Source organism: Centroberyx gerrardi, chromosome 17, assembly GCF_048128805.1.
Source record: "Centroberyx gerrardi isolate f3 chromosome 17, fCenGer3.hap1.cur.20231027, whole genome shotgun sequence".
Lineage (NCBI taxonomy): Eukaryota > Metazoa > Chordata > Actinopteri > Beryciformes > Berycidae > Centroberyx > Centroberyx gerrardi.
Genome location: NC_136013.1, coordinates 25,469,534 through 25,613,712, shown reverse-complemented (window position 1 = coordinate 25,613,712; position 144,179 = coordinate 25,469,534). Strand labels below are relative to the sequence as shown.

Here is a 144,179-nt window from a genome sequence, read left to right as displayed (position 1 = left end):
TCTGTGTGTGTGTGTGTGTGTGTGTGTGTGTGGTGAATGCTTGTAAGCAGGACTGTGAACAGGTTGCTCTTTGACGGGAGATCTAAACCGTAAAAAAGGTGGAAAAGACAAAATGGCTGTAGCTGGAAAAGTGTGTGGTAAGGCTGAGCTTTTCCAGAAATCAAGGCATTCTTGTAGAGGAGGATGAGAAACAAGGTATCTACAGGTTTCAGAAAGCCAAATTTAAGGCTTTTTAAGATCTTTTTTTAATGCTACCTGGACCAGAAATTTAAATAGGGACATGATGTCCAACATGTTTGTCATATTGTATTAATCCTGTTCTGTATTAATCTAAGAGTGGACATGCATGTGGGTCAAACTAAGTATGACCAACTGGAAGTGTTAGTAATGTAACTAATAGAAAATAAAACCAACACTACTGCTGTTCCCAGTCACATCTTTTGGTGAAACTGCGTAATTCATTCACTTAATTGGGAAAAAAACGGTGAAAAAATTAAGACCCCTTATGGCTGTATTTAACACATTTTAATACTTTTTAAGGACTAGATTTAGATAATATAAGACTTTTTCAGACTTTTCAAGGACTTGCCGATGCCCTGAGAAGTCTGTCACCTCATATGCAAATCATATGTAAATTAACTTAACAAAACGAAGTTCGGAAAAACTGGACATTTCTGCAATACATCAAGAATATGCGAAATCGTGCCAGTGAGGGCAGGTTTGCATACACACACTGGCATGCATAGGTGTGTGTGTGTATGTGTGTGTGTGTGTGTGTGTGTGATAGGGAGATTAGTTGTGGGGCATTCAATTCCACGCCGCTGACCTTACTGTGGCCTCTGCGCTGCCATTAGCGCTGCAGAGGGGAGCTTTTAGAGGAAATCTAATCCGCTCTGCATCGGATCTGTCCACTTCAGAGCACTGGAAGATACACATCCGATATCCCGCTGCACACACACACACACACACACACACACACACACAGAGATACAATCAAACACACACAGATACAGGCACATACAAACACATACATGCACAATCGCACACACACACGCACTCTCTGGCACACAAAGCTTACACAGTAGTCAGATGTATAAACACACACACACACACATATATATATGCTGTCCCTCGTATTTGTGTGTTCACATACACATGCTCACTCGATCATGCACATGTAAAAATTCATATTTACACACAACCATGCACACACTCGCATCACATCTACGCGCACACACACACACACACACACACACACACACACACATACTCCCAGCAACAGGTATGGATTCACCCAGCGGCTGTAATTTAATTCAAACGACCAGACCCCCATCCCGATTCAGGCCCCCAGTGACTTACTGGAGCTTTACACTCAATCCCCCCACTTTTTTTTTTAAAGTGTGTGTGTGTGTTGGGGAGGAGGGGGGTGTATTTGACCATACTTCATCAATGAATTAGCACACTTTTACATGAACTTTAGGCTTTTAACCCGACGTTCGAGGTGAAGTTTTGCTTTAATTGCATGACATAAAACTGACAACATGCAAGCAGAAATAGCAGAGTAATAGACCCAGCCATTATGACTGGTGGGTTGGTTGACCTCTTTCTATATGAGACTGTAGACTGTAGAGACATTTAGTCCTGCTCGAAGCTGATTGGCTATCACTTTACTACGTCAGCTAAAAATGTAAGTCGCCCCTTACAGCTGTGTATGAGTGGAAACACGGTCACCACTCTGAATGCATTGTAGAAAATAAAGTTTTCTTTTTGTAAAGCAGTCAACTATGATGTTATGATAACAAAAAAACAGGTATGATCTCTTATGGATGTTAAGGTTAACTGTATAATTCCATCTCAACACACAACACCCATAACAATCACTTCATATCCAAGGATGGAAGTAACTAATTACATTTAGTCACGTTACTTGAGTAGCTATTTTGTGTACTTGTATTTTTTTGAGTATTTTTCAGTAATTTTACTTTTAAGCATGTTTTTAATGAAATATTATACTTGGCTACATTTTAAATCATCCATTACAGTTGCATGGAAAAGATCACATCTAACAACATCCTCTTTTTTAAAAAAGTAACTCAGTAAATTTTACTTTAAATGAGCGACTTTTTAATTTTACTTCAGTAGATTTTTACACCAGTACTTCTACTCAAGTAAAATATCAGCAAAGTATACTTCTACTTGAGTAGGACATTCTACAACATCTCCCTTCTACTTCACTCTCCTCCCTGAGCCAGTTCAAAAACGAAAAGATCCTCTTCTTCTTGAAAACTTCCCCCTTTTCTTTCCCTCTGAAACAAAAGCTACTCTTGGCAGTACAATCCTGTCTTACATTGCCAATCACAGAAAGAGAAGCTGGCTTTGAAATGCATACAGAAATAATACATAACACACAACATGTGTAGATGAGCATTCCAACAATCAATATTTGCATAATATAAAATCACATCACAGCCCATTAATTGATAATTTTGCATTCCCTCTTATCTGCCGCGCTATCAGAGACCCCATTTAAAATTGAAGGACTTGATCAGTCTCATTTAAAAACAAATAAATGGAGTCTGTGTAACCAGTGGATAAATGTACTGATAACATCAATAGTATATATTGTCTCTGTTCTCCCCAATATATTTCTTTGTCATAACAAGCTCAAACGAATTAAGAGGGCTACAAAAATCCCCCCTGACCTTTCCTCATTAATTTTAATGGCGCGACTCGCGCGAGGGAGACGTCCCGTATCTTTCTTTTCATAAATCTCCCGAGATAACAACACCGAAGTGAAACGATATTGCGAGGACCTTTGCCAAACACCAATTTCATTATCTTACCATCTCGAATAAAACAAACACAACAGGAGGATCTCCTGTCAAACAGCGGCGCTCAGCTTCGCGGGGGAGTCAAGCTAGCTAGCTAGGTAGCGTGCCGGGCTAGCTAAATTTAGCAGGTCGGAGGCATGTCTGGCTCTACGGCGGCGGGACGGTGGAGGGGTTGGGGGAGGTTGAGGGGGTAGTGGGGGTGGGGGGGGGGGGGTATCAGTCAGCATGACTTTGGCTGGTGGCCTGGCCATAGAAACCGGAGGAGAAGGGGGCAGCAGTAGAGGAAGGAGGAAAGCTAATTAAGATGTAATAGTCCGACTCAATCGATCGCCTCTGACCAGGATCAATAGCCGGTAGGGGAGGAGGAGGATTGTGTGTGTGTGTGTGTGTAGAAATATGACATTAGCCTCTAAAATGTTAAAGTGATGATTAAAGTGATGATTTCTGTGGGTTTGTTGTGTATTTAAGGTATATTTGCAGATACTTTGGCAGTCTTTAGATAGTAAGTGATATTTTTTTCAAACACCATCCTTGTGCCAGGTAAGAATTTCTGTAAAATATAAGATGTATGTTGTGATGTACGTATACGTTCAAAAGAAAAAAATGTATGTATATCTAAGGAGCTTTATCATGCATTCAGACCTCATGTAACTCAAGAAAGTTGTCACCCAAACTCCATGCTGGTTCTATGCAACAGTGACACATCGGTCATTGCTAACCACGCCTTGTTTCCTTTGTTTGCATTCACTGAAACTTTAATGATGGGGTCAGTGCAGCAGCAAGGATACAGCAAAGAAGAATCATAGATAAATAAGAATAGAGCAAATGGAGTTTATGTGTACATATTCAACCATTCCCATTCAACATTCCAAACACTTAGAAAAAATGTATGAATGAAAAAGTCTAGATTCCATTATTAACAAGATATGCAAAATAGCAGCAGTAGTGTCCATAATGAGAAACTCTGTTGACCCTCGGAGGGAAATTCTCTTTTCTCTTGCCCCTTTTCTACAGGGAGGTCAGAGGTCAGCAGCCCTGGAGCTGGTGGTGATTCAATGTGTTGCTCAAGGACACTCCAGCGGGGCAGACATTGGGGCTTGAACCTGAGTCCTGTGGTTGAAGGACTCAGTGGAACCCCCTCAATGACCCCTACGAACCCCCTCAAAGACCCCACAAGATCCCTGGAACCCCCTCAAGGAGCCCTGGAACCCAACTGGAGAGGAGTGATCGCACTATACCACCCAGCAGCAATCAACTCATTCAAAGTGGCCTTTGATAGTCGCAGTCTCCTCAGCTTCCTTTATCTACTTCTTCAACTTCTACCTACACTGCTCCTCATCCTCCAACCATGATACACAGTATTGCTGAGCAATTCATGTTTTTTGAGTTCAGTTGGTTTCGGTTCAGTTATTGAAAATCATTTTGATTTTTGTTTTTGATTATTACTTACTCTTATTACTTGCTCTTATTACTTACTCTTAAAAATACTTTATTGGTCTACTGCCCCCCCCCCCCCCCCCCCCCCCACTGCTTTTTTCAAATTTCAGCAAATCGAACAACTGAAAAAACAAACTTTGCATAATTCAAATAATTGAACCAAAGCCGGTGATTTAAAAAAAAAAAAAAAAAACCCAACTGAAATTTAGGTTAATCGCAAAATCAATTAATTAATTTAGCTCTGAAAATCAACACTCTGTCAGTGTTTCTATCAGTCCATACACATCAGAGTTAATTTAACTCTTTTTAGATCAACACTTGTCAAACCAAATTAATTTCTTTGCGTAGACGTAACAAACACCCCTAGATTCCTGTATCATGGATCATGTTCATGGAGAAATAAGCGCTAGAGAGAAAAGGTTGCATTGTTATTGCTGCTGTATATGTGTTCGTTGTACTTCACTACTAGCTGTAAAGCTAGTAGTTTAGGACGATTTGGGGACTTTATTGTCCAGAAATTGCACTTAGGGACAATAAAGGTTTACTCTACTCCCTCACTTACTCATCTTCCTTTTCCAACGCCCCTCCATCCACCTGCCCGTCCTCTATGATCTAGAAACGAATGCTTAGGAGAGGATAACGGTCTGGAGGAGGAGAAGAAAGAATAGAGGAGGCAGAGGATCACCTGCCTCCTTCTCTTCCCTCAAATGTTCCTCTTTGTCCTCTCTACCTGATCCCCCACCCCCGCCATCTTTTCACCTCCCTCTACCTCCTCCCCACTCCCTCCTTCTCCTCCTCCTCCTCCTGCTCCTTCTCATTTCCAAACCATTACGCTGTTCTGCTCAGCTGAAGCGCGTCCATATATTCTTAAAGGGCTGGTTAAACTTAATCATTAGGTTAACAAGCTCCTTGCCCTCCAAATGATCATCCGCAGAATTAGAGGGATTTGTTCTGGAAGGTGAGCCAGTAACTGGGATGAGAGGCACTAAAGGCATCAAGATGAGGCACCAGGCGCCCGCCGTTTTCCTGCCAGGCCCGAATTAACAGAGAGGCAACTTTGTAGTGTTTAATCACTAGGACGTCTGCGGCAGAGATAGAGAGGCAACTGCACAAAGACACAAGAGTTTTGTACACATGCGAGTGCGGACACAATAAGCTCACACAAATTGTACAAGAATGCTGCACATAAACTTGTGATGTTGTACACACAATGCCTTGGGTCCAACTGAAGTCCTATATTACACCTGGCAATGTAAAGATTTGGCACACAAGTGGTTTAGCATTCCTTATTACATAACTTTGTTCAAAACTTAATTCTGATTGGCCAATGAAGGCATTCTGAAGACTGTGAAGACACAGAGACTGTTGCACATCTTTCCAATATTACTTTTAATTTATGCAGATAGCATAACATTTTTGATTGCTGGTAAAAGGCTGAACAGCAGTTTTACCAGATTTGCTTTGTTGATAGGTTTACAGTTCTGCTATAGTGTAGCCATGGATGCCCCCAACCCCCCCCCCCACACACACACACACACACACACACACACACACACACATACACACAGAAAACGGCTAATAATATCTAATATCTAATATAATATTCCAGGCTGTATAATGGAGTGGTAACGAAATGGCCATTCAGTCTGAATATCAGCCTTGCTTAGAGTACTTTTTTTATCAATAAATGAGTGGAGCTAAATAACTGCCCACTAGCCTCAGATTCTCCATACTGCAAAGGGGCAGAGAGTGCGTAGTATCAAGCCAGACAGAATACCCCAATAACCCCAAACTAACCTTAACCCTTACTCTAACCTAAACCTAACCCTAATTCTGATATCAACACTAAACCCAAGCCATAATCCTAATCTAGCCCCTGGAAGAAGAGAGGACCAGCAAAAGACGCCATCACTCTGAGGGTCTAAAGAACTCAAACTGGCTCTCACAAGGATAGAAGTACGGGAACACACACACAAACACACACAAGGGGCTGGTGGACAATAAAAAGTAGCTAATGGAGAACACCAAGCCATCAGTGTCGGAAAGTGGAAAGTGTGCCAGAGTTTCCATTCCACTCTGTAGTGGCGGCTCTCAGGCAGTGTCCCCGCTATCACACAGTTAATTGTCTTTATTGTCTGCAGCGCTCCAACCAATATATTATGCTAATGTCAGCGGCTACGCCTGCTATGTACTATTTACTCGCTCCCTGATAGCACTCCACGCACATACATGTTTTCTTTTAGACCATCTGGCATCGGCATGTATGACCCGCTCGGAAATGCATGTATGTGCTAATTAATTAGCATAGCTCGGGAAGCAATTATTCTGTGATGTCGTGTCCCCCCCCCCCCCCCCCCCCCCACCCTGCTCCACCGCCACCCCCCACTCCCCCACTCCCTACTCCCCCCCCCCCCCCCTCTCTCTCTCTCTTACCAGTCCTTTTTCCGTGGCACTTGGAACACACTTCATTAGCTTTGATGTGTGGGAGAGTTGAGCGGCGGTCCGAGTCGCCCCGTCACTCGGCATCTGTCCCCCGGTTGTTTTTTGCTCGGGCTGAGGCCGGACCGGCGAGAGGGAGTCGACGTTTCGGAGGCCATCTGGTGTCAAACGCGGCGACGCGGCGGCCGGGGGTTTGATTGCACGCACACGCACACACACACACACACACAACATCAAGGCCTATACTGTATGCCAGCTGACACACACACACACACACACAAAGCCGTTAGTAGTTCATGCGATGCACGTCATTCACATCTCGCTCACATTTTCTTGCCAGTGAGTTTGTATGCTTTTTTTTATCTTTTATCTTTTCTTGTTTAAATTTTATTAAATCTGGTTGATGATGAAAACCAATGATACAGACATATTAAAATACATATAGGTATTTGTGTTAGTGTTAACAACTGTACAATGGTTTTGAAAATTCGTCACAATGTTATGAGATGTATTTCAAATGTAAAACCTTATACTCAGTGTGTTCCTATCCTCTAAAAAACATATTTCAGCTATGAAAACAACCTCGTCCCAAGTTCTGTGTTTGATCTAAAGATCTCTGATCTTTGAACTGTCATAATAATAATAGTTTCTAATTTTTGGTTCCATTCCTCATAGTGATATAATAGTCTGTACAAAGCTTGAGGACTTTCAGAATGAGGGAGTTATTTCTCAAAGCCTCCCATAACATCATAACAGGTCTCTAGTGCAATTCCCTGATGGAGTCAAAGGAGGCAGCCAGTCATTTATTTGCTATGAATCCTATGGCAGTCAGTCTACATCACACAGTGCTACAGTCAATTTATTCTGCTGTGTGTGTGTGTGTGTGTTTGTGCATATACATGTGTGTTTACACGCACCTGCCGATTCTCTCTTTGTACACAGAATTTCCACATTGTCAGCCGTGATTTGGTCGAGTTCGAATATCTGAACTTATCCAAATGAGGGCATTTCTATTTTGCACGTCAGCGCAGGCATGCGCATGTCAATTCCAACACGTGTAACATATCATTAAACAGCAGCAGAGCATACAGTGGCGGCATCTACTTACATGAACCTATGACTGTGAACATGAATCCCATTAACACGTGATAGAGAGAAAATGTGTGAAGGAATGTGAAGGAAGCATGGCTGCCGTGCAAATCAGTCCCTGGGAAAGGCACGTGTGTGTGTGTGCGTGTGTGTGTGTAGACAGTTTCTTGATATTAGCATATAGTAGTGGTCGTACTGGGAAGCTCCCACCGGCCACCAGTAGAAGACTGTGGTTGTACTGGGCAGCTCCCAGTGTGAATGTATGTAACTGTATGAATGTGAAGCAGGCTGTTGCTGGAAAAGAAGAGATTTCCACTGGTTAAATATAGGATTAAATATAATACCATATCTATATATGATTATTTCCATATAGCCATCATGTAGGGTGTGGGTGTGTGTGTGTGTGTATGTGTGTGTTGGGGGTGGGGGGGTGGGGGGGGGGCAGGAAGACACAGGCTGGTGTTGCAGGGAGGAGTGTGTTTGGACGTTTTTTTTTCTTTTTTTTCCTCAACTGAACAAACAATGGTCTATTTTAATGTGGTACCTAGCTGCTGGTTGGCCCCATGCATATTCATGGGTGAGCCCAGACCGGGGCGGCGGTGGCGGTGACACGGGGGTGGGGGGTGGGTATGGGAGGTGTGTGGGGCGGTGGTGGTGTCGGGGGAGGGAGGGGGGGTGAGGGGGGATGAGGCGTGCTTGTCGGAGTGTGTCGCGTTTCCAGACCAGCGAATTTTTTTGATTAAAGTCCCTTATCCGTTTTATCATGCATATCCTCGCTCTGATTAAAGTGATCGGAGTCTGACACTCACAATGTCAGAGCAGGGAACCCGGGAGCACCTCCCTCCCCTCCCCTCCCCTCCTCTCCCTCTCTCTCTCTCTCTCTCTCTCTCTCTCTAACCCCCCTCCTCTTCCTTCCTTCCTCATGCATGCTCAGAATGTGTAAATCCCAGGCTGGAGATACTGGAGATGCTGATGTCCCACTGACATCTGTAGGAGATGCCAACATATTATCTGCCGCTGATACCGCCATGGTGTTCAAAAAGTACCACTTTTTTTTTCTACTCGTGAACACTGTCATAATTTCACATTATGCTTTTTGTTAGCATTCAAGAGGAATTCCTAATGTTTATCCAAAAATTTTATTTTGTATGATTCTTAAATGTGTCAAAATCTACTTGGTTAAGAACATATACAACCACAGCAGTGTATGACAGTTAAAGTTAAAGTGATAATCCGCAATATTTTTCTTCCTTTGCACTCAACATACACACTGGTCCAGCATCATAATAAACACACTCAATGTAGACTGCAACTTCTTACATTAATTCCAAAAAGGTGTTTAGAACTGGTTATAGGTTGAATCATTATTGAATGGCATCAATAGCAAAATGGGCATTTATTTATAGGAAAAGATGTTAACTTTAAATATCTACAATAAAATCAAACTGGGTATTTTAAATTGATCAGACCTGGAGTATTAAGCCAAACACCTAGATCACACCACCATGTTACTGTATCACCAGGTATGATTTCCATATGTTACACATGGATTCACATTGCTCTGCCTACTTCATACATGCTGCCATTGAAACCCACTCATTCATTATAGATTAGCTGCTTTGCCATGCAGTGATTGTCACCAGTCTCTGGCTTCACAGTGCTAATAAACAGCCACATATGTAGAAATCTGTAGGCTTTTTATCTCAGATTGGACTATGCAACACCAGGAGTTTGATGCTTTTTCAATGCTTTAATGTGTATTATGTGTAAATGTCATATGTAAAGTCATAAGTTTGAGTCATTTTGTATGCCATAGACTTGCATCTCCGCCATTTGATGTGTAGCCCAAAATCCCTATGGAAAATATGAATGGGCTTTTTGAGAAATGCCAAAAATAAGGGTATTGAACGGATAGACATGAGATATACTATGTTTTATTCCAGGGGTTAAAATACATCCATTACCATCACCAGAAAAACTGAATTTTGATCTTTTTGTTTCTTTTACTATACAGTTTTGCTAACAAATGCTAACTAATCCTTGGGGAAAGCGGGCTACAATAGCACTGATGTATTGCTTTAAAGCGACTTCCTTTACTTCTCGTCCTGTCCTGACTGTGTTGTACATTCAAATTAAGATTTTCATAGCGTTGCATTGAATAGTTATAGTAGTTATTGTTCATATAGTTATAGCTGCCCTTAGTTTTACCTCATTAGTTGTAAGTTCTGAAAGTTGTTGCTAGCTACAGGCTAACGACTGTTGTAGCCCTCTTGGCATTAGCATGTCACTAGAAATCGATATAAAAAGTAATAGAAGGACGAAAATTCACAAAGGTGATAGTTAATGTATTTTATTTCATGCTAGTAAGCCTCTGTGCAGCATAGACTTTTTGGCATTTTTTTGCCCATACATATTTCCATAGGGATTTTGGACTAGACACCAAATGGTGGAAATGTTTACTTTACAGCATACAAAGTTGCGTCACACTTCAGCTCTACATTAGGTATTGTGCTTTCTCCTATTTGAAGCCAAAGCTATTTTCCACCTTGTGCAGACTATTTCCTTTTTATTTTATTGGCATAGTTGCAATCTTACATCAGCTCTACTGTGCATATCCGTTAGATGGAGTTTCAACTGTTTCAACTTTTAAGAATTCAATTGCTATCTTTAAATAAGCAAAATGACTTTTTGTTTGCTCTTGTTCTTATGTGAAAAGTGTTGTCTGATAAATATCTGAATACACATGATACCACGAAATAACACAAGTCTACCCTCATTTCTTCATACACACACACACACACACACACACACACAGGCCACTCACCGATGGTGGGCTGAATTACAGCAGGAGTCTTTTAGAATGTCACCCCGTGACGAAAGGATGCATGTGGGGTGCACTGGGAGTGGGCGTTTCACTTACACACACACACACACACACAGACACACACGCCTGATGAAACAGCTGGTCCAGACACAGCCGAGACCATCCAATCGGAAATAGTAATTAATGGCATTAGAATATCGCACAGTTTGGTGCCATTGAGGGACTGGATGACTTTAAAATGTGTAAATCCACAAACTTATCTGACCTAGCGACGGGTGGCTTTCCACCCCCTCAGCTAAATAGATTAATTATCTGCAGGGCCTGGCGCTGTCATTGGGAGCCACATGGATATCAGATCAGCCCAGATACCGCTGGAAAGCATTCCTTCTGCTAATGATTACAGCGCTGCCGCTGCTTAGGAATATGTTTACCCAGAGATTCATGGCAAGCGATGGGGCTCATATGCATGTAGCTGATACAGTTATGAAAGGTTATGGTCCAAAAAAAAAACTACAGTCCTGCATGTGCTATCGTGCTGTGCATGTCTTACACTTATTTGGTTTTGTTATGAACTGGGGATTTTCACGGTAAAGATGCTGAATCTCCAGATATATATTTAATCGCTGTTCAGTTGTGTTTGACTGTACACGATACTGCCCATGTGAATTTTGTGTGCAGAATGCACTCAGCTGTATAGCAGTATCTTAGAATGCTGCAGAGGCACAGAGTATGTTCCGACGCATTACATCCTGGGAACGGACAAATCATCGGAGATTTTGACAAGCAATATGAAAAAACGAGGAAAAATAACAAGGCAAAAGAAAAAATAGGGTCCAAAGTCCCAGAAAATGGAGAGAGCAAAGGATCTCAGGGGTAAGTATTAGTTGTCACCCCATGATCAAATAGTACAGGCCGGGAAGCGACCAGAGAGAGCCTGCGCCCGGGCAAAAAGAAATATAAAGTCCAGATTTAATTCTGATACGGAGAAATAGAATTTCAAAGCTGGATGTCTTATCGTTGGCATGTCCCTTTGCCGGACTGATTTCCCTAGCAAAAGCCTGTCAGTGCTATTATGTTGAACATGGAACCAATTTACTGCGCCGGCTAAACAGGGTTACCAGTGCTCTTGTACCCCCTAAATGTTTGAAGTTATCACACGGCGGAAAAAATAGCATTTTGAATGTTTGGGGAGGAGGGAGCGGGGGCCGGTGGCAGGCCCGGCTCGGACGGGAGTGGACTGTAATTGAAAAGTATCAATCAAAAACAAGGCAAGGGCCAGGGAGGGGAAGCTATTATGTTAACCCAGTCCGCCGGAGCACTGGAGGAGCCCAAATGCATTTCTTTTGTATCGGTAATGCTCCCCTGCTCTCCGAGCCTCTAAGCCCTGCGACCGAGGGCCTCGTATCTCCGGACGGACGGCGGGAGGGAGGGGAAGGAGGGGATTATCAAGTGGAGCATGTGGCCATTACAGGCCTGTTTCGTGATGCTATCTGGCCTCCGAGATAAGCAAACCCCCGGCCGGTCAGACGTTTCCAATTTCTATACATGAGAGATGAAGACCTTGCGCTTCTGCTCGCCTTCACCTTTCTTATGTTATTATATTTTCACCCGGCCCCTAACACTGCCCTCTCTGTATATTACAAGTGTCCTTTCATGTGCCTGCTGCAGGCTGGGTGACCCGCTGCCGCAAGTAAACAGCTGAACTTCACAGAATGGCTAGGCATAGCAGGAGATTGAGATAAACTGGAGATGAAGAGGATGAAGAAGAGGAAGGAGAGAGGTGGAGGATAAACGCAGGTGTAAATGAACCGCCTGTACTAGCAGATGAAGCGGCTTCACCTGAAGTTGTGTGAAACATATCTTATGTATCTTAAGTATTTCCGAACCACAGCACTAGTTGGGGCATCGCTTGCTTTCCTTTTGTATATCCATTTCAGCTGCCACCAATTATACAATATTCCCACTACACACACGCACATTTCTTTCTCTTTTTTTCTTTTGCTGTTTTTTTTTTTAATTCTGAAATGCGGGCTAGTTGGCAGGCATAGCTGGTTGTATGTGTATTTCTATCAAGAGGACCGGAACAAATGCATTACATTTTATTGAACCGCCCTTGTTGTGTTTTGGCCACGACTCAATCTGTTCTGATTAGGCTAGAGACAGGGACAACAGACATATTCAAATGGGCTAGCCCTCAAAGGGTCAGTGAACAATTTCCTCTGTTCATGGAAAAAGGATATTGCTCAGCCATCGGTATTCCCTCGTGGCTCCCCCTTTTTTTCCTAGGGTCTTAGAATAAATTCCTGGATGCATTAACATATAAGAAAGTACAAATGACATAGAGTATAGCCAGTGGTTTTTCACCAAATAGCCCTTAGTTAAGGACACCCTTAAGTCAAGGTCAAGCTTAGAGCCAGGGAAATTATGCATTCTCCCTCGGTCTGAAGCAAACTGTGGGTTCTCCATGTATTAAAATGAATTGTTTTACAAGTTTTATCCCCCAGAAATGGGACACCACTGAGATCCAGTGAGCCAATTTCTGTGGTGCTGTCATAGTGCGTGAAAAGAGCGGGGCATACATTTCAATATCTACATGCTGGAATTTACATTGGAGAGGGGGGCAGAGACTGATACCATATTGCAACTGTTGTCGCTGGTGTTAAGATTTTATAATGTCAATGGTTATTGTATTAAAATGCTTTTGCCTTCCCTCGTCCACGTTTGAAGACGTTGACGAAATTTAGCGTCATCCTCCAGTAACGTTGGCAGATGCCACCACAAACAGCTCTAATAATCTCTTCTCCTCACCCAGAAGTAAACTTTTCACTGGTTTTGTTAATGTTGGGTTACATACAGTAGGGCTCATAACACTCCTCCATCCGTCAAGTTATCCATCTAACATTCAGCTAAATGTACTTTCATCTCCAGCATGACTAAGCATTACACAAAATATAACACAGTCACCAACATGCAACACCCCCTCCCAATTCCTCAACCTCAAAGAGTCAGATATGTATATGTATATACATGTAGATATATTTGTTTGGTCCACGTATCGCTATTATTTCTCAGGTCTTTTTCATGTGCAAAAGGCAGCGCTGGGTCATTGAGAACGGTGATTGAACAGTGGGGTGAATTGCAAACTTGGACTTGGCGTTATTTGTTGCTGACATGTTCAGTGTGGATATTAACAATAAAATCAAACTTCTGTTTTGCATATACTCAAGGAGGCACCCATTGCATCAGAACCCATCTTCGATCCCGGTATGTGGCAAGATTCCTCTGAGGTCCTTAAGGCCATTCATGGTAGGAGGTAGATAGGTAGCGAGACAGCTAGGGAGGAAGGGAGATAGGAAGGTAGAGAGGTAGTGGGGTAGGTAGGGATGGCGATAGCAAGCTAGTTAGGTAAGCATCCTAGGTAGGGAGGTAGATAGGGAGGGATAAAGGGGGTAGGTAGGGATGGAGGTAGGTAGGAAGGTAGTTAGGGAGGGATGGAGGTAGGGAAGTAGGTTGGTAGGAAAGTATGGAGGTAGGTGGTTGGGTAGGCAGGTAGGGAGGTAGCAAGCTAGGTAGGTAGGTTGGTATCTAGGGAAAGAGGGAAGTCGGTATGGAAAGTGGGAAGACTGTAGGGTAAGAGCGAGGTAGGGGAAGGAGTGAGGTAGGAAGGTAGGTAAGTTGGTTGGTAAGCAGGGAAAGAGGGAAATAGGTATGGAAAGGTAGGGAGGGAAAGTAGGTAGGGAAAGAGGTAGCTAACTAGCTTGGTAGGTAGGTAGGGAGGTAGGGATGGAGGTAGCTAGCTAGGTTGATAAGAAGGCAGGGATGTTGGAAGGTAGGGTAGAGAGGTAAGGAGGTAGGTAGGTAGCTAGTTAGCTTGGTAGGTAGGTAGGAGTGGAGGAAGGTTGTAGGTAGGGTAGAGAGGTAGGGAGGTAGCTAGGTACGTAGATAGGGAGGGACGGAGGTAGAAAGCTAGCTCAATAGGTAGGTAGGGATGGAGGTAGCTAGCTAGGGATGGAGGGAGGGATGGGGGCAGCTAGTTAATTTGGTAGGTTGATAGGTAGGGAGGGAGGGATAGAGGTAGACATCTAGCTACGTAGACTGGTTGGTAGGCAGGTAGGAAGAGATGGAGGGAGGTAAGTTGGTATGTAGGGAGATGGGCAGGGATGGAGGAGGGCGGCAGGCGGAGGGTTTTTAATTCAGATTTCATGTGGGCTCACTCAGCAGTCACTGGAGTCTAAAGTGACTCTGGGGAGCCTCACAGTTCTATATGCAAATAGAGCAACGCACCTGGCCAGTGGAGCAGGCCTGCTGAGAGGTTACTTATGCAAATCTGATTGAGTGAGAGCATATTGCCGGAGCACGAGCAGGCAGGCAGGCATGCGCGCGCGCGCGCACACACACACACACACACACACTCACATACACACACAGTCCTCAGACACTGGCAGTTATATTTCACAGGGGCTCTGGGACGCCATGTTCCCCCAGAATAGAAGAGGCAGACAGAGAGGGAGGGAAAGGATAGAGGAGAGGACAACCGAGAGAGAGAGAGAGAGAGAGAGAGAGAGAGAGAGAGAGAGAAAAAAAGAAAGAAAGCGTAGAAGGGTGTATGGAGGGAGGGAGGGAGAATGAGAAGACAGATAAAGAGTGGAGGTGGGAAGGAGGAGGACAGGTGGAGGGAGAAAGAGAGAGAGAAAATGTCAGAGGGGATGGGGATGGAGAGAGGGAGAAAGCGAGAAGGAAGGGGAACAGTGAGAGAAGCATAATTCTTCTGGACATAATAGCGTCTCTCACTCCCTCTGTCCTCCTCCTCCTCCCCCTCCTCCTCCTCCTCCTTCTCCCCCATCATGCCCTGCTGGCTTTAACAGCATGCCGAGGGCACAGGGGGGGCAAACGACACATGGGCACTAGGTAATTTCCTATGCACACTTTGTAAATGGGCTGAAATCCCAATATGGCCAACACCTATCTCCCCCCTCTCCCTCAGAGGCTGGCATTAACCCGCTGATTAAGTGGTAGAGCTTGGCTGGAGCTCAATCTCAGCCTGATGCAGGGGCCCCTGATGTAGACAAATGACTAGAAATCACATTGGCATGAACAGGGCTCTCAGTCAGACTGCCCCCCGGCCCAGGCCTCAGGCACAACACATTAATAAAGAGAGATTTAGTCTGGTGATGATTATTGATAACGCTGTGCATAATGTAAAATGCCAGCGTGGATGAGAGAGGAACTTTGTGATGCTGTACAAAGAGTTTATAATGGTTATGGGAGCTCCTCTGGATACGTACAAAGGTTGCAACAGAGGAAGCAACACATTGCATTGTTGAATTCTGATATGCCTGCATTTGAAGATGCATTAAGTACGATTATTACTGTCCATTAGCCCAAAATGACCATAATATATCTGTTGGGTTTGATAGGATTGGTGATCACTATCAATGACCCAACAATTACTTCACCAGGTACTGAGATTTCTGGCTTTCAAACTCCCCACCCAATGGACTTTCAAGACACTCCCAATCCCCCAACTACTAATTGCACATATGCAAAGGAATAAAACAGCTGCATGATTGTAACATGTAAGAAATATTAAAGTGCAAATGCAGCAATACATTTACAACTGATATAACTGTATGCAACAGTGTCCCTAAAGAAATGCCTGTAGACAGCGCCTCGTTGTCCGCATTACCTTTTGCCATGTCTTGAAGCATGTGAAGGTACAGTGAAAGGAACTGAGCGAGGTTTTAAACCTGTCCACATTCCCCATATATCACCATACTTCACTCCCATGATGCACTACGGCCATAATCTGCGCTCAAATGGAGCACGTCGCACGCTGGACGCCTTCCATCCGCTTATACCCCTCCGCCGTGTCCGTCCGCTGCAAGCAAACCCCATTACTTGTCAGGGAATATCTATGTTTCCCCTTCTGATCGATGGGCCAATCCGCAAGCGCAGAGGACGTACCATTTACTTTTACTGCCCTCCCTCAGGTGTTTACTGCTCTTTTCTCAACGGGTGTTTATCATCCAAGTAATAATATGTGTTACATACAGAGAGCGGCCACCTTCCCCCGTTTCTGGAAGGTAACATTTCCAGCGACGCACACGTAGATAACGCGTTGTGAGGTTTATATGGTTTTACATGCTGTACAGTATATTGAGTCTATATCATATACGTGTCAAAATGACGTAAATCTGTTTGCAGTGGCTATAAAACACACTGAGACAAGAGCTACAGTACAAAAGCTGCAGTGTATGTGTGTGTGTGTGAGACTGATGATAACATTAGGGTTGACTAACTTTTACATTTCATTGCAGAACACACATTTGACACTTGAATACATGCTTCATCTGATCTGTTGAAGCAGTATCAGTTTTGAGTTAGTTGAGTCAATTTTGAACAACCACGGTTTATGATGTATGTCCTAACATCCATTGCAATCTCTAAACTACACAATACAATGAATTAATCTGTAATTTTTGTGTTATAACCAGGGATGTAGTGGAGGTAAACCCAGTTTGCCCACCGTTATAGGCTGATATAAATCTTTATGACTTAAATTCATAGTATACATCATAAATTATATCAAAATAATGTAAATTATGGGGATTTGGTGTTTCAAAGGAAAAGAAAATGTAACTGTTTGTTGTTCATATTGGTCATTGCCTCAAGATTATCACCAGCTAGAGTTCATAGTTTTACCCTCCTTTTAACTTACTACTGCATCCCTGGTTATAACAGACCTATTTGTTTGTCTCCCTGTAACTACTTCATCATTAAAGTTGAACAAAATCAAAATGCTGTCAAAGCCTCGGCTATACAGCAAATCCATGGAATTACGGCATATTTCACAATTTCACTGGCAATTTAATGAATTGGAAAAGAGTGGTGCGAGTCGGAAGTGTCTGGCGGCCGGCTGCAGCGTCGCTCCATTGTCACACGGCGCTTTGCTTTCAGTTTTGCTTGAGTTCATTTTTTCCACCGCGCACGCCATCGTGCCAGGCATCAGTCACTCCATCTGACATCCATTGTGTTTAATTAGTTGTACCAAATGTTGGAGGAGATACCTGTCCTCACTGTGTGCGCTAACATGTCAATTTGCTCTTTAGCATGTCTCTCGGAGTGATGAATTGGCTCTGACAAATTAATTTGATAAATCATAATTACTGTATATCCAAGTTGGGTGGAAGGGAGGTGTGTGGGGGGGGGGGGGGGTTGCTTCGGGCGGAGAGGAAGGGCCCTCTTTGTACAAACATGTAATGACTTACACAAATAATAAGGCAGTGTGTTGTTTAAAGCGCTGGATGAGTATGCGCTAATCTGGCGTGCGCAGAGAGCTGAGTGTCATCAGCAAATCAGGTGATTTTTAACAAAAGAAAAACACAATCGCTAGCGACCGCAACACTGTCTGAACTCAGATCTTCTTTCGAAGAGGCATTTGTTTTTGCTCCTTAACCGAGGGGTGGAAAACCAGCCAATGAAGCCAGTGGAGGGAAAAATAATGTAGTGTCTGGCTAATAATAACGTAGCCCCTTCTCGTTAGTCAGTGCCTCTTGCTCCAGTAATGGCCCAATTAAGGGAAGCCAACCCTGGTCCTCTTTAGGTGTGTCACAAATTGATTATCACACCATGAGCAGACAGCCCAGTGCTCCCAGATCACAGATAACAGAGATGGTGTTTGTGCACAGTGGAGAGTCTGCCCGGGCCCAAACTGGGCTAATAAGCAACCGTTTTCACACTTGTTTAGGCTTTAGAGTGCTCATGCAAAACACAAGAGTGGAGATAGAAGGGGAATGGAGGAGGGGGGGGGGGTCAGGGTGAGAAGTGGGAAGGCTAGCATCATGGCTCTGTGATTTCTCTCTATACCAGTCTGTAAGGCTGCGTTCACTGTCTGTACATTCAAAACCTCTCTGTCTCAGCCTCCCTCTCTTGCTTTCTCCTCTTGTCCTATCCTTGATTTTCCCCCCGTATATTGTTCTTTTGCATTTCTACCTTTCACTTATCTTTCGTCTACCATGCCTCCCACTGTGTTTTTTATTTTCCATCATCGTGTCCTCACTTTTTCCTCCTCTTGTGTTTCTTTGAAACGCCTAACCTGCCTCTTGTCTTTTCTATCTCTCTCTTTCTGTCTCTCTCCCTGGCTATGTGGCCACGTCTATCTCGCTCTTTTTTTTTTCTTTCTTATTACATTGGATTAGATTAGGAGATTTGTCCCTCAATGTCTGAATCCCTGAGTCGTCAACCCCATCCCTCATAATGAGTCTACACCCACACACACACACACACGCACACACACACAGATGCACACTCGCACGTTGGCCCACACAGTGCTTTATTGCATTTGCACATGTAGCCACCAAAGGAAGGCATCATTACACTGGTAAGGGTTTGATTGGCGTTTTCATGAGTTACATCCCTGAAACCGGTCAGTACCGTTCCAGACTGCCAATGCACCCCTCACCCCCCGAATGCCCTCTACCCCCCTGTGACCCCCCCATCCAACCAACGCCCCCCCCCCCCCCCCCCCCCCCCCCCCCCCCCCCCCCCCCTCCCCTTTCCTTGCCAGCTGAGCAACAACAGGGTCCCTGCCTCGGTGACTGACAGCCTCCCTAATTGTATCCACTCACTCATGACAATTTGATTAAAATATTACGCCAAAGTCTCACCCCCTGTTTGTTCCTCCCCTCCAAATCTAATTTTGATTTAAAAAAGAGAGATTACCTCCGCGAGCATGACTGAGGATGCCATTAACTTCTACTTAATCTTTATTACTGGTGCGATTTTAACATATGTATGGCTTTCGTTTCGCTCCCTTTGTTTTTTGTTTCCCCCCCCCTCCTCGCTCTCCTCTCTTTCATCTCTCTTGTCCTGTTGGGAGTTGAAGACTAGAATACAGGAGATACGCATCCGCTGTCCAGGGGTTTGATGCACTTTGTCCGTCGGTGAGATGGGAACTGACATTGGAGAATGGTGGAAATCTGGGAGATGATCTTCCAACATGCAAAGATCCTAAAAGCAGGGTTGGAATTGCAGAAGTGTCAGAGGCAGCTCCCCGAAAGCAATAAAAATTTAAATTTGAAGGGGTGTAGTAAAAATTCTGAACAACCACCATTCTCTTACTTATGTAATTTGTACTCAGTGGTTAGTATTGCAACGAGATCAAATAAAATCCAACTCCAAAGGGAAGACAGTGGATCAGTCTCCATAGAAAGTGAATCCAGTTGGTTTTGGTTTTGAATCAGATGTCTGGTCTGATGTGTGTGTTCATCTATCTAACTGCATACATACACTGTGCCATGTAGTGGAGGTGATATATATAGGTGATATGTATCTCAATGTGTACAACAACCTAATTGGTGTAGACGTTCAGCACTATTTGTGTGTATTGCATTGCCATGTAGGAGAAGTCTTATTACACATACAACTGTAATATGCAAATTATTTATGAAAGCCTCCTTGTCATTCCTTTTATAGACCCCCCCCCCCTCCCTGAAAGCCAGATTATAATTTGGACCCTGTCTAAACATTGATTCCGCTCCATCTGATATGAAGCAATCACTAACATATCAATAGTCAACGTATGGATTGCAGTTTTACTGTCACACTGTGACAATTTAAATAGTCACTAGTGTCACTAAAGTAAATTTAGCAAACTTAGTTGACATTGTAACATTAGTAGTAGCAATAACTGAAAAGCTTAATGAAACTTGAAACTGATATTACGGAATGTTAAAGGTGCTATGTGTATAATTTATAACCCTCAATATATCATTGTCAATTAATTGTGATACCTTGGTATAATTACTGTAAACAAATGAGACCATGGTGAAGACGATTGATAGCCTCTATCTCACTTAACTGGTATTGTTAGTGCTAGTGTTCCTCAAAGTTAAGACCACATTTCCCATAAATGCTGCTGCTTCCTGTCACAAAAAGGATGTTGCTGCCTGTCCCCCCTCCCCCTTGTTGCTCCACATAGATTTGCTTTGAAGAGCAAAAGGATAAGAGACGATAACAATAATAATAAATAAACATTATTACTTTTAACCTTTAGCTCTATTTGCACTGGAAGAATAGCTGTCTTGTGCCATAAAGCAATCCAGCAGATTTCCTGCCAAATCTGACCGAGTGGCACACAATGTAAAAGAGTGTAGAGGCCGGTAGAGGCTGCCAGTCTACGAGGTGATGGTCTCATTTATTTACAGTAATTACACTAATGTCTCAAAATTAATGTGGTAATGATTTATTGATGTTAAAATGATACACAACGCATCTTTAAGGAATATTAGTCAATTAACTATAAGGAACTACAGAGCTATAGTAGAACTTTGACTGAGGTTTAATCTCAAAATGTCAGTTCTCTTGTGATGCTTCATCAATGTTTCTAGTCCAACCAATTCAGTGCTATACAGAACTTTCGTCAAGTTTAATCATTTAAATATCATTCATTTTCATTCGTTTCTGCTTCTTCTGCAGCTATTTCATGCAGTGAATAAATACAGAGCAGATAGAGCGAAGATATTACAAGAACAGCTCTGCAACCATAGACAAATGGTGGTCAGGAGAAATGTAGTTTTTAATTCTAACAAACATGCTAATGGTGCCACAGAGGCCACCAAGATCTAAAAATAAAACTTTCAAAACTACTGGCGCACTTATTAAGGATAGCAATTATTAGGACCGGCTGGGAAAATGTGGGTGGGGGAAGTGAATGAGTAACACTCCCCTCAACAATTTCAACAACAACTACTGTCAAAGTGCCCTTGAGCAAGACATTGAACCCCCTGCTTCCAGTGGAGCTGCTCAATGGCCACCAGTAGAAGACTGTGGTTGTACTGGGCAGCTCCCAGTATGAATGAGTGAAACTGTATGAATGTGAAGCAAGGTGTTGCTGGAAAAGAAGAGGGAGCTCTGTCCACTTTCCCTGCAAATACCTTTATTGATTTATAGTGTATGCTAAAGTGTTAGCATGGAGCAACTATCACTCAACATAGTGTATGCTAAAGTGTTAGCATGGAGCAACTATCACTCAACATAGTGTATGCTACAGTGATAGCATGGAGCCTACTGTCACTCAACATAGTGTATGTTAAACTGTTAGCATGGAGTCTACTGTCACTCAACATAATGTATAGTGTTAGCATGAAGTCTACTATCGCTCAACATAGTGTATGCTAAAGTGTTAGCATGGAGCCTACTGTCACTCAACATAGTGTATGCTAATGTGTTAGCATGGAGTCTATCACTCAACATAGTGCATTGGTGTCTATGTTCTCATGATTTAATGGCTAACTTGCTAACAATCTACCAAAAAACTCACTGTATTCCTTTTAGTGACCTACCATTTGAGCTAGCCCTCACATTACCTGACACAAGAGCGAATGAAATGTCAGTAGCTTCTCCTTGCAGCTACAGTCAACCTGCTAAAACAGAGGTGTTCCGTCCTTCGTTTTAGGTCGTCAGTCCAATTAGTTCACTCACCTTTGAAGTGCTTGTGAATCTGTGGCAAGTTAACCCCTTTTGCCATGCGCTAAAACATTTCCTCCAAGCACCTCCTCACCCCCACCTGACACACACACACATAAAAACATGCACACATACAGAAGCAACACTAGCACATATATCCACATACACAGACATGCATGAATACACACACACACATATATATACACATACAAACACACCTCTTCAGCCAGCATCACCCCCTCCCAAGCTTGCCCTTCCTTTGAAAGAAAAATAAATCCATTGTAATATGATAGTTGAAAGCGGGGGGGGGGGGGTGTATGATGGGGTGGTGGGGGGAGTTGGTGGTGGTGGGAGGGGGCAGCTCTCATTCACTGAAAAAAAATAAAAAATAAAAACTCCCCGTGTATCATTCACCTGATTTGAATTGTAGCTCCCCTTTTTTTTTTTTTTTTTTTTTTTTTTTTTGAACCTCTGCCAATTCATTTTGTACATTAAAAATTGGTCAGGGTTGATAAGATTCCATTTTCACGGTTGGCAATGCAGAACTGGCGAAAGAATACAATTACAGACCCCAGAGTAAACTCTCCGAATGTCAACTTGATGTAAATGATCAGAAGGCAGGGCGCCACAAAAGAACAGGCTTCAACTTCAACAGCAACCCCCACCCCCTCCTCACACCTCCACCTCTCTCTCTCTGTCTGTCCATGTCTCTCTACCTCTCTCTCTCTCTCTCTCTCTCTCCGTCTCCACTCGGCAGCCTTTCACCCTGGCAGTCGGAGGCAGACGGGGCTGCTAAAAGTGCGGCCTGGTAAAAGGAGGGAAGGGAAGTTCGGTGTCACGGTGGCAGCTCGATGGCGGACTGATGTTCGCGCTGTCTCACATTCGTACTCGGGGAACGTCGGGACTGTGTTCCGGCCTCCAAAACAACAAGCTTACAATAATGTGTTTCGTCGTCCGATGACAAGCTAATCCATCTGTGGGCTGGACGCTCGCGTGTTTGGCACGTGCAATTCCTGTGTGAGCGGGTCAAAATTTGTGCATACAAGCATGCGGGTGGTGGACATACTTGACATGTTGTGCATGTAAAGATCATGCATGCTCCTATGACTATGTTCAAACAGGTGGGGCAAGTCAGATTTTTGCACATATCTGATACAAGTTGGATATTTTTTCTAAAGTCTGACCAGCACAAAAATGTGTGAACGTGTTTTCAGATGCGTGAACGTGTTTTCATAGATGGTTTGAAATGTAGTTTGGATGCCTGCGTTGTTACTATGATAGGCAATGTCATAATGACAGCAAACAGTTTTACAGCTAATGAGCTTACTGATGCAACTTTAAAGGAATTCTGGGTATTGAAGTTCAAATTTTTCAGAAGCCAAAGTCAAAGCCAAAACAAAGTTGCGTTTCAGCCCCATAACCCTGGGGATTAATTGAAATATTATTTAAAATGTTCAATGAAAAATCCATTGGTTTTACTTAAAATCTACAAACGTCTTCTAATCAACTGAAAATAGTTAATTTAACAGCAGTAGAGATTGAAATGGCATCAAGCAGAGAAACATAAGATCTTTTCTTTTTTGTAAAGACAGGAATAATGCTGCAGGGTCCTGGCAAGGCCGCACAGCCTCGACTATGTAAATGTTCCCCTGCTGGCATTGCGTTTGATTCAGATGTCGCCTCCTTTGACTCCGAGGTGTCATCCGGTGTGACCTGACCCCTCCCCCACCCCCACCCACCACTCGCACCCGCGGTGTCACCCAGTGTCACCCGGTGTCGCCCTGGTGCCGAGCCAGCCCTCCGTCGCGGCAGCAGGATGCGTTGACACCTCGCAATTAGGCGGGTCGTGTCCCCGCCATCCGATCGCACAATAACGGTCACCAACCAGCATCCCCGATGACTCCCCGCCACTCTCCCTTCCTCTTCCCTTTAATGACTCTCACTCTTTCTCTCTCTCTTCTCTCCTCTCTCGTCCATGATTATTCAGAGGTTTGCACATTAGTCAAGCTGGATGTGATGGACAGCGTTACGCATAAATTGTTTGCGACGGTTGAACTTTGACACTCCGCAAATAGATGGAGAACATGCGCGGGCCGTGACGCCCGATCCGCGTACAAGGCCCGGCGTTCAGAGGGGTCGGGGGTCAAAAAGGTTGCACGCAACGACACCAGTTCGGCTAATGGGGATGACAATACGTCCGCTTGTGTACACCACAAAGGCGGAGGTTCTACTCCAATGCATCTGATCCAACAATATGGTTCCGTGTTTTTTTTAATCTATGACATTTACGTCGGCTTTGAGGTGGCAAAGCTCGTTGGCAGCGGCGAGGGGAGATAGAAGGAAGTCATTCACTCAATAGAGAGCGGGTTTACGCTTTGAATGGCAACTGCTATCGGCAGAAAGGAAGAATAAAAAAAGTGCGATGATAACAAAACAGATTGTCTTGCCTCAGATATAGACTGTCAGATAATGGAAACGACACATATAAAAAGTTTTACACCCTAAGCCATACATTCTTCTGCTGGAAAGCTCTGAATGCAGACACACAGTGAGAAATGTGTCCGTTTCTCTCCTGACAGCTTGCCGACCAACATCTAAGATGTTCATTGAAAACCCTTTTAAATGTTCTGTATGATTCAATTTTCATATTTTGTTTTGAAATATATTATCACTCAGGTTAAGAATAATGTTCTGCAAAAAATGTAATTTGGTTAAAAAGGTATATTTTGAATGAATTTGACTAAGACTAAGTTCTGGACTCTGATTGGCCGACAGCAGCAGCACCTTTAATTCAAATGAGGTAAACTTGCTGAGCGGAGGCTTTCCAGTTCAAATGCTGAAAACTGGTCTGATTGGACAGATTTCTGTAATTCTTTAGTGAGGGGAGCCAATCAGGACCGAGTCCAATTGTGATGTGTTGACTGGACTTTGTCCAAAATGGGCTGTAAAAAAGGCAATAACTTTAAATTTAACCACTCAAACAAAATCAAATTTTAACAATGTCCACATTAAAAGTCTTTTATCATATATGTATATAAATAGAGGAAAGTTTGAATTCCTGTAATAGTGCCTCTTTAATTCTAGTGCTGACGCCAATCCAAGCCCCAAAGAAAAGAACAATTCTGAACAGCACCAATCATTCAAAGATATTTGGAAAGTTACAGGGCGCAACATCAGTTGATTATCGATTACTCAAGCAAAGACAAAAGCAATACCAAATTTTAAAAAAAGTTCAGCGAGTGGAAAATCCAGCTGTGACAGCTAATTTGTTGACTTCCATGTTTGGTGTGTAACCAGCAGTGGAGAGATGAATCTGGGTCTGACAGTGGAGATGACAGAAAGAAATGAGGCTACAAAAAAGGAAGGAGGGAAGTTAAAGAGACACAGAGAGATATTGATACTAGATCTACTTGATATAACACAAAGTATGTATCATACATTTCATGTTTTTCACAGTATAGCATGCATCTGATTTCACGTTTCTATAACATACATACAATTTCACGTTTCTCACAGTAAAACACATTTAACTTAAGGTTTCTCACAGTAAAACACATTTAACTTAAGGTTTCTCACAGTAAAACACATTTAACTTAAGGTTTCTCACAGTATAACATTAAATTTCACATTTCTCGCAGTATAACATACATTTAATTTCATGTTTCTCACTTTAAAACACATTTAATTTCATGTTTTACCCTCATTTGAGTAGACAATCTACGTGTGTGTGGATCATCATCTGAAGCTCTGAGCCACTCAGTTGATTTACTTGGAGCTGAATTATTCAATCAAGTAGTTACAGTAGTAGCATTAATTCACAATCATCCCGTATTTATCATCAGGTCAGGTTAAAGGTTACTTTATATTTAATGTTAGTGGTTAAGTGTCAGATCGTGTGTGTGTGTGTGTATGTGTATGTGTGTGTGTGTGTGTGTGCATGTACTCTAAATGGCTGCAGGGCTGTATTTTTTAAGCACGTCACCCAGCATGCATCACGGGGCCCGGGATCATCAATATTCATTTCCTTATGACAGCGGCAGTCAGCGTTGTGTAACGCTTAGCACTTAACAAACGCTGCACTCCCACCACTTAAACATATGTCAGCGCATCACGAAGATGTTTTCATCAAGGACGCAGGGATTTGTGCTTGTCCTTAGACATACAAACACGCCGTAAACACCGTGGCGATGAGGAAGGGCATGCACACACACAGAGCGCACACACACGCTGAACCGCTGGGCACAAATAGTGGAACGAGCCTCTGCTGTATGGGGCATCGAGGAGAGGAGAGGAGAGGAGAGGAGAGGAGAGGGAGGAGAGGAGCCAGGCGGCATGCCAGGGCAGAGAGAGTCAATCAGAGCAGAGGGGTTGGACAGGATGCCATGTTGGCCGATGGCTGGCGATCTCCTCTCCCTTCGCCCACCAGACAGCCTTTGACACCAATGAGACGTGGCTTCTCTGTCCCTAATGACCACATGGCTGAAGGTGGTGGTGGAGAGGGGGAGGGAGGGGGGAGGGGGGGTAGGGCATCTGATGAGGCCGGAGATGAAGGAGCGAGGGATCAAGCGGTAGAGGGGAAGAGAGAGAGAGCGAGAGAGGGAGGAAGCGGATGGGAAGGGGTTACTTCATTATGCATCAAATTAGAAAAATTCATAATTTATCATTACACCCAGCCCGAAATGCCACCCAACTGAGCCTCACCCCCGCGAAAAACATCACGCGGAGCGAGGAGGAGAGGGAAAGAAAAAAAAGAAGAGAAAGTAAAAAAAAAACAAAAAAAAAACTGTCAGAGCCCCGGCAGCAGCCGACGGGCAAAATTAATATGCAAATGTATGCAAGAAATTAAAAAGCAGAATTACACAGGCAAATGAGGTAGCTACACTTGAATTGTTAGGATTATGAATAATTACTGCAAATTTCCTGCTCCTAATATAACTTGTTTTTTGATAAACAAAGACTTAATTATCGAGATGCGCTGGAGAATTTCCGCGGCACTCATTAATCTTGCAGAAAAAACAAGTCCCCGGTGGCCGCCGGTAATGAAGAGAGCGTGCCCTGAATCGGCGCGAGGATCAGAGCCACGGGGCGCCGGGCGAGCCGCCACCAGACGCCGCCCTGCCACTGTCCCTCGCCATACCCAGGAGGGTCATAACTTCTTCCGCTAACTATCAAAGGGACTTATTTATGCTGGCAACCCAGCCATAAGTCCAATTTTATGAGGCCTGGGGCTGGGGGGGGGGGCTGGGGTTGCGGAGAGGGTGGGGAGGGATTGGGATGCAGAGAGGGTGGGTGGGTGGGGTGGGGGGTATCTGTTGATGCGCTCTGGAAATGCCACTTTTGTCGTTGCAACCTCTCCTCCCCTCCCCTCCCCTCCCCTCCCTCCTTCCCTCCTTCCCTCTCTGGTTCTCTCTCTCTCTCTGTTTGGTCTCCTCTGATGTTGCGATGGAGCCTAAGGTGCCTTGGCAGAGTGCTGCCCTCTGCAGGGGGCATTGGGGGGCGGGGGAGGAGGGGAGGGGGGCACTCAGGGGCAGTCCAGTGGTGTGTGTTTGTGTGTGTGAGTGTGTGTGTTATGTGTGTGTGTGTGTGTGTGTGTGTGTGTGTGTGTGTGTGTTCTCGTACTTCTATCCCTGTGAGCCACACTTTGGCCCGTTCTCATTTCATTAAAGGGCTGGTTTAGAATTAGGATCTGGGTTTAGGATTGAGATAAGAATTAGGATTAAGTTTATCATGGTGAGGGTTAAAATAAAGGTTAGTTTACAATTAGGACTTTGGTGTAGGGTTAAATGTGCTACTTGTGGCATTTTCAACCATCAATATATCATTGTCAAATTTATTCTGATACCTTGGTGTTATTACTGTAAACAAATGAGACCATGGTGGAGACGATTGGCAGCTTCTATCTCGCACCGGTGGTATTGTTAGTGCTAGTGCTTCTCAAAATGAAGACTACATTTCCCATAAGCCCTGTTCCTTCCTGCCCCCCTCCCCCTCCCTGAAGAGGATAAACATGTTAAAAGTGATTTTTGCATCGGCCTTTCACTCCTTCCACCATCTGCTGCCAGAAACTCTGAAAGCTTTAGCTCCGTTTGCTCTGTAAGAACAGCGCCCTCTTCCTGTTTCATGCCGTAAAGCAATCCAGCAGATTTCCCGCCAAATCCGACCTGGTTGCACAAAATGTAAAATGCAGAGCAGAGGCTGATCGAGGCTGCCAGTCTCCTTGGCGATGGTCTTTTGTGTTTTCCATAATTATACTAATATCTCAAAATGAATGTGGTAAAGATTGATTGATGTTAAAATGCTGCACATTTAGTGGATTTAATGTCTGTGGAAGGAAAGGCGCGAGGAAGGAGGAGAGATAAAGCTACCAGGGATCTGAGGTACAGATGGCAGCAACTCGGCCTCGAGGAAGCAGCTATTCTTCGGGGAAATCAGTCATCCCTCCAACATTTTCATCCACCGACCTCCGACAGACATACACAGACAGACCAGTTTGCATACAGGAATGAGGGGAGACACACACACATGCCGACATGCTGTATTTCAGAAAGAAAGAAACAAGAAAGACTACTTGTTTGTGGCATTGGTAAACTAAATGGCTTCTTCTTAGTGTGTGGTGGGCACTGGCACGAATCCCAGGGGCGCAGCTCCAACCGGGCCCACGACTGCGGGGGGGCCCCGTCACAGGCCCTCTAAATACAAAATGGGCCCCCTGGCCTTCAGATGTGAATTACTGATGAGTGTAGCTTGTAAAGTGTCTGCACTATCTTGCAATCTCAAGCTAGGTAGCATGTTTTTTTTTGACATCGCCACAAAATACAGTTTCACTGTGATCATTCAATGTGAATTGCTCCACAGTTTGTCAGTTTACGTTGCTTCAGTTTCTGTTGCTTATATAGAGCCACAAAATGTATGTAAATATACTTCAGTAAAAGTAAAATTACTGACTTTAAAAAATACTCAAAAAAGTACACAAAAAGGCTGCTCACTGGAGTACATGTAACACATACAATACAATACAGGTTTATCCATATGTAGTATGGTAATAAATTAATACTACATTTCATGACTCCTTATCAGAGATCTGCAATGAGCAGCTTTAAAATAAAAACCTTGCCTTGTGCAGCTTTGAAGATGTGAACAGTAATATAATCTGCTAAAATACTCAAACCCAGACAGGTAATCTGATTCAGTATTCAGTTACTTTTGGATTAGTTTGTTTCGAAAATCTATAGCAGTGGTTCTCAATGTGGGGTCCGGGGACCCCCGGGGGTCCTTGAGGGGGTTCCCAGCAAATTAATGAATTGTTAAACGTCAGCATTATTTCATTTACAAGTTAACACAATTAGAGAATGTAGAAGAATGACTGTTTTGATCATAGTTTCACTGTTATCTCTCTACCTACAATACAGATAGTCATGGAATTCTGGACAAAATCATATCTAACAATAAAAATATTCTCAGATTTGGGTCTGAGAGACAAAATCTCATCAAATGGGGCTCCTACTGTGGCCCTAATGTGGACTAAACTAGGGTCCTTGATATGAAAAAGGTTGAGAATCACTGATCTATAGGACAGTTAAATCACTGTACAAACTGTAATCTGTTATCAACATCAGCAACCATTATTAACCATTATTCCCATAATCTCACCACTTTTCACTTTTAACAAGTTTCTGAGTGATCGAACAATTAATTTCCAACTGTCAAAAACACCTCTGATTATGTTCTTGTCTGTAACTGTAATCCCGTTACATGTAATGTGTTTTTCTCCGGCCCGGTCCGTTACTGATAGAGGGCCGACACGTCTGGATGGTGCCAGCAGGGAGGAGGCGGCAGTGGCGTTGCATGGCGGGAGCTTCGCGCGCAAATATATTCCACACAAATATGTTTTGAAGAAAATCAGAGACGAGGTTGATGACTGTGCCGGCTCAAAAATCAGCCGAACAGGGAGAGAGAGAGAGAGAGAATGCAATATATTAAATTGCTCTCAACATGAAATATTGACAAGATGCACCGCATCGGCTACACTCGTACAGCTCCTAAGTCTATAAATGAGTTAAATATTGCAGGCCCTTGCTGTGGTGTGATGTAATAAAATTCGGGTTTACTTGCCAGCGTGGAGTGCGGACACTTCATGGTTTACATTGCATAGATCATATTGAGCCAGAGTCAACAGCTCATAATGCCCCGTTTTTATTTGAGCTTTGCAACTCTTGTAAAAAATCGATTTCAGGGTCAGGGTTAGGAAAACAGCGAGCGCAAGTGTTTCAGACCGCCTTTGTTTGAGGAGATTAAGGTCGTTTAGAGGGCCGCGGCGGCACTTAAAATGGTTTTAAATACGAGTTGCAGAGGGAGAAGTGGCCCAGCTCAGCCTCAGCTAAGAAGCAGGCCTCTTATGCTTTGGAATAAAGAATACCATGCTAAGATCACACACCAGGGTTCTGTTTCATTCACAGGCTCTGACCTCTGATCTGCCTGTGTTTCCCTATAGGGAGCAATAGAGCTCTATTCCACTTAAAGATGGTGGAGTTTAGGTGTCTTTACGCTCCACTACATCCCTGGTCATCACCAATGGAACATTACAACCAACAAGACATTATAATATATCCTGTTGAAAAATAAATGATGTCAATTGTCATTTCCATTTTGAATTGAGTGAATGGAATGTGGCCCAAACCCTGAGGAAAAAAGGCAGAATATGGCCTAGAGTCATATTTTCGCCCTCTTTAAAGCCAGATTCTGCCGGATTCATGTTACCAACACTAGCAAGATTCATTCCAAACTTACCAAACATGATGCCTACTCACTCACAAAATGATTGCTGGAATGAAAGTAAAGCACAAGGCCCAGATCTACATGGTGCGACGTGAGGCGACACAGATGTAGATTATTCATTAAAAGTGGTCCCGCAAATATGAGAACCAAAGCAAACCATTTACCAACCATTAACCAACCCATCACTAATGAATAGGTCGGATGTTTAAGCAACCATAGCATCACTGGAGACTAGGTTTAAGGAATTGTTAATTTTAAATAAGTTAATATTTGTGTTTTGGGCAGACTGTGTGCATTTTATTTTCACGACTTTTCATGTTGCCATGTTGGTGCAAAATAAATGGTTAGGCTATCTAGGGGGCGCTACAGATGAGTTTTTTTTTTATTAATGGGCTCACCCAAGAGTACAAATGATAATAAAAGTACAACTCAGACTGCTGTGGCCTATAATTAAATATCAAAGGTGAGCGAAGGATGTTCTTTTCTCCACAAAGCAATTACAAATCAATGCAATAAAGACTTTTTGATGGTTTTTTTTTGTTTTTGTTTTTCAACAGTCGAAACATCCCATATCTGATATGGAATGATGCAATTATATACTGCAAATGGGTTATTATGTGTTGGCCTATTAAAATCTGAAATAAGTTTAGACTATTTCCTTGTCACTCTGTGGCAATGCATCCATCAAGTTACTAACATTGCAGCCAAGCTTACCAGTGTGCAAAGTACAGACACTTGTTTCCTGCTTCTTAAATAATGTTTTAAGTTGTGCTTTTCCTAGGTAAGATGCACTTCTCCTAGTTCTTCTGATGTGCTTTTCCTAGTTCTTAAAGGTCCCATATGGTGTAAAACAGGATTTCCCTCTCCTCTGTGATGATAAAGGAGTTGGATGGTCTATGTAAACATGGTGAAAGTATCAAAACGCACGGTCGGCAACTAAATCCACACAATCCATATTAGAAAAGCGAGCCTCTAAACGAGCCGTTTGGACTTCCGTAACTCTGTGGCGTCACAAAGGTTCACTCATTAGCATTTTTGTAAGAAATAATAGACTAACAAAGTGTTTTTTTCAAAGCGGTTGAGCGGTTGTCATTGTTTATTACCGGAGAGTTTTCCCTACCTGTAGCTGCCGGGCCGCGGTGTCTCACGTTTCACTCTTGAAACAGTTAGCCAATTGGAACAGATGGTCCTTAATATTAATGAGCCTTAAAGACACAGCGACAGAAACAGCCTGTTCTTGGTGAGGCTCAGAGAGATGCTGGAAAATGAACGTGTAAAAATGGATTGAGAGTGTTTTTGGTTCATGACACCACACACACAGCTTTGAATGGACCTCAAGACACAAAATAAAACACTGGAAAGCGTAGAATATGGGACCTTTAAGACATGAAACCCAAACACCCACAAATGCACAAGGAACAGCACAGTCCGGATTGACCCATTTGTTTGAAGCGCTTGGTTTTCAATGCTCAGTGCGCTGTGCACGTGGAAAACAAGGTGTTTGCATTAGTTATTACATTAATAGCCTTACGGTCACTATGGAAATTCTGCGAAGACTTTTGCTTATAAGAAAATGTGTTTTTAAGGATAAGAACCATCTGTATTTTTGAAATGTTGACTGATACATTTCAGGGATTTTTTCCATTCTGCATGTGTAAAAAGGGCAAAACAGATGCAATCTAAAGTGCTGAACTGATTCCTCTGTACAGTATATAGGGTGCATGCAGAGCTGCACAGCATAGTATAGGAATGACAGATATCACAGCTTTTGCTTGGATGCCCAGGGCCAGTTAAAGCAGATTCCTCTAACGCTGCGGGGTCAAGTACAACATATCATTATCTTTGTTAAGCGCATGATAGAGAGTATATGAGGAAGAGAAAGTCTGACAACCTTCATATTAAAACATGATGGGAGTGACATTCAAAGATGAGTGACGCTAACTTTTTTAGGTCAACACACACACACATACACACACACAGGCACACAGTCATTAATTAGACAACACCCTGCCATCGGCTCAAGACGTCTGTTTGAAAAACAAAAGAAAGGATGGAAGAAAGGAAGGAAGACTATCTGTCTCCTGATGAGGCCGATACCTACGAGCTGACAGGCCCGCTTTGATGCCGCCATCTCTCTCTCTCGCATGTGCACTCTCTCGCTCTCTCTCTCTCTCTTGTTCCACTTTTGGTGATGTGTCTGGAGAGAAAGAGAGAGAGAGAGAGAGAGAGCGGAAGGCCTTTGTCAACATGAAGCGAGCGGAGTCATGCCACATATTGTGATTGAAAATATCATAAGGAAAGCCTCCCCTCTGATGTCAGAAAGCAGGGCTTTATTTTTTATTGTTACAAGGAAATAAAACAAGGAAGAGTCGGTGTCGGTTTCTGGCGTGTGATGGGCTGCCGCGGAAAAGGGTGAGAGAGGCTAGGGCTGTGTGTGTGTGTGTGTGTGTGTGTGTGTGTGTGTAACTGGTCCAATAGAGCAGTGGTTCTCAACCTTTTTGGCTCGTGACCCCTTAAAATGAAACAATGTTCAGAGTTTGCAGAGTTCAACTGAAGAATGATTTCCTCTTTTTAGGCTGTTTCATTTGATTCATTATCAGTGAAGGCCAAGAGGCCAGCAAAAATTAGAGAAAAATCAGAAAAAGTAGACATGATAATAAATTTCTGTAGCAGAAATATGCTTTTTTCCTATCCCATAAATCATCTCGTGACCCTCCAAAATTATCCTGCGGCCCTCTGGGGGGTCCCCACCCCCAGGTTGAAAACTATTGCAATAAAGGTGTGCACGATATTCAGTATATCCCTGCATGTATGAATGCGTACTTGTGTGTGTGTGCTTCCGCCTCCCTCGCCATCTCTCCAGCCCTCCCCGATGAGGAGCCTGTTGCCATGCTAACTAATGGCGGCGGTGTCATCGGGGCAGCAGTGTGTGTGTTTGCGGTTGCTGCTGCAGACTGATCTCCCTCCTGTCTGGCCGCGGCCCAGCGCAGCCTGTCAGTTTAGTGATTGTAAAGTGGCCACAGGAGGTGGCGAGGCTCGGCCAGCGCTACGCCAGCCAGCAGCGTTAACGGGCTACTCAGAGCCAATTAAAACGCCAGCCTTGACCCCAGAGGCCAGGACAGCGGTGCTGGCTGCCCCCCCCCCCTCCTCCATCTCCCTCCCTCTCTCTCTCTCTCTCCCTCTCTCTCTCTCTCTCTCTTTGGGGCCTTCATTAAAGACGAGATGCAGAGGATTGATCTCCAAGGACACCTTGGACACGCAAATGTGCAGCACGCTCACACACACACACACACACAGTGAAGTGTCAAGTGAACAATGCAAACACACTCACAAGTAGGCCTCAAAGCGTGCACACGTGATTCCATTATGAGCAACAATGCAAGTGCACAGTCTTAACATGTACACGGTGCCACACACACACACACACACACACACACACACACACACACGGACACACGCAGGATGTAATTAAGCGGAGCAATAATAGCCCGGGTTCTGTGGCCGACACGATTGCATCAGCAGTGTTGAAAGGAAAAAGCAGGGTTGCATCACAGCGGCGGTGATGGGGGGCCGACCGGCCCACTTACCTGCAAGCACCGACATGAATATGCACAGTAAGCATGCTGGAGCATGATGCAACCGCACCCAATCAGCCTAAAAATAGAGCAGCGTTTAAGAAAACAGGCTCAGCACTGATTAGAATTAGGCCTGTGTTCTTAAATTGATCTGATCAGGAAAAAACGATGCGTCTTTGGTCATTTATGTGTTTTTTGACCACATTTTAAGGCAGATGAATGTCCAGTTAAAGGAGTAGACCTCACCAGTGATGTAGTGGAGTACATCAGTTTGGTACTACTTAGAATGATATATACTATGAATTTACATTATGAAGATTCATGTCAACCTAAATTCTATTCCACTTAAAGATGGTGGAGTTTAGGTGTCTTTACGCTCCACTACATCCCTGGTCATCACCAATGGAACATTACAATCTGCTGCGGCTAGAATTTCCCACTGCAATCAATGGTAAATGCTAAATGAGGGGCGTCCTGGTGACTCGGTGGTCTAAGGCGCATACCGTGTGAACGCAGAGTCCCGAGTTCGAATCCAGCCTGGGACCTCAGGTAGAGGTTGAGGTAGAGCTAGATAAGGCTGGTTAGGGAAATTTCGATCTGAGCCTTAGGAAGTGGACCGATGGATTCAATGTGAACAAACTGATCTGAGCTACTTCATCTACAGGGTCCTGAACACGCATCACAGACCACCAACAGCCAATGAGAGCCCAGTTGACTGTGTTACTGTCATTAGTCAGAAAAGATGGTGACATCAGCAGACATACTCTCAGTTATCATCAGAGTGTGATACCCTGACCTTGCCTAATTGTCTAATGGGAGTAGATCTACCACTGAGAGACTAAAAATCTGTGAGATCTGTCATTATGCGTGTGATGAATTGTCAAAATCGCTTCGAATTTCAAAAGTCTTCCAGTGTGTCCCCGGCATGAGAGACAGAGTCAGAGCGACCGAGGCGGCCATGACACTTTGCGCCGCTGTTTCCCGTCGGCAAACAAGCCTTAATGAAGAGCGGCCCGAAGCCATGCCTGGAGGAAGCACCGGCTCAGCAGCACTGCGACTGTTTGACCGGGACCCGGGACCGGCGCCTTAATGTGCTTTTAATTGGGGACCAGGAAGCGTGGTGCGAGGCCAGGTTTCGCAACACATGTTCCAGAGTTACAGCTCAATGTGTAATAAATGGGATTTATGGCACGTTGCTGAAATATGTCCCCCCGGTAGTTACGGCGGGGATGATATAGGGTGATGCGCAGATGTGGGGATGTCTTGTTTTAGGTGTGAGATTGAAAGAGGGTCCTCGCCGCATTCTAGCTCCACCCGTTTTTTTTTTGTTTTTTTTTTGGTATTTGGTGTCAACTACCAAATACCAAAACTGCCCCAAATTTATGAAACTGGGAAAAATGACAGAAGTGGATTGTATATCATGTAACAGTGTTTATGGGTATAATCTTTGTTGCTATTAAACCTAAACCTCAGTCATGGCCTTTAAAGCACTTAGAAAGTAGGCAGTTTACAAATGCAAACTGCCGTTTGCATTTGTACCCACCCAAGCAAACACTGTTTTAAAGGGAAGGTTCAGTGATTTTATAAGTCTACCCTATTAATCACTAATCAAGCCCTCTCTTAGAATGTGCCAAAAGGTTTTACATTAGAGTTTGCGTTTCAGTGAAATCGGCGACCCACCTGCTATTATCATTTGCTAGCAATGCTAGCATAAGTCGATGGAGTGCGAAACCAAACCTCTTAAAATCACTTGCAAGCCATTCCATATACTTCCATAACTGTAGTAATAGTAAGAATACGTAATAGAACTTGCACTTGAATGGGATTTTGAAAGCAATGGTTTCATACCCCATTGACTTGCACTAGCATTGCTAACACATGCTAACAGGAGGCTGGTGCTCATTTCTCAGAGACGAATACTCTGATGTAAAAATGTGTTGAATGTTACGATAGTAGGACATGGTTAGTGATAAATTGGATAGGCCTCTAAAATACGGTGACCAGACGTCCCGGTTTGTCCGGGATTGTCCTGGTTTCAAGATGGGTGTCCCGAGTCCCGACAAATATCTGTAAAACACTAAAATGTCCCGGTTTTCAACATTCACTACCAAATTGTCCCGGTTTTCACCACAATTAAAATACTAATAATAGTATTATACTTGCTTTCAGCGCTTACATAGATGTTTATCATGTTCTGTCCCGCTCATTATTACCTAACCCAATCAAAAAACATAAACAATGCACCACGCGTCTGAATTCAACACTGATTTGTCTGTATGTGTGTCAATCAATCAATGTGTCGTTGTCAAGGCTGTTGCTAGCCAATGACGCTTGTGGCTCTGTCTGACAGAATCTGTCACACACTGCAAGAGTACATTTTCGGTCGCACACGGTGGAAATGCCGACATAAAAGATCATATTAAGACGGCCAAACATAAGCGGTGGAGACAAAACATCATTTTTTGTTTGCTGAGGCGCTGTCCATGGTGTTGAAAGGTGCAGTCACTAGGTGTGCTAAGCGCTGAAATAATTGTTCCCCATCCTGATGAAAACGCCTATGGTGCATAAGCGCATACATGTGCGCGTGCATGTACGTGCGTTACACTTAAGGGTCCCAGTTTGGGGGTTTGAAAATATGGTCACCCTACTCTAAAATCACTGAACCTTCCCTTTAACCAAATTGGTCGTCTGACTCGATCAAAGTCACTTTAATTTACCCAGTTGTTTTGAGTGTGACCCTTGTGTGTGTGTGTGTGTGTGTGTGTGTGTCTGTGAGGGAGAGAGAGAGAGATAGAGAGAGAGAGAGAGAAAGAGAGAGAAACTCAGTAAGACTGCACAAGAAGGGTCCAGATTCAGTTTGGTTGACATCTTTGAAACGATGAAAGATTGATCAATTTTGGCGGCATTTGTTAGATCAAAGGTTCAAAAATGCAGGTAATGCAGGTTTGGCAGTAGACTGTTGCCACGTCAAAACGCTCCCCATCATTTGTGGTGAACACACTCCATCAGTTAACCCTCTGAGACACGGACAGCCAGTCAGATAGGCACGTTCTGATACTAAGGCACTCAGCGCTAATACGAAATTCATAACCCCGCATTAAAAGTTAATGAGGGAACAAACACACACCCGTTGAACCGTTGCATGACCAGACAAAGTGACAAAAACACATCCAATGTTTCTCTTTTGGCCGTCAATGGCTGGTTAAGAGTTTCTCTTTTCTTTTCCATACACCCAAAAAAAAAAACATAGCAGAGTGATGGCTTTGTTGGTCCCCAAGGACCATTGCTCTAAGACACATAAACGCCCCTGAAGATACTTGACCTTTTTAAATATTAAAATTCAGTCTCTTTTTTCATTTTATTCACTAGGTCCTTGTCACACTGTGGGAGCATCGTGAGCGTCATCAGTTTTTATTAATGAGGGTTGGAAGGACAAAAAAAAAAAAGATAAAGGAAGATGCTAACAGGTACCTGAAGATGTCGCGCCTACTGTAAAATGCTTTTTGTCGCCTGGGAGTGTAGGGAAACCGTGAGTATTAACTTGTGCGTATATAAAACATTGCAAACAGTGTGAAGAAGTTGCTAAAAGGTAATTTTATAAAACGCTGTCTCATTGCCTGTCAATAGAGATATTGTACTCTCTACACTGCAAAACAGTCATTTATTCTTGAATATAGCCTTAATTCTTTTTCTTAAAATAAGTGAAAATTTCAACCAATGGGGGATAATAATAATTCCACTCGTTTTCAGTGCAGTTCACTTTGAGTCAACATCTGGAAACAAGGTAGATCACTCCACTAGTATAAAAAACAGTCACTTGATTCTAGAAAATTCTTGAAACCATTGGTAGTAGGGATGGGACGATATGCTTATCTCACGATTCAATACAACCACGATACAATGTAATAAAAGTCTGTTTATTTCTGAGCCACAAATCTTTCTAGCGATGGCATTGGCTTGCTAGAAGGTAAATAACAATTTAAAAATGTCATTACAAAGTGACAATAATATAATTTGGATGGAGAGCTTATGAAATTGTGATGGTCAAGCATCTCATTTGTGATTACTACAGCAGAATAAAATGTTGCTAATATCGCGATTCATTTTTCTGCCCGACGAAATGTATTTTCACTTTTTGTATCGCGATAAATTGAATTTCGACATATCGTCCCATCCCTAATTGGTAGATTTTTCATTAGATTTTTTCTGAGACTTGGTGTTGAAGAGCTCTAAGTGTTGTAACTGATACAAATCTTTTATAAAGTCTATGACATTCTCCCAGAGAGAGAGAGAGAGAGAGAGAGAGAGAGAGAGAGAGGATAAATACACACTTGTTGTCAAAGAGAGGAAATTTCATCAACATGGCAAATACAGCACCCAGTATATAGTCACTGTGTTTTCTCTCTCAATCCTCTCCACACATACAAACACACACCCACACACACACCCTGCAGAAAGAAATCCATGTCATATGAAGTGCATAAGGACTGGATTAATGAATTTCAACCATCCAATAGGAGCAAAGCGAAGGCCGACCCGAACAGCTCCTGTGTCCTGCTGCAGACCGCCAGGCCACGGGCTGCTACTGCCGAGGTGTGTGTACACAGAGACGCGTGTGAGTGTGTGTGGCGTTAACGCCCTTACTCTTAACGTGTTTATGCATGTGTGTGTGTGTGTTCTACATGTGTGCGAGTCCATGTCCCTTCTCCCACAGGAGGCCCTTCACCACGCTCTTAATGAAGTCCCATGGAAAGCAAGGATGGGAGGGAGGAAAGAGTGTGTGTTTGTGGGTGTTTGTGTGTGTGTTTTATGTGTGTGTGTGTGTGTGTGTGTGTGTGTGCTCCCCTTGTTTTTCTCCCCCGTCGCCTTTTGAGCCGTGGCCTTAATTGGGGGCCCGAGCGTCCAATTAGCGGCGAGCCGGCATGGCCGTTTGGTACGGCAAACATGTGGTGGCCAAATATAATGTTTTTCGTCCCCCGGCCCCCACCACACCCCTTCACCCCCCACCACCCAAGGGACCTCCTCTTAGCCGCGAGGCCCGGCCCGAGACGACGACACCCGTTATCCCCTTCCGCCCCCTTCCACCTCCTCGTCCACTTCACTCCACTTCACACTTCACACCTGAGAGAGAGAGGGAGGTGAGCGCGCTTTTCCGACCGATGTCCCTTTTTTTTAATTTTTTTTTTCAACGGACACGCATCTAGGTCACAAACAAGCAACGGGGGGTGGGGGTGGGGGGGGGGGGGTGAGGGTTGAAGAGGAGGGTGGAGGAGGAGGAGGAGGACAGGCAGGGGGAGAGAGAAGGGGATGCTGGGGAGTCCCTCAATCCCTACTTCATTAAAACCAAATAAAAACGGGAGGTCATTTATCTCTTTCCCCGCAAAGCCATAAACACAAATAGGTTCACCGTGGTCCTCTCTTCCTCCCTCCTTACTTACTCTCTCTCTCTCTCTCTCTCTCTCAGCCTGCAGTATATATCACAGCAGATAAAGCTGCCCTGTGATGATAGGCTGTATTAAATTGGAATGTAAGGGAAATTTTAGATCACTGATATGACTGGAGGGGCGTGTGTGTTTGTATGTTTCATGGGTGTGGGTGAGTGTGTGTGTGTGTGTGTGTGTGTGTGAGAGAGAGAGAGATTTGCCTACTCCTTCCTTGCTTATTTCCTCGACCCAGACAATGTTAAATCAATGCTCTCATTGTAATTGGTGAGCAGCAATTATCTTCTTTTCATCATTCGTGGTGTGTCTTGGTGTGTATTGAGGTATTCTGAGGTTTATTGGGGTATATTGAGGCATGCTGAGATGTATTGAGGTATGTTGAGGTGTATTGAGGTATACTGAGGCATATTGAGGTATACGAAGGTGTACTGAGGTATACGAAGGTGTACTGAGGTATGCTGCGGTGTATTGGGGTGTACTGAGGTGTATTGGGGTGTACTGAGGTGTATTGGGGTGTATTAAGGTATACTGAGGTATACTGAGGTATGCTGAGGTGTACTGGGGTGTATTGGGGTATATTGAGGTATACTGAGGTGTATTGAGGTGTACTGATGTGAACTGGGGTGTATTAAAGTGTATTGATGTGTACTGATGTGTACTGATGTGTACTGATGTGTATTGATGTGTATTGAGGTATACTGAGGTGTATTGACGTGTGCTGGGATGTATAGGGGTTATTGAGGTGTACTGATGTGTACTGGGTGTGCTGAGGTGTACTGGGGTATTTTGAGGTGTACTGATGTGTACTGGGGTATACTGAGGTGTATTTTTTCAGTCCTGGTCCTTAAATAATGAGCAGGTGCTCCATCATTGCGGCTGTTATTAATTGGATTACAATTAGCCAGATTTAACCCTTATAAATGAATGTTGAATGGTTTGGTATGACAGGCACCCGCATTCCCCACCACTCTCTCTCTCTCTCTCTCTCTCTCTCTCTCTCTCTCTCTCTCTCTCTCTCTCTCTCTCTCCAGACAGAGGAGGGAAGTGACAGTGAAAAATCATCACTAAACTATAATAACTCCTGGCTAGGAGAAGAGGGAGTGAAGAGTGAAGAGGAGGACAAGATCACAAGGATCACAAGAAAGAAACAAAGATTCTTTTATGGCATTTCTGCTTCCAAACCCCCAAACTCCACTGCAGCCATCAGCCATCAAGGGAATGCTTCTCCATTACTGCGTTGGCACTGCGTTGGATTGGCATTACATTGGCAAACTGTGTGGAGAAGATTTCCTGCCAGTGACCATACGGACACCAGAATTTAATTTGGGCAAATCTACAGTATCTCAGTTAGTGGGGATGGGACACTCTTCTCTGTTGCAGCCCCAGTTCTTTATCTAGGCTGGTAAGGGGGATGGATTTCCACATAAAAATCTTGCTTAGCGCAGCTTTAAGTGTGCATCCACTAGTAAGTGGATGCAAGTCATTATTCAAATCCATCTTCCTCCTGATCTGCTGCTTCTCTCGTCTGCAGCAGCAGAAGAGTGGAGGTCAGCTGGAGAGAGGCCTGCTGTTTCCTCTCTGCGGAGAGAGTTGTGGGTGAACGGGAGCGCTTATTAAACGGACTGACGAGTGGTGATAATCCAGTGATGCGCACACACTTGTAGCTCACACACGGGGCATGTTACACCTTTTACATACATCATGGTAAAACACTTCGTAAAATTCTCACCCGCCTACACACACACACGCAGTTCAGGGTTACATGAGTCCCAAGACATTGACTTCAGGGGTCTATGAGAGTAGGTGTTGTAAAACAATTACATATGCTATAATTGCTCTTGTAAAACTACAGCCGTTGTAATTTGCGTATTAAACACAGTCCACAGCCTGGATAATTTGATAAGGCAAAGGTGCCTCTTTATAACTTATAATTACCACTATTAACAATGTACAGATGATTTGATGGGATTTGGTAGACGGTGGTTATGTTTCCATACCAGAGTAACCTGGCTACTGGTCATTCTGGTTAAGGTCTAATTCAGGTTAAGTTGTTTGTGTGAACAATGTGATTGAGTCTCCCTGTTGCCATGAATAAAGCAGAATATGAAAAAAACAGCATAGTAGGCCTACATCACCCTCTTTTACTGAGCAATATAGCTTACTTCTAATACAGGGGAAATAAATATAATCCCATTAGAAGTTTGACAGACAATAATACTACCACTACTGCTACTGCTACTACTACTACTACTACTGCTACTACTACTATTGCTACTACTGCTACTGCTATTACTACTACTACTACTACTATTGCTACTACTGATACTACTACTACTATTACTACTACTGCTACTACTTCTACTACTACTGCTACTACTACTACTACTACTAAGATTCTACAAATTGTAATATTGTCTATTATCATACTCAAAAATAGTCATAACAGCCATTGTAAAATTTGATTTTTTTATTTGTTAATCTCAGCGTCAAAATGGCTTTTTCACCCTTCAAAAACTGTAGTCATTCCTCCACTGACCACCTATTTATAGTAGTATACTTAATATGATTACTTTTTTCCACTAGTTATAACATGATTGTAGCACCATTTTTGTCATCTAATTACTGTAACATGCTGAATACAAACACAATTTCATCTCACGGATTCAGCTTTACTCAAAAAGACACTTCAATTTCTCCATTGAGTTTCCTCACACAGTCCCTCTCCCCATGACTTTCACTTTGTCCTGTGCTATCTCAATACATCACCATGCCCTCAAGCCGCTCTCTCGGACAGTGAAATAGGAATTGTAAAAAAAATGGATATCTATTTGAATGGCCCTTTTCCTAACCCTTCCCGGCTGCTCTTGACCTACGCTACACTATGCAGCCAGACTATTGAATCTATTGCCTAATCCAGACTCCACTCTCTCAGCCCCGTTTGCACCTTTGCCCCGAACCCCCGACACCTTTGCATGCCGCTCGCCGCCTATATAAGTGGGTTAGCACTCGGCTAACGCTACCTGCCGTCGCGTTGTGGGGGGGGTCAGCTCGAACACAAGTCCTAGGGAATGTCCTCTTTTGAATGACATCCATATTACTGTATTTTCAGCGTGGGAGAAGGAGGAGGAGGAGAAGGAGAGGGGGGATCCGGGGATCAGGGGGGTGAAAGGAGGGAGAGAAACAGCACTCCTTTGGACTTGAACTTCAACTTGACGTTTGACCTCCCTCTCCCCGGCTCGGATATCAAAACGCAGAACCATCTGCCTCTTACTGCGGGGCGAGCGGGGAGCGCGGGGGTTAATATCATACACTTAGGGAGCAGAATACAGACCGCAATTATCTTCTATTCTCAGACAGAATCCTATTATTTGATCCTGGAGTCGCGACAGATGGAAGGGGGCAGTCACTTCCTCTCTCTCTCTCCCCCTCTCCCTCTCTCTCTCTCCGCTGCCATTCCTGCGCAAAGCCAATCTGGAGGGCAGGGGGGCGAGGGGCGAGGGGCGAGCGAGGACGAGGCACATAATGGTGAGAGAGGGCAAGGGAGGGTGAGAGAGGGCAAGGGGTGAGGGCTGTGGGAGGAGGAGGAGGAGGACGAGGGAAACCTGAGCCTGGGGAGGTTTGGCCTACTCCTCCTTCTCGTCATCCGTCCATCCGTCACAATGGGAAGCGGGAGCGTTTGAGGGCGACAGATGAAGACATCCAGGTCCTGTGAAGAGGTGGAGGAGGAGGAGGAGGAGGAGGAGGAGGAGGAGGAGGAGGATGAACAGTTGGCAAAGTGAGGCAGGATTTGGTGTCTTCACCTGATGGTGGTCCTTCATGTACAGCTACTCAAACACTCCCAAAATACTCAACTCGACTTATTTCCGAACGCCACGGGACATTTTCCAAAATGCCATACAAAAATTCCCATGAGAATGCCCCCGAATGTTTTTTTTTCTCTTTTGAAATAAATAAATCATGAATATCAGGCCCCACGTTTCAAACACAGATCACGATACGCATACATTTGCGGGGGAGAAAATATTGAGGTTAAAAGATTCATTAAGTTTATTCCCAAATCCAGTGCTCCATGTACAGGCGCACACACACACACACACACACACACACACACACACACACACACACCAAGGGCGATGAGCAGGCGTGTGTTTTGCAGGCAGACATCTGAAAGTGGATCCTCAGAGCTGAATTTCCATGTAGTATCGGGCCCAGGAGAGCTGGTTTACAGGGCAAGAACCAGCCGAGCTCATTTAATTACCGCCTATCAGTGGCATCAGAGTGTGTAGCTACCAGTTTAAATGGAAAGTGGGATGAATCAGACACTGGCATCGAGGGCAGAGAGTGCGCCCATGAAGCTACTGTAATAGTTCCGTGCGCAGATATTAAACTTTTCTCTCTTGGATTGCTTCTTTGGAGTCGTAACTGTTGTTTATCTCTTTGTGAAATATGTAGTGATTGAGGAAATGAGGCAACATTCAACATTCAGTCCGATATCTTCATATGTTAACATTTTTTAATATTGTGTTATACACTAATAAGGATAATGTGGGTCAGTTAGAAAGCAATACTTGTGTTTGCCACATCAAAATGTGATTCAAAAAATGATTTTAGATCATGTGATTCTCAGAAATATAGATTAAAAAAAGATAATAATGTGATACTTTATATATTCCACAGGGAGGTCAGTCTTTTTACTCAGGGTTTGGGTCACTTCACTTTCCATTCAGTCAATTCAGTGCCATTCACATAATTATGATAGAACCTTTATTTTGAAAAAAAGCTTTTAAGACTGGATATAAGAACCTTTTGTAAGTGCACTTCAAGCACTTCAAGGGAAATAGTCTTTTCTGTTGCCCCCCCTCCACATGGAGGTCAGAGGTCAGAGGTCAGAGGTCAGGGGTTTGAACCACTAGAACACCCTGCTGCCCCAGATATGAAATATATGACATGCAGTTTCTTTACAGCTGCATATCACATATTTCATATTGGGTTATACTGGGCAGCTCCCAGTGTGAATGTGTGGAACTGTATGAATGTGAAGCAGGGTGTTTCTAGAAGAGAGCTTGGAGGTCTGTCAACTTTCCATGGATTAATAAAAAAAAAAAAAGAATAAAATAGAATAAAAGGAACTCAACCGCATAACAGACTTCACCAGAAGACAAAGAGAAAAGTCACACAGGATCTGTTCTCCAGCTGACCGCAGCTCTGATGTTGCTGAACCCACAGAGAGTCTTACCGCAACATTGTTCGGTGGGCCCGGTGTGGGACGTTGCCCCGGGCTCCCCACCGGCCCTCGGTGTTCGCTGAGTGAGCACGACTCCCCCCACGGACCGCTGACAATCTCCTCCGCCCCCCAGCTACAGCACTCAGGCCCTGGTCGGAGGGAGCGCTGCCTGGGGCCAGTCTACCAGCCGGACCCTGTCGCCACTTCCAGACATCCAGGGGAACAAAACAGGGCCCGGCTCCCCCAGGACTGACCCCCCCCACCCCACCCCATACCCCCACATCCCAGCAATGCCACACATATGTGGGTCTGAAGTGGTGGAAGGGGGGCGAGTATTGTGTCAGGAGACAGCTACAGAGAGAAACCATCCATATGAAAGGCTTGGAGTCAAGTGTGATGTACAGAGCTGGCAGTGTTCTTCCTATAGGGAAGACATGTATTGGGTGGTAATAAAATATTAACTTGTGGATAAGACATGCTATATATATAGAATGTGTGCTCAAGTTGCATACAAAGGTGAAAATAGTGTGCATATAGTAAGAGCCAGTGCGAACACACCAACCTCTTTTCTGAGTAATGCCTCTCATCTATTCATTTTACCAAATTAATCAATGCAGTCAAGTAAATTCAACTACTTATGGAAAGCGGGTGAAATCAGATGCTGAATGAGCGAAATCAAGGCCAAAAATCAACAAAAAAAAAAAACATACACATGATCAAATTTCAGCTACGTGAATTTGTTTGCATGAACTATGAACTTTTTGTGCGTACAAAATAATTAAAGTAAGCGCACAAGTTAACTAAAAAGAGGGATTGAGGTTGAGATAGTTTGGTTCATTTGTTGTGGGACAGGTAAATTTTAGATACAGAATAGAGATTAACGACGGATGCCACAATTTTTGTGCGTGAATACTTTTTCTCTTACTTTGATTACATTTGATTACATTTTTGGGATTGAATTAAACCACTGTCGGTGTTAGAAGGATAACATGGGATGATATTCCACCTGAGCCTCTATTTGAGGGCAGTCACACTGCGCCCGGATTAGCCTCTAATAGATGTTCCATGGCCCGAGATGCAAATTGCTTAATAAATATGTCCACATAGGTTTATTCCCTCTTAATGGCACTCCCAGCATGGTGTCCATTAGTCGCTGTGACCCAATTTAAGAGCCATCGCTCACACAGCAACATCAGAGCATTGGAACGTCTCCGCTGCCACTATGATTTTTCAATCCTGCTGACTTCGCCGAAACAAAAACGTCAGCGACCCCGCGACCGGACCGGCAGGAAATTGGGGGTTCTGGGCTTCGGCCTGGGTGTTGTGAGGTTTCGTGGGTGGGTGTGAGGGGGGTAATGGGGCGAAAGTAAAGTTTGAATGGCGTCTTTAGGAGCCCCTTCAGGGTTTGTTAGGGCCTCGGGGGGTGCAAGGCTGCGCCGAGACAGCACGGGATTTGTACCGGCGTCAACGCAATTATGGCTGGCCTCATCGCTGCCACATGATGGCTGTTGACACTGGAGGATTATAGATCCCCAACACACACACACACACGTTTGTATGACTATACTTGTGAGGGCCTTCATTGACTATATTCATTCTCTAACGCGTAATTTAAACCTAATCCAAATTCCAATTCCAATTTTAACTCTAATCCCAAATCCTAGTCCTTAAGTAACCTTTAAAGGACTACACTGACTTTTTGGGAATTTGATCCATTGGTCATCTTACCCAATATGGCCTATTGTTCACCTTACCCATGTGATGAGAGGACTGGCACCAAAATCATCGTTGGGTCTCCAGTAGATAGCTCTGTCTGGTGTACATGTTAACACTTTAGCATACAGTATGTTGAGTAATCACAGGCGACTAGCATAAAAAGCTGAAATGCTAAAAATGATAAAATGAAAACTTAGCAGTTCTAGTTAATTTTAATGACATGCATCTAAATGCATGTCATTCAAATTATTTAGTGGTAAAATAGAGATAAATTTGGCACTTTCATTGGCAGAAAGTTATTAATCTACAGACCACAGAATAAAAAAAAACAATGCCAACTTTGGTTTACTAAAAGGTTTATCTTCATACTTAAGATAATGCTTATCGCCTACGATGCTAAAGCGTTAGCATGCACAACAGACAGAGCTAGCTCGAGACAGAAATCAAATGCCCATTCTTTTGCCACATATTGGGTAAGGTGACCAATGGGCCAAACTCCCAAAAAGTTGGAGTAGTCTTGTAACCTTAACTCTTATTCTAATCTTAACCCGATTTGAAACCTTCTTAAACCGAAGTCCTAATCCTAAACTAGCCCTTTAAAGAAGTGAGGACTGGCCAAAATGTCCTCACTTAGGAGGATTTTCCTCATCTATCTGTCATTGTGAGGACATTGGTACTCATAAATACACAAATACACAACACACACACACAAACACACTCTTAAGTGGCTAAGGTCCCCAGTCATCACATGTCCATGCAGAAGAGTGGTTGCAAGTGAAGTGAGGACCGGAGGAGGTACATGTAATAAAGAAGTGTGTGTGTGGTGGTGGTGGTAGGGGATTGGGATGGGGGGGGGGGTCTCCACACCGTGCGCTGATGAACATGTCTTGTTGATGACCGCCAAGGCCAATCAACGCCGCTGCCAGCGCTAAATCAAATTAAAGCCTCTCCATTTGGCCCGCGGCCGGCCCGTTCTGGCGCTCTCTCGTCTCGGAAGAGTCCGTCGCCCCGAGGATCTGAAGGGAGAGGAGGGTTAGCGCTTGTTTTGATGCTCGCCCCGTCACTGACACACAGACACATGCCTAAACACACGGACATTGTTTTATTTCGATTTAACCCAGGAAGAGTCGACAGAGATCCATCTTTCCCAGCGACGCCCCGCTTCACATTCATACTGGGAGCTGCCCAGTACAACCACAGTCTTCTACTGGAGCAGCTGAATAGACATGACCGAGGACGACCAAACATATTCGCTACATATTGATATGTGCAAGAAGAAGAAGGGGAATCAAACAAGAGTGAGATTTTTAAAAAAAATTGTTTACTTTTTCTGCCCCAAGTTCGCCCTCCCCTAACAAAAAAAAGAAAAAAAAAAGAAAAAAAACAACATGAAATTAAATGTGTGCGTACATTTTATCATGTCTGGTATCGCCTTTTGAAAATTGCAGGTAGCGGAGTGTTTAACATTCTCTTGTCAAGCGTCCTCCTGCTGGGACAATAAATGCCTGTCCAGTTTTGCTCACAGCGGCGGCTGCAGATTACAAACAGCAGGAGCACGCTGGAGTCTGAACACAATACCGATAAGGACGCCTGTCTTAGCGCCGCCGCTCTGGCTGGCTTCTCCTGACGCCAGCAACCCGCTGCTTTCTAATATTTACACACAACTAGAATGGCAAATGTACCGTAACTTCACCCGCATGCACGCACACCCCCCCCGCACCTGGAATTGGTGTGCATATTTATTTTATTTTTTTTTGTCTTTTGGGAGAGAGGGGTCTATTTTTTTGGCGAAGGAGGGGAAAGGGAGGGCTAAATTACAGCACAAACAGAGCGAAATTTCCGCATCGCCCCTTTTCAGCCGGGAGTTTGGGTGGAGATAGGTGTGGATGATTGCGGCTGTGAGGGAGTTTTTGTTTAACTTTTTTTTTTTTTTTTTGGGGTGGGGGCAGATGAAATGCAGATTTACTGCCTAAGCTGTGACAATTGAAGAGATAGGGAATGTAGACTGAAGACACAGGAGGCCACTGACACAGCATATTATTCACAATGGCAAGACAAAAAAAAAGGCCATAGTAAGTCACGATGAAATGAAAAATTATTTTTTCACCTTCTTAGTGAATGTGTATCATAAATGTCAAAAAATATGTCAAAATCCCATTATTTTTACTTCCTGGAAAACACTATTTTTAGGGGTTGCTTCATGCTGTACCAGTAGGCATACATGAAAATCCAACCAATAACACCATCGCAGAACAACCCCCCCCCCTCCGCCAATCCTATCATATGAAAACTTCAGAACTTTTAAAGTGTGAGATTGGCAACATGGTACGGCGGAGAAATCCCTGCTTCCTTTTCATAAAACACCATTGCAGCTGGAATTTATTCATTTTAAAGAATCCAGAATTTATGAAAGCTCAAGATCATGGGAACAGTCCCTCATGGCGTCATCCCGTTTCAGCCGGAATTACGCTGAATTTACGGAAGCAAAACACCGTCGAAAGTTGTTTCCTTGTGACTTTTATTCTTTTGCACATTACCCTTAACAAAGAAAACTCTGGAAGTTTAGTAAATTCTGGAAAACAATCTAAGGAGTTCAAATGTGCTGGGAGTCAAGAGGAGAACATATTTAAGATATCCATAGCTAAAACATGCCTCCAACTCTTGGGAGAACATATTTAAGCGTAGGTGAGGGGGAAAAAAGTAGCACTTGGCTAAAATTCTCCCGTGTTCACGATGTTGAGTCACCTCAGCCCTCTCCAGCCGCTACAGTGTGTACAAAAGTTACACAGCGGCACATATGTGGACACACTCATGCACTCTCCCGTATACGTACAAGCTCTCAGAGACACTTATACACCCACTCTTCCCTCGCACACATGCATGCACATACTGTACATATACAAACATACGAACATGGCGCACAAACAAAAGGAAAAAGGCAATACCCGGGAGACGGCCGCCGCGTTGCGAGGCACAACATAACACCCTGCTCCGCATTTACCTCAGCAGATGTTCCGGCTACATCGACGCACACATGAAAACATGGAGAGAGGGTGTGAAAGCGGCCTCACCCTGGCTGCTCCTTGGAACACCTCCAAGGTTCCCGCACAGTTTCAATTTCCAAACTTTTTCCAGCCCTTCATTTCTTGATTTGAAGATGTTGGTATTCAGTGTGATTTACATTTGTCATCTTCTTCTTTAACTATGCAAAATCACTCTAGAAATTATTATTCTTCACAGCCACAACCTGCCATGACAGAAAATGTGTGACAGTACAATACATTTGCTTTCCAATACTTTGCCAAACCTTTCTATAATTTCCAAACTTATCAAGACCAGGAAATTACCAAATTCTTTTTCCATACATTTAATAGCATGAATTGAACATGCAATTTTCTCCTTTTGATCACGTGAACAGGTTAGCCAAGTTAAGTTTAGATAAGTAAACAACTTTGGTTAAGGTTTGGGTTAAGGTTAGGCAACTAAAACTATTTGGTTAAGGTTAGGGTCTCCTCCACCTAATCCTTTTCCCGGTGGGAATTCATTTTTCTTGTCTCGTCATTTTTCTCACGCATTCGCATTTTATGATATTCTGGTCATTTCTCAAAATTCAGGAGAGCAGTCTCGTTTTACATCACTCTAGATTGTCTTCCAGTCCTTAATCATGTTATGAGATATGTGCCATTTTTCAAGAAAATATTTTGTCGAAATATTACCCGTTACTCCCAGTAAAGGAAGGCAGCAAATTAAAGCCAGAATTTAATTCCATTACATTTTTCAGACTACAGCAGACGGAAGCGTTTTGCTTTGGTTTGCACATTGGCTTGACTGGGTTGTGAATTAGAAGCCTCTGGAATTGTTTTCTATGCCGTTTGGAATTGAATGGGAGAGAATGAGCCCGAGAGGCATCACAACTGATTTAAAAATATCTTTAATTGTAGCACATGCATGTAAAAACAGTCAGAATTAAAAGGTCCCATATTCTCCACTTTCCAGTGTTTTATTTTATGTCTTGAGGTCCATTCAAAGTTTGTGTGGTGTCATGTACCAAAAACACTCTCAATCCATTTTTCCAGCATCTCTCTGAGCCTTGCCAAGTGAACTGTTTCTGTCGCTGTGTCTTTAAGGCTCATTAATATTAACGACCCCTCTGTTCTGATTGGCTAACCGTTTCAAGAGTGAAACGTGAGACAACGCAGCCCGGCAGCTACAGGTAGGGAAAACTCTCCGGTAATAAACAATGACAACCGCTCAACCGCTTTGAAAAAAACACTTTGTTAGTCTATTATTTCTTACAAAAATGATAATGAGCAAACCTTTGTGACGCCACAAAGTTACGGAAGTCCAAACGGCTCGTTCAGAGGCTCGCTTTTCTAATATGGATTGTGTGGATTTAGTTGGCGACCGTTCCTTTTCATACTTTCACCATGTTTAGATAGCACATCCAACAAAGAGGCAAGGGAAATCCTGTTTTACACGATGGGACCTTCAACATTAGCTACATGAATGGAAAACGTAAAATATGAGCCAAAAACTCCAGTCACGCTTGGAACAGTCTTTTAACTCTGAACTTTTGGACACTGCATGAAGCCTGCCTTAACTGTACCTCACATTTGAGTTGGAACACTTTGGGTTTCTTCCCCCTCCCTCCACCTCCACCCTACCTGACCAAAATGCTGACAATTGTCACAAACACAGGAATCCCACCGGCGGAGGAAACGGTTATCGAGTTATCGGCGCGTGGGCCCGGGGAGGGTTTAGCATCTGTATCATGGCTCGGTCTGGAGGGGAGGCGAGAGCGGCGGTTAGGCCACTGCTGAGAGGCTTTCATGCTCCGCTGGCTTGCCCATCGGAGGACAACCACAGCAAACACATGGGCAACAGCCGCCCGCGACGCCGGCCACTGGATAACACATCCACGCTAAATCAAAGGCTGGCCGGGGTGAAATTGTGCACTCTCTCTCTGCGAGCAGCAAAGGTAGGTAGTGTTGTGTTTAAGTGCCGTCCCTTTCCTCCCCTTCTCACTCTGATGTCCTACCCCCCCCCCCCCCCCAAATCTATTTGCTATCATTATGTACTACTGCCCCCTACTGCGGGACCACGGCTGTGGCGCCCCCAAGGTCAGTGGCTGGGAGGTGGAGGGAAAGCCGGGCGGGGGGGCTCTTTACTCCCGAAGAGGCTGGAACGATCGATGGCAAACCGCCAGCCACCGCAGGGGCCCCCCGAGGGCCCTCACAACACTAACATTAGGGGAGATGTCTTCCTCTACGTGGGGAGGGAATGGAGGAGAGAGGGGGGTGGTGGGGGGACAGCCTGTTGGGAGATAATGAGGAAGGCGGGGGGGGGGCATCAGGAGCCGAGGTGGAGGGACGGTCCATAGAGTGGAGGACAGGGGCGGATTGAAGGAAAATGGACAGCTCGTCAGCAGCTTTTCATGTTTCAAATATTGCCCTATACAGTCATGGTGACAGAAATATGGCTCTAATGGTTTTGACATGAGCTTGACAACGATTTGACAAAGATCGTTCATACCACTACACCCAAAAATGTGGCCACTTCACTGGCTGAATGGACAGAAAAGGAAAGGGGGACAAAACAAAGAGCTGCATTTTTTTTTCGCAAATGCATTTGATCACATCTATTCAGAAAATGGGAATGAAAATCATCCCATCTCCTCCAATCCATACGCGTTCGTACCCTTGACCCTGCCAGTGCCCCAAAGTTCCTTCAGAGGTGGGAGAAAGTTAAAGGGGCCCTATTACAGGAATTCAAATTTTCCTCCATACATATATGGTCAAAGATGTTTAATAAAATCATTGTTAAAATTAGATTTTGTCAGTGGTTAAATATAAAGTCATTGCATTTTCCAAAACACTTTGTTTTTTTTCCAGGCAATTTTAGATTAACTCCAGATAACGCTTCACAACTGGACTTGGTCCTGATTGGCTCCCTTCACTAAACTATTACTAAAATCCTTCCAATCTGTTTGCAGCATTTGAACTGGAAAGCCTCCACTCAGCAGGTTTACCTCATTTGAATTAGAGGAGCTGCTGTTGTCGGCCAATCAGGGTCCAGTATTGCAAGGACTTAGACTTCAAAATTAATCTAATAAATACCCTTTCAACTAAACTACATTTTGTTGCAAAACATCATTCAGAACATTGTTCTTATCCTGAGCCAGAATATATTTGAAAACAAAATCGAATTTGTGGCAAACAATGCAACTTGCATTGTTTGCCACATTGTTTGCATTGTAACGCGGTCCTGTTCATCAGTTTAAACTAACTTTTCAAATGGCCATCATCAAAAATAGTAAACTATAGTCAAACTCAACATGAAACTGTGTCCTTAACTGTGAACTCAAACTCAGATTCACAGACACATACCCTTGCAAAGAAATCGGTTTCGAGGGAGGTGCAAATAGCATCAATTTAAAATTGGCTGGGAAATAATCAAAAGTAATGGTAATGCTCAAAGATAAGCCTAGGACACAGGTTTCATATTAAAGGTCCCATATTCTCCACTTTCCAGTGTTTTATTTTATGTCTTGAGGTCCATTCAAAGCTGTGTGTGGTGTCATGTACCAAAAACACTCTCAATCCATTTTTGCACGTTTCCAGCATCTCTCTGAGCCTTACCAAGAACAGGCTGTTTCTGTCGCTGTGTCTTTAAGGCTCATTAATATTAACGACCCCTCTGTTCTGATTGGCTAACCGTTTCAAGAGTGAAACGTGAGACGCCGCGGCCCGGCGGCTACAGGTAGGGAAAACGCTCCGGTAATAAACAATGACAACCGCTTTGAAAAAAACACTTTGTTAGTCTGTTATTTCTTACAAAAATGATAATGAGCGAACCTTTGTGACGCCACAAAGTTACAGAAGTCCAAACGGCTCGTTTAGAGGCTCGCTTTTCTAATGTGGATTGTGTGGATTTAGTTGGCGACCGTGCGTTTTGATACTTTCACCATGTTTAGATAGACCATCCAACTCCTTTATCATCACAGAGGCAAGGGAAATCCTGCTTTAGATAATATGGGACCTTTAAAGCTACTTGACATATCTAGCAGCTTTTGTCAGTGTTCATCACACAGGAAACCATACCTTCATTTCAATTACAACTTTGATGCTACCCAAGTGGTATACAATGAATTAACGTCAAAGATTTGTGTCAAGGTAAAAAGGTGGTGTAAACTATTCCGGCAAACATTAAAGTGGATAAATTGGGTGGATAAACGTGGATTTACCCTCCACTACATTCATGCTCTTAACCCTCAAACCTTCAATTAAAAACACAAGCCTGACAATTTAATTTCCTTTTTATTACAATGGATTTGGCCTCAACACCAACAAAACGAAACCTCAAAATCTGAGCAGTGCACAACACATACAAAATACTGTATCCATACTGTATACCATACTGTACAAAACCTAAAAAACAAACAAAGAAGGCGATTATTAAAAAGCAGACAGAGGAGAGGGAGGGAGGATGGAGGAAGGAGTGAAAAGGGAGATAGATGGTCAGGCTTTGGTTTTCCTGGGTCTGCCTCTGGGCTTCTGGAGGGCGAGGCCGGGGGAGGTCTGGGTACTCATCTCCACCAGCCTGGACTTGGGGTCGGCGTGTTTTCCGGGGGTGGTCGCCTTCCTTGGTCTAGCAGTCTTTTTAGGAGTCTTCTTTACTCCGTTCACCTCTGTAAGGGGAACAGAAAACAGAAAATGTGATCATTTTAATTTCAATAAAAATAGTACAAAATGTACTTTTGTTTGGTATCTTCTATTTGAAGAGCACTGAAGAGGCAACTCTGCACAGAGAGGAGAGGAAACTTTACCTTTCTTCTTTGGGGCTCTCTTTACTTTTTTCTTGGGGCTTCCATCAGTTTCCTCTGCCCCGTCCTCTTTATCTGACACTTTCTTTCTCTTGGCCGTCTTCTGAAAGAGGGAGAAGAAAAGAATTAAAAGAAAATTTCACCTTCAGATACTCTTACACTGTTGGATATCGTCAGTCTGTGATGTTCAGTGCATTCCATGAGTTAGTTTGGAATTGAAGTGTTGTAATTTACTTTTTTGTTGCATCTACTTTACCTCAACCTGCTTTGTGTACTTCTACTTCAGTTAGTTATTTCCTACGTTTCCCAGAATGCCTTTCAACAACCCCCAGAGAACGGGGCTGAACTTTCAAACCAATGTGAAAGTGTGAGTTCAGCTGTGGGTTATGTGTGTTTATATATGCTTCTATGCCCCTTATTCAAGACGCAACCTGTTTTGTGGCTGCATTGCATTCTGGTCTATTGAGGCACTGGCCGTGGAGAAATTGGTCTCTCTGCCTCTTCTACGATGGATTTCTCCCTGTATGTCTCCCTGCTATCAAACTCTATTGTAGGTGTGCTGGAAATATTTTGATGTGACGTGACATGACGTCACACGGCAGGAAATGCAAGATACATTGCTAATAGATGTTTTCTAAGTGTTTTAGGGTGGATTTTCCCTTAAAGAAAGACAATGACAAGGCGTGGAGCGTCGTTTGAGGCTGAAAGGAATAAAAAAGACTAACATTAAAGCGAGGCCTGGACTTGGCGCTGAGGCGACCTGACTTGTCGAAGCCTCCAGCCTTCTTACTGTGAAGTCTGAGCAAATGCAATTATCGCTCCGCTATCTCGCCAGCTACCAAGACCTCGCAGACATTAATCCATTAAAACATCCGATTATATATTCTGCTGTTTTGACCACGACGCTCCAAACGGAGACGGCAGCTGCTTCCACTTCTCTTCCTTTCCGCTCGTGACGCGCGTTTAGATGGCGGGGTCAACAAAGACGTAGGTTTCTCAAAAACGCTGCTAATACGCAGAGCCGTTCGAGCGACCGTTTCCATTAACTATGACTTTATTATGTCTGTCGTCTTACAGAAATCAAAAGGTATGGGGGGGTGGGGAGGGTGTTGCCGAGGAAATAAAGAGGAATAAAGAAAGAAAAGGTGGCCTCTGGAAGAGTCATGCACTTAACGAAGGCAATCAAGTCCTCCGTCCTCCCTCCATTCCTCCTTCTCTTTACTCCGACTCTATAATGAACCTCCTCTCAGACCTGAACTATCACTCAACCCTCCCACACCCCCCTCTCCATTTTTGCCTCCATTTTGACAATTGCTACCTCATGATCACCATGCGGCGCCCGCTGAGGTGAACAGATTGGCGGGATAATTACATACAATAACCGGCGCCGGGGCCCGGTAACCCTTCGGCTGGCAACGCCACGTCCCCAGTGGCATCTTCCATATGTAGTGAGAGAGAGAGAGACACAGAGAGAGAGAGAGAGAGAGAGAGAGAGAGAGAGAGAAAGAAAAAGAGACTGGAGAGAGAGCTAAAGGGAAAGAAATGGGGATAGAGAGAGAGAGAGAGAGCAGGTCTGCAAATTTCATTGAGTCAACTGTAAGGCTATTCTTTTTTATTAGATAGTTTATAGTAAAGAGAGACAAGACAGACTGGGGAGAGAGAAGGAGAGAAGATATGCACAAAGGTCCCGAACCCAGGACATCGTGGTTACATGGCATGTGCCTTAGGGAACTGAGCAACCAGGACACCCCATGTAAGGCTCGTTTTACGACCTTCTTAATGCCAGTTAGAATGAAATATAAGACTGATCGTGCAAATGAAATAAACATGAAAATGGAAACAACTGCAGGCCTATCAGAAAAGGTCTGCATGACTAGGGTTACTTCTCACCACGAAAGCAGCACACTAAAAAAAGCAACATTGTTCCAACCTCTGTAGGAAATAAAATAGGATGCTGTGTCAGACATTTTATACAAATAAATGTCCATTTTGCTACTATCGCCGATTGATATGACATAATAGTTCAACCTATGCCCAGTTCATGAAAGCTTTTACATTTGCTGATCTAAACACCCGGTGTCTGGTATATATCTTTCCTGGGAAAAATCCACTGGTACAAAGGAAGGGATGCATTTTATGTTTCACGTCAACAGAATATCCAAAGAAAAAAGACGTCACAGTGTTGGACACACCGTTTGATTGACAGGTGATCTCTGGGAAGTGCAGTGCAGAAACACCACAGCAATGAGTGCTTAGCACCAAAACTGGAGAAAAGAAATCCCAAAACAATAGGATCTCCAGGATTTACACTTTTAACTGGTGAAGACAGGGTATATGCAGGTTTATATGCAGGTTTATATGCAGGTTTCAGAAAGCCAAATGTAAGACTTTTTAAGACAATGCTACCTGGAATAGAATTTAAGACCAGGGCTGCAGCTATCGATTATTTTAGTAATCGAGTATTCTACCGATTATTCCATCGATTAATCGGATAAGAAATACTTTTGCTTTATTAAAGAGCAATAGTAAATATACAAAAGAGAAAAGCTGTCCGCACGAAGCTGTCCATACGACACTGTGATTTACTGAAAACGAGGTGAAATAATAATTATTATTGATATTTATTACTAGGCCTAAATATCATACAAGTTCATAAGACTGGCTAATGTACATTTATTTGCTCTGTTGAAGGGTTGCCCTACACCTGCTGACCCTACTCACTGCAATCAAACTAAACTGAATATACCTGCTGTATTGGATTGGTGAATTTTAGGCTCCAATTGCCACTTACACCACCTGATATTTTGCTTTCTGGGGTGCATCACTGTGAGGGGAGTAGGTGTGTGTGTGTGTGTGTGTGTGTGTGTGTGTGTGTGTGTGTGTGACTATCATAATAATAACATGAATGAAGCTCAGGCTTTCACAAATTGACTGCAGCATTTTTTTTTCTGTGGTTATTTTCTTGAGCAAAACTTAGCTAACTTAGGGACATCATAACTAGCCACCATATTGATTTACGTTCTTAACTAGCCATTACATATAGCCATAATTAACGTGCATTCTTTACTAGCCTTCATCTCATCCCGTTTTAATATTAAGTGCTGACTCCGCTCACCCAGCCAGTTTCGGCGTACGCCGGTAGCAATTACAAGTGGACCCTGTCCTACAGTCCCTGCTCTCAGCGGAGGGAGGGGGCTACGCTGTGTGTGGGAAGCACTGTGATCGTCAGACCTCTCTGGATTAGACAAGCAAGTAGAGAAAACCGGCATCAGCCGCACCAATTTATTGCCAAATGCTTTGGGATACAACACATTAACATTGCTTCCCATGGTCAGAAAAAGTCGGCAGATTTGTCGCTAGTCGCTTTTGAGAAATAAAGTCGCCAGGGGGGTCTGAAAAGTCGCTAAGTCTAGCGACAAAGTCGCCAAGTTGGCAACACTGGATCCGAAACTTTGGACACTTTCTGTCGTTTTCTCTGGCCTGTCTCTTCTCTTCGCCCCTCGCTATTTTCTCTCTCTTTCTCCAGCGCGTTGTGCAACAGTAATAATCATCCGTGCGAAACACTGAGTGTGTATATAGTTATATGGATTAAACGAAGCTTCGATGCAAAGAATTTGCATCGATGATTTTTAGTAATCGAGTTACTCGAGTTTCTCGAGGAATCGTTTCAGCCCTATTTAAGACCAATTTAAAAACCAAAATAAAGATACAAAAGTGGTAAAGCCTGTTTCTGACCGAACATGGCTAATAAAAGCTGTGAAACTATAAATGGGTAGAATAATAACAACAATAAAAAAACTTAAATTAATTGTTATGGGACATGAAGCCCAACTGTGTATAGTAAAGCAGACAGGATGCATATTGTACTACTAACCCTGTTCTGGATCAATCTAAGAGTGGACATGCAACGTAAAGAAACCTGTCATTAGAAAAATAAGACCTCATTTGTTTTAAGACTTATTAGATCCATAGATACCCTGAAAGAAATACAAAGGTAGAGAGATGGAAGGATAGAGGGATGGAGGAAGGAAAGGTCAGACCAGCAGTTTTACAATAATGCTGTCAATTATTTTTTTTTCATCCAATACTAAATAAAATTAAAAATAAAAACTGCCCACTGCAGCAGTATTATGAAGCTTTTGCGGTAGATGCACATGACAATTTTGTTACAAAAAAATACATCACAGTATAATTTATATTGGATAAAGCAAATACCCTCAAATAAAATGATGCTGTCATTAAATTATGCCATCAAAAATAAGAAATATATTGTTATATGGCATTTTGACCATATTGACCAGTCCCAACGGAGGGAGAAGACAACAGAGATGAAAATGAAGATGAAAGATGGGAGGAGGGTAGAGAGAAAGAAGAGGGGATGACAGGAGGAGGAGGACAGGGAGGAAGCAGTGGACTTGACTGGGTTACTGTTAGGAACAGCATGTTGTCAGGTTAGAGTCCTGATACCACATTTCATTCTGGATGTTAAATTTGACTAAAGTGAGGATATGATAATAGTTTTTGCAATTGATTTGGGTAATATTGCTTTAATACTTTGATATATGCTACATATGAAAAAAGCTGTGTACTGGGCCTCGGTTTGCGGGGCACGGCCCGCCTTTAATGGACCGTGGGGCGACATGGCTCAAGCAGTCGCAGAGGATTTTTTTTTTGTTGTGTGTGTGTGTGTGCGCATAAACATAAGATGTGTGTGCGTGTGAAAGACTTTGTCGTCACAAAAAAACTAAATAAATACATACGTTTTACACTACAATTGCCCCATTCCATTCGCGACAGCGGTCTGTCAGACCATTATGTAAAACAAGCTCAACAACAAAAGAATTTATATTGAAATAAAATCAAAAAGGAGACTTAACGGCACAAAATTATTATTGCAGTAATAGTGGTATTGTGCTTTGCTACGCAGTACACCTCCAAATACCATGATATGGCAGTAATGCGGTTATTGTTGCAGCCTTAGGAAGACCTGGGGCACCTGAATTGTCTCCTACTGGCCAGCGCATTGCCTCTATCATAAGCAAATGTGCCACCACTGGCATAAGTCCAGATGGTGACACAGAGTGCTTGTTGGAAGAAGGTGGTTCAAATTCATTCTTTGTGCCTAATCAAAGTTGACAATGATGACAAAGTGGTTTAGTTTCAACAATGCTAATTTTATTAATGGAATGTGCTGAACCTGTGCATAAAGTTGTGCGCGCCGTGCACTCAGCCACAGGTCGACCCACAGTGAGGGAGAACACGGCAGAGCCAAGGAAAAGGGACCAGTTTCCCACCAGTTTTACTGATTATATAGAGCACTGTCAGGTGACATAACAGCCTCTGGCGGCCATATTGGAGGTCAACAGCTCTTGGGCAACAATGCCTTTGAAGGTCTGATTCAGTTTTTAAATGTACAACTTGGCTGCCTCAACACAATTCAATAAACATAGTTAATTTCTGTGCTGTTTTTGACTGGGAACTTATAGTTTTTTGTGTTTAGATAAAGTCAGCTTGTTAGCTAGCTAACCATAGTATCTGATTCACTACCCATCACTGTTGTTAACGCATCTGATATGCACACTAGTTAACGTATCTAGTAGAAGCTGGGGTTGGTAGTGGCTACTATTTGCGTTGCCATTACCACTAACATTGGTTGCTTTGCTAAATGAGCCTGCTGGCTAGTTAGCTAGCTAACAGTTTGTTCAGGTTAACCGGGATAATTATTCTCAAGCTACAACTCCGGAATCTGGAAACAAATCTACCTCATCAGGCTATTCACTTTCACGTATGAAGTTATTGCCCACACCCCAACAATCTTTTCCAAGTATCTTTCCTTGCTGATATATATTTAGACATTATTTGAGCACAGCTAATTGTTCAATGGACCTCCATGATGGCACCAGCAGTAGGTGATAGGATATTTGTGACACAACTGCAAAGCCTCTATATGGGTGGCCCACCCAGGAAAATTAACAGCCACACAAATAATATATGTATAAGACCAGAGTCTCCATTATATACATTTTGCAGCGGCGGCCTGCCGCTAGGTATGCCGTTAGCTATGCCCCGAAGTTTTGAAGGGAATGAAATGCCTTCTGGTTCTAAAATATGTAACGTTAGTGGTGGCTACTACAATATTTTAATGTTCCACTGGTTGCATGATCAAATATTTGTGATGTGAGAGAATTATCTAATGTTACTCATTCTCAAATGTAACCTTATTAGACAAGTAGACAGGCAGGAGTAGTGGAGGCGAGTGGAGCAGGAGAGAGGGCAGAAAGTGAGGAGAGTGGAGTATGTTCTAAAGTTTGTTTTGCAGTCAAGTGTCACTTTTCATATTTTTTAATTACCTATTGATATTCACTTCGACCGCCGGCGTACTACGCGCGTGCACCACCCAGGTACAACAAAACCCTTTCCCCTGCTGCTAAAAAAAATCCTAGAGGAAACACTGAAGACTACATACATAGGTGCCGAAATGACCTGCCAAACTGTGGGAAACATTTTGTGCATGTACTAGTGTGTATATATTTGTGTGTGTGCGCGTGTGTTTACCCGGCCAGGGGTCGGTCCAGCTGCGCTGAGTGGAGTGTTAAATTCCAGCTTGCCGTCATCTTTGGCCTGGATGGCCTTCAGTCCAGCCTGCAGGATGCTGCGCAGCTTCTCGTACAGTGGTTTGTCATGGTAGCCCAGAGTTTTAACCTCCTCCATGAACCTCTGGATCTCATCTAAAACACAACAACACAGCAAAGCCTTTAAGTAACAGTTCACCCCTGTCACAGCCTATCATTATCTACTCACTCCAATGTCAGTGGAAATTCCATTGAGGTTTTGTAAAGACCACCAAACAGTGAATTAGCTACTGCAGTTCCATCTCAGCTTGGTAACAAACTATTCAAGTGAAAAGGGTATGATGGTCCAAAAACTGGAGAAAATAAACATTAAAGTGTTTTGTAGACAAACAATTGAATCCAAAAGTCCTAGATCTACCAAATGATGTACCTGAATAGCACTATATAATGATGCAAATCCAGACATTTTGGACTAACAAGGCTTAGGATTATGCAACAGGAGAGTTTAGAGAAATGTGCTGGTTGTTTTATATCCATTTTGATCAAGCACACCCTATTCACTTCAATAGTTGGTTAGAAAACTGAGATGGAACTGCAACTGGTGGTTGTCTGAACTTCAATGGAGCTTCCACTGATATGGGGTTGAGTAGATGACAGATTTTCATTTTAGGGTGAATCGTTCCTTTAACTCCAACACAGCTGACTAGGGTGTGCTACTGGGAGACACAGCAAAAAAAAAAAAAATGTCTGTACTACAGACCACCATCCTACACATTTATTCAGTAAATATACACACATATTCAACAGAAGGGGATGATGACCATCTCTCATCCTCGTGTTATTGACTGTCTTCGTTACAACAGCGCACACACATTCGTCACCATAGTGTTCTAACGTTCTACTACGGTCGCAGAATCATGCTTAATTCTGTTTGGTGTGACTTTCTTCAGTCTGACACACACACACACGCAGATGGAGTTGTAAACAACAGTTTGGTTGTGAGCGGCAGAGCAGAAGGAAGGAGGTGTGACGCTTCGTGTTCATCTCCTCCGTCTGAACCGAGACACTGCCTGGAGGTCAAAGTGCCAAGATTAAACAGCAACTCTCACCACAGCAAGATAACAAACGTCACAGCCGCCATTTACTGCCAGGACTAGAAATATTTGCCACAGTGTGCGTGTGTGTTCTTGTACTTCTATCCTTGTGAGAACCAATTTGAGTTTTTCACCTTCGGACTGAAGACATTTTGTGAACTGACGACGTTTTGGCCACTCCTTCAAAAGGCTAGTTTAGGTTAGGTTTGTGGGTCAAGGCTAATTTATGATTAGGACTTTGGTTTAGGGTTAAGATTAGAATTAAATTTAGATTAGGGTGAGGGTTATGGTTAGGACTTGTTAGTGTGTTTACAAACTAACCATAGTGTCTGCTCATGTAACTATCAGTGTCTTGTCAGCACATCTGATTTGCACATAGGGCTGCATGATTATGACAAAAATTATAACCTTGATTATTTTGTTAAATATTGTGATCAGGACTATTAATCACAATTATATGTCTCAATTTCAGGAAACAATTATTTTATTGCACTTTTGCACTGTAGCATACATTTTCACTTTTTTCCGTACAGTATTTCTCAAAGTAGTATCTAGAAAGTATTGCTTTTAACTCTTATCATCTTACTCTTATTGTGGTCCTTACTACAAAACACAAATACTTTAAGGGATACATTTATTTTGTTCTGCTGTGTTACCACAAAGTCGCTCCTATCATTTCCACAAATCAGCTACAGTTTCTTTATCCTACCCTCAATGCATTCCTATTGGCTGGTCAGCCAGCTGTTTTCAATCTAGAAGGTATTCCTATTGGCTGAGGAGTCAACAAAGCCTATCTGAAAGGGCCACAGATTATCTGTGGCATATCTCTTGACAGGAACTAACAACAAACATCGTTGAGGGTTAATTCTCATTTGCTGAGACGCTATTTGTGGCACGGCTGATTGCATCTATTAAAGGAGGTTTGAAAAGCCAAATACCAACCGTTTGTTCAGGTTACCTCAGATGACTCTTCTCAAACTACAACTCAAGAGTTCTTTGGAGTAGAGACTAGGGCAAAAGACACGACAGTTTACTGTGTCACAGTGACCTACATTTGGAAACAAATCTACCTTATTCACTTTTACTTATAACATTATTGAATTGCCCTAGGCATTATTTGTTCACGCAGTCATTCATTCAAAACCTCTAATGTTCTGTTCCCACTTCTCTAGCCATTAAGCAAACAACATCCATCCTTCACTCAGAGGATTTAAGACCCAAATGTCAAAATTTAGTCATCACTCAAGGATATTGTCATATAAATATCCTGTGTACCTTCTGAATATTAAGTTGTGCCCACTTCTGCACAATCCATGTCTAAAAGTCTTCTTTAAACCTTGAGCTTTCACCTGGATTCACTTGGTCAGGTGGTGCGAATGCTTTGTACACTCAGTGAATATGACTGTGTGTGTATGTATGTCTCACCTGGCTTGTCTTGAGAGGAGAAACACTTGGACATGAACTCAGAGATGTTTTCTTGACTCCTGGAATAGAGAAAACAAGCAACATGATTTTTCTTCCCACCAAAACTATATGGATTTCTTACAAGTAAAATGTAAAGGTAAAATGACAAAAATTGCTTTGTTAATATTTGTTTTACCCAATAAACAACAAAGCAAACATTTCAGAACCCTACTATGAAGACTTGAAATATGATCAAACTCATAGCTGGGTTAGAAAAATAATCAGTCTGACACAAAAAGATGTTTTGCCAATTTGTTGCAAAAAAAACACTGGTTTTCAGGTAAATGAAATTCGACAATTTACCTAGCTGCAATCCCAGCCTTGCAACTCTTCACCATGCCAACAACATCAGAAGAAAATACTATACTTTCTTTTTTTGAATATACATACATACATTATACGGTAATCAAAAAGGTAAAAATGGTCAGAATTTATAATCATGATTGATATAGATTGTGGCTGGCATTTGAACACTCATGTTTCTCTAGCTAGCAGAAAACAACGCATCTAAAGTTAGTCAGGTTGCAACAGCCAATGACCAACACAAGTCCTTTTTGTGTAATGTTTTGCGTGAAATAAAATATGAGGCTTGCAACAGTAAGACAAAAGCTGATTCTTTGTTCTCTCCTCTCTGCTGTGTGACGAGGTCAGCACATATGCCACACATTCCCAACTGCAGAGCTGGAACGATGTCCCGTTTTCTAAACCAAGAGTTTATAAAAAAAAAAAAAAAGGCAGAATCATTTATGGCCGCCTTTAAAGTGGCAAGCCATAAATGGGCTGAATATAAAATGACTCCCATGTATAACATTAAATCTAACGCCTCATTTTTGACTGCCTGGGTGCGGCAGGCATTATCTCACAAATTTCTTCAGAATCGGTTAAAGAACTTTGTCAGAAATGACTAATGCTGAGGGTTAGGGTTAGGTACAGGTACAGAAAGTTGTGTAAGTATTCTGTCTGTGAGATGCTGCCCCAACTGTATATGTCTATGACAGTGTGTGTATATGTAGATGCAGGTTCAAGAGTAAATATGTCTGAGATAATGCGTGCGTGCGTCAAACCTACAGCATTCGAAAATACTTTTTGTCCCCCACGATAAAATCAAAGGAAGGACTATGGATCAGCCCCGGTCAGTCTGTCCGTCCGTCACACACAATATCTCACGCCACTGATCAGATTTTGATGAAATTTCGCAGAATGATGCGAGTCATTGCTCCATTCCGGCATTTGCAAAATCACACCGATTAACCTAAGGATGGTGCTAATTGTCTGAACATCACGCACGCCGCTGATCAGATTTTCATACAACATAAGGAAATGATGCTTCTCACTGCTCCTTCTTACTGCTGGCATTTTCAAAATTGCAGTGATTGGCCTAAGGGAGAACTACAATTACAGCTCAAAACACGGTGACATATTTGTTACTGATTGGCCTCGACAGGGACTTCATCATTTCTGGGGGACGACATATTTACTGTTGGCTTGTCATGATTTGTTTTAGCCTACTTACAAAGGATGTCAGAGAATTTAGAAAGTGACGGGAAAGTAAATACTGTCTGTTTCATGTACAGGGATGGACAAAATAATGGAAACAATATTATCAAGTATCTATTAAGGAGTATGGCCACTCTTTTCCTTCAGAACAGCTTCAATCCTCTTTGTCCTGCTGTCATACTGCATCCTGAACTGTGTGTAGTGGATATTAGACCTTCCTTCAAGAAGGAAACCTCCAGTTCTTTGAGGGATGAAAGAAGTACAAACCTACTTCCCATGAACATTCAATGATTGTTAGATCTGCTGACTGGGGCCTGGAAGCAGTTTGACTTCACCCTGCTGTTCATGATACCACTCTTGTATTTGTTTAGCAGTGTGCATGGAGCATTATCATCTTGGAATATGGGAGCATCATGAGGGAACAGTGTTAGCACCGCAGGGTGCTCCTGGTCCTGTAAAATGGCCTCATATTCCTTTGCCGTTATACGACCATGCAGCTCAATCATCAGACCTATTGACTCCCAGTGGATGGCTGTCAGGCCATTACAGATCCACCGCCATGTTGGACTGAAGGCATCCTGTGGCTTCCTCCAAACATAAATGCATCTGGAAAAACGCTGAAAGACGAATCATCAGATCACTCTTTTCCATTGCTCAGGGATCCAGGTTGTGTTCCTTATGTAACAGGAGTGGAACCTGTATTTATTAGGGGCTGGCCAGCTCTGCCGCTGGTCCCTCTTGTATTTCCATGTATTATTAGGGGTTCGAGCACGTAGTGCTAGAAAGGTTATTCTGACTCTGTAGTTGTGATTTAGTTAATATTTCAAGTCTTTTTCATGTAATATTTACACAATGTTGTCCACCTCCTGTAGTTGAGCAGTAAATCCAGGTCTGGAGCCCTTACCTGATCTTGGAGTCCCTGACGTAGAGGGGGTCCTGGAGCTTGTCTTCCCAGGGCAGACGACCACACAGCCACTGAACCATGCAGTAGGACAGGATCTCCAGGTCCCCTCGCCTACATGGAGCTGGGGCCAAACAACCACATCAGCAGCAGCGATACCATTACCGTCTTAAATGGCAGCAGCAGCATCTTGTGTACCAACATCAATAACATTACCATCATTTAAAGTGGACATTTCTAGAGATCTACCAATGCAATATTATCAAGTTGTGAGGGCTACAATGCAAATTCTTAGTGTTGCATATGATTCTGGCTTCCAACAAATTCATGAGTAATATTTATGTATTTTAAGATATCCCAGAATTTAGACTGGGGAATTCTTGGTTTTATGTCTTTCTCAGCACCTTCTTCTTGGCTTCTTGGTTTTCGAAAGTTGTATCTGAGGGTATATACATAGTAGGTATTTGCTTCTACCTACCCACTCCTTTGTGGGCATCGATGCTGGTGAACTCAATGGTGCCGTCGTGGCACCTCTTGGGGTCCTCCTTGTACTCCTTCAGGACACCCTCGGGCGAGTACCTATATGCCAGCCCATAATCTACTAAGTAAACCTATAGTTCACAAACAAACACAGACCAATTCAGGCATGCAGACAGATGTTCACAAAACAAATGGATACTGGCAGATAACAGGGTATCTGCCAGTTTCAAGACTTTTAAAGTTACTGAAGTTGAATTTAAGACCAATTTGACAATCAAAAATAAAGACAAAAAAAAAAAAGGCTGCAAAACAGACCATTTTTGATTGAACATACAGTAGCTAATGAAAGTTCTGAACTACTTAAGGACAGTGTAAGAAAAAGGAAAGAAATTTATGAATTTATGAAGAGTGGGCATGCATGTGGGTCAAACTTACTGTGACCAACTGTTAAGTGCAAGTAATGAAATACATCATAAGAATCAAACCAAAACTACTGATGGTCCCATTCAAGTCATTGGTGAAACTACAAAATTCATAGCATTTGCCTTATTTTGCCTTACTCTCCAACTCTGCCTCAGCTAAATATCACTAAATGTAAAGAATCTGTTAATACCAGTATATCAGTTTACCTCTCATTGTGAAAAAATTTGGACCTTTAATAACCAGATATAAGATGTTTTAATACTTTAATACTTTTTACGGGCTTAACTTGACCTGCAGATAGCCTATTCCAAGTAGATTCAAACAGTTAAAAAGAATTCACCTTGTTTTTTTTATTTTAATATATTCAAAAAGCATCTTTCAACGAAAGGTCTGTATGTAGGGCTAAAGCTGCTATTTGAATATGACGGCAAACAGGCAGCTTGACTGACTCATCACTCCCAATCTCGAGTTCGGAGATACAGGCTCCTCTTTAAGAGGAGTGGAGGAAAAAAACAACTTATGAGGTAGGCAAGGTCCTTTGAGTTGGCTAAGCACTGTTCTTTAGTGAGTTACACTTTCATGCCATTAATAATGTTTTAAGAGCGTCTCATTTCCCAAAAGGTGGAATCATCACTCATTTTTGGAGTCCAACTCTTATTACCACTTATGTAAGCCTAACTATTATCATTTGGCCTACGGCATGCTCATATACTACAGCTGGTTACTGGCTAAGATAAACACAAACATAAGAAACATAATAAAGCCAAGCCAACATTCCCAATAACTCCAGGGGAAGGTATCAGACCAGCGCAGCCACAAAAAACCTCAGCCCCTGCTGAAATCCCGAGGGGACGACTTCTAAATTGTCATTTATAAATAGCGCTTTAATAACACCACCAATGATACATTATTAATCTCCAAATTAAATATTTGCCCCTGCCCCCACCTTGTTTGCTAGAAAAAGCTCTTTGCTGCTGTCATCTAATCCCCCCCCCCCCCCCCTTTTGGAACACACACACACACACACACACACACACACACACACACACACACACACACACACACACACACACACACACACACACACACACACACACAGGCACACACTCCTTCTCCAGGCCTTAATTGAATCTAATGAAGCAGCACAAGTGCATTATGATCAAAGAAATACATTCATCTTCCTACTTTTGAGTTACAATGGTGGGGTCAGAGAGCGCCTTGGTTTTCCAACACCAAGAATTACAGAGCTGAAATATCTGCTCTGGAACTAAATTTCCCATTCATTTCCCCAATTATTATTAGCCATAACGTTTAAACAGTGTAAGATAGACTTGCCATGAGCTTTTAGATGGTGAAACCATACATACCTACATATTCCTGTTCCTGTAGAATCCATCAGTCAATCTGATTTTTAATTTTGTTGGTAAGAACTCATTTTATTCCTGAGTTCCTTGTGAAATACTACACTACCCACAAGCTTTAGCGAGTTCCCACCAATCAAAGACGTCCCTGTTACCACAGAAACGTTACCTGCTGCAAAGTTGTGCATGGTTGGTGGCCAAAGTAACTTCAGCTGCCTAGCAACCTGTATTTATGATTGACACCACTCCACCATGGTTTTACTGTCAGACATGATGAAAATCACTGCAAATCAGTAATCGCTATATTATTTAGTATGACCGTTGAAAATGAGATAAAGGGAATCAATGATGTCACTGGCGGCAATGATGTATGGAATGAATAGTTAATTGCCTCTCTAAAAACGTCTCGTCTTGTACCCTTGCCTTTTTCTGTTTTTCATGTATGCTTTTTTGTGAATCTATTGTTATAAGCTTGGATTTTCTGAAATGTCTATGGAGAAAATAAATGAGAAATTCACCTCTGGGACCCAGGCCACTGAAAAAGGGAGCAGGCACATTTGAGCTCTATACTCCTGCTAATGTCTCTATTAACTGCTAATAACTCTGAAAGCTTTAGCTCCGTTTGCTCTGGAAGAACAGCGCCCTCTTCCTGTTTTGTGCTGTAAAGCAATCCAGCACATTTCCCGCCAAATCTGACCAGGTGTCACACAATGTAAATTGCAGTGTAGAGGCTGCCAATCTTATCAGCCTTGGTCTCGTTTGTTTAAGGTAATTATACTAATGTCTCAAGATTAATGTGGTAATGACTTATTAATGTTAAAATGCTACATGTAGCACCTGTAATCCATTTAATATTATAAAGAAAACACATTGTTTCAATTTTCTTAGGTAGGTAGGAACTGCTACTGACCTGGTTGGGATCACTGTGGCTCAACAGGAGGTTGGACGCTTTAATGTCGGCATGCACATACTCATGCTCATGGATGTACTCCAGAATATCCAACTAAACCAGAAGGAAAGATGTTATGTCTTCATGTTAGTGTTGAAAAAAAACCAACATATCTTCTTCAGTGTTTATCTCGCTGTTTAGTGTGCAAAATCAGATACTAAGGGCTTTGTATAATTGTCAGAAATCAAAACAAAGCAATTCTTTGCCCTTTTTCCCACAAGGGAAGGCTGGAAGAGGTCAAAGTGGATTTTACCTGCCTAATCATTTTCTTACAAACTAATTATATAAATCTATATTGTTCATTAAAAGTACTTGAATCAGTACTCCGCGTCAGCTGTTTAAGTTTATCACTCAGAATCGGCATCGATAGTGAAGTGCCAATGCTGCATCCCTATGCTGAATATCACATACAGTTGTCACTTTACCTTTAGTGACACATAAACATACATTACGGTAAAAAATACATTCTACTATTTTCCTGTAAAGTGACTCGTATATAAAATTCCCTGATATTCCCTAACTTTCCCAGAGAAAGTATCAGATTCCCTTACTCTCCCTGTCTGGGATACACCTCTCAAAATTCCATGACCAGTGGGGCATCTAAACGAATCATATTCACCACTTAATCACAATTCATTACACAATATACAAGAGAAATAAAACCATCTGATAATTGAATAACCAACCAGTCGGAGGCCAAGCTGCAGAACCAGTTTTCTGGGGAATCTCTTCCCGCTCTCCTCAAACTTCTTCTGCAAGTCTGTGCCACACCTATCCATAACCATGAACCGATACCTAGAGGGGAGGAGAATTAGTTCTTAAGTAGAAATACCAGTTGTCATGCATCAGAGAAACTCTCATGATAGGAAGTTAGTGTGGGTGTGGTGATCATCAGCAGTATCAGCAGGGGACAAAGTTAAAGAACAAGGGATTGGAAAACTAACCATAAAAAAGGCAATTTGAATCGTTTGACTTTTGGCACAATGCGGCCATCTGACCAGCAGAGGGCGTTAATAACAGAACTCGGCAATTGGCTAAGCAAAGGAATCAGCAGCAGGCGTCTCATTTAGGGCTGCAGCTATCGATTATTTTAGTAATCGAGTATTCTACCGATTATTCCATCGATTAATCGAGTAATCGGATAAGAAATACTTTTGCTTTATTAAAGAGCAATAGTAAATATACAAAAGAGAAAAGCTGTCCGCACAAAGCTGTCCATACGACACTGTGATTTACTGAAAACGAGGTGAAATAATAATTATTATTGATATTTATTACTAGGCCTAAATATCATACAAGTTCATAAGACTGGCTAATGTACATTTATTTACTATGTTGAAGGGTTGCCCTACACCTGCTGACCCTACTCACTGCAATCAAACTAAACTGAATATACCTGCTGTATTGGATTGGTGCATTTTAGGCTCCAATTGCTACTTACACCACCTGATATTTTGCTTTCTGGGGTATTTTATGCATCACTGTGAGGGGAGTAGGTGTGTGTGTGTGTGTGTGTGTGTGTGTGTGGGGGGGGGGGTGTGTGTGTGTGTGTGTGTGTGTGTGTGTGGGGGGGGGTGTATGTGTGTGTGACTATCATAATAATAACATGAATGAAGCTCAGGCTTTCACAAATTGACTGCAGCATTTTTTTTTCTGTGGTTATTTTCTTGAGCAAAACTTAGCTAACTTAGGGACATCATAACTAGCCACCATATTGATTTACGTTCTTAACTAGCCATTACATATAGCCATAATTAACGTGCATTCTTTACTAGCCTTCATCTCATCCCGTTTTAATATTAAGTGCTGACTCCGCTCACCCGGCCAGTTTCGGCGTACGCCGGTAGCAATTACAAGTGGACCATATCCTACAGTCCCTGCTCTCAGCGGAGGGAGGGGGCTACGCTGTGTGTGGGAAGCACTGTGATCGTCAGACCTCTCTGGATTAGACAAGCAAGTAGAGAAAACCGGCATCAGCCGAACCAATTTATTGCCAAATGCTTTGGGATTCAACACATTAACATTGCTTCCCATGGTCAGAAAAAGTCGGCAGATTTGTCGCTAGTCGCTTTTGAGAAATAAAGTCGCCAGGGGGGTCTGAAAAGTCGCTAAGTCTAGCGACAAAGTCGCCAAGTTGGCAACACTGGATCCGAAACTTTGGACACTTTCTGTCGTTTTCTCTGGCCTGTCTCTTCTCTTCGCCCCTCGCTATTTTCTCTCTCTTTCTCCAGCGCGTTGTGCAACAGTAATAATCATCTGTGCGAAACACTGAGTGTGTATATAGTTATATGGATTAAACGAAGCTTGATTTTTAGTAATCGAGTTACTCGAGTTTCTCGAGGAATCGTTTCAGCCCTAGTCTCATTGGTTGTGTAAGCAGGATTTCCCACTGTGCTGATTGGTTAAAACAAACCCTGTGGCCAAATTGGCGACTTTGTTGCTAGATTTAGTAAATTCTCTGACCACAAATGTATTTCTCACATGTGACGACTAACAAATCCAGCCACTTTTTCGAACTACGGGGGACCAGTGTTGGCTCCCAAAGCATTTGGCAACAAAGTCCGGGTGTCCGCAGGTCCTGAAAAAGTCTTTAAATGTCTTGAAGAATGAGCAATTTTATTATTAAATTTGAAGTCTTCAAATTTGAAATTTCAAAATTCAAAGTCTTTAAATACAGCCTTTGAGTCTTCAATACAGTTTTACAGTTAAAATGTTGCGGTTTGTTGGTGTGCTATTTTTCTAGTGAGAAATAGACCTGTTTCTGGTTCAACTGTTTTTCCCCCACTTTCACAATCATTTCAGTGAGCTTTGTCTTTTATTTTGATCTAAGGTCTTAAAAAGTCTTATAATTACCTTGATGAAACGTACAGAAATCCGGAAATCGATAAGGCTGATGCCACTTATGTCCAAATTAAGATATGTCATCTTATCTCAACATTTTTGAAAATTGAAATGGCTTTCTTTTTTTTTTTTTGGAAAGTTTTCCCCCTAGAGAAACAAAAAGGTCAGGTGGAAAAATTGAAAAGTGTTGAGTGCAGCCCCCTGTGGACAGTCCTGGTCAAAGGTCTTACCTTTTCCCTCCTCTCTCATGCAGACCGGAGCCCCAGTACTTGGGAACTCCCAGATATTTCATCTTGTGAGACTTCATCCAGTTCTGAACTACAGAGAGAGAAGAAGAGAGAAAACCCATCAGCAATGCATAGCCACGTGTCCTCACGAAACTACTTCTCCTGGCTAAAATGTTCTGAAAGCATGTGGATAAATCTATGAAATACATACCGTGTAAATGAAAGACAGTATGGCAAGTCAAGTTAACATTCCCTACAAATTATTCTGAACACTGCAGGCTGCTCTTGATAAAAGTTGCTGGTGGAAGTGGAGGTGGGTGATGGTGGTGATGCTCAAAGTAATAAGAGTATAATTCCGTGGGGGGAACCGGGCAGCGCGGCCGCAAGCTAATCTGCTGGTGGGACAAATATTTACCAACAACGCGAGATTCCACCATGAATAAAATATGAGCCTTTGGTTCCTTAGTAATATAACAGTTAATTGTCAGGGGAGATTGACATTTGGATTGTTATTATATAAAATGCAAAGCTGTGGCCTGGGGGCGAACGGCGCAGCCACCAAAAGCTCGCTGTTGGGGAGAGTCTTCCTCTGCAAGGCCCCTTCGTGGCCGAGTTACGAGTTCGTCTTTTTTAATTAAGAAAGTTACGTTTCTTTTATTTGTTTGCCCTGGTGGTAAGAGACTATGTTGTGTTTGTGTTATGATCATGAGGGTAAGTTTGACTTGGTGGCATACTTCTAGGTGTGTACGTGAGTGTTTGTGTGAGTGTGGAAGATGATGAGAGATGGTGCGGTGGCGTACTTAGATCAGGCTTGGCAGCTCTCATGTAAAACTTCAGTTCGGAGAACAGTGGTCCGTTGTCGCTGGGCTCCTGTGGTGAAAATAGGAGTTACAGTTAAAACCTAGATCAGACTACAAGACAGTTCAAATGTTGCCCAACAAAGGCAGTTCAGACTTAACAACTGTGGTGGAAATCTCTGAAGTTGTTATTAAATGTGACTTCTTTTGCGGTTCATTCTTTTTCGTCCCCCTGAATCTAAACTCCCCATGGCTGTTGCCAGGATCGCTCTCAGATTTCAGTCTTGGTGAGTCTTGGACCACTTCACACTACCGGATAATCTGACCAACCATTGAGCCCGAGTGCCCTCCTGTAGCCCAGATTCGCCCTGACGGTTGGGATAGTCCAGTTGGGTTTAAAATCGTCGGGCCTTTGTAGATTACCTTGTAGTGTGAACGGGCTTGAGATTGTCGACTGTGGCCGTTTGGGCTGACATGATTTTTTCAAACATTTTTGATTTTGTCGGGCCCAGTTTGGTCTGGCTCATGTAGTGTGAAGCAGTACTCACCAAGACTGAAATCTGAGAGTGACACTGGCCACAGGTAATGGGAGTTTAGATACAGGGGGGAGAAAAGAGAATGACCCAGAAGAGAAGTCGTGTATAACCACAACGCCCACTCACATAGATAATTTATATTAGTAAGATTCTCAACTCCCTTTCCTCAACTATTTAAGTTCCTATATAATTTCCTTTGGAGGAATAAATCTCATATAAAATGGTATGAAATAACGACGTGCCTGGATCAACCCACATAAGTATGCAATTACAAATGAAGTGAAAGAAGTCTTTAAGAAATTCTTAATCAACATAACCCCTGTAATAATGTCACTTCAGATAGATAGATATATAGAGCACCTATTTTATAACTGTTTTTTTTTTTTACAGTGTACTGTTTTGGACAAATGGGGAAAACATTTTTGAATGACAGAATCTGGTAGTGTGTGATCCCTCATCTTTGTCCTGTCGCCTAGTGTCAACAGCCTCCTGACGGGACAGTAAGCAGACCAGTCGTTTAGTCTGAACCAACCTAGTTGGGAGAAACCTGAACAGTCTTGTAGTCTGACCTAGGCTTAAGTTGCACCTTGACAGGTTCAGTGTTGTTTTCAGAGTCAGATGCCATGAGCACATAAACAAAAGAAGTGATGGGTTCCTAGACTAGGCTCGCATAACAATAAATGGTTTACCATGAATAGTTCCAATAGGTACACACAATAATCATCATGACCACAAATTAGGACAGGGCTAGAGATACATTGAATAGTCTATGATATACATACATGTAACAAGATAACCTGAGTTGATGCTGAGAGTTACTTCAGAGTCTTACCACTTTGATGACATGTGGAGCATTGGCCCCCACAGCTTTAGCAGAACTTTCATCAGCTGGAAAATGAGAAAAGGACATGCACTAGATACAATTGGAATGCTTTATATAACAATTTATACACTAATAATATGGTAAACTTCACAGGTTTATATCTTGTACTGTACAATATTAAAGTTATACATATGCATTACTATTACTATTGTCTGTATCCACAGTCCAAAACAGTAGCCTTATCACATAGCCAGTTCAGGCATTAGATTTTGTTTGAAGAAAATGTAAGCCTGGTGAGTAATTATGCTCATTATCATCATGTACAGACGGCATTTGGCTTTGTATATTTGACTTCTGACCTGGGTCACTAGCCATCCAAACATCCTTACCCAAATATATGAGGCCAAAGCCCCCCTGACCGATTGGAGCCCCCAGCTTCCAGGCCTTCTTCCCAGTGTCTGTCAGGACCTCTCCAGGTGGAAACTCCTCTGCCAGCTTCCTCTTAGCTGGACCTCTGCCCTTCCCCGGTGCCTTGGCTTTAGGAGGCATCTGAAACGCACGGTCACATTTGTATGAAGCCTGTTAATTCCTAATGCATTTCAGATACAGGCTTACAACGTGCAAATGGAGCTCTGCAATGTGCACAGACCCAAACTATTCATACGACGGCGTAATTTGTGACCTACCAGTATCAAATCTAAACTAACGTGACGTTTATCTCCGTTTGTAGTGTCTTGTCGAGTTTGACTCTTGCTAACTTTGGGTAGAACCAGTGTTCACCTATCAGTAGCAAGTAGCAGCAGCTTAGAAGTTAAGGTAAACGTCATTCACTAGCATATCTGACGCTAAGCTAACTTATAGTTATGATTGAACTTAGCTAAAAGCCTCCTGCTTAAGCTAAAAGCGTCTCCGACCCGAGCAGGTTGAAAATGAAACCAGTACGCTATGCTAAGTTAGCTGTCATGCTAGCAGTGCTGTCTGGTTAGCACCGTTAGCTGACGTTAGCTGCCAGTAGCTAACGTTAGGTAAGACAAATTCACGCATTCCCGTGACACTGTCAGTTTAACCGACACATATAAAGAGACGTTTCCATCGTGAAACCGGCGCGTAACGTTACATTTTAGATTATAAGAAGAAGACAAACCTTCACTTTGACGTTTCAGTGTAAACTAGGACCAAACTTCCCGCAAAACTCCACGCCAGGAAGTGGCGTCACGGCATTTTGCGATTCTATTGGTCAAGTACGCTTGCGTAACGTACAATAGAGATCCGTAAAAGGCGTACAAGCAGAGTGGGAAAATGTGATGTTTGGGTTTACTGGTCAGGTAAGGAAGAAAATAACTCTCAACTAGCTTATTTTTTCATAGATACAGGTCCTATACACAAATGAAAGTTACACAGCTGAAAATGATAATAAAAAGCTGTCAAAACTGTACAGCTGCTTTCTGCACAAGGTATGTGTCTGATACATGTATTCCTCTCCCCACCATAATGTTATTGTTCTTTGTATGCTACCTAAATGTACAGGTGTCTTTGATGTGTTCTGTACTTGTGTCATTTAAAAAAAAGTGAAAACTATTTTAGCCTAGTTACATGCTTACCAGCTTATCTGGGCAAATAATGTAACCAAATCACCAACAATAGATTAATACTACAACTTAACTAACATTACTGCTAACATTCACAAATGTTTTACAACTGACCTATTACTGGCACTGAAAAAATGGTATTGACCACATCATTGCTAATAAATGTAGTACTGTGCAGTCTAATCTTCATGTCCCACAATTATGGTTTTTTTTTTAAAGCTGAGATTATTTGATGAAATTAGTGTTCTGTTGCCTTATAAACACACAAATGTCACATAAGCTTTTTATGGTGTTGGATGGTTCCCTTATTAGCTTATATGTCAGCTGGTAGGCTTACTGAAATCATGCATCAGGGTGTAAAATGAACAAACGCTTGAATTAATAAAATTCACTAGTGAACAGGGGTCCACTTTTTTGTTTGGAGTTTGCTTTGTTCACATCTTTTGCTGTTGACTTGTCCTGCATTCTTCAAGGGTTTTTGATAAACGTGATTGTAGCCTCAGGTACCAGCAGAGATGAAAAAAAAGAGCAAAATGTTGCAGTTTTAATTAGCAAGCACTCCAGCTCTGTTGCAGCCCTGCACTGCAGCAACTAGAATAAATAGCATCGTAAAAATTCTTATTAGCTTGTAATACGTAGTTGCTGATAGGTCATACCAAGAAGACGTGAGATAGGAAAGAATAATAGAAAAGAAAGAAAATATTACATGCAGTCTGCATAAAATTCCAGGAAAATGTACTCTAATATAAAATTTCAAATAAATGTCAGAAACCCTATTATTACCCATTAGAAACACCACTTTTACACTATGCTCCACTGATTACAGTTTGATTTTACCTAATCTATTTTTATTATGTGTTTCTTTGTTGCACGGTGGCGCAGTGGTAGCGCTGTCGCCTCACAGCAAGAAGGTTCTGGGTTCGATTCCCGCCTGGGTCGCTGTTGGCGCTGGGGGTATGTTCTCCCCATGCCTTCGGTGCCTAGTGCCCAGGTGGGTTATCTCGTGAAAAGGGGCCTTTCTGTGTGGAGTTTGCATGTTCTCCCCGTGCTCACCTGGGGTTTCCTCCATACGATAAGAACCCCCCCCTAAAAAACATGCAAGAAGATCGTCGCCTGACCAGCGATGGTCGAAGAAGTTGGTCCCCGGGCGCCGCACTGCAGGCTGCCCACCGCTCCTGGCCTGCCCAAGGAGGAGGACGAGCCAGGATGAGATAAAAGCGGAGAATAAATTTCATGGCGCCATTTCAGCATGTGTGTGTGTGCCGCCGCCGAACACGTGTGTGCATGCGGTGTGGTTGTTTGTGACGAAAATAAAGACGGGTTTGTCCGTCCCTTGTTGTGTTTCTTTGCCTATATCACACAAATATATTTTTTCAAAGTTCAAATTGCCCCCCAAAGCACCAACATACCCCTAAGGTCAGGTCAAGGGGCAACAAACCCTCTAAAAGATAAATAATACTTTCCTACCTTGCCTAAGATCTCGTGAATGTGAATAGGCAACTAAATGTGCATAGCCTTAAGTCTTTTTTTTAATCTGTCATTTGATACAAAGATATTGGGTTTCACTCGCAACCCGGTGCACAACTCATGAATAAGATATTGTTCCTTTAGTGCCTTGTCTTTCCAAATGCCACAGAGTGGAGAGAGCAGCACTTTACACCCAAGAGAGCGGATGGTACAACTATTCGTACATCACTTGTTGCAGACATTGCTTCTGCCGCTTTGAAAAGAGGACTACTTTAATAAGCGTCGCCTTGGAAGAGATAGGCCTATGATGGCTGCTGACATGTCAAGCATTTGCCGCTCGAGGTGAACTGACCTGTTGCTTTGAAAATTCCTCTGCAATTGGTGGAGTCCTAGACAGAGAGATGACCAGGTGTAGTGATCAAGAAAATGATGAGTGGAGCGATGAAGGGGCAGAAAAGCCAAGCAAGAGCCAGAAGAAAAGTAAAGGCGAAAAGCACGTGTCGTTCCCCCCCGACGAACAGATAGTGTCGGGCTTCGCCGAGCACAAGAACACCAACAGAAACGGTAAGCTGTGGTTCATCTATTCGTCTTTTTCATCTGCTCAGTATGAATGCAAGTGTGATTTAATCAGCTGAATTGGTTTGTGGCATTTGGTTATCTTTGTTAAAGTCACAGTGGAATGATTTATTTTTGCCTTTGTAGCTAGCCTAATTCTCCATATCAGAACGTGCACCTATTTAACAGTAAATTACAAAAAAATGCAAAACATTTTGTTTTCTCATATTTTATATCAAAATCCCATTACTTTTACTTCCAGGAAAATGTACGTTTAGTGGTTATTAGGGATGGGACGATATATCGAGAATTCAATATATAGCAGTACAAAAATGTGACAATACGTATCGTGGGGCAGAAAAATGTATCGCGATATTAGCACTATTTTATTCTGCTGTAATAATCACAAATGAGCACTTGCTGGATATTAGCCGATAACTCTAGCCAAGTTTGATAGGCTATTAACATTACGCGAATAAAATATAATATTTGACAAGGAATTAAATTATTTACCTCTGATATTTGGATGGGTGATTTGGAGGGAATATTTGTTATATTGTGTACCGGGCATCGTTTTTGAGACGTTTATTCCTGTAGTCTTTCAAATAAAAGTTGTAGAGAACTGGGAAGCTTTGAATGGCTGGAATCAACTTCTCGTCCAGTTTACACTTGCCAGGTGGAACTATTGTTGCGGAAATGGAATCACACCGGTAAGGAGACAAGGAAGCACAGAAATCTGTTGTTAGCTGGTGACCATAAAAAATTCAGCCATGGCCAACTTCTTCTTCAAGTTTCCCTGGTTGCTCAGCCCTATAGGAAGTGAATGCACTTCTGCTGATTTGTTCATTGTGTTGCAGTGTGAACGCACAGTTCAAGCACATTCAACAAGCAGCACTGAAGTCTCTGTTACGTACTGTAGCTTCTGCTCAGGTTCTGGTTTTGTCAACTTTTCAGTTGGCTGAAAAGTGAGGAATGTTTCAAAGCTAGGTTCTTCATGTGTCCGTGTTGTCGAGCCTACTTGACTTAAGCTAGGTTCTTTATGTGTCCGTGTCGTCAAGCTTACTTGACTTCTATCTTAACAAGAAATGCATTTATGACTTAAAAGTAGTTAGGGATGTAACAACACATTCAGCTCGATTCGGTTCGAGAAATGATACTCGGTTCAGTTCGATATCACAATATTTGGAGCAAAATCTGAATGAAGACAATTATGACTGAAAAAAAAAACCTTTTTCTTTCTGAGGGAAAACAAAAGTGCAAACCATAAACAAGGTGACTACAGGTTTCTGTAAGTTAAACCTGCAATAAGCGATTTCGGACCCTGTAACCAATCCTGAAACTAACATGTGCTATGTGGAAATTTCCGTGAGACGTAATGATATAAACAAATAACTGCACACAAGGGCCAGTGTTGTTGTTTGTGCTGTTGTTTTCACCTGTGTTGTTGTTTTCACCTCTTTTCTAAAGCTTGCTGTCAGGTTCGGCCCAAGTTGTACCTTTTCCTTTTTTTTTTAAACTAGCTCGTCTCCTCCCTGGCTGTTTGAAAGCGGCTGGTTGTGTTGTTAAAATGTCAACGAAGAAGAAGAAACTAGACATTCTTTCCTATTTTCAACCCAATGTCAGTGATACAACGATGTGTTCAAGTGAATTTAACTTGTTTCTATGAAGTAGCACTGTTATGAGCGAAGCTAGGCTGCTGTATATCTGCCTCTCCCACCATGTTGATGTTCCAAAACAGCCCAATGGACAGAAATGTATCCGTCAATAATTCTGTCAGTTTTCCGACGGATCAGTGTGGCCGCAGCTAGTGGAATTCAACACGCTCCGTGGGCCTGTACAGGATTTGTACCTCTGACACCACATTTAAAACTCAAACAACATTTAACCATATACTGGCAACTGGAGTTTTTCATTGTGATATGGTTAGTTGGGATGTTGTCAGTTGTGTTGTTGCAGTGTTGTTTCTTAATTGGAAACCCCAAAATGCTGATGATTTATTGATGTTAAAATGCTACACGTTTGCCTGATATCAGACAGAATTGTCAACTCATTACACTCCATTTCCATCTTCAGTCTGACATTGCCTCCACTCTAACCGATTTCCGTGGGGGAGGGGGATTCGATTTTCCCTAACCAATCACTAGAGACCAACGTATCCGCCTGAATCTAACGTCATTTTAAGTCGACACTGATGTGAAAAAAAAACATCTCCCCTTTGAATAAATGCCTTCAAAGCAGAGTGCTGTTCGGATTTCAAAGTAATTGGTACTTTTAATGGATTTAGAACAGCCTTGATAGCAGTGTCTACCTTGTCTACAGCGGTCGCCATTGTTGTTATTACTCCTCCTTGGTTCCGGCGCACAGCTTGACAACGCTTGACAACAGCTTGACAACGGCGTTAGTCCCGCCCGTGGCGCTGATTGGCTAATCGTTAGTCCCCCCCGGCGCTCATTGGACCGATCATTTTTCAACCGAGAGAAACCGCTGTTTCATGTCACGATACCAGACCAGAAGCAGTCAACTCGGTGGAGTGGGCGGATTGAAAGGTCTGGACCCAGGCAAGCTACATGTAGCACCTTTGATCATATTTTAGGGTGGAGGGTGAACTCACTTATGGATGGTATTTAATTTCAGCTACTGGGGTTTCACAAAGAAAAAAAAAGATCCTCCTTCCATAGCTACATGTCAAAACAGAGGGTGCACTCTTTTAATACGTCAATGAAGAAAAAAAGAAAAAAAAAATCCTCTGCACTCGATTCACTTAGCATTTAATTCTTCATTTTTTCAGCTACTTTGAGCAACTGGTTATTCCAGCCTGAGGTCGCAGATAAAACTGAACTTTGAAAGACTGTCCAGGTCTTTGTGTTCATCTTTGTTTAATGGAGCTTGAGATAAACACTAAGAGAGATCACATGCCATCCAGCTTTTGTAGGACACACAGAGATTAAAACATCCAAGTGTTTCAATCTTAAAAATCCTCTCAAGTCTTTCACATCTGGAAGATCCCATCCCATAAGGCTATGGCTGATAAATCGAGACGCCTGATTGGTTGATTTATTGTGCAGACAGACGTTCATCCGGTCGTCTGTCCTTCCTCACTTCTCATTGACTGCCATCTTCCCTGTAGTCTACACACACACACACACACACACACACACACACACAGCACAGAGCACAGTTTACCGTATGGCATTTCTGAGCCCCCTAAGCACTTTTGAATGGTTGTTGGTGGCTCACTGGGATGCAGAGACATTAAAGCAGTAAATGAGTGTATTCTTCTATTTTAGTTGACAGCTGCCTCACCTTGACAGAGGTAATGGTGGCCTACCAGCAGAGCTGCAACAAACACCAGGTCCAGCCCCGAGCACACATCCTGCAGCAGCTCCAGGTACTCTGCTTCAAATATTTGCAATATTTGTTAATAGTCATTTAAAGTGGTAATCCTCAGGGTCCTTGTTTGTTCATTGTGTCTCCATCTTTGGTGCTCAGCGCTCATTGCTGTGGTTTCTGCACTGCTCTTCCCACAGATCACCTGTCAATCAAACAGTGTGTCCAGTACTGTGACGTCTGTTTCTCTTTTCTTTGTCTGTTCAGCCATGGTGGCTATCGCTGGTCATGCTAACTACCTAGTTCTTCTTCTATTTATTCCAAACAAACCGGAAACACTAAATGACAAGTAGTCTAAAGTATAGCCTAACAATTCTAACCTATTAACCAATCCTAACAATTAATTGAACTCCGGACTACGGCTGAAAGATATTGACAAAAAATCTAATTGCGATTATTTGACAGAATATTGCAATTGTGATTTAAACCGTGATTCATATCATCACAAGTTTTTCTAGTCAATTTTTTTAGAACTTTAAAGAAAAGTGTGTGGATTTGTGCAGGATTTACTGAGTTTGAGTGAAGAGAAATGTTTTCACCAATATTGTACTTGATTCATGGACCAAAGATTACCTGCAGCACTAAAGTACCTTGTTTAGAAATCCATTTAGACGTCCCTCTGTCTTAAGAAATGAATTGCAGCCTCTGTTCATATTGCGATTTCGATTTTTATTTTAGATTAATTGTTCAGAACCCCCCCACCCACTGGCTGCATAAGCATGATACTTTTCCACTGTGTACATTGTTCTAATGTTGCATTTAGATTCCAGTTGTACACTGTTGCAAGCAAGTGGAATACCATGTATTTTCAATTAGCAACAACGCTATAATCTGACAACATGCCGGCGACATGTTTAATACAATTTGAAAGAAACGAGTCAACTTTTTTGCAAAACTAATTTCTGCCACAAATAGTGCTTTAGGAAGAAAAAAAACTATTTCTCTGTAACTCATGAATTTGTTTAATGTGTTTTTTTGTTAGTAACAAACATGTTGACAGCCTAACATAGAGGACAAGCACAGTGGATTATTCTGTTTTATATCTGATTTATATGGAAATTAATACATGCTGTAAAAAGGGCATTTTGTAAAAACAGGAATTTAATTTTCATTTACTCTTAACTCTTTCTTAAAAACTTACTGGTCCATACCCGGGGATGTGCGTGCCACAACTCCGCGCAGACTTGCCAAAAATGCGCATAAACAGTGTAAATTTGGGAAAATGGAAAAATCAGCTTTGTCAGTCCCTGCCTATGCCAATGCTCAATGGCCATGTGCAGTTTCAGATTGATTGGCCAACCCATTGAGGAGCAAAATGGATGCAGACAGACAGACAGAAGGACAGAGTTTTCCTCATTTTATAGTAGGATTTTTCTTCACTTTGGTACTTTATTTTACTCAAAAAACATTTCAAAACCTTCATCAATAAGGATTTTATTTTGAAAGTTTTGACTGGTAGTTTTTCATTCTGGCCTGCTTGACACTGGTCATATTATATACCGGTCATATATTATTCATTATTTTCTTCTTGTTATTTTTGATGATTAGGGAGCAAAAAGGTGCAGTAAAAATAAGGAAGAGGTCATTCATATTTTGACACAAATTTTTCTTTTTTATGTTTGGCAACAATCTGAAAAATGAACAAAGACTAGTCATGTTCTCATTTCATTTTTGTCTGTTTTTTCAAATGGGATATGGACTAATGGGAAGGCACACAGATTGAAGATGTAGCAACATGTTTGTCTTTTGACCAGAAGGTAAAAAGTTGCACGTCTGTAGGAGTTCATGAAGAGGCGACCGATACTTTTTGCCACTTTTAGGATCTGTAATCACCACCAGTCTCTCACTTTCATTTTAAACCTTCATCTAAAAAATCATACTGTACTATAAACAGATACAAACAAGGAGGAGTAGATGCAGGTAATATTATTTCAATTTCAGCCCCAACTCGGATGGAACCTGGGTGATATTGTCTAAAACAGAACCAGAAAGGATCAGGAGCAAAACAGCTTTTTAATGTCACTTTTTTTGCATTTGAGCGCATGATGTGTTTGTCTCAATAAAACATTTTTTGCATTCATTTCACAATATGGACTGACTTATTGAGGCTATTTTGCTGAACTACCACCTCCAATCGGTGATCATCATGACGCAAACAACCACCAATATGAACAAAAATCAATGATATTTTCAGAAAGGCATATAATGCTTTTGTTCTCCTTAAAAAAACTTGATTCTCATCATTTTGATTCAACCTAACATATTAAATATACAGAAATATTGACATCAGCCTAAAAAAGTGGATAAACTGACTTTATGTGGGTTTACCCTCAACTACATCCCTACTGGGTCGGTAGTTTTAGCAGAATGTGAAGTGTCTCCCAAACTTTTCAAGAGGTAAAATTACCAGTTTTAAAAAAAGGCTTCAACACAAATAGTGACAGTAGATCCTCGGGGCAGGGAGCTGGACTCCTGCGGAGATGGAAAATGTTCTAGCAAAGTGAAATATTGCTTTAAAACAAGTGCGTGGAACCCCATTCGGCTATGCAGCATCAGCAACTCTGCTCATAAAATTACCGCGTACAGTACAAAGATATTACAGTACTCTCAAAAGGATCGATCTCGAGCCTATCATCGGGTGCGGGGCCGAACGAAATGAGATCCTCCACCCCTACACACACATACACACACACACACACACACTACCACTTTAAAAATATTTAAACAGGGTAAAGTGTTGAATCATAGTGGATTAATCCCCTTTCATCAATTTACATCAATGTCATAGCATGTCTGACAGTGAAGTCCGTCAAAAAAGGATTTATGATAAAGAGGCGTTTTTATGCAACAGTAAGATCTGACAGACACACATAGATGCCCATATTGGAGCGCATACACATATCTATACGTATACACACACACACACACACACTCTCACTCACTGGGTAAGTATGCACACATATTAACATTCCTTGGATAATTTGAATCGTTTCATTCAATCAGCCTCAATCAGGCTTATTGCCGCATAACGCTAACAGCATCTCCACTCCAAACAAGAGGCTAAGAGCAGGTTAACTGCTATGTGGGGCTGAAGTTAGTGGGATTGCAAATAATAGCACAGCTGTAAATGACGACACACACACACACACACACACACACACACACAGAGAGAATGCTTCATATGTTTCATGTAGGTTACATCGAGCACGCACACGTCACAAACACACTTGTAAGCACACTCCCACTAACAAAAATTCCTTTTCTCTATTTCTCAGTCGCACACACACATTCACACACACACACACACACTCTCTCTCTCTCTCTCTCCCCAATAAAATAAACTCACTTATTCTCTCGCCCCTCGCCCAGGCAGACGCACTTGAAACACATACTCTGCCATTTATAATTCATTTTATGTACTTACTTACTTTACTTGGACCAGCCATGTTAAAGAACATCGCTTTCTACCCCCCTGCATAAATTTCACTTGAGATCAAGGGGAATTATTTGTGGAAAATTAGAGACTTAGCAGTGCTTACATTAAGCATACAGCCGCTGTATTATCTCCGAGGTGCTAATGAACCCAGTTGCATTCGAAACGAATGTAGGTGGTCCTCCTGAAAGAGTAAAATATGTATGGTTAAGCAGTAGCTAAGAGGGGCAATATTTAGACCAAAAGGGCTGCATGCGAATGAATCCATAATAAGACTATGCAAAACGAAAACTCGACGCCTAAAGAGCAAATTTATTAAATTAGGTCTTTTCAGGCGAGGGGCGATTCCCCCGAGGACGACCGTTGAAGACTATTTAAAGCTTTTTTTTTTTTTATTGCACCCGTGGGCCCCTTTGCGCTTCTTTGAAATGTTTTAAGTGGATAAAACAGTATTGCTTTTGGTGACATCTTCATAGGAGTGGTAAACAATAATAGGTTGGAGCCAGAGGGGTCTAAGGCCGCCATGCTTAAACTCCCTAATTTCACTGTACAAACCTCTGAAGTCTGCAACACCGAGCTTTGTGTTTTCTTTCTGGTTCAGGCTGTGATTATAAAGATAATGGAGATGATCAAGCTCAGGCTCTGCATGGCTGTTTGGCACGAGGGAAGAGGTTAACTGCAACAATTCATATTCAAATCCAGATGAATGTGAAACATATTTGGCATTTTTGAATTATATTTTGAATACTTACATTTTATTTCAGTATAACCGTTTGTTTGTATACTCAAACAGTTTAAATTTTCCCACTCAATTTGTTGTAATGGTCCTTAGGGAGGATGGGGTAAAATGAAACACATTTTACATTTTGTGCTACTACGGCAAAATAAATGTGAATTTATTTTAAAGAATAATTGCTATGTATACTTAAGCTAGTTGGGCATTTATGGAAATTAAAACATGTTCTGTACCTAATACAGTTTTAGAAATATGACACATTAAAAAGTTGGTCTTTTGGCCCAATTTGCCCCAGGGCTAATGGCACATTTTACCCCATAACCACCATTTTGACAAAAAAAAACTTCACACAGCAACTCACAGGCCTATGCTAAGTGTATGACCTTATATTGTACCTCATGAAGCCTTAAACCAATATACAATAAAGCATCAAAAATATCTATTTCCATTTAGATACAATAATCATCATTATCCTCTTTATCATGATGAAATCACCTGTCATATATCACATTTTTTGATTTCTTTTTGCTCTCCTCCATCACAGATTCGGGGAAATGAATTACCCTTCTCTTTTTGTATTTGTTAACTAGATACAAACGATGGCTCATCTTACCTCCGGTTCAACTTACCCCGTTCTCCCCTATTATTCAGGGTAAGGGTTAAAGATTGTTCTTCAGTTTACAAAGCGCTGGGGGGGAAAAAAATGTTGTTTTTAGGCTTTAAGTGAAGTATTTTCCAACCCTAACCCTCCAAACACAAAAGGATTTTAAATCAAGCACGCTAAAACTATGAGTTTGTATTCTTTTCATGATGTTTGGAGAATAAGCTAGGAATTAGTTGCGTGTTGGCAAATCTTCTAATGAATAGCTAGTGGTTGTTTCCCTTGCAGATTATTCAGTTGAGTGGACTGAGGAGAAATCAATTACCACAACTTAACTTTCATTATTTATCCCACAGCTACAAAATGCCCCTAGCATGACAATTCGCTGCTCTTAAATTCATAGGGTCAGATCCAATTCCCAGAAATGTTATTTTCCCAGGCTAAATCCCCCAGAGGAGTGGGAGGTGGGGGGGTGGGGGGGAGAGAATCCCTCCAGAAATGAAAAGACAAGAGAAAATCTGTTTTTGCAGACCACCGCTGCTTTCTCAGCTCTTTTGATTAGCATTAATGTTGCACTGCGGAAGTCTACCGACGCTACTGTTACAGCTCCTTCCACACACACGCACACACACACACACACACACACACACACATACACACACAAAGCTATATCTTTCCCTGCCTGTGTAATTCTAAAGGGAACATTTTTTTTTTTTTTTTTTTTAAATTAAATGCATGCTGATTGTTATTGCGGCACCCCCCGTGTCTGGAATAGTCGGCAGCGAGGTAAATGTCACTAAGTAAGTGCCACACTATTTTCCTTGGTGGTTGTTAGTGGGCTTTGCATGCAAAATAAAAGCACTGAGAGGAGGAGGAGGACGAGAAGGAGGAGGAGGCGCTGGAGTGTTTCTGCATGCGTCTGAGCGCGGGGCTTATCGGGGAAACAGCAGGGGGACCGGACATATGTCGCTCCCCTCATTACAGGCCGAGACGGCGATAACGGGGCGGTTAGTGGCGCATTCGAAACGGCGTACAGCGGCAGCCGCGGCGATCACACGGCAAAAAGGAGAAGCGGGGAGTTGGGTCGGCGGATGGGGATCGCCGCGGGACCCGCCGCTAACGCACTCCAGTCTGTCACGCACGCCACCGCCAACCACAACATGCTTTATTTAAGAGACACCGACTCCGGCGCGCGTACGCTTTCATTGTAGTGTTTTTTTCCACACGATTCTGCTTTAATGCTATTTGGGAAACAGCATGCATAACTGAAAAAAAGGATCAAATGTCCTCTATGTGTAAAAGAGTCTCTTTTACATTCGCTTTCCTCTAATTGAATTTGAGGCAGTTGCAGTTAAACTGAACGGCATGTGCGATGCACTATTGGTGGCGCACTATTAGGGTGAATTGAATTTGCACGGTCGGGCGGTCGCACAAGTAATATCAGTGCTTTTGTAAGTAGGATAATATTACAGGACTCTCAGGCCCAGATTCACTGAGGGTTTGCACAGGGGAGAACATGAAAATGACCCAAATCAGAAAGCCATGCTATTCACTAACCGTGCGCGATAAGTGGAAAGCTGCGTAACAGCGCCGGTCAGAAAATAAAGCCTCTTTATACCGGTTATGCATATGTAAATTCTGTGCAAATCATATAAGATCCTTCGAAAGGTGGCATAAAGACTTTGCGTAAAGAGTTTTGTCCATTCAGAATGACTGCTATCGCTCCTGCATCGTCAGACAGCAAGGCAGAGGGTTTTCCATCCTCGCATCTCAGATCAGATCAGAGAACGCTCCGATTATAAAGGGGTTTTAGTATGGAAGAGGTGCCAGCCTTGGTGGCTTAGTCTCGAAACTGAAGCAGTTGGCGCTTGCAGTTTGTCATGAAGGGGCAGTTTGCAACAATTTGATTTGCCTACATAAAGGCAAAAACTCTGCACTGTTAGCAGAGTGCAAATACATGTGTAGATTGCCCTCGCAATACAGTACAATGACTGTTATCATGTTTTGGTTTCCAGATGACCCAAAGGTGAAAAAGGTAAAGATAACAGCAAAAAATCTCCATATTAACAAGTCATTCAGTCTAATGTTGAGTCCTAAAATCCTAATTTTCTTAAAATAAGTGAAAAAATTTCACTTGTTTCCAATGCAAATCAACTTGTTTCAAGAACTGTGTAGAATCAAGTGTCATTTTCTTGATAGCAGTGCAGTGATCTGCCTTATTTTGACTGTTTCAACAGACTGACACTCATTTCTAGAAGATTCCTGAAACAAGTGAAGCTGCATTGGAAACAAGTGAAATGATCTCACCCCAGTGGCAGATTTTTTCACTTGTTTTAAGATTAGGATTTTAGGACTCAATAACAGACTAAGTGACTTGTTAAGATGGAGATTTTTTTCTACAACTCACACCCATTCGGTACATCTCTCATCTTTTTCTCCTAGCCTTTTCCTCCTCTCTCCCCTCTCCGTCTTTTTCCCTCTCTCTCCTTGCACAACTCGTCTGATACGCAATAGGTCGACCCAGCCAACTTCCTCCTATCTAAACACCATCAAATCGAAAGAACTTGCAGGACTTTGAAAGTTGAATGCGCCACACGCCCCGACTCACAGATCAGGATGCCGAACCGCCGAGGCTGTGTGAGAGCGACACACGCACACACACATACACACAAATACACACACACACCGCACACCACTCAGGGTTGAATGTGTACATTATTTTTGACATCAACCATTTAAGGGGACAGTATATTTTACACAAAGTGGCATTAATTAAGTCAGCAAATGCACATCATCACGCATTTCAAAATCTCTATAGATGAACAAAGGGAATGACAGTGGGAAATATTGTGAAAGTCAATTAGAATTTTATGTACATTTTTTGGATCTTTCCTTTTTTTTTTTTTTAAATGATAAATTAAGTTACTAATTTTGCCTGTGCTCTTTCTAGACACTGCAGCTTTAATTGTTAATTGTTAACAGGGAATGAATACATTTGCATATTAATTAGCTCCCAATTTACATTTTTAATTTGCTGCCTTCAAAGGGTGTGAGATAAAAGGTCGTGTTATTTTAAATAATTTATCCTTTATTGCAGAAAAGATGCTGAAAGGAAAATGTGGGGGTGATTTTAACCCCTAAGAGCTTCGACTGTGGGAAAAGTGCACGGTAAAAATACATACATATATATATTTTTTTTTTTTCAGTTAATTAAATGGGTTAGGAAAAAAAAAATGGTGCACTCAAACAGTTTCTAATACAAAGCCACCCGGAGAGGCAGAGCCGCCCTGGACGGCGGAGTGAAGAATAGCGAATGCACCAGAGATGACTTCTGTGGAAGTCAAGTTTAGAAACCAGATCCCTCTCTCTTTCCGCTGCCTGTCTGAGCAGAGAGAGAGAGAGAGAGGGAGGGAGCGCTTTTCTTTTTATCACTCCATTTTGTCCTCTCTCCCTCCTGACACATCAATTGATTTGGCAGCCGGCGCCTTCGGTTTCCGTCTCCACCACGAGGCAGCGGCGAGCGGAGGGGGAACGCACAAGTTCAGAAATTCATTAAGATGAAAAACAGCCGCTACTGTATTTTTTTTTTTTGCGGGGAGAAGGAAGTGCTGGAGTGTGTGTGTGTGTGCGGAAGTAGGTGTCGGTGTGTGTTTCTCTCTCTCTTTCTTTTTCTGTATATATGTGTGTGTGTGTGTGTGTGTGTGTGTGAGAGAGAGTTTGCACAGGCTTACAGAACATCATTCATTGGCCCGACGCCACAAACAAACCAGCTTCACCAGGAGTCACCAGCCGGACGTCACACAATTTTTTTGTAACAGGATGCAAAATTCAGAGGCGGCGCAAATCCATGCAAAGTCAATGGAAGGAGGCGAATGAAGGGAGAGGGATGCAACTTCACTCAAAGATGCCTCCACTCCAGTTGACATTTCTCAACTTCATCCAGAGCAGCTTCAAGCTTCAAGCAGGACTAAACGTCTCTCCAGTCCCCACCTTAGTATTTACAGCGGGAAAAATGTCCGTTGGGGATTTGTGACCAGTAACACCGACCGAAAAGTTCAAGTTCAATATCTTTATTGTCCCAAAGGGAAATTGGTTATGCAGTCAGGGTAAACACAAGGGTAAAAACGACATGGAACAAACACCAAACACACAAAAGAAGTCCCTAAAATAATACATAAATCCCTAAAATAAGATCATTTATCATTCATAAAACAGTCAAAAAAGAGCAACATTCCCCAAAGAAGACCTTGGTGGTGCTGCTGCCAAGCCTGGTGCTAAAGGATCAAAATGCAGTATGATAGAATAAAAAAAATATAATGCTGAAGTTTCAGCTAATCTACATTGCCTCATCTAGAAAGATATCAACCAAAAACCACTAATCATAATGCGTGGGTCTATTTTTGGGGGGCCATTTCTCAAGTTCATCCATCAAACTCATGTGAGTAAAGCGAGGCGAAATTTCACCTCACAAGCGGACAGGAAGCCTCCAGTATTGTATAGAAGTTGTAAAGTATTGCGAGTGTGTGTGCAGATGCATGGGCATGTGTGCTTATGTGTGTGTGTGTGTGTGTGTGCGCGCCTCGGGCCAAGACGATTACCGGGGAAATTCGGCCTCTCCCAATTACAAACCGGGCCCTTGTATACACAAACAGCGCAATTTACGTCCCATTGATGTGTCTAATTCTTTCAACAGGAACGCATTATGGCCGTCCTTTTGTCTCCCGCCTTGCTCTCCCCTCTCCACGGCACGAGAGCCGGGGAAAGCCTTCCAAGTCCTTTTGTACTCCCGCGTCCCTTTGAACAATGAATCATATTTAGGGATGAGAGAAACAAGGCGCTACGCGGGAAAAGAAGACAGCGGCATCCAGTCGCACAATGGGATTTGCCAAGATGGCTCGGTGCGAGGGAGGCAGTCGGGACTGGAGGGTTCGGCGGGGCGATGTGGGGTTTTTGAAGGCTGGTGCCGATATTTTTGTTTGTTTGTTTTGAAGCTGCTGATATCTGATATTTCATGTTGATTTTCGGTATCTTTAAATTTGACCATTTTCATGCCAAAAATGACAAGTATTCAGTGTTTCTGCCAGACTTCAGCCTCTGAAACAGCATTTAGACCATCATGGGACACTAAAACTCTCCACTGAATCCCCCAGACTAATGGGATTCCTTTAGTGTTAGCAGCTCTTTAAGGCAGGGTGACCTCACCTATACAATGGTAGGGAAACACTGGGATGCATTACTGCCTTTAAATGAAGAATTAATTCACAGAAAATGATGATTAAATAGATTAAAGTCATAAATAACATGTGCAAAGAAAATAAAACTTCATGTCAGTTTTTCCAGACTTTATAGCTGTGATCAGGGAAGAACCTTCATCATATCAGAGCTGGAGACACATTGACTGATATCTGATATTTAATAAAAGACAAATATCGACGCAATATCCCAATATATCAGCAAATCAGTATATCTGAATGATCCCTTGTTGCAGAATCTCATCTTCATCTGTAGGAGGACGCTTCCTTATTCTCTATTCTCTGTCCCTGTTTTGCTTGTCAGTAGAAGGCAAAAAAATAAATTACTGTTTTCCACCATCCGCACAAATCTGCCACCTCCGGTGATTGATGCAGTCAAATTAGATGTATGTGGAATACTGGCTCTGGCAAATGAACACATCAACTGATGACCAGCTGTTTCTAATTATTATACACTGGTTAATTAGGACGCCGTGTCACCATCGACGGCGGCGGTAAACTGTGTGAAATTCATAATTCATGCTCTGGCGTCCAATAAGCCTCCCGGATCAAACCGGTACAGTGTGGCATGGATGGAGAGGCCGAGTGGAGGAAAAAAACGACTGGGGAGGATATGGTGCAGTGTCGCTGCCAACGAGCTGTGTGTGTGTGTGTGTGTGTGTGTGTGTGTTCACGCCTCGCTCTCACACCTCCTGCTTCTCTCTCTCTCCCTCTCTATCAGCAGGGTATCTGTGTAGGTGGCAGTGTGAAATGTCTGGATCTCAAAGGTAAGCTGAACACCTCACTGCATCATTATTAAATATGATTGAGGGCTTTGCCTTACATCCATAATACATGACATTATTTCTGTAATCTTTTACATATACAGTCAAAGTATAATTATACAAAAAAATATGTCATGATAAAAAAAAAAATCTGAGATATTTCTGAATTTGTTGCTGTTGACAAAATATTTTTCTCTCCTTTGGAATAAAATGTATAACTTAATAAGAAATAGTGATATTTTTGATAGTGTGTGAGCTACCTGTCACCTACTACACGCACACACACACACACACACTTTTACCACTTGTGAAGGACTTAATTCGCTAATCCTGACCGAACTTTAACCTAATTTTAACGCTAAAGCTAAACTTAATCCTAAATTTTATTTTAATCCTTAACTAACTTTAACCCTTAACCTAACCTAAACCTAATCCTGATTCTAATCTTGACCCTAAACCCAAGACCAAATCCTAATCCTGCCCCATGCAGAAGTGAGACTCAGCCAAAATGTCGTCACTCTGAAAGTCAAACTGGTTCTCACAAGGATAGGAGTGCAAGAACACACACACACACACACACACACACACACACAGCGGCAATAGCATCCTATGCAAAGTTGTGCGGTGATGCCGCGATGGGCGTCACCGTCGTCACGGACTGATGACATCTGACTGCGGGTGTCGCTTCCTTATTATCTTCCCAACGCAGGGCGGATTAGAAAAATGGGATTTCAGATCGCTCTCCCTTCCACCCCGCACTCCTGCTCCCACCGCTCCGTTAAGTGATTATTGTTAAAAAAAAAAAAAAAAAAGGGGGGGGGGAGAGAAATCATTTTGGAAATAATTATTATAGTAATTATCATTTTCCCTTCTTGGCCGGGGAGATAAGAATTAACCCAGGAGAGAGAGAGGGGGAAAGAGAGAGAGAGAGAGAGATCGTCTTCACCAGAATCTTCTCTGCCTTTTAAAAGTCATCTGGACTTTGTAATCTGATTACTGCAATAAATTGCAGTAATCAGATTACAAAACTGGTAACTGTAATCCCTTCAATTAACTGTAAAAACAGCAATCACACACTTGGAAAGATTACTTGTTGGATTACTACAAATTATCAAAATGCGGAAGGGAAAAAGTAGACGAAAGGCATTTAGATTGGGAGATTGAAGAACATGATTCCACATATTTTAACATAATGGTGGATAATAACTTGATCAGGATTGGGGAGCGGCACATTACAGTAATCAGATTACATAAAAATGGTAACTCTGATCCTTTACAGTCGCTATAAAAACACAGTAAAACAATAGGAGTACTTGTTGGATTACAAAAAAAATCTAAAAATGAGGAGGAGAATAAAGAGACAAAGGCTTTTTGATTGTGAGACATGGCAAAAATAATTCCACACATCGAAATAATGTTGGGTAATAGTTCAAATTGTGGCGAATTGGAATAAATTGTGCATTTAATTCCATATTCAATATGGTAATCCAAAGTAACTCAAAGTAGTCAGACTACGTTTAGAAGTTTTGGAAGTGAAATCGGCACATTCCAGCGGATTATTATTATTGATTCCAATTTTCTGCAGGTAATTGGCGAAGGAGGGCGACCGCAGACGGCATTCACATCTTGGAAGTCCAATCATGGAAAAAAAAGAAGTTGCGCTCCTCCTAAGTGGAGGCGTTATCGTTATTTCTTTTTATCTATTTCTGATTACGCCTCAGAACTTTATTTAAAAAAAAAAAGAAAACATGCACACACACACATACAAGGGTAAACTTTGCTTATAAAGGAAGTTGTTGTGTCGTGTGATTTTCGAACATTTCCATTTAAAAAGAAAAAAAAAGAGAGAAAGCGCATTCGGAGCCATGCAATTTTGCCTGTTAGCAAACAGCCTCCCAATTATCTTCTGTTTGATTGCTTGCCTCTATCAAGGTGAGCGATTAGACCACCGCTCCTGCGAAGCTCTGGAAGTCATCCTGAAATCGCTGCACTTTGATTTCATCAATCTGCAGGCGGCCCAACTGGAAGAAAATGTGAGTTTTATGAGCAAAACTTATTTTCCTCATCTTCGTCTTCCAATTCAATACAGTTTCATATTCAGGGGCCTTCCCCTGTATCAGATTATAGGCTTTTTTTTCCTTCCAAAAGAACTTCATAACATTCCTGTCAAATTTGGGGCCTTGCTTTCTTCATTTTTTTTTTCTCTTTCTATTTTTTTCTCTTCCAGGGAGCGTCGTCCTTGCTGGATATGATTTTGTACTATGAATCTACAACCCATCTTGACATTTCTGACAACAGCAGTATAGGAACATCGGGTTGGAGGGCCCTCGCTCATTTGATAAAGCAGGTCGGCTGACGCAGTGGAATAGTAATCCTTTTTTGTAGGCTTTCTCTGGGGGATATTGTACATTCCAGAAAGTGAGTTTGTTGTGCATTACATGGATTGAAGATGCAGGACAGAGCAAGCGGTGTGAGAAGTTCTCAGTGCTGCTGGGAGGTTTTTGTCAGCTGAGAGGCTGATTCCTGCACACACACGCACACACACACACACACACACACACACACACACACACACTACATTACTCCAGCATCACAGACGTCATTAGCAGGCATAACTGATTAGCTGTGAGATGAGAATTTGTCTGATCGCAAATGTCATTCCTGACTGACTTCCCAGATCAGTGGGATCGGAGCTGGACCGGTTAGGAAAAACACACTGGCAGGAATCTCACCCAGCCAAATATCATGGAGGTGGTTTCCTAAAAAAAAAGACTTTCAGACAGGTTCTCAGTTTATCCTTAGTCCTGTGGCGATGGAACTTGTTCCTTGTGAGGAGGACTGACATTTATTTTGTCAAACTGGTAAAGTTTATCAGGACAGCCACTCTATGTACTGTCTGACGAAAACCTCATGACTCCAGACAGTCAGCTTGAAATTTCTTCAGCACATAGAGGGCAACACTCTCACTTCTCAGAAAAAAGAAAATAAGTAGAAACGAGGCAACAGTAAACATGTCGCCCCTGCAAATCAGTAACAAGATGCGTTGGTGGTGTAGTTTGAAATTTTGACCTTTAAATAGAGCGTCTTCATCAGGCCAATCAGTGTAATGTTTTTAAACGCCAGAACACAATGCTGAAATTCATCCCTCCAACTTTCATTAAGATTGGACCTGTGGTGTCTGAGATCACATTTGAGATTTGAGTTAAAAATGTTGACCTTTAATTATAACAGCCCTATCAGGCAAATCAGTGTAATTTGGTCGACCCTCCCAAATCCACCAACCCTCCCCACATCTAACCCAATACCCTCCCAAACCTCTCCACATCTACCCCAGTACCATCCTAAACCCACCAAACCTCCCCACATCTACTCCAATACCCACCAACCCTCCCCACATCTACCCCAGTACCATCCCAAACCTCCCCACATCTACCCCAATACCCGCCAAACCTCCCCACATCTACCCCAATACCCGCCAAACCTCCCCACATCTACCCCAGTACCATCCTAAACCCACCAACCCTCCCCACATCTACCCCAATACCCACCAACCCTCCCCACATCTACTCCAATACCCTCCCAAACCTGCCAACCCTCCCCACATCTACCCCAATACCCTCCCAAACCTGCCAACCCTCCCCACATCTACCCCAATACCCTGACAAACCCGCCAAACCTCCCCACATCTACCCCAGTACCCACCAACCCTCCCCACATCTACTCCAATACCCTCCCAAACCTCCCCACATCTACCCCAATACCCACCAACCCTCCCCACATCTACCCCAATACCCACCAATCCTCCCCACATCTACCCCAATACCCGCCAAACCTCCCCACATCTACCCCATTACCATCCTAAACCCACCAAACCTCCCCACATCTACCCCAGTACCATCCTAAACCCACCAAACCTCCCCATATCTACCCCAATACCCCCCCCAAACCCACCAACCCTCCCCACATCTACCCCAATACCCTCCCAAACCTGCCAACCCTCCCCACATCTACCCCAATACCCTGACAAACCCGCCAAACCTCCCCACATCTACCCCAGTACCATCCTAAACCCGCCGAACCTCCCCATATCTACCCCAATACCCCCCCCAAACCCACCAAACCTCCCCACATCTACCCGCAATACCCTCCTAAACCCACCAAACCTCCCCATATGTACCCCAACCTCCCCAATATCTACCCCACCAGCCTATCTGTCAAGCTTGTTTAGTTCTTTCTCCTCCTTGTTTAGTTCTTTCTCCTCATAGTAATGTCAGCGAGGACAGAGGCCAGTCCAGTGTTAGAGTATAACTGTACAACTGTTGAGCCCCCCTGCACTCCCGCCCCCTTCTCCACCTTCTTCTTTTGACAGGCCTGAGTGTTTGACAGCAGATGGCGAAGATTCAGTCCAAACTCTCTCTCTTTCTGTCTTTCTGTCTCCCTCTCTCTCTCCATCATCTACCTCTCTTGTTCTTCTTCATCTTCTTCTGGGCAGGTTAGAGAAGGGTTTGATCCAACAGCCTCATAGCCAACTCCTATCTTTCTCTAGATAGAGTAATGTAATTGCTTCAGGAGAGCTCTACTATATGCTCAATAGGGTGTGGGGGGGTTCTAGAAAGCGTATAGACAGGTTTAATAACACTTCTACATGACAATGCAGCACACACACCGTACAAACACACATTTGTGCAGTCACACACACAAATATTGCTACACGTCTGCATCAATTCGGTTTCAGTATACATTAAAGGAATACACACATTTTTTGGAAGATTACCTATTAATTGATGAGAACATACATATCAAAATCATCCATGTGTCCATCTACTGGCTCCATTTTAAGCATACACTATGTTGAGTGATAGTAGGCTCCATGCTAACACATAAGCATAGTAAGGCTGTCGGAATGCATTTCAATATTTAAATTTCAGTGTAATGTCAAAAAATTTAATCCCAATCCCAATCCTGAATTCGGATCCCAATCTGCCAGTCGAATGCTTCAAAAATGATTTATTAATCTATTTTCACAGCCAATTGTACTGAACGAATCACAGGCTCCCCATACCATGGCTGTACAGACTCAACACAGTGTATGTATGCAGTTAGACAGATGAACACACACACACATCAGACCAAACATCTGATTTGATCCAGACCGACTGCATTCACTTTCCATGGAGAGCGACTGATCCACTGCCTTCCCTTTACAGTTGCATTTTATTTGATCTTGTTACAATATTTATTACTGAGTACAAATTACATTTGAAACAAATTAGAGAATGGTTGTTGATTATAATAATTAGCGACTCGTGTGACTTGTGTGGGAGGAGGTCAGTTCTATTAGTGTTGTTGCTATTCCTTCTGTTAACCTATAGAGGTCAATAATGGTCACAACTTCAACAAAACATCTTTAATATAATATTTCAACTGGCAATTTACCAGCAGTTACATGTTTCACTGTGCATCAGAGCATCTTCCACAATTTTGGAAATATTGAGAAATGACACTCTGACTTGTCTATGTGTCTGTCTGTTCAGTTGTCCATTTGCCTCTGTTCAACTGTACACTGTGTGTGTGTGTGTGTGTGTGTGTGTGTGTGTGTGTGATATATGTAACTTGTCACTTCAAGAGTATCCAACTCCTTAAACCTTGTTTCTTCTGTGTGTAAATGTGTGTGTGTGTGTGTGTGTGTGTGTGTGTGTTAGAGTGTGTGTCTGTCCAGGCTGGATGCGTGTAACGTGTCCCTGGTTGACTATCCAGCCCAGTCTCTATCTAAAGCTCTGCTGACCAGCCGGCTGGCCGTCCTGCACCTTCACAACGCCCAGCTCAGTGGCACACCGCTATTCACGCTGGGTACGGGCTACACATACACACACACACACACACACACACACACACACACTGTTTTTTTCTCACTGAACACACCTGAGCTTCAATATGTTTGTGCTTCAATAAGACTGTGTTTGTGTTAAATATATGTTTTGCCTGTGTGAGTGATGACTGTGTGCACGTGTGAGTGTGCATGTATGAGTGCATGTGTATGTGTGTGTTTGTTGACCGTGTGTGTTTGTGCATGTGTATGTGTGTCCTGTGGCCAGCAGGACCAGATTTTGACCTCTGACCCTCTCAGTGGGTCTGGACCCGGATTAGAGGCCTAATCTCTTACCTGTCACTTTACACACCGCTGCACACATCTATACAGGCTCTGCCAGCCAGGACACACACACAGACACACACATACACACACATACACATACTGTACATACATACATATGTATATTACACATTTGCACATCCACACTTGCAAGTATACACACTTTGACATAAAATAATGGCTTGTGATATTCATACTTACACATAAGTACTCTTATCATTGCATATGTGGATATATATACACACATGCACACACACGCTAACATGCATACTTGCATACACACACTCGCACATGATAATATAAAAAAAGCTCTGTGATACATACACTTACACCAAAGCCATATAAGCACTCTTATCGCAACATATGTGAATACACACTCTCACTCTCTCACACACACACAAAGAATATCTGGAGCAAATGACTTGTTGGTGGAGTTGTGTTGAACTGCAGTGCCTTCGATACATATAAAAATACAGGAACACAAAACGCAACAGAAAGTGATGTAACAAAAAGAAAAGGAAAAAACTGTTACCTGAGTGCAAAAAAAAAAAAAAAAAAAAAACGTAAAAATGACTTTGTGAAACGGAGACGTCAGCGATGTCCGTCCTCACTGACCTTCATCGATTGGCTGCTGTTCTCGGAGCGGTATCCGTGGTGACGGAGGAGGGGAGTGTGGGGGGGGGGGGTGAGGGATGGGAGGGTTGGGTGGGGTGGGACAATGACCCACAAATGAGTTGGATGGAGAGAGAGGCACACACACACATTTACCGGACGAGCATGCACACATATAAACACATGCACCGTGCAGAAGCACAACACTCGGAAGGGGGCTGAGTGCTGTAATGTACTTGGATGGATGGACACACACACACACACACACGTAGTCGCATGCTGTAGAGATAGAGAATAGGCTTTAAGGTGTGGAGCTAGTGGTAAATAAAAAGGAGGGTAAATATGACCTCCAGTCAGTGATCATCATAAGGCAAACAACCACCATCAATGTGGACAAAAATCAATTCTATTTTCAGAAAATCATTAAATTATGCTTTTTTTCCTCTAAAAATAGCCGATCCTCATATAACCTAACACCAGATTGATACTACTTATGATGATATATTAGGTATATTAGAAATTTATGTCACAAGGATTCATTTCGGCCTAAGAAGGTGGGGAAACATCATCCTGAAAATAAGAGTTTAGGTGGGTTTACCCTCTGAGAAATGCAAAATAATACAAAACATGTTGAATTTTTTAATCTCCTCAGTACATGACCATATACACTGCTTAAAGTGACAGTCTCCGACTCTTCATTGAGACAAAAACACAGCGAAGAAAGCCTCCCATCTCTTCCCAGCTGTGAGGGGAGAAAGACCCAAATGGACGCAGTATGTTGCCCACTCTTCCTGGCAACAACTTGTTCCTGCAACTCTGTCAGTCCTGGATCTCTTCGATATTTTAGGGCTCACAACCAACCCCCCCACCGCCCATCCATCACCCCCTCCCTCCCCCTCCCATTCCGAGTCCCCCCTTCGCACCTCCCCTTCCCTCTCGGCGGGGGGTCCCAGCTGAGGATCATTGCCTTCGATCGGAGGGGCCTCTGATTGCGGGATTGGGCGCTCGCGGTGGAGTCGTCCGGATCAATCCCACCGATTCCACCATTTGGTTCCCACTGTGCCTGATGACAATGTTGGCATTCCACATGCAGCCCAACAGGCCTGATCAAATCTACAGCATCGATCCAGATGGAAGGGCAGCGAGAGCCCAGGCAACGCAAACACATGTGCACACAGTACAGTACACAAGCAAATACACAGGGAACGCCCACAACACACACACTCGAACCGGTAAACACATACATACACAATACCTCTTAAAATTTGTGATAAACTACCGTAATGAAAGGATTTTAACAATGGCATAAAACACAATAACATTTTGGGGACAAGGCCTTAAATTTGACAGGTGTTTTGTAAGGTCTGCTGTACTGCAGAGGCAGAACTACAGCTTCAACAATGGCTTGTTCATCTTGAAAATAGCGAAGGAGTGCCACTTGATCTTTACTGCAGTAATTGTAGGAGACGACGATTCCTGCTGTGCTTTCGTTTTCATGCCCAAGTTCACACACCATCAATCAGTCTATCGCAGTTACAACCTGGAGGTCCGATGTTCGGCACTGGAGCAGCCGAGGACGTGCATGTTCAGTGTGACACATCGCACGTCAGTTTTACAAAATCTGCTTCTCTGCTTGTAGACTCTGCTAATTAAAATCTTGTTTTAATTGTACCTTAATTAACACCAGGGGAAGACACTATTCTTCCAGAATTGATTCCAAAAATCAACAGTTTCTTTCACTATTATAACCCCAAAATTGATTTTTATAAATGGAAAAGTACCTACAAACCATGGTTCTTACATAGGACAGCGGCTGATAAAGTAGCTGGTGTTCATTTTCCATCCTTATTATTCTGATCGAAACTCCACAAACTTAAGAAAATGGCATGTCATTCCTAAGCAGTGTATGAAATTAACTTTTTTGCTCACCTGCCAAGGGCTAGTAAACTGAAATAAATGGCCTGCCAAGAATATTTTTTACTAGCCAAAAGAATTACTATACATTTTTCATATAAATATATTTTCTATGTTATTTTATCTGTAGAATCAGGTACTGTGTGAAACGTTCACAACAGACCTGTTTTTGTCTTCATTTTCATATTTTACCTTTTAGTTGCCTCAAACCTGTTAAGTTTCAAGAGAAACAGAAGTTTAGACGTTAACGCTTTGTGTAGAGCACTGTGACAGGCAGCCAATCAGGAGCTGCCTGTCACAGTTTGATATAGAGCAATTGTTTTGCTTTGATTTGATTGGCTCATGGTCAGAAAACGTGAAAGCAGGTAAAGACCAATGCCTGTATATAACATTCAAATGCTATCTTCACAAAAATTACCAAAGACAAATTTTACTGCCATTTGGTGCTTGGCGGATGTTCATTTCAGACCCTGTTCTGGAGCTTCTCAGCACTTTTTTCTTTTTGTTCCATTGCCTCCTGTAGTTGGTGTGCTAAAGTCGAATAGAGCTTTGCAGGAGCTCCACCTTACCAGCAACCTGCTGAACAGCTACCAGGATGCCATGCAGCTGGGAGATCTGCTACGCTACAACAACACTCTACGGACGCTGGAGCTCAGTAACAATGCCATAGCAGACGCTGGTAAGGCTCTCATGTTTGTTGGACAGCACAGAGCAATAAAAATATTAATATTTATTCAAAGCTGCACTGGGCAAGATTTTGATTGAAAGCCACCTGTCTTATCAGCCTAAATGAGGAAGTGGAGTGTCCCATCCTCTCTAATTAAGATGCTGTGGATTCATCCTATTTGCTCAAATGAAATTCTGGTGTCAGGTGTGGTCACTGGTGGGCAATCTTCTGCACACAGAATGAGACATATCAAAACTTCCCAGCAAGCACTTCACTTAATTTATGCTGGGTTAAGAGTGAAATCCAAATGTGTCCCCTTAACAGCAGCGAACGAGTGCTCTGTCTAGAGAAAACTGGACTCAACATTGACGGCTGAACCTCTTCACGTACTGACGTCACCTTACAGGATTTCTGAGTGACAAAGTCCTCAAAATTCAAACAGTTACCCCTTGCTGCCATTCGGGGCTGCCAATGTGCGAGCTTGCAGCTTTATATTAGATATGTGCAGAGGTAAATAAGCAGAACCTTAGACACAGTTCCTGAAACTCAGGTACCAAGTAAAACTGGTAAAACAATGCTGTAAACCTGAACATGCTCTGCTTTTTACCATAAATCAGTGTATTGTTTTCTTGCTGTGTGATGTGATCCAGGTTTGGAGGAGCTGTGTGATGGTCTGAGGTGGCAGACAGCAGGCCTGAAGGTCTTACAGCTGAGGAACAACCAGATCACTGCCAGCGGCATGGTCCATCTGGCCAAGGCTCTGGTGAGGAACATCTACACCAGGACTAACACCATCTCTTAGCATAGCACCGGATAGAATAATGCCAGCAATCACAATACAATAGAATAGCCTTTTTGTATAAACAGAGAAGACATGTCACCCTTGGTCTGGTACATAGTTTAACTCAACTTAACGGAAGTTGACAACACACCAAGCTCTCTGCTTACATAGTACAGGTAAGTAGACTGGCTTCCATGAGCCTTTCTGAGGTTATAAACCTCATAAACCAATAGAAATGTCTACCTTTATACATTCTCAGTTGCATGTAAAAAAGATGGTATGTGTGTAGTTTAAATAGGTTGACAATGCAAGATGGGGGATGTTATTGTCTCGTTTTGTCCATGTGGTATTTGGATGAAACTTTGTACCAATATTTTGGGGGTGTCCTGGTGTCTCAGTGGACTAAGGCGCGTACCACATAAACGCAACGTCCGGGGTTCAGATCTGGCCCAGGACCTCTCGCATGTCATCCCCATCTCTCTCCTAAGCTTTCCTGTCTTTAAAAAAAACAACTTTGTACCAATATTTTGGATGTCAGCATTAAAATATGACAACATTCTTCAGTGACAGCTATTGACAGTTACTAGTAAGCCACTTGCTGGGATGTGTTACATTTACTTTCTCATTTGAAGTTGTTTAACAGTATATGGATTTGGTGCCTTGACTTGAAACGCATGGCATTGCAACATGCATTAGCATCACGTTACGAAATTTGGTCTACACATTTTGCTATGTTAGAACATCAGAAATGCCCCTTGCGTTGCCCTTTGAATTGTTGCATGCGTTGCTTAAAGGATAAGTTTGGCGATTTTGGACCTATATATAATTTGTCTCTTACATACCTGTAGTACTTGGACCCACAGAGAATATTGTCTCCCCAGACAGCTACCAGTTGAAACAGCAAGCTCTGTTGCTAGGCCTCTTGCTGCTAATAATGAGTCCAAACAGGGTTTGTTAGAATATCTCCAAAAAGGTCAATCTGAGAAAATAATATGGCGACAACCAATGTATTTCTATCCACGGCCCGGAAAGCAGCAGCACCGCACCATTTCCACTCAGTGGATAGTCTTCTACCAAACTCTACTGTTTAGTTTACTGTCTAGATCACGCCGCCAGCAACCAGGGTTTCCGCGGGTCCTTAAAAAGTCATAAAAAGTCTAAAATCCAATAATCTGAATTTTAGGCCTTAAAATGTCTTAAAATGTCTTAAATACGATTTTGACAGGTCTTAAAAATTGATTGGATTATGAAATTAACATTACTTTTATAAAGTTGCATTAACTTCAGTCTTGCTTTTAAATGTGTTTTTGGGAAAAATGTGTATTGATCACGCTGTAACAAAACTACAAAACGAAACCAACATGGAATCAATAACGACTAATGCAAACTGTGCAGCCCGGTCAGAATTTATCGGAGCACACCCAGCTAGTGTGTCGCGATGTGGTGTGTGGGCTAACGTTACTTTCATAAAATGGGCAAGTGCAAGTTCAACAAGATCTGGCTCAAGAACAGCGAATTTAGTGCTTGGTTGAAGCCGGTTGAAAACACATTTGAAGCCCGCTGCACCTTGTGCAAGAAAACGCTGAAATTAGGAACGATAGGTATAAAGGCATTAGGGTCGCATGGGAAGTCTGAAAAACATAAAGCCGCCGTAAAAAGCCAGCAGCAAACGCCTGCCATCACCCAATATTCTGGTTTCACATCGGGAGCATCAAAGTCCGGCCCCAGCGCAACCCATGCAACTCCTGCAACCTCCGGACAGCGTTTGGATCTACGCCAACATTAAAAGTGGAGGTGCTCTTACACACGGATCTATAATATCCTATAATGCAATAAACAATAAATATAATGAATAACTGTATGTGTGTGTGAGCTGCTAGGGATTCACTGACTTTTGCTGACATGGGGCACAAATCATCTGGTTTAAGGATGGTGTCTTTAACCACTAGTCCATCCTGCTGCCCCAATATTTATTGTTATTTATTTATTGTTAAAAATACTCATATCCTTCGTACTTTTTTTGCCAGTATGGACGTGAAATAGGTCTTAAAAAGTCTTAAATTTAACTTGTTGAAACCTGCAGAAACCCTGAGCAACGCACTCTCACCTCAGAGCAGTCTGCTGTGGTAAAAAAAATTGTTCTGTGATTTCCAGATTAGTGAAAGTGTACGTAATAGCGGAATTGTGTCACGTTTACTCTGAACTCCCCTGTGGAGCCTACAAACAGCTTTTTGGGGATATTTTGACAAACCCCATTTGGACAAATGGGGTTTGTCAAAATATCTCTCTTAGCAGCAAGAGGCCTAGCAACAGAGCTCGCCGACAGCTGACTCTGGATTCAGTATTCTCTGTGGGTCCAAGTACTACAGGTATGTAAGAGACAAATAGGTCCAAAATCACCAAACTTATCCTTTAAGTAGACCATATAACTGACCTTAGTTAATGCATTAATGCATAATTGTAGTTCAGACTGTACTGGACATGTGAATACTAGTATTCACTGCAGATGTGGAATGATCGTATTTTCAGAGCAAGCTAGACGAGAAAGATACCTGACTGCTTCACCAAATACTGGCCTACCAGTACCGGCTACGCAACACTGACCTTCACAGAGAGTGTTAGCTTGTGTACTGGATGAATGAGACTTCATCAGATGGCTTTGTCAATCCGATACCTGCATTCCACTATCCAGGACTGAAGAAATGAAGAGCGTTGGGTTGGGCCTCATCCAGAGAATCTCCCCCTGAAAACGACCCGCCTCCGCACGTTTGACTGTACAGTCCTAATAACATGCATTCCTTCCGCCTGATTGGCAGTGTAAACTGCACCTTCCTGTCATGTGAGTGGCGATTGGGGAAGTCAAAAGGCTAGAAATTAAAGGCCTGCCTCCTGAGAGTAACACACACACACACACACACACTTCCCCCATCTCCTCCAGTGCTACCAAAAAGAGGAACAGTTTGATTAAATAATAGATGTGTGTTAAGGAGGGGCGCTCATGCGGCCTGCCAGTCACAGGGATAAGTAGATGTCCTCGCAGGCCATAATGATGATAATTAGACCCGCGGCTGGTCGTGTCGAATATGACGGGGAGAGCTGTTATTAACCTTTCTGGTTGGTGTATCTGCTTTTCCTCTCTGTCCCCCTGGCTCACTGTCTTGTCTCTTGAAGGACTAAGACAGGGAGGGCAGATGTGGACCAGTGCTATCAGAACTTAGCCTTGGTTGAAGACTCAAACCATGAGATCCAGCTAACTTTGGTTCCCAGTTCAGAATGATCATTATTCGAATGATATCGTACATTTAAGTACATTTTCTACGTTCACGTAACTCACTGAGGTGAGCATGTCAAGCAAGGCTCTTGTTTTGTCTGCTTTGCATCCTTTCACTATTTTTTTTTTTTTCAAAGCCAACATGTCATGTGTGAACGCTCACTGTGTTTTTTGGTGAGTTTTTTTTTTTTTTTTTTTGGTTTCACACTTCTCCCCCCCTCAAACTTCTCACTCCAACCCTCCCGTGGTTTACGTTTGACAGGCTTCAACCATGCTTGACTCTCACACACTCTCAACCACGCAGTCGCCTCTTTAATTGTCTGGTATTATCCCCCATGCATATCCATTTGAGATGCTCTTCCTCCCTCTCCTCCTCCCCTCTTCGCTTGCAGAAGCTTCTCGCCACCCCGTCGGATGTGGCGCCGTCTCTGTGTGCCGCGACACAGAGCCACCATTAGCGCTAGCACAGCGAGAGGAGGGGTGGGGAGGGGTGGGGGGTGGGGGGGGGGGCTCTCAAGTGTGTTTGTTGTCACCGCGGTGCAAATTAACTCCGAAGAAGACGCTCTCCGGGTCTGTCGGTTGCCTTCCTGGCTTCCTTTTCCGCCCCCGCGCTCCCTCTCTTCAGAGCGGTGACCAGAGGAGTTTAACAAGGGTGGCGAGGCGAGGGGGCAACAGAGGAGTGGGTGGTGCGTTCCTCTCCACACTCTTGGGCAACATCAGCCCCTCGTGCCCCAGACACCCCCACATTTATACGCCAGCTAATCAAGCTTCAATGCTAATGTGCCTCCGGAGAGTCAAAACAGAAGTTCTGAGCGTTTAAAATCAGATGAAACATTTTGAAAAGGAATAATAATGACCATATAATAACAATAATAATACTAATAAAACACTTCAACACTTGCACACTTAAAGGAGCATACTACACATAGTAGAGTCCTTTTTACCCCAACATGAGGCTTAAAATGTAAATTTGTAGTATACATCATAGTAAGCAGTATCAAACTGATGTGTAAGTTATATGATGATTGGGTCTTTTAAGGGGAAAAAAAAAAGCATGACTTAATGCCTTTCTAAAATGGATCTGTATTTATGTTGGTGGTTTTATTTATCACTACATCTCTGGTCTGAACTAACTCCTAACCTTGAAAATATGCAGCAAAATATTAAATATCCCCACCTGCAGTATCAAATTCTCAACTTTTCAGTGACATGGGAATCCTTTTTGTGGTCATTTGTTGGTGGCAAAAGTAACAGAATCCATGTCAAATAGTATTTGGACCCAGGTAACGGCTGTGATGAACGTCGATGAATGTGACCCTCTGAACCATTTTTTTGCAGCCAGTGCTTAAAGTCTTGGAGGTCTTGGATTTGGGAGAGAACATCCTGGGGAACGAGGGCATCCAAACCATCAGGGAACCTCTGATGGTGAACCGGTCAGTGCTGCAGCTCGGCCTGGCCCATGCTCACATCACCTGTGAAGGTACAACAACCCACGTACAGCTATCTATTCGCAACTGATTGACATTAAGTACAATGTTTGATGGTTGTGTTTGAAGTTACAACTGAATGAGACACATGCTAACATAATTTAATTAAGGCGAGGCATCACAAGCGTCCCAACTTTCATCCCATTAGAATGACATTTTATATATTGAATATAGATACAAATATAAACATTTTTTGTATTTTGACTTGTATTCATTGTGTTACTATTTGTTAAGATGTTCGAATTAGCCCATATTCCATAAAAATACACAAATTTGCATGAGTTAGAGACTTTTTTCCTCAGTGAATGAAGTCTATTTATTGTTGTTGATTATTGTTTTGTATATTTTATGAAACTACACTAGTTATAGGATCAAAATATTATAATATCTTAAAATTGACCAATCCAGCCAAATTCGCCATTTTCACCTGTGGTGGAAAACAGTAGCACTTATGTCAGGTACTTATTTTTAGTGCATTACATTTACACTTTGCAAGGACAATGTGTTGTCACACCCTTGCGAGTGCATTACGATTAGGTATCTTTTCATTAAGTGCCTGTATCATTGTGTATATATAATACAATTCTTTCCCATAGGTTAATACAGAGGTTAATACACTATATTAACTCCATTGTAAAGTCTTCCCCTTTTTCAGGAACAATCAAGTGATAAATCTTAAGCTAAATCCTAAATAGACATCCTCGTTTCAATTTATCTACTCTCTTCTCATGTCTTTGGTCTCATATCAAACATTTAGCCTATATGTCCATGAAGTTTTAAATAAACATAGCCTAAACTGGTAATTTTACCCTTCAGATGATCACCATTCAAAACAAGCCTCCTTAGATTGCTTTAAAATTTGTTTGCCCTTGAGTCAAGTTCCATTTGTAGTTAACAGAGGATTGCAACATTTACCTTTGCTTTAGCCCATTCTGTGTCACTGTTGCACAAAATTCTTATAATGAAGACTACTAAATGAATCTTTTACCTCATCACCTCCCCATAATGCTGTAATTTGTAGCTAAACAACATTACAAAGAATCCAGGGAGCATTAGCTAGGCCTAAGGACTGGCTAATTTATTTTACTTGGGCCAGAGGAAAAAAAAAAAACTGCTAATGATGAGCTAAATGCTACCTGAGCAGATTGGAGTTTGAGTTCTAGAAGCATTTCTTGCAGGCAGAAATAATCTCATTGGTTGAGTTACATCTTAGTGGGCGGAGCCAAAGAACCAGTTTTTCTCTGGATAAGAAACGTTAGACTGAAGCCCAGTGAAAAAGGTAAAGGGGTAAGAGAGGAGGTAGCTAATATTATAAAACCTAGTGCTCTTGCTAGTATATAAAAACTCTAGCCCAACTAAGTTGGTTAACCGGTTAGCCTAGCTGATCTTCCAAGTTCATACTAGCCACACTAGCCTGTAGCTATCTAAGTAAGCTAGTTAGCTAGCCTACTGACCTTCCAAGATAATCAATGTCATGGTAATGAGTGACTGAAAATCATTGCCATCATTGCCAATCATTGCCATTCATATACATATATATATACATGTATATATATATATATACATATATATGCTACCTATATACATATATGTATATATATATATATATATATATTTATATACAGTATATATATATATATATATATTTTTTTTTTTTTTTTTGACTGGAGTTCCAGTTCAGCAGTTAGCTAACTTGCACTGCTGTTTTTTGGCTCCAGCCATTGAGGCTTTTTAAATTTCTGCCTGAAGAGTGCCTTTGAACTCGTTCTTTTTTCATTCAAGCAACAACCCCAAACCAAAGAACACCTTCAACAAATGCCTCCACAGACAGAAACCCAATAGAAGCAGAACCTCTATCCTCTCACTTTTGAAAAATTTTATTTGTTTCTCAAATATAATAGTTTTGTAAGTCGTTTTGAGAATTCTGGCACATTTCCACATTTCCACCACAGTGTTTCTTGTAATCATTTTCTTTTATCATGTAGCAGATAACACAAGCACTAAGCACTGTTTTCTTTTTAAAGCAATAAATCCAATTGGGTATATTCCTAAGTATTTCCTCCTGTGAGTGAAGAGCTCAAATTCAGAGGTGTACTCTCACTGATAAAGGTGCCGTGGCATTGGCTGAGTTCCTTGCGGAGAGCCGTCAGATTCAGCGGCTGGACATCCGTCAGAACGAGGTGAAGGTTGGCGGCCTGATGGCCTTGTGTCTGGCCCTGAAGATCAACCAGTCTCTGGCCAGTCTGGATCTGGACCACACACCCCAACATGAGCATGTAAGTCCAGCAAGCAGTTACAGATTGGCTCCCTTGCTGATTCACTGGACTGTAGATACTGTCTTCTCTCCCAAATTGATTGACTTAAGCCTTTGATACAAGGACTGACGGACATGTGATGTGACACTCAGTGTCCACTTTATTAGGTACACCTACCTATTTATGCCAATAGCTCCTCCAGACAGTGAGTCAGGTATAAATAAAGCATCAGTATGCAGCATGCACACAGACTGGAGAGGTTTGGTTACTATTCAATTAAGCATTAGAACAAGATGCTGATTTACGCCACTTTGAATGTGGTATGGTGCCTTCTGGGATTTTCTACACTATAGTGTCTAGACTTTACCGAGAATGATGCCATAACCAAAACCCATCCAGTCATTGATGAGATGTCAGAGGAGAATGGTAAAACGAATTAAACCTGACAGCAAATAGAAGCTCAGTACAACAGTGGTTTGCAGAAGAGCATGTGAATTTGTATGAAAATGTACAGTATATAGCTAGATATATTGTAGATTGGGACTTTAATCATCATCTAACTAAAACACATACAATCAAAGGAAAACAGCATCTTGCATTTTTCATTTTTGAATTTGTGATGAGCATAAAAGTATTACTTATAGTTTGGAATTCTTTTGAACTCATCTAGCTAGTGATGTTACCACGCTTTGTGTCTCAGCTCTGCATGCATTCAAATGAGTGTTGGGGCTTTCACAGAAATTATCCTTCTAATTAAGAATTAAAGGTTATTGGTGACTGGAGGATTACTTATCCTTAACATCTTGTCTTTTGTGATACATTCAGAGTCGCTGTGGTCACAGATTTGTCACTTGGAGACACAAATAAGTCATTTGTGTCTCAGTTCATCAGTGAGACTTTTTTTCTCTACCTTCCATGGCTGCAGAGGCCCGAGGAAAACGATGCCATAACTTTAATACATGCCCCTGCTGGATTCACAAAATAATTACCCACACTTGCCATCTGTTTGTCATGATTTTATCTCTGCTAACTTATTTGCATATTAAAGCATTAATTAAAATCTCCAAGGAACGGAATGCTTACTTTAAAATTAACTCTGAAGGCGATCCGTGCGCAGCTTCCAAAGTTGTTTTATTTTTGTTTGCAGTGGTTTTCTGTTTGTCTGCTTGTTGTTTACACGATTAAGTCTGATTTTTATGAAATGTCTCCTCTGGCTAAAGTCAAACGGCGAGATGTGCCAGTTTGTGGGGAAGCAGCTTTTAAGAACCATGACGTTCTGTGAATGTGTGTCATTAAAGCAGGGACTTCTTCCTCACTTTGCACATGCACCAAAGCCTCCATATCGGTGGCTCTGTTTTCATGCTCCTCTAAGCCACTGAGAGACGTGATTAGCATTTCCACCATTGTTGGGAGTTAGTGTGGTAGGGTATTTTAAGGGAATGGTAATAAGGGAATTTTTAAGCTCTGTCAGGTTTTGGAGTCACACAGCTGGGATTTGTCTTGGCGTGGCATATCCAGGTGGGAGGAGTGACGATTGTATTAAAAAGCAAATCTTTCCATCAGAAAACAGCGGGTGGCCAGATCAAGTGTTCTCACTCGGCGCTCAGTCATATTCCCCAGGTCGCCGTGGAATACGTGAAAATCTCATTCTTCTGAAGGAAAATAAGTGTGGGCATGAATGTGAGTGAGTGACGGAGGGGGCGACGGCAACACTTTGTGCGCGTGGATGTGTGTTTGACAGAGTGGGTCGGCGTCTGTATGCGAGTTCCTGTGTTCATACATGTGCCTTTTGTGTGTGTGTGTGTGTGTGTGTGTGTGGTTTTACAGCGATGCGGGGGGCGATTGTAGATGCGCATATTTAAAAGGCGAAAAAAGAAGGTGGCGAGAGGGGAGGAAATCTGGGTCCTCTCGTCTTTGTTTACAAGAGTCTGATTTTTCATGTCTGTTGCCACGCTGCTCCATTTGATCATTGGCCTGTTTGCCGTTAATTATTAATTATTTACCCATCTAAAATATTCATGGAGCCAGGCCCCAGTGAAAAGCAGGCTTCCGAGGGGCAAGTTCTCTGTAGCCATTGCAAGGTGGAGCTGTTTATACATCCTTATCAGGGGACTCTGTCAACCCAACTAATGAACTAAACTTCCCTCGCCGACTCTCTTAATCGCCGGTCGGACGAGCGAGGCTGTGCGTCCTGTTTACCTGTTTGATGCTTCAATATTTGGCTTCGGATTTGGCCAACGTGAAAGTGCTGTCAGCTGTTCTCCGGCAGAGGAGTTCAGCGATAACGGCGGAGAGTGTCCTCTCCTGAATGTCGCATGTCAGCGAGGTGTAGCTGTCGGAGTGTGGTTGTCTCACTGAGTGATAATTACAACGCCGTGGTGTGTGTGTGTGTGTGGGGGGGGGGGCAAGGCAACAGGAAGGGGGTTCAGTGACTTGTCTCAGAAGCCCTGTTGAGGGCGGAGGAGAGGAGTGGTTGTGGTTCTGTGGAAGAAAGCGAAAAGGACAGCAAAGTCTTTTAATGCTTAGAGGGTAAAGACATTTTCTTGTAGAGCAACTTGGTTGATGTGTCGCTCTGTTCTGACCGATTGTGGACGGTGCGAGACGCTCTGGTAGCTAAAAAGTTTTGACTAAGAAAAATAAGCTATGTATTTATACATTTCAGTACATTCTCACAGTGATTTTGTGTTGTATTATTTATGTTTTTATAGAAAAAACTCAATAAAATGACTTGAGAGCTTACCATTGACCCCAACGATGGATGCAACCATTCTCCAAGCATCGTTTTTGAGACGTTTAATCCTGTAGTCTTTCAAATAAAAGTTGTAGAGAACTGGGAAGCTTTGAATGGCTGGAATCAACTTCTCATTAATTTTCCATTTAGAAGGCAAAACTATTGCTCATGGAATTATAGGGAAACAAGGAAGCACAGAAATCTGATTTCAGCTCTGTCAGCTTTTCTCAGCCGACAAGCTTGTTGACCGTCTGCCAGCTCTATAGGAAATGAATGGACTTTGGGTGACTTGATCGTGATGCTCGGAGTGAACGCAGTCAGAGAGAGTGACATCTGAGGGAAAAGAGTTGGTGTGTGTTTGTACGGGTGTGTGGAGAGATCGCTACGGGCAAATGCTGCACAGAGGGCGCTATTTGAGGGAGGGCGGATTCTTATTTGAGGAATCACATTAAACAGAGGGGTTCCTGGGTATGTTTTGGGCACCTTTGCTGTCACGGTCAGTCCCAGTGGGTGGGTAGGTGACAGGACAGCCTGACCATGCATGTAGTCGGCACTCAGGTTCCAGCTCGCATCATGATAGCCTTGGTGCTCTGGGGAATACGGTACGTAGGCAGACAACGGCAACCAGCCAGAACAAACCTCCCAGCAACGCCTCAGAGGGCAGGAGGGAATGGCTCAGAGCAGCCGGGGGGACCAGGGTTCACACTGCTACCGGATCAGTCAGTCACCTAACCAGACCGGCGAGTACATCTCACATAGTTTCCTTCAGGCTATTTTTAACCTCTATTTAACCACCGTAGATCACCAAAGAACAACATGTTATTAACAGCGATGACCCGGCAAGAGGAAATTCGTCATTTGAGGAGGACGGAGGTTCTGACAGATAAAACCGCTAAACTGAGGAGTGCTACTGGCCAGTGATGCAGATTAAAATATAAATCAAAGAGAAAACAGAGGACACAATTAAAATGGGCTTTGGGAGATGAATTAGATGTTGCCCTGTGTGGTTCAATATGTGGAACACTGAACTAACACTGCCAGGGTTCAATCCATAATACTCACAGTATTATTATGTACTTGGAATAAATTTGTCCAACAAATGGATAGTTTCTATATTCTAGGATGAGGTGCACTTGGTTATGATCAAGCCCACCTTCAGTACACTTGACTGCATTTACCACTAGTACTGTTACACTATGTTCACCTACCAGTGTTTCCCTGAACTCAGACTAATGGGGTTCTTTTAGGGTTAGCAGCTCTTCAAGGAAGGGGGACCCACCACACCCATTCAATGGTAGAGGAAACTCTGGGATACATTACTGCAAATGCCCTGCCAGGTTTTCCAGACTGTTTTTCTGTAGGGGAGGAACCTCCATCACATCAGAGGTGGAGACACTGACTGGCTGATATCTGATATTTAATAAAAGGCCAATATCGGCCCCATATATTGGTCTAACCCCAGTTAAAACTACAATACTATAATAACTTTTTCTACACATTACCTGAAGATGTTTAAAGCTACAAAAATCCTATTGTATCCATTCGCTAAATTACAACATGCTCAACATTTCTTGTAGAAAGACTCGACTTTTTACTCCTGATACCTCTGAAAGGGACAAAGCTGGATGAGGCTCTCCTGCAGACGAGGGAGGGAGGGAGGGGGGAAGGGGGGGGGGGGGGGGGGGGACAATCCCCTGTCTCTCTGCAAACACAACAACAACAGCAGCAACACACTCCTCGCTGCACTCCTGATGTATTTTCAGGCAAAAACAGGCATATTTGCCAGCTGTGTAATTTACTGCGGCTCTCATTTGCATATTAAAGCCTTAATTAGCCCCTCTGAGCGTGTGTGTGGCTGTGTGTGTGTGTATGTGTGTGTGTGTGTGTGTGTTGGGGAGTGAGGGGTTGGGGAGGGGGCTGTAGTGTAATCATTGGACGTGTAGTCGGGGGGGGGGGGGGGGGGGGGGGGTAGATCAGTGTTTTGGGGTCTAGAGAGGGGCAAGGGGGGGCAAGGGGGGGCAAGGGGGGGCCGGAGTCATTTCCCTCCGTGGTTCCCCTACGGACCGGCTGGTTCTGATGTGGAGCTGGGGTGGTGTGCGTCGCCGCTCCATTTCCAAGCTCTTCCCCTTTGATGAATAACACTCAACGTGTCTCCCTGTCATTTTTTTTTAATCACTCCCACTCTTCCGAACCAAGAGGTGTGACCCGCACTTTCACAAGAAGTAGGGCCGGGTAGTTTTTTTTTTTTGTCTCATCCACTCGTCGGTTAGAAGTGATGGAGTGATAGCCGGCAGTCAGGAGAATAGGTGGGAATAAGAAAGCACAACTCAGTCCTTTTAAAGTCTTAATGCTGGGATGTTCCTTTCTGCTGGTACCACATAGCACATTTTTACGATGTTAATAAGTGTTGATGTTTCAGTGGCAATTATTCGGAGTTGACAAGTGTTGACTGGAGAGTTATTTGTCCACTCATAGAGCTGATATGGCTCTGTGGCAGCTCTGTAAAGCTATCCAAAGTGTTTTGAATTAACTCTGATGGGTGTGGACTGATAGAAACACCGGCATAGTGTGGACTTCTACACTCACAGTTAAATTAAACTGAGGATTTTGCTCTGCCCCACTCCCACTTCAGAAGATACAGTTGCCTTTCTCATATAGTTTGTGTAATTCTGTAAAAGTTGTTTTATCAAAACATTATTCAGTTAGCGATATTGCATATGCGCACTAGTCAGTGAGATTCAACATGTCTGCGGAGCCACAAGGTCGTTTTATGCAGAGTAGACTCTTCTCGGCGGTCGTAGCCCAGTAAGTCCGCATTCCCCATTCAGACATGCAAGACGCGCGCTCAAACAACTTGGCATAATGACCAAAACACTGAAAGTTCTGCAATTGATATGGGCCTCCTCTGCATAAGAGGGGGCATATGTATATAAGCCACGCATAAGTGGGGGTATCGGATCGCATCGCCTTTCGACGGGCATGTCCTGAGGCGCCACGCTCAAACAGCCCCCAGTCACCCATCAGCAGCTGGCAGCCCCTCATCTGACTACCATGAAGCCCTCTGCGTGTCTATCTCTCTCTCTGTCTCTCTCTCTCTCTCTCTCCCTTCATCCACCAAGCCACATCCCTTTCACTTTTGAATGGCGGGCTGACTGCAGAAATTGCCCCTGTCCACCATGCGCGCTGAATATTTTCACTATGAATATGAAATGTCTTGGCAAGCCTTCAACCACCTTCCAAAGTGAGAGCCTCTCTCTCTCTCTCTCTGCCCATGAATCGGTCGACCCGCAAACTCCACCATCCCCCCAGCACACACACACACCCGGTATCCCCTCTTTTTTTTTCCCCCCACTCATGAAACGATCATCCCATCCCTGTAGGAAGAAGTGGTGAGTGATCTTCTCCGGTTGGGCGCCAAAGTCACCGACTGAAGGCGAAAGTGCCACACCAAAGCTCTGCGGATGATAAGGTGAGAGACTCCTCTGACACAGCGGAGGGTTCTGGTGGAGAAACGAGGAGAAGGAGCTAATGCTTTGGCGGTTTGCCTCCATTCGGGACCCTCCCTCCCTCCCCCTTCGCCGCCAAACAAGGTTTCCCCTCTCCTTCACCTTAATCTGCACTTGGGGACAGCAGCTCCGATTGCAGATCAATACTGGCCCACGATGATCAGCACTTACCATGTCGTGTCCCAGACGGTCCGTAGGAACCAATTTGTTTATGGAGATTTAATTGAGTTAATGTTAAAAAGCAGGACGCAAGCAGGCTCTGAGAGCTGGGGCTGTATCAACTGATTGTGTTTGGGATTTTGTTTTAGACCACCCCCATTCCCCCTGCTTGGTATGGAAATAAGAGAACCTAAATGGGGTGAAGTGGGTTTGGGCACGTTCAAGGCCACGGCCAAACAGCGCCGGGCCAGCGATCCTCACCTGATAGACATGGATCTTGAAGGAGAGAGAAGCTTTTATTTCACAGTGTCCTCTATTTTGTCTCTAATGAGCAATGACTTTGAGGATATTCGAACAGTGATGCGTTTGTCCGATACGCATTGAAGTGAAGCGCTGTAGCATGGGATCCACCAGATTTTCCTCAGTTTTTTAGTGAAGCTGTGTTTATCAGTCTCATTGCAAAGACTGTTGCTGTCACCTTTGCCCCTCTTCTCTGGCCTTTTCACTTCTATAAGGAGAAGTCTCTCTTTCTTTCTTTCTTTCAGAAACTTTTGGCGTTATGCATCTGCTTCTTTTTACCCCATCCCTGCCCTTTATGCCCTCTCCATTCTTTCTCTTGCATTCACTGTTCTTTTAAAAGCCAAAGCACCTTGGTGATAATGCAGGATGTTTGGTGCTTTGAAGCCTTTAGTTGTCCCTTGAAAAGCGGAGCCTGAAAAATCAGCACCGTTGTAACATTTGAAGGCCGAACCGAACGCCTCTACCTCAGTCCGGTGTCAACATACCACCTCTTGTCCTACGTCCTGTCCTGCATGTCCCTCATCCTCTATCCTAGCAACACCCACCACCGTCCTGTTGCCCCCCTCCCAGTCTGGTCCGGGCACCATGGAGGGGAGGTAATTGGATTTGTTGTCACCTCCGCTGGCTGGCAGGCCCAGCCTGTCTGCTCGGCTTAGCGATGAAGACATCAGTGTGACAGGGACCCTGGGAGAGGATCAGCTGGTGTCCTGGACGCCACTAATAAAGCCCTGGTCATGCCACGGCCATGCCGGCATGGCTACAGCCAGCTGTTACCTCTGCCACCCCCCTCCAATGCCAATGCCCATGCCACAGCTTGGGGAGTCAGGGTGAGATGGTGAATGAAGAGTGGGCAGCCTTATTAAAGCAGATGCCAGTCCTCCCCTCGCTCTGTTGGAGAGGTCAGAGAACCCCCTCCCAAACGCACTTCTGTGGTTCCGGGCAATGTTGGCACTAGATGCCAGTGTCCTGGCATTCCCCATGACACACTGTGTGTCGCTAGGCATCTTATTAAAGCACTGACAGGAGGCCAGCCAAAGTCAAGGTCTGTAGTTTAGGCATCACTGCAGCTGTCCCCTGGTTCACCCCCGTCAGTGATCAATAAGTTATTTCCATACCCCCAGTGTCCTGCAAAAATACTCTATCTTCAAAAAGTACAGGACAAACCTAGTTGTTTTTGGGGAGTAGATTTAGTTTGGCTTGGTCATAAGGTCAGGAAAACATTTTCTTCATGCAGGGCTATAAGGATGTGTGTGTGGGGGGGCAATGTCAGCAGAGACAAAATCAGAGTAATAAGTAGAAACCAACAAATTCCAAGGGCTCCAGTTAGCACTGTATGTGTGCATCTGTATATTTGGATATTGTATTGATCATTTACTGTAAATGTCACTCTGTGTACATATGCCTGCATATACAGTATGTGTACATGGGAGAGAATACATCACAAGTGTGTCTTTACAGCAGTTTGCTGGCATGTAATACCGTCACCGTGCACGGCATCTGGGTTATGAGCGTGGCGGACGTTGGCACCTTTTGTGGCGCAGGGTGTTCGGTAATGAAGGTGTGGTGTTGATGATGGCGTGGAGTTAATGAGAGTATGATAGTAATGATGGTGTGGCAGTGATGACAGTGGTAATGACGGTACGAGCGTAATGACGGCATGGTGGTGATGACGTTGTGACGGTAATGACAACGTGACGGTAATGACAGCGTGACAGTAATGTTGGCATGGTAATGACAATGTGGCATGATGATGGCATGGAGGTAATGACAGTGTGGCATGATGACAGTATGGTGGTAATGACAGTGTTGCAAGATGATGGTATAGCGGCAATGACGGTGTGGCGTAATGATGGAGTGGCATGATCATGGCGTGATGATGGCATGGCGGTAATGACGGTGTGGCGTAATGATGGAGTGGCATGATCATGGCGTGATGACGGCATGGCGGTAATGACGGTGTGGCGTAATGGCGGTGTGGTGTGATGACGCCGCGGTGGTAATAACGGCATGTCAGTGATGATGGTGTGGCGGTGATGACAGCATGGCGGTGAGTCGCACCGGAGGTCGTCAGTAATTAACAGGCTCCTGCTTTGCCCTGCTGTCATCAGCCCCTGTTATTAAATCAGGCTAGCCATTTGAGGACTGGCGCAAAATTCCACGACTTTTCAGTGACTTTCCTTTATTAAGACAGAAAACTTCTAGGACTTGGAAAGTACTTTGTTTCATGACATGTTGTGACAGTTTTCAGTTTGAAAAGTTATACATGAAATCAGCTAATAACCGCTAATACACCTCTAATTCAAAGTGTGGCTGAAGTAAGTGGATACATGCCAGAGATTTTCCACAACTTTGTCAGAAACCACAGTATTCCCTTATTCTCCTCATTTTAAATTCAACTGTCAGCAAGATATTTTAGAAATTCCATGACCTGAGGGTAACCTGTGCTTTGGAAATGATTCACTCTTTTCAATGGAAAGAATTAGAGCAAACCTGCTCGACCTGCTCCTACTCAAGTGAACACGTGGAGGACAGGTCAGCAGGCTGTCACTGAAACCCCCACGATAAACCCATGCACGTACTCCCGGGTTCAAATCTGATGTACGACCTTTGTTGCATACCTTCCCCATTCTCTGTCTCATTGTTCCTGTCTCTCTCCACTCTGTACTCCCTAACGAAAACAGAAGTACCGTATAAATCCTCTGAAAAAGAAAACGCATTCAAACAGACCATAACAGCGTCACCGAGAACGTTCTAGACCAAGCATTCACACACCCACACACAAACTATAGTAGAGGAAATAGCACTTGATGAGGCAGGCCTATTTGAGAGGAAGTCCAAATTATTACCCATGCTAGACAATTTGGTTTGGAGAATACAACTCTATGTTTCTGATTCAGGAAATCTATAAGAGACACATATGAATCATAGACTGTAGGAGGAAAATCCATGTGAAATCCACTTGAAGCAAAAAAAAATTAGCATGTGCATTGCGTGTGCCCTAAATAAACTATGAGTGCAAAGTAATCCATAATTTTCTCCTTTTTGCTGAATGTGTTACTTTACCACTTTGAGTAGTGCTATGGGAGGGTCACTACGTCCTTTTCTTCTGAGAGAAAATATTACCATGGCGTCAACTTGAAACTCTTAAATGCACACTTAGAAGGCCACGACCGTTACTGCTTCACTTGGACCTGTGGCTTCACTTGGACCTTAAATATGATTATTAAATAGGAGGCATTTTCTGTAGTGTATTTCTTTTTCCATAATGTGAGGTAAAAGCTGTCCATTTAATGTAATAGCTGGATTGTCATTTAGACGCAGTGGTGTGTCCGGAGTTGAATCAGTTCTGGGAGTGACTGAAGGGAGGGAGGGAGGGAAGGAAAGAAAGAAAGAAAGAAAGAAAGAAAGAAAGAAAGAAAGAAAGAAAGAAAGAAAGAAAGAAAGAAAGAAAGAAAGAAAGAAAGAAAGAAAGAAAGAAAGAAAGAAAGAAAGAAAGAAAGAAAGAAAAAGAATATTCCCTCCATAAATATATGTGCCACTAGGTAATCTGCTGTATTGCTTTACGGCACAAAACAGGAAGAGGGCGCTGTTCTTCCAGAGCAAACGGAGATAAAGCTTTCAGTTTCTGGCAAAGGCAGATGGAAAAATCACTTCCAACACATTTATCCTTTTCAGGGAGGGGGAGGGGGACACGAAGCAAGAGGGTTTATGGGAAATGCAACACGTAACAATCTTAAAGCTCGCTGTACCAGTTCATGAGAAAGCGGGTCATGACTGGTGGCTTGTTGGTTATGATAGTGATGATTATGATGCTGTCTCTGACAGATGACCTGGCATGACGCAGGTGTCAGTGACCTATATCCCACTTACACATACACACACACCTCACCAACACGCTAACCTGACAGGACGTCATCGGAATTATGTCATCTGGAACACTTCCGGACATATGGCTAAGCGTCAGCTCTGGCGTAATGTGGTGAAATGCAAAACAATATTTTATAATTTTTGATGATATAATCTGATTGTCTTCTCTTGTATGTGTATGTATACAGACGCTCCAATATATCCACAGACATACTGTATAACACAAGTCACAAGTACACATGTATCAAAACGCATTGCATACATTTACTAATGACTAAGTCCATATAATCAAAGGAACATGAACAGTAAAGATATTTTGTCTTTGCCAGTTGCATACATGCTTACTTAAAGCAATCCATGAACTCGACAGAAAAATACTGTATGTTGAGGCACACAAGCTGTACTCGCTTGATGCTGCAGATTCCTCCCTTTCTGTTTCCTCCTGGCTCTGTCTGGTGCCTCTGTCCTAACAGCAGAAAATGTCCAGAAAAGGCATTTGAATAACCAACCCTTAATTCCCCCCCTCCATATTCCAATTTTAGCTTGGAACTAAATGCCACAGTGCACGAGACAGGGGGTGCTCTGTTTTGCGTGAGGAATATGACTTTTAAAATGGTCTGTAATTCAGCCAGCCTCGTAGACAACACGGAGACAAAACTAATGGCGAGGCAATTGGCAGAGTTTGCCCTCAGGGAGTCCATTTGGGAAATGTCACGGACGCGGAGCCTTTTACCGAGCCCTGGATGCATATTCACCTGTGTAAAGACCCAATCACAGGTAGCGCCACGGCCACTGTCTACCCACTAAAACTCATTAAACGCCTTGGAGAGAGCATCGAGGACGCCGGGAAAGCTTGAAGAGGCGGCGAAACTCAAACACCTCGGCGCGATCGCTTCCTGCGCACCGCGCGCCTCCCTCGCCAATCCCGGCGGAGGAGTGGCGGAGGTGGGAGGAGCCTCGGACCTCCTCCAATGAGCTTTGAAAAAAGTGGTTGAAAAGGAGAAAGGAAAGGAATGACATCCGCTCTCTTTTTTCCTTTTTGGTTCAGCCTTTTTCACTGTATTTAGATGGGAGTAAAGGCAAAGAGAGACCTAGAGATGAGTGTGTCACTGTTAAGAAAGTTTAATAATTTTTTGGTATACCGTTCCATATGATCATTTAATTGATATAATATAATATCCATATATGAGAAGAAGTAGAAGAACGTTTTAATACATGATTTTTATTACTTTTTGTTAGTTTTTATGTAGTATTATTCTTATTCTTATATTTTGATTTCATGTTTCTTAAAGTTTCAAAGTGCAACCACAGTTCAGTCAGGTTCAGAGAAAGAAACAAGAAATTTCTCAACATCGTCAACAATATCCAGTTTAAAAAAAAAAAAAAATTGAAAAAACATCAAGATGGAGTGTAATCTCTTGCAGCCAGAACAAGCAACAGAGTTCAGTTTTACCTGTGTTGACAAAAAAAAAAAAAAAAACGCTGTAAAAGTGTGAAGATCAATTAAGCAGCTCTGGCTGGAGAGCATGGCCGGGGGTCTCGGCGGTGGTCTCTCCAGATAATCAGCAGCCCAGGGCCCTCCATAATCACATGGAGGAGTGTTAGCTTTCACACACCGCTGCTAAAGAGAGGGATTAGAAACTCACACAGCCTGATAAATACAGGGTAGGGCGGTGAGAGAGGAGAGAGGGAGAGCGAGAGAGAGAGAGAGAGAGAGAGAGAGAGAGAGAGAGAGGATGGGTATACTGGTAGGTGTGGCAGCATAAGATCACAGTCGAATACGTACTGGTGAAGCACTCTTGTTTGAGTGGTGCGTGTGATTGTGTCTCTCTATCCTCCTGGGCATAGACAAGGGGTGGAGAAAGAACTAAAATATCCCGCTCAAGTATAAATACTGTTACTTCAGTAGAAATAAAATCACTGTTGTAACAGATAAGTAAAAGTAAACAGTATTTATAAAAGTATTTATGAAGTAAACAGTTCATTTAAAATGTACTCAGAGTAAAAGTTACTGAGTTACTTAAAAAAGAGTATGATCTTTCCCATGCAATGCTAAAAGGATGGCAGTTCAATATGTGATGCTATAGATGTGATTACAAAACAATAGAAAATATCCATTCTCATTATTCAATAACATCACAGCTTTGACGTTTCTTTTGCTAGTAGCTATCCAACTAGCTAGCAAGACTAGCAAACTAGCTAGACACCAACCAGGCTAACAGACTAATAATACAGTTGCTGGATGGAAACTAAAGCTACTAAGCTACTGTCATGGATGAATTTGAGTATTTATTGTTACTGTTAGTTAACATAATGTTAACTAAGCTACTATCATGGATGAATGTGAGTATTAAATGTTACAGTAAGTTAACTTAATGTTAACTAAGCTACTATCATGAATGAATGTGAGTATTTAATCTAGTATCTAGTTACAGTTAGACATTTCCTCCACATGCTTTAGCAGGTTTGATGCAGATATATTGGAGATTAGCCAGTTCTTGATGTAATGCTGATGGAGAGCCTATAAAATAGTAACAGATGTGATTTAAAATGTTACAATACTTAAGTGAAAACATACTCAAGCAAAGGTAAAATTACTGACTTAAAAACAATACACAAAAAAAAGTACAAGTACACAAAAAGGGACTCAGTTACAGTAACAAAGAGTAAATGTAATTTGTTACTTCTTAGCTGTCTGTAGCCTGTGTGTGTGTGTGTGTGTTGTGTGTGTGTTACAGTGCGTCTGCATTTTCATCTTCGCATCTGTATTTTTGCATATGGGGTCAGAGAGCCAGAGAATATTATCTGTTTTATTCACGTAATATATTTGAGCGTCTGATATTCAAGCTCTTGTTTTCATCGCTGTGACTTTATGTTGCTGTCGCCGTCACCTCCCCTGCCTCTCTCCCAAAGAACCTCAGTATAATTATCAAATCATAACTTCCCAAATATGTTGATATTATAATTACAAAAAAAAAAACACATGTAGAAGACTCCAGTGTAGCCCAGTGACAATACATGTGTAGGTTAAAAACAAGCATGACACCACCTCCTGCTCCTTAAACACCATTATTCTCATAATTGCTGTAATGAATACTTTGGTGCTGGAATATAACCCATTCTTATTTTATCTGTATTTTCATAGCATCTAGGCCTTCCAAATACTATGCATACGCTACACTACAGAGCGCCGAAAATGAATCGCTGTTTAATGTACTGTAGGCATCAGTGTGTGAGCCGGCTTGTCTTTTATTGTGCTTGCTTTTAAATGACAGAGAAAAGTGACAGTTTACTTACCTTGAAAATTGCGCTTTATTGCGGTTTGTTTGCTTTTGCATCCGAAATCATTAACTTTAATTGCTGAACAATGAAATTCAAAAATACGATTTGTCTTTATTGGGTTTAGGTAATGCATTTATCTCTTATTTAAAGATTACCCAGCTAGATTAATTCTATAACGGATCTGATTTAGTCTATTCTACACCCCCCCACCCCCCACTGCATTGTCAAAACTTCACAGTCAAACGCCTTAAATACAACAACATAGCTTTGTTTCTAACTGATGAACATGAAAACATATTCTCTCATCTCTCACACTCTCTCTCACACACTCACACACACACACACACAACTTTGAGAGCAGATATTTGGTATACAACAGTGACATCTTCAGTTGAACTGATGGAAGGCTGCAGAGCGGAGCACAGAACCATGGCAATAAAGGAACAATAGAAAACCATCTTAAAGCACTTCTGTCGGTCTGTCTGTCGCTGTGGCTTCTCCAGAGAGAGGGGTGGAGGTGGGGGGGTGGAGTTGAAATCGCTGGTAATTACTGCCATTTATATAAAGAGAAAAGGGCTCTTGAAATATGCTCAAAGTGCATTCATTAACATTTACTCACCGTTATTCCACTTCCGCAAAAAAATAACAGAGCGATTCCTCAGTTTGGTTATACGGTGCCAGCCGTCAAAGTTTCCTGACGTAGCACTGGGTAAAAAAAGGATAACACACTGACAGCTGTTTGGGTTAATGCCGTTTTAACTCCGTTTATACAGTCTATTCTAATTGGTGGAGGCTTTAATTGAAGGCATTTTGCAGCACCGGGAACATGTAGATTTGGTTCTGGGTGGGGGATTGAACTCCTGACCTTGTGGCAATGTGATTCTCGGGTGTAGGGAAACTGTCCAGATCGAACAGTTACAGATCAGCTACAGCAGCACTGGAGCTAGTAGGGATTCAGTGTCTCGCTCAAGGAAACTTCAGCAGGGAGGGAGTGTGAGCCCGGGTCCTGTGGTTAAAAAAGCGTGGACGGACTTTGTAACCATGAGGAAACCCTGCAGCCCCAATATGTTTCCAAATGTGTTCAATCTGATAGGAACAGAGTGCACAATTCAATTGAACCCTCATTTCCTGCATGCCAGGCAGGGATACCGGTCACTCTGGTCAGACCGATATATGGAGCCAATACTGGCCTTTTATTAAATATCAGATATCATCCAGTCAGTGTCTCCACCTCTGATACGACGGAGGTTCCTCCCTGACCACAGCTACAGAAAACAGTCTGGAAAACCTGACATGAAGTTTTCTTTTCTTTGTGCATTTTATTTATTCTGTAAATTAATTTGAAGGCAGTAATGTGTCCCAGAGTTTCCCTACCATTGTATAGGTGAGGTCACCCTGCCTTAAGGAGCTGCTAACACTAAAAGTATTTCATTAGTCTGTGTTTCAGTGGAGAGTTTTAGTGTCCCATGATGGTCTAAATGCTGTTTCAGAGGAGAAACACTGAATACTTAAAAAAATTAAAAGATATCAGTATCCTCAATGCAAAAATATCAGTATCGGCCTTCAAAAACCCACATCAGTTGAACTCTACTGGCCATGACACTAATAAGGAAAAATTAAAGATTGGCATTTGGTGCTGGGAGACTTTTTTAAAATCAGTTTCTAGATTCATAAAGAAAAAAAAGAAAATCATAGAAGTCATTTTTATACTTAACATATATGAGTCTATATCTTTCAGGGTGGTGTAAATGTTTTTTGTTGAAATGTTCTATATGCTTACATCGTTCCTGAGGAAATATTAAGCCGGGGAGGAATTCATAACTTACACACCTCCGAATTTAAAGCACTCACATTGTTGATCAGCCTCAACAATATGACTTAAAAAAAAAATTTAAAAAAAGACACAATACGCCACTCGCATAATACTTGAAACTGGCATCTGAAATGTCATTTACATATATTAGCATATAAAGTAATTGGCACAGATGCCAAGGAAGCAGCCGCAAACAGATTAATTGTCATCGAGCAGTCGCGGTGACATAGTTAAAAATGAGCTCCTTTTAAGGCGCCAATTATCAGAGAATTTCCAAAGTAACCTTTTTTCATCAGCGATTCCCTTCCGAGTGTGTTTCTCGCTCGCGCACACACACACACACACACACACACACACACACGCGGACAGACAGACACATAATATGCATAGTATCAGCATCCTAAACGTATAAATATTGTAAATAGCTGTCTGTCGTCTTTCAAGTTTTGCCTTTGAAATCAGGCCACGCTGCATCTCGGTCTGAAAACAAGCACATGTGCCTTTGTTTAGCCGGAGACGAGAACAAACGGCAAATTCTCACACACACTCATTGTGAGAATCCATAATGAATTTTCACAGATAGGAATAAGAATGCCTCTGCTGGCGCTTCCATATGCCGTTTTTTTTTTTTTTTTTATGAACACATTTTAATGCGCTGGGAGCCTTGATTTAAGCACAGGTATTGTTATGCTTTGTGTGTGTGTGTGTGTGTGTGTGTGTAAATCTCATAAATGATCAGCCACTGAACCTGCACATGTTCACATTTGATAAAACACCATCTTTCTCTCTCTCCCTCTCTCCCTATCTTTCTATCTCTGCACCGATTTAGGAGTTAAACTTAATTCGAGCATTTACAGTGCATTGGAAATACAATAAGCCATGCTATTGCTCTGATCGCCCCCCTTATATATCAACAAGGGTTTGGCCTTGCTGACCCTAAGCGTGTGGTGTGTGTGTGTGTGTGTGTGTGTGTTTATGTGAAACAGTCCATCCTCAGCACATACAGTAGCGTACCCGGAGAGCTTGCAGGGTAATAGATTGGAGCGAGGCTAGCCGTAGCTCAGCTTTTCTCCCCGGTAATAATTGGATAGTGGCTCCATTTGTAAGGTTGTCTTCGGGAATGCAGAGCTAACAAATGAGCTAGTTTAGCTGCCTGCACCTCGGAGAGCTTTAAACGCCGCCCCGCTCTTTCCCAGCCACCACAGCAGCCATCTTAACTAATGTTGAGACGGCGGCAGGGGACCGGGAGGCCGGACCGACGCCGAGACGAGGAGGGGAGGCGAGGCGCGATGAATTTCTCAAATCAGAACGTCCCAAATATGTCGATGTCGAAATTAGAGTTGGAAATCAGCCTTTTTTTTAAATATCAGATATCAGTCGCATCTGATGTGATGGAGGTTTCTCCCTGATCACAGCTGCAGAAAAACAGTCTGGAAAACCTGCACATGAAGTTTTATGTTCTTTATTTTCTTTTAAGGAGCTGCACCCAAAATAATTTAATCTGGGTTTTAATGGAGAGTTATAGTGTCACTTGATGCTATAAATGCTGTTTCCACTCCATTTTTAGGGGGGAAACACTCAGTCCTTCAGATTTCTAGGAATTTCGTGGGCGTTAAAATGGTCAAATTTTAAGATGGAATATCGGCACAAACTACCAGGTATCGGCAGCTTTAGTACAAAGATGTTGTCCCTGGTTGAAATTCCCAAAACCGCACATGCAGAAGACTCAAACGTTGCCCCCGACACACGTATTTGAATTTTGACATGGCAGGAAAACAGACGAGAACGTGAAGAAACAAGTAATTGCGTGGTGACAAAACGGAGTTCCCCCTGGCGCCGAGCTGGGAACCCGGAGTTTGTTTTGATTTGCGATACTGACTGGAGGTGTCAGAAGTGTGTGTGTGTGTGTGTATTCGAGGTTGGGATGTATGCTTTGCTGATGGTGTAGAGGCATCCGCTGAAATTGTTCACACATATAGTTTCCATTCGCTTCAGTGGTGCAGCACATCTCCTAAAAACCCTCCTGTCCTGTGAGTGTGTGTGTGTTTGACTGTGTATGCATGAGTGCCTTTGCGTTTTTTTGCACTTACGCACATGTGTACGTGTAAATATAAGTGTGTGTGTGTGTGTGCACACTCCCATGTGTGTTTATATTCCTTAATGACTTTCTAATTCGGGGCCAGCAGGAACCTGCCTTTATCTCTATTAGTTTAGTAGCCTGGCAAACAAAGAGAGTCTGTGGCCGTGGCACTGAGCCAGAGGAAGACTCAGCCGTAAAAGCACTTGTCCATCTGCGTCTCCTCCTCCTCCTCCTCCTCCTCCCCCTCCCCCCCACTCTTCTTCTTCTTCTTCTCTGGGTGTGAAACGCTCACCTCCTTTCTGTCGGTAAGGGGGGGGGGGGGGGAACAAAAAAAAAACATCTTGATTCCAGGCTCAGCAGTCTGCTTACTCAATCTAGAGGTATTGATTGTTCTGCTCGCTGATCAAGTGCAAAAGAATATGGAGTGTGTATGTGAGGAAGGGGTGTGTGTGTGTGTGTGTGTGTGTGTGTGTGTGTGTGTGTGTGTGTGTGGGTGGGTGGGTGGGTGGGGGGACCAGGCAATTTGCTTTATTTGCTGCCACAATCACCTTGTAGATTGTAGTTTTGCTTTCCTGAAGGTCTAGCACCTTTATTCTACAGTGTCATAAACTATTCCATAGTGGTAAAAGCATTACGCATCTACTGCTATGGCCTTACTTATGGAGGAAAACATTAATAGTGCATTTATTACATGTTTTGTTAAGAAGCAGCAGGTCAAATTTGGAGGCCATATCTACAGGTTAAGTTAAAAAAAAAAAGTGTATTCCATATAGGGAATGTGTCATTTTGAGAAATTGGGTGTTGGTATAAAAACAGCTAAATGAACTGTTTTGAGTTGTTTTATATGATTGTTTTGTATATTTTATGAATGCAAAATATCTCATATCTATAAATTCAATCAAGGTGGCTTCATCCTCCACTGTATCCTTGGTTGTGTGTGTGTGTGTGTGACATTTACTAACAGACTCATTTAATAATGTACACTTATATGAGACATGAAGTATAAATAACTGCACTTGAAGATCATTCCACAAACCAGCGTGACCTCTGACCTCGTGTGCTTTCCCGTGGTCAGATACGTCTTTTACGGCGGCGAGGACGTTTCCATCACTCGAGCCCCCCCAGGAGTCCTTCCACAGGGAGGCGGTTCGGCTTGTTCCTTTGTGTTCGACTTGTCAGCCTCATTATATGGCATATGCTCCTCACCGCTGCAACGAGACCCCTTCTCTATATGTTGATTTTACGGTTATTTTCTTGCCAAAAAAATAAAAAAATCCCTAGCGACTGTTCAGACAGGCTGGGGAAATCATTTTTAATACCGTGTTCTCCTTTAACCTAAAAACGCTCGATTTGGGACAGTGTTCCCCGCTCTCGTCACACCGCTCGTATAACTTATGGATATTTAAGACAGAACTTGACCTACAACTGAGACGTTCACCTCATCCTGTGCCAGCTGAGTGGGTTTTTTTCCCCCATCGGGAGATATTGGATACCTGGGGGAGCGGCATTAAAACATACAGTACTGCCCGTTTTGTCGGCACGTCTGCGACTTTAGCGGCGCGCGGCCTGACCTCGATGCGCGTAATTTCAGCCGCACGTGCATTCGGAAAACAGAAAAACTCCCAAAGAAGACGAGCCATGGCTCTCTCTCTCTCTCCACCCCGTCTCTCATCTCCGATGCTGGACAGATCAGGGTGGGGTGGGGTAGGGCGGGGGGCGATGGAGGGGCAGGGACACCTTCATTGTATATTTTACCCCAGCACTCGTTTTTGATCTCTCTCTCTCTCCGTCTCTCTCTCTCTCTCTCTCTAAGACAGGGAGCAGAGGCAGCTAACCCCCTCTCCTCCTCCTCCTCTCTTTTCCCTTTCCTTCATCCTGTCTCCTTGGCACGCATTGTCTTTGAACAATGTGCTGTTTGAATGAAGAATGGGGGGAGGGAGTGGGGGGGGGGGGTTGCCAGCTCTACCCCACGCACCCCCAGCAGACCCCAAAAAAGAGTACAAGGTGGGGGAGAGGTGGCAGATCCACTTTTATCACCCGTGTTTGCCACCGATGCCATAAGCCCCCAGGTTCCATTGAACCTTTTCAAACTGAAATCAATTTTAAAACATAATTCATTGAACAAGATTTTAAAACTTTTCCTATTCACCTTGCCATCCCATCAGAATGAAATTATACATGTTGACCATGGACATTGATAACACTCTTTCTATTATGACTGTTGTTTTTAAAATGAGCTAATATTTCATAAAGTACACAAATTTGCATATTAGAACACTTTGCTTATTGGATACAGTGCATTTTCCTGGTTTATTCTGATGAATAACTAAATAGCTGGTAAATTAGAGAGAGAATTGTAAAAAAGTAGTTTTTGAAGAATTGTTTACACAAAACAATGTATGTCAAAAAATGTTTTACTATTTTTTCATGTAAAATATTCCATAACAATGATACCCCATGACAAATATTTAAATTACAAGTCTCTGTTAATTACCAGTTATTCAAATTTTGTGTTTTGCATACAGGGAATGTGCCATTTTGAGAAAATGGCTGTTTTTGTTTTGTTTTGTTTTGTTTTTTTAGCTAATTTTGTGCTTGGTGTACTTGGCTCAGCCGATTTAAAATATATAAATTAATTGTTATTATTTATAGTTCTTGTTGATGCTTGTTTTGGACATTTTCTGAAACTACAGTAGTTACAGAAGCAAAATATTATATCCCAAAAATTAACCAGCCAAAAGTTAAATTTTCATCTGCGGTGCCTCACCCTCAGGTGGCTTCACCCTCCACTGCATCCCTGTGTGCGTGTGTGTGTGTGTGTGTGTGTGTGTGTGTGTGTGTGTGTGTGTGTGTGGATAGACAGACAAACAAGTCCCAAACTTCAGACAGCTAGGTGTGTGTGTGTGTGTGTGTGTGTTGGAAGGTGGGGGTGTTAGGGGTGTTATTCTGTAAGGTGGGGTGGGGGGCAGAAAAGCATCACAAGCATCACATCGGTGTACCTGTATGCTGGTATAATGTGAGTGTGTATACATCAGAGCAGTATCTAGAGTCTGCCTTGTGTGTGTGTGTGTGTGTGTGTGTGTGTGTGTGTGTGTGTGTGTGTGTATGTGCACACATATGCAGCAGCATGTGTGTGTGTGAATGAAAATGTGTTCATGAGCCTCCTTTGACCCCTTTGGCTCTAGTGTATGTCGTCATTGGCATCTCTCTCTCTCTCTCTCTCTCTCTCTCCCTCCAGAAGGCAGCGGCTGTGAACTCTAACCCCTGACCCACCCCAATCCCCCCCTTCTTCCCACACACACACACACACACACACCTCTTCCTCCAGCAGAAGGTTGCAGCGCTGTTCTCCACATGCCCGCCTCTCACCCGTCCAACCCCCCCCCCCTCCACCTCCCACCCCCACCACCTCACCTACCCCCGGTGTTGGCAAAGGCATCTGGGTGTGTGTGTGTGTGTGTGTGTGCGCGCGCGTGCATGTGTGTGTGTGTGTGTGTCAGGCGGGCTGCTGCGTGGTGAGCGTGCCCTCTGTCATTCACGCAGAGCGGCCCTGTCCAACTGTCACTTCCTGACAGGCCGATAATCAATCTCTTTATTAACTGCTCTGCTGCAGACCGCCACCGCCGAGGGGGGAGGAGGAGGAGGAGGAGGGAGGGAGGAGGAGAGAAAAAAACAGAGAGGAAGGAGGGAGGGAGAGGTAAAGCAAGTGAGGAAAGTTGGGAGTTTGTTTTTTTTTTGTGGAGGAAGCAAGGTATTTGCCAGTCTTTAAAAAGTCTGAAAAAGTCTTCAATTATCTAAATGTAAGACCTTTAAAAGTATTATAATGTCTTAAATACAGTAAATACAGGGCTTAATGGTTTTCACCATGTAATGCAGGTTTCTTTTTACTGAACACAGTTGGGCTTCATGTCCCTAAACAAACTAATTTCCCGGTGTCCTTTTTCTTATTCTGCCCATTTATAGTTTCTCAGCTTTCATTAGCTGTTCAATCAGTAACAGGATGGTTTTACCAGCTTTGTTTAGTTTGGTGTTTTAAATTGGTCTTACATTTGATTCCATTAACAAGGTCTTAAAAAGTCGTAAATTTCTGAAACCTGCAGATACCCTGATAGAGAAATGGATGAAGATTTAGTTTAAAAGCCAGCAGGGCTGCGGAGAGATGGGGAGTGAGATGAGATGAGATGAGATGAGATGAGATGAGATGAGATGAGATTAGATTAGATTAGATGAAACTAATGATTGGAGTCATTACAGCAGCAAGTAGTAATAGGATACAGCAAAGAAAAATAGGATACAAATAAGAATAGAGCAAATATGGGTTATACAAACACAACCAACAGTTCCAACACTCAGACATATTAAGTAGAAAATGTATGAATGAAAATGTGCAAAAAGTCTGGATTCCAGCATTGACAGGATGTGTAAAATAGCAGCAGTAGTATCAGCAGCAGCAGAATTTACTGAGACAGACAGACAATATGAGATTGAAAAAGAAGAATTATGATCATAGAATTAGAATTGTGAAAATGATAAAAACTCTTTGTAATTGTTAATGCTAAAGATGTCAGGGAAAAGACAAGAAGTGGGAAGGAGAGGAGGGCAAAAGAAGACTGGTACATTGGAAAGAGAAATAGTAAGGAAACTGGGGATGTACTGCACTTCCCAGAGATCACCTGTCAATCAAACAGTGTGGGCGGAGCTTGGATTGTCTCTTGATGAAGTTTGAGTTTCTCTCTTCTTTGTCTCACTGCTCATGCTAACTACCCAGTTCTTCTTCTTCTGTTTATTCCGAACAAATCGGAAACGTAAAACACATCACTTTCTGTGTTTAAAAGGAGATTAAAAAGGAGTTTAAAAGGAGGAAGAACACGAAGAAGAACCACGACAAAGGAGGAAGCGGAGGGTGGACCGCGCTGCCGTCCAGACCCGCAGTGCTGCTGTTGGTTTTCGGGACGCTGGGGTTTTCCTGACAGCATCACACCCGTCGTCACGGCGATAATTTATGAGGCGGGAAAGTGCATCAGTGATTTCTGGCGGCCAGCAGCTAGCCAGGAGTCAGCAGACTGTCGGTCTTCCACTCTCTCTCCTTTTATTCTTCCCTTCCCTTTCATTCATTATCTTTTTTCCGCTTTTCTCCGAGTCTGACGCTTCTTGATTTCCTCTCTTCTTTTGTTTGTGATTCCTCCGTCTTTTTAATGAAACTAAATCACAAAGGAAGGGGCTACATTTCATTTTTTGGCACAATTCTGCAGGCCGAAGAGACCAAACCAATTCAAGAACAAAATCCACAGTATGTGCTGGGTTAGGTCTCAAAAACATCCACATTTTACTTATCTCTGTGGATAACTGGCCAATCGTGAGGTCACATTCAGATATTTTCAGCAGCTACAGTGGACTTTGATAGCAGAAAATGTTTCAGCGATCTGAAAGAGGGAGGGCTTCTTTCTAGAGCTGCCATTTTGCACCGACGTTTAACAATCATACAGGGAGAAATCCATTGTAGAAGAGGAGAGAGACCAATTTCTCCACCAACAGTAGCCTCAATAGACCAGAATGCAATGCAGCCACATGCTGTGTTTTGAGTAAGGGACGCGACTCTCACTTTTCTCAAATGGAAAAACGTTCATTCCGCTATCGCTATCGCCATTACTCTCTTCACCCACATGTATAACCCACAGCTGAATGCAAGAAGTTCACGCCCGTTCTCTGGAGGTTGTCAAAAGGCATTCTGGGAAACGTACAGTAGAAAATCACCAACTGAAGTAGAAGTAGACGAGGCAGGTTGAGGGAAAGCGGGTACACCAAAAAATTAATTCCAACACTTCATCACAAAATAACTCCTGGAATGCATTGAACATCACAGATTGATGGTATCTAACAACTGAGGAGTATCCAAGGATTTTTCCTTTAAGGGGCTCTGTGAAGAAATAAAATCCTAATTAAAGTATATTGGCTACAAGGCAAGGAGTTGCTCTAAAATGTTTTAAAAATCTATATCTTAGCAGTGCGATCACGTTCACTTTTGAAGCCGCGGAACCATCAGAGGCATATGGCATACTTTTTGAGGAAATTCACACAAATATGTCCACAACGCAGGATAGGAAAGAACAGATGTATTAACATAGCCAGCTTGACAATAGTTGCATTTTGAAATACAGACATCTCTGGTGGTGTCAACTCATCTGTGAAAGGAACTATGAAGAATAAGGAAAAGGGAGGGTGGATTACCAAGGTATTTTCTACTGCACAGTTGGAATCACCAAGACTAAATATCACAGAAGAAAAGCAACAAGAAGCCTTGTTTGTTTTATAGTTGAAAGAAGTTTGATGTTAAATATCTGAATGGTGCGAACGGTCATTCCCATTCAAATCAACGTTCCTGGACGGTCCAAGCAGCGGCCATCTTTATGTGTACCGTTGGGCTAGCTTCTGTATAAATCGACTGATAAAGTCTCTGAGGAGAGAGGTTTTGTAGCAAGGACAAAAGCAGTGGAAAACTGTCATTGCAGCTGAATTAAGTTTAATTTCACCACTAGGTGGAGCTCTTTTACCAGTTGCTGCTGTCTTTTTAAGTCGGTCAAGGTTTTGACTTCTTTGCACATTGAGTAGAAATGTTTAGAGTTGAGTTAATGTCAGTTTCAGCCGATGTCCAATGTCTTCTCCACTAAACTAGACTAAGCTGTGTTAGTTTATAGCATTTAAGGGGTTATATTAAGGTAAAGGTACCTGTTTGATGATGCTTACCTGCTAGGTTTGCTAACATGCTAATGTTGACTAGAAGAGCTAGCGAGAGAAGCACAATCTTTGATAATGCTACGTTAACCTTGTTGCTAACATCAGCTCTCAGTTGAGTTTGCTAAGCAGTTCTCAAGCGTGAGTGACTTTTACGGCCTTACTGTCTAGACTTCGGTTGTCACCATAGCAATTAACCCTTAAAATTCCATAATCACCATTTTACGCTGTACTAGCCAAATTACCAAGGCAAACTGAGGAATGACCGTTCTATTCATTCTATTTCTGTGGTTCCCCCTCAGTTTTTTGGACATGATGCTAGCGCTGATACGATACTGATTCGATTTGTTGTGTTCTTGTTGTGTCTGATCAACAGGAGGAGTTTCTGATGGAGACCCAGACGAGGCTTCGGATGGAGATCGGCCAACGCTGCCTCGCCAACGCCGTCCGGACCGGCGTCACCACGGAAACTGTCCAGACGCTGCCGCCGCCGCCGCCCACCGAGGCCGATGGACGAGCTGACAGCATGGCAACAACAGCCTGAGCTTAGTCAATCACCCCCCGCCACCCCCCCTCCACACACACACACACACACAACGTCAAGGAAAGATGGATACCCTTGTACAGATCACCCCACCAAAAACCCCTCTCACCGACTCCAGCCACACACACACACACACACGCACACACACACAAAGACGCAATGACACACAGACATTGTGTCCCAGTGTCCCCGGCCCAAACAGCTGACTAGCAGATATATGCGAATAATAATTCTATCGCAAATAATGATAACCATAAAACTCCAAATCCGGGTAATAAAGGCGGAGTAGAGCTCCCTAATGAAACGCCGGCCTCCCCGCTGCTTCCTGCCTAATGTTCCCGCCGAGCCGCTCGCCACTTTCCATAAAGCAATTTTGCAAGCCCACTTCAAACGTGAATCACCTAGAAATGAAGAGAACTGCCCCCCCCACTCCCACCCTTCTTAACACCCCCTCCATCTCTCTCCTCCTTCCCCCAACACACACACTAAAGCACCGTTGACGTCTGTGTGTGTGTGTGTGTGTGTGTGTGTGTGTGTGTGTGTGTGTGTGTGCATGTGTCTGTCGCAAATCCCTGTTTGCTTGTGTTCCATCATCGCTTAATGTTCACACTGATGCGTTGTGGGACACTCCTCTGTGGCGCGTGTCTGTTTGTGTGTGTGTGTGTGTGTGTGTGTGTGTGTGTGTGTGTGGTGATGTAGCATAGCATCATTACTCTGACAGAGATAGCAGCCATGAACTCGGCTAAGTTCCATCTGCATTAATCAGCTGAAGAGCACAAGGAGACGTTCAACAGCAATACAATAGAAGACAATTCACAAGCACAATAGCGATATACAAGTACAGTACATGGAGGTGTGTAAACGTCTGCGAGGCGGCGGTTATGGTTGTTCAAACTCATCTGAAACCATAAGCACAGACCAGGGTGTCTGCGGGTTTTAGGCCGTAATCACATAAGACGCCTTTTTGAATGCGCCTGCACCTGTTACTTTCATTGGTTTAGTCACAGCAGGCGTGCGTCTCCTCCATGCCATGCATTATGTGTATGGATACATTATATTATACATACAACATAGACACAGCTACACAAGTGGCTAGCTGCGTGTTAACCACAGAACTTGAATGGATAGAACGGTCTTTCCCATTCAAATCAACGTTCCTGGATGGTCGGAACGGCGGCCATATTAATGTGAACTATTGGGTTAGCTTCCATATGAACTGACTTACAGTAAGTCACTTAAGTGAGAGGTTTTACAGCAAGGACCAAAGCAGCTTCTCTGTCTCCTTGCTGTCATGGAAAGCTAACATGCTAATGTTGACTAGAAGAGCTAGAGAGAGAAGTACAGTCTTTGATAAAGCTACCTTGAGTCAGTCGAGTTTTGACATTTTGCTGCACTTTGACACAACTGCACAGTTCTCAAGCAAGAGTGACTTCACGGCCTTAATAACTTGCATTGTCACCATATCAATTAACCGTTAAAATTCCATTTTATGCTGTACTAGTAACCTACATTTGGAAACAAATCTACCTCATCAGACTATTCACTTTTACTTAGAACGTTACTGAATGGATTTACAGCCACACCACAACAAGCTGCATCAGCTAGCTCTCTTCTTCTAGCCTGGTTGTTAGACATTATTTGCACACAGCCAGTTGGACCTCCATGATGGTGCCAGACGTGGTTGCTGGAAGATTTGTGACGCAACTGCAAAGCCTCTGTTGATAATAACTGTAATGCTAAGAGGCATAAAGGGAGGCTGGTAGTGAGTAGAGACGTAGTTGTACCTGCATGCCCCCCCTGTGGATCTCTACTTCCTATCATGGTTTGGAGAATACAGGGCATCAAAATAAGTTCTAGGCTGCGATTTGCTGTTTGAACAGACGAGGTAGGCCTATCCGTGGTGCTGGATATGACGATATCCATTTCATATCATTTGCATGACTAACTTATTCACAGCAGCCCCCCGCCGCTTCCCCTCCGCTAAGCAATCACTTGTAAAAGATCCAGTGATTGACAGATGAGATCAGACGAGTGGATTTAGCAGGGGAGAGTTCCCCTTGTCCCTCCGTGGGATCTGAGATTCACACCCGATGCGCCCACACCTACCCACCTCCCCAACCCCCCATTACTCCTCATGGCCTTCACACACACACACACACACACGCACACACACACACACACACAATCAACACAACCTCCCACATGACACTCCGCTGCCCCCAAGCCAGAGAGGGAGGTGTCGGTGAGTGTGTATGTTAGGGACTGGAGGCAGACTGACAGCAGCATGTGGCCTCTCCGCCAACGTGACTCTAACCCCCCACCCCCCCACCCAACAATTCACCTGATGTTTCAACACTCCCTTCTCCTCCATCCACCCACCAACCTCCTCGTCCTCCTCCTCTGCCTCCTTCATCATGGCCCATGTGGGCATGGCGGCCTCCCAACCTCCCTCTCCTCTAGCCAAAGCGGCCCCAGGCCTGGTTTCAAGCCCCCCCCCCCCACACACACACCCCCTCCCACCCCCAAGCCCGGTCGACCTGAACCAGATCCAGTCCTGATGGCAGAGGCAGAGGAGGCAGATGCCTGGGCAGTGGGAGTAGGGCAGCATCCATGACAGGACCGAGTCTACTTTATCATAGGACGGAGTGAGGGCAAAGCGGGAATATCTGTGCACGCACACACACACACCAACACACACACACACACACACAGAAAATGCAGGATCAAGCAACCTGCGCCCTTATTTTTGCACTTAAGTTATCACTGGTTTGGGCATAAATGACCTGTTTCATGTGAATTATAGTTTTCTGTGATGCATCAAAGCCTCAAACTAATTTCTAACTTCTCAACATGTTGTCTTTAATGTTTTATATCCCGTTGTAAATGAGTGATGCAATCAGGGGTAAATCCTCTGCATAAGGTGCAAAGATTGCATAACTCGAGCTGTGTTTGAAAAAGGAATTGAATTCTGAAGTCACAGCAAATGATGATGCTGTTAGGGGAAAGTCACAGTATGACACCTGACTGAAGAAGGAATACTTTGAATCATCATAAATTGAAGTTTAACACTGTTGACTGTAAAAGTTTGAATTATGCTCTGTGAGAGGAGTTCTTAAAGTGTAAATTCATTGTATGTTTTTTCTATTTAGATGACTGTAAAAAAGACTCATTAAGTCAATTAAATCTGGACACTTATATGTTATGTGTGTTAATATAATAATAACACTTAAGCATACTATGATGTGTATGGACGCTGAATATATGTTACTGTCTCACTTCCCCAGGAAAGAACAAGGGGGCATATTATCATCAGGTGATGTCATCATTTATAGAAACATCTTGACTTGAATTTGGTGTAAAACTCGAATTTGACAAAATTTGAAATTGGCATAAAAATCAGAATTTCAGCTAAAATTTGAAATTGGTGTAAAACTTGAATTTGACGTACAACTTGAATGTGACAAGAAAGTTGAATGTGGTGCAAAAGAAACATTTAAATTTGTGTCAAACTTAAATTTGACCAAATTTTAATTTGATGTGAAACTTGAATTTGGCATAAAATTTCAATTTGGATGTGAATCTCGAATTTGACTCAGCCCTGATGTGCATATTTCCAGCACCAATAAAAACAAGTACGGGGCATGAGAATACATGGTACTTGCGCATAACGCACTGCATTGTCAATAAGGAAAAATGTTATAAAGATAAAGATTAAATTCCAATTAGCTAAAATTTGAAAAAACCTTGATGTCATGATCTTACATGTTGAAAAATGACATAAGGATCAACTTGGGGATGAAATCGTTCACAATTCATAAATTTAAAAAATTAACAAAGACTAGACGAGGTTGTTAAAAAATTGCACACACTGTCTTCTTCTGTGGTTTGTCCCTCCAGGCAGTGAGGAGGTGAAGTTTTGCTGTGAGCTCTGATGTAAGGAATAGGTCAGCGCTGGTTGTAATCATTCATCCCAGCCTGACATTATGGCTGAGCAATTAGGCAGGACAGTTGTGTACTTTACTAATGAACAATGGTTGAACGAAGCCTCCCTCAACGCTCCCATCCATCACCAAGAAACATCCCTGACTTTTCCAAGCTCGCACACAAACACACACATCACTCCCTCCCTAAAACATGAGCATACACCTTCACACACACGCACACACACACACACACATACACACACACCCTGCTGTTGCTGGGCTGTTGGAGGTGTTTCCACCAGTTTGATGAGTTTCTGGCCGTTGCTCTCAGCCTCCCTGCTGAATGTGTGGCTGCCTCCTCTCCTCCTCCTCCTCTTCTTCTTTCCCCCTTGTCAACACAATCCCTCCATCCATCCGTCCTGAGGCCCGGGCCCGGCGGGGGCCGATCCGCCCCTCGCAGCGTCCTCTGGGTGCTCTCTGGTCCCCCTCCCACTGCACACACGCCCACACACACACACACACATTTGCCTCACTATACTTGTGAGGACCTTCGATTTACGACATTCGTTCTCTAACCTCTAACCTTAAACCTCGTCACCTTAACACTTACTCATCACCAATCTTAATATTAAACCTTACCTATAGCCTAAACCTAATTCTAATCTTCCTAACAATCGGGGTGCGTTCACTTCACACCACGCATGTTTGGATGCCATTTGAACTCTTAATACCAAATAATGACAGAGACGCCTGAAAATGCAAGTCTCTGTCCTCTGACAAGAGAACTGCGATGCGGTTCAGTAGGAGTGAGAATGTAATCCAAACCCACTGCAGAAAACGACCCCAAAACGCAAGGGATTATGGGTATGACACTTAGGTTGACATCTGAGAGTCAGCAGTTCCTAGCCTAGCTTAACAAAATGGACTGATGCTCATATACAGCTATTTCTTCATGTGTTCTTAACTGGTATGAACACCAGAGAAGAAGAGACAGACAAGGTCGATCATGCTTAGCTCAAGTTACATCTAGAATCAGATTTGTGACAGGTTACCAAAAAACTGTCCAATAAACAAGCTACCTGTGAGTCATGTGACTTATTGTTTGCGTGTAATTGGGCAGTGTGAACCTGAACGAACCAAATAGAAAAACGCAACAAAGTCAACTTTTCCACTATGGATCAGACCAAAGAAATCAAACTGTAGATGTGATCGCACCCTTAACTTTAACATTTACCCAATCTAATTTAATCTAACTCTATAATCTTAAACTAACTTTAACCCTAGCCTAAACCTAATAAAAACAAAGAAAACACACACACACACAGAAACGACTTCTCCAGAAAGTAACACTCTCTCTGCATACCCACAGTATATACACAGTATATTTTACTGTGAGTAACGTGGTTTAAAAGACAGGACGAATGCAGCGGCCTGCGCTAAACCGCCCGCTCCCCACATTCTCTCCCTTTGACAAAAGCCAAGAAGCTGCTGGTGCTCATTAGTGGAGAAGAGGAAGCAGACTCCTCCTCTTCCTCTCTCAAGTTGGCCTGCCTGTTGGAATGACACATGCCCATTCATTACCGGGGAAATAGGGAGTGATGAGGGAGGAGGAGGAGGAGGGGGAGGAGAAGGGATCTGTTCTCCGGGGCTCTTGTGGTCGTGCCAGCTTTTTGAGAAACAGACGACAGGAGTGGAAGTGGGGAGGAGGCAAGTTAGAGGTGTGTGTGTGTGTGTGTGTGTGTGTGTGCCTTGTACTTCTATCCTTGTGAGAACCAGTTGGAGTTTTAGACCTTCGGAGTGAGGACATTTTGTCCGATCCTCACTTCTTCTTCCAGTTTAGGTTTAGAACTTGGGTTTAGGGTTAAGTTTAGAATTCGGATTAGGTTTAGGATTAGGGTGTTGGGTTAGTGTGTGTGTGTGTGTGTGTCGACACTACAGCATACTCAGACAAAAGCTGTTGACACCAGAAAGCCATTTTGAATTCCACTGCTTGATTCTTTCCAGTTTAAACATCTTTGCTTTTTTTTTCTTTGAACATAAAGAAAAAGCAAAAAAACGGCCCCCGTTTCCTAGCCTTGATACCTGCCCACGGCGCGCTGCAGCCGTTTGTGATAAATTTACATTAAAAGGAGGTGAGGGCCGTCTGGTGAGCGGAGTCCGCCTTACACCCCCCCCCCCCCCCTTTAATCAATGAAAACGTTTTTCTGGGGCCTCCGGAGAGCGAGAGGAGCCGAAGATAAATATTGGCAGAAAAGAAAAATGTGTCGTCCTCCCCAATCGAGAGGGGGGACATAATGATATTCAGAAGGAGACCCCCCGCCGAGACGCAAGGCAAACTGTTCCTAAGCAACAAAACACATTTTCCCTCTCCGAGGCGCTCAAAACGAGGCTGACGGGTGTTTTTTTTTTTTTTTTGGGGGGGGGGGCATATTTCCCAGACGAATTAAACCGGCAGCTCCATGTGTGTGAGTGTGGCGTGTGCGTGTGTGTACCTTTTTTTGTCTAAGTGTGTCTTTGTCTGTTCGGTTATGTATGGGAGTGTAAGTGTGAGAGAAAGTGTGTGTGTGTGTGTGTGTGTGTATCTGTGTGTCTGTCTGTTTGGTTACAGTATGTACATGTGAGTGTGTGTGTGATTGTGTGCCTGTCTCTAAGTGTGTATTTGTCTGCTTGGTTACGAATATGAGTCCAACTTTAAGTGCGTTAGTATAAGTGTGTGTGTGTGTGAGTATTTGTATGTCTACCAGGTTGTGTGTGGATGTGTCTGTCAGCTTTGTGTGTGTGTGTGTGTCACCTCCCTCCATGGATTAAGGGGTGTTAGAGAACAGTGACCAGCATCAGTGAGAGTGGATTCAGTCCAGACACACCTGGCTTACTGCAGCTGATGGATTGTAGGCCTGTATGTTCTGATACAAGAACATTCATACATGATCTAAGGCAACATATGATAGGTTCTCACATCCCATGTTCCCCAGTGGCTCTCTGTTAAATTGGTGATTATGAATTTAACTTTTCATATAAATAAATGCCTGTTTTGCTACTCTCTATCTCTGATGGATATAACACAATAGTGATTTAACCTATATCCAGTTCATGAAAGCTTTTACTTGCTGTTCTAAACACTGATGCCTTTTTACATTTCCGATTTGTTTGGAATAAACAGTAGAACAAGAACTGGGTAGTTAGCATGAGCAGTGATAGCCACCATGGCTGAACAGACAAAGAAAAGAGAAACTCAAACTGCATCAACAGGAAATCCGAGCTCCGCCCACACTTTTTGATTGACAGGTGATCTCTGGGAAGTGCAGCGCAGAAACACTACAGCAATGAGCGCTGAGCACCAAAGAAGAAGACAAAATAAAAAAATATGAATAGTAAGAAAGTACTAGGAACTCAAAGATTACCACTTTAACAGTGGAGGACAGATCAGCATGGTTAGCTTACAGTCACCATGCAGCATCCATGCAGCCTGAACCTTAGAGTCATGGGTTGTAACCAATAATAATGTTAATGTTGCATTGCTTAAGTTTTCTTTACCTTTTGCTAGAGGCCAAAGGTCAGGTTGGGTGGCTGCTGTACATCCTGGATTGTAGATTAAATGAAAAATCAATAAAAACATTTGCTCTTAGATGATCTAAGGCGTGGAAACACTTAATATCACCCATAATCATCATCTTTCAAGTGAGTGTGACTCGCTCCCATCGGCTAATAGATGAGCTAAGACTGCCACCTAGTGTTGTAATACTGCTGTTGACACACTCGGACGGGGTTAGGGCCTGTTTCAGCTCTGTGAATGGAAGTAAGGCAAGAGATATCCAAACTAACAACTCAGGTAAAAGCTTTTCTGATGTCTCGCCTAAAGGTCAAAGGTCACTGGGGCTTTGCCATCTAAGGTTTTGGCTGCTGAATCTGTATCATGCTTTACACTGCTTCTTAAAACCCATTTTTACAGCGCAAACAGGCTTTTATGTGACATGTTTCTGCTTGTTTTATTTTCATTTTCATATGTGACCTTGTTTTTAATTTTCTTCTGACATATTTCTGTTATACAGGACATTCAAATGATTTATTTTCCCTCATGGCTCAAATGTAAAATATGGTACGCATTAGACCTGCAGCCATTATTTCAGACATAACACATTGGAAGTTATCAGTCTATCTACAGCCATCCTGCTGAGTAAAGTGATGTTCAACTGGCAAGATTTAAGATTATCCATTCAATTTGAACCCAAAGAATAAGCAAACAAGAAAGATAGAATAAGCTATAAGAACAATAATTTGACTAGCTTAAAAATAACTGTAATAACGAGCAGTTTAAGTAATATTACCTACAAAAACACATTATTGAAACATAATCAGCTTGTAAAGAAAGCTTGTAAAGGTTGTTTTTTAGGACAAGCTCCATTTTTAATGCTGTAAGGCAGCAGTAAGAGGCATGAATTGAAGCAGAGAACAAATAAGCTATTTTATTCAATGCATATGAATTATTAAAACTACCGGTATTTAGGTATTAACATTGATATATCTGGGTATGTGTATGTGTGTATGTGAGTAAACTACATATTCAAGACCTTGTCAAAGCATTTCTCAATTAACAAATCAGTTGAGAAACACTGGTATGGTTTATTCAATTGCTATTATAGTTAGTATACAGTATATGTGATAGTCAGCATCACACACAGTTAGAAATATAGAGATCTGAGTGTGATTTCTACACAGCGGTTAGGCTGCCCCCTGCTGAACATATAGAGGAACAGTTCTCCCCTACAAAGGCAAACAGCAGCACCTCAGTTTTGTGTTTTAAAGGTCAAAGGTCATGACTAGGGTTTACATGTCATATCAAACAAAATGAGATCCATAAATGCTACGAAACAATTTATAATCCACTTGTGTATCAACAATTCTTTAGCTGGGATAGGAAGTACAATGAACAAATTTATATATATAATAATAACAGATTATTCTCTCAATCCGTCTCTTTGGTCTATCCTCCTCTCCTTGTCTCTTCTTCATCCTCTTGGCTTATATTTTGTGCTGATATCTTTAAATTTGACCATTTTTGTGCCAAAACATGACAATAATTAAGTGTTTCCCCCAGAACTGTATTCTTGTCAGGGTAGAAAAGCCTCTGAAACAGCATTTAGACCATCATGGGAAAAAGAAAATAAAATATGTCAAGTTTTCCAGTTTCCAGTTTAGACAATATCGGTCCCATATATTAGCTGATGAGATCAGCATAAGATGATGAAATGAAACTATGAGAATATTGTAGTCCCTTATTTACTTACAAGACTTCCTCCCTTTATTTCTATAGGGTAAGGTGTCTAAACATGCGCTCCGCTTCGAGAAACTTCTCCATTTGCCGGTTTGTACCTGCAGCTCACAGACGGTGTGTTCAAATTGTCTTGCAGCAACAATTGCGTCACAATGTTCCCAAACAAACTCAGCTAATTTCCCCATGTGGTGATTAAGTATGTACAATGAAATAATTTGGTGTTCCGCCGCAACCAATTATGTACACTTTGGAGTCGCGAGTGGCAACATGAGAGAGACGCAAATTAGCCGCCATTTGTAACATTTATCCTTCCTGGAAATCGCGAAGCCAAATCAAAGCAATTATGACCCGAGCGTGTCTACTTTGGAGTTTACCAAGCGAACCCCAAGTTCATTACGCAAATTAACTTCCTAATTAGCTTTTGGCTTCATACGCACTTTCATC

General features: G+C 42.8%; 2 protein-coding genes across 3 annotated transcripts; one reads left to right on the top strand and one right to left on the bottom strand.

Moving 5' to 3' along the window:
* Positions 1-54,114: 54,114 nt before the first annotated feature.
* Positions 54,115-75,816, bottom strand: vrk1 (VRK serine/threonine kinase 1). 2 transcript variants are annotated; one of them, XM_071899146.2, is made up of 13 exons: positions 75,749-75,816; positions 74,994-75,153; positions 74,614-74,669; positions 73,249-73,318; positions 72,452-72,539; positions 70,067-70,175; positions 69,342-69,434; positions 66,646-66,778; positions 66,171-66,291; positions 63,731-63,789; positions 61,195-61,367; positions 54,643-54,742; positions 54,115-54,504 (listed from the first exon to the last, which is right to left on the bottom strand). In XM_071899146.2, exons 2-13 carry the CDS (start codon positions 75,151-75,153, stop codon positions 54,335-54,337), a joined length of 1,332 nt encoding a protein of 443 aa, XP_071755247.1. In that variant the 5' UTR covers positions 75,749-75,816; the 3' UTR covers positions 54,115-54,334. The 2 variants fall into 2 exon arrangements, with proteins under 2 accessions (XP_071755247.1, XP_071755248.1); XM_071899147.2 differs by having other exon boundaries at positions 54,643-54,739.
* A 694-nt stretch (positions 75,817-76,510) lies between these two features.
* On the top strand, positions 76,511-134,540 carry LOC139911600 (protein phosphatase 1 regulatory subunit 37). Its single transcript, XM_071899145.1, has 13 exons — positions 76,511-76,520; positions 77,076-77,147; positions 78,054-78,224; positions 81,503-81,603; positions 92,346-92,391; positions 94,321-94,421; positions 94,616-94,735; positions 98,091-98,238; positions 101,589-101,744; positions 102,383-102,495; positions 107,123-107,264; positions 109,381-109,547; positions 134,373-134,540. The coding sequence occupies exons 1-13, from the start codon at positions 76,511-76,513 to the stop codon at positions 134,538-134,540; spliced, it is 1,515 nt and encodes a 504-aa protein (XP_071755246.1).
* Positions 134,541-144,179: the final 9,639 nt, after the last annotated feature.

Bases quoted from the DNA above. Each gene is read 5' to 3' on its own strand.
- vrk1 (XM_071899146.2), bottom strand. From the start codon at position 75,153: ATGCCTCCTAAAGCCAAGGCACCGGGGAAGGGCAGAGGTCCAGCTAAG. The intron at 70,176-72,451 runs GTAAGACCTTTG...CCTCCCCTCTAG, and splicing joins CATGAGAGAGGAGGGAAAAG to GTATCGGTTCATGGTTATGG. The intron at 54,505-54,642 runs GTAAAGTTTCCT...TTCCCCTTACAG, and splicing joins GAGAGCCCCAAAGAAGAAAG to AGGTGAACGGAGTAAAGAAG.
- LOC139911600 (XM_071899145.1), top strand. The intron at 94,736-98,090 runs GTCGGCTGACGC...TGTGTGTGTTAG, and splicing joins TCGCTCATTTGATAAAGCAG to AGTGTGTGTCTGTCCAGGCT. The intron at 102,496-107,122 runs GTGAGGAACATC...ATTTTTTTGCAG, and splicing joins TCCATCTGGCCAAGGCTCTG to CCAGTGCTTAAAGTCTTGGA.